Raw genomic sequence first — 129,084 nt, 5'->3', positions numbered from 1 at the left:
GCCAAGGCATGCAGCCTACACCCATCCCACTCCCACCCATCAATCAATTAGTACTCGACTCGAGAGCGTAGTGGTAGCGTTTGCAACCACTAAGTCAGCGGTCTGATGTCCGACTCCCACCCAAAGCTGCGCTGCAAGCCAGCATTCCGACTCTCACGGGCGGGGAGTTGGGTGTGTGTGTAAGGTCAGTATTACTCATAGATCGATCATATATGAGCTCTGAGCTCTCATCCGGGAAGGTAATAGCTGTTAATCACGAGCGATCTAAGGTTGTGGTGGATCACACGCACACAGCGACATTCCTATATTTGCCTATCAGGCAAAGCCAGATGAAAATAATTACCAATTGAATGGGGGGAGGGGAAGCAAAGTTATTCAGGGTCACAGTATAGGCAAAACATCGCTCGTTTCAACTTTTGGAAAGAGGGAAAGAAAATAGTGGTCTTCGTCTCCGAATTTGCTCATAACAGGAAACAAAAGATCAAAATTAATTTCTATTTTGTTTATATCACAAAGTGCTGTCTTTTATTGCTGTATCTACAATTATAATGAAAGATTTCGAAGGTTTCACACCCAAAAAGGTAAGCCCATTTAAATTTTTAACATAGTACAGGGAATGAAATTAGTAAAGAAGATGAGTCTCAAGTTCAATATTCCACTATGGAGGTAAGTGAAATTCTTCCCAAGTTGAAAAGATTTAGAGACTTAATTTCCTCCCGTGAGATTAGATTGTGCGATCTGGAGGATGAACTTGAGCAAGAAAAGGAAACAAACCGGTCTCAGCTCAGAAAACAGAGATTGATAAATTGAGAAGGGAAAATTAACCTTTGACAAATGAAAGAAAAAATCTAAACGCTATGGAGGAAAAAGAGGATAGGCCAACAACAAATGAGGATAGGAGAGATAGAGTAACCTTTAAAGAGATCATGGATCAACAGGAGATAGCCTAGAGGCAGGAATAGTCAAGGTTGCAAAAAAAGAGATTTTCTTGTCAGAGATGTTCTAGACAATTTTAGAAGCGTCTTACTCTTTGGATGCCAAGAATACAACACCTTATGGAAGTTACGCCACAAACAGGAAATGAAAATGGTTAGGGAAATTATATCCACAACTCTAGGAAAGTACAAGAGATATTGCACATGTCCAATGCAAATAAAGTTCAAGCCACAAGCCATGACAAAACAAATAATCAGCAAGTCTTGGAAGCTAGCACAAGAAGAAATGTTAAAAAAATATTTGGATTAGGAAATGTGCTAACAAAGAGGAACGAGCAAAGACATGAAAGATCTTAGAGGCCAAAACCAAAAATGATAGGATTAAAGAAGAAAAACAGCATTTATTTATTTATTTTATTTTATTTTTTTATTTTTTAGCAACTTGTCATTCAGGTGAGGAAATGGTTTCTAAGAAAACAGGAAGGTAGTACTGCAAAGAAAACACCACAAGGAAAGTTGAAATATCATATGCTAATGTTGATACTTTACTATCAGCTAGGTTGGAGATAGAAAACTACTTAAGGATAAACAAGCCTGATATTTTGTGTTTTGTGGAGACTAAACTCCCCTCAAAATCCTGAAATACAGTTGGGGAACACCAGATACACCTGGAGAAGAGAAAGAGAAGATAAAATGGGTGGAGACACGCCACAAAAGTGGAAGAAGTAAATCTGGTCGAAGGCAAGGCTGAAGCAATTCATCTAAAGATTAGTACTAAAGGGCACCATGAAAGACTTCATGGTGGCATATGTTCCCCCAAGACATGAGTTTGGAATGAAACTGAATATCAAATTTTTTTATTGGATACAGCTCTTTTCCTAAAGAAAAATATCGAACAAAGTAGCAACATAGTCCTTATTGGAGATTTTAATTGTGGTGAAGTCAACTGGGAGAAATGGGAAGTAAGAGGCAAAGCAATTTCCAGGAAAAATACCATGTTGAATACTGCAATGAAGAACACAATAACCCATTGGGTAAAGGAAGTGACCCAGGTAAGAGGAGATGACACTCCCACAAGATTAGATCTACAGTACTACTAACCAAAGAACCAGACGTTATCAGCTCCTTGAACTACCTTTGCCCAATAGGAAAAAATGACTATGTTACAAGTAAATTTCAGCTGGAGGATGAGGAAATAGAGTCAAGGAATGAATCACACAGGGGAGACTAAATTTTAGGAAAGTAGATTAGGGTTCAAAAAATTCTTTGAAGAAACAAACTAGTAGGAATTCATGAATACCACAGGAATAAGGAGGAAATGGGAAATCTTTCTTGACATTTACAATTGAGGAGTGAACAAGCATGTGTCAAAGGCCTAAGAAAGGAATAAGCAGAGACATGACTGATTTAACAAAGACTGTGAGATTGTGAAAATCCAGGGATATGGTTTCGGGAAATGGGAAAGAAAAGAAGCAATAAAACAAAAGAAGGTTACAAACAAGCTAGGAATGACTATGCAAGAATTCAAAGAGAGGAAGAAAGCAATTTTGAAAGAAGTATAGTAGATAAATGCAATATGAACCGAAACTGTTTTACAAGTTTATAAATGGTAAAGTGAGACACGGGGATGAAATCATCAAGTGGGTAGTGAGGTCTTTGAAGAAGCCTCAACTCAGGCAGAAATAATGAAAGTTTCCAGTCAGTCTTCACAAAAGAGCTTAATTTTTTGAGAAAAGCAAGGGGAGCAAAAAACCATGTTTAATAGATATGAATGCAGAAATGAGGGAAGTGCTCAATCTCTTAGGATCATTGGGTGTGACAAAAGCTTCAGGACCTGATGGGATCTCAAAACTGGATATTTAAAGAATGTAAGGAACAACCAGCAGACAAGATCCAGCCTTATTATATGTTCATTGAATGAGGGCAATGTGCTGCTTGATTGGAAACAAGGAGACACCTCTAAATCATAGGCCAGTATCACAGACCAGCACAATAGTGAAATTATGTGTAAGGATTGTGAAGCATCAATGGACCAAATATCTTGAAGAGATGAACATTCTGACAGACAGTTTGGCTTCAGCTCTGGAAGGTTGTGTGTGTTGAAACTTTTAAGCTTTTACTCAAGAATGATTGATGTGGTGCAAGAGAAAGAGGGGTAAGAGGACTGTATGTACCTCAACATAGAGAAGGCATTTGATAAGGTACCTCATAGAGAACTTATGTGGAAATTGGAGCATGTTGAGGGACTGAGTGGCAAACTACTAGAATGGATGAAAGATGTTTTGAAGGGAAGATGCATGAGAACAGTAGTAAAGGATAAAATCTCAAGATGGAGAGCAATAACGACCAGAGTTCCATGAGGTTCAGTGCTTGCACCAATCATGTCAATAACATGATGGAAGGAACAAAAAGCTATGCCAACATGTTTGCAGATGACACAAAAATTATGAGAAAAGTGAAACAAGAGGAGGAAGGTAGACTAATCTTAAAAGATCTAGACACTAAGGTAGTTTTGCATGGAACCAAGAATGGAAAATGAGGTTCAATACCAAATAATGCAAAGTACTGGGAATGGGCAATAGCAATAAAAGGCCATCCTTAAACTATTCCTTGGGAAGTGAACCCATTACAAAAACAAAAGAGAAGATTGACTTGGGAGTGTTAATAAAAGACAACTTGTCACCTGACAAGCAGGATTGTGGGAGGAACATACAGATTACTGCAGAAGAATAAAGTGGCATTCCACTATATAGATGAAAAGATGATGTAAAAAAAATCATTAAAATTTTGATACACCCAAGACTGAAATAAGCATCAGTAGTATGGTCCCCACACACAGTAAAGGATATAACCAAGATCAAGAGAATACAAAGGGCAGCAACCAAACTGGTCCCCAGCATGGTAGATAAACCACAGGATATAACACTTCACCCCATACTATTCAACACATGATGGAAGACTGCATTTTACACAATCATGTATGCAAACAACACAACATACACTCTATAGAGGATTTCTGGGAAACCCCCATTCCAGCCGTGGCATTCCTTAGGGAGACGGGACTGCTCGGACAGTCTAGGGAACGACAACAACAACAACAACAGGTAGTTCATGCCTACAGAACTCAGACTGGAGAAGAAAGGGTATGTAGACTACTGGAGGTCCACCAATGGGATGCTGTCCTTGGCATGGAAAAACAAAAGGGTGGTCACCAAGCTAAGTACAACCCATATGTCCGGCATGGTAGATGTGGAAAAACATGACAAGGTGCTCCAGAAGCCTCAGTATGTTGCTGACTACCCTCTGCATATGAGGGGTGTCGACTTTGGCGACCAGCTGGCTAGGTCATACCCTTCTGTCAGGCAATGGCAGGAGTGGAACAAAAAGCTGTTCTTTTATATGCACAATGTGGCAACAGTGAATTGCCATGCCATATATAAAACAGTGGGCCACACAGTGGAACAGTACTACTTCCACCTGAGCCTGGTAACAGATATACTAGATAAGTATGTCTGATTTCTGGAGCCAAAGACCAGCATTTTTTATGTTACTGCAATGATGAAAGAAAAATTACCCACACTACATGCAGGGTATGCAACAGGGCACTCTACATGTGTGCTTTCAGAAGTGTCATGAGGAAAGAAAAATTATAAATATGTCCATCAGGTCAACCTTCTATCCTGCCTACTGCCATGGGCAGCAATGCAGCAAAACACAGAATACCCTATTTCCAATTTTCTATATCTAAATATTTATATATATATTTTTCTGTACTTTCTGTAGTTATGTATTCATATATATATATATATATATATATATATATATATATATATATATATATATATATATATATATATATATATATATATAAAGGTGTTGGTTATGACATTGCCTTTTGTTACTTTTCCAAAAGCTTACAAAACTATATATAATAATTCTGAGGATCGTACAGTTGCTATTATATCATACTTTCCTTTTTCCAAGTTTTGGTGGAAAAAAATTAAGAAAGTACATACTTTGAGCTCTCACAGAAAAACAACTCATTTTCAGTATCCAATAGTTTATAGCAAGGCTAATATGAAGAACATGGAAACATTCAGTGTCTCTCTTGACTACAGAGGCAAAACTATACTTATACATAAAATGCCATATTCTTACAAACCTGTGATTAGATATCCCCCTAGAGTGGCTGCCAATGAGCAGAAAAGGGTTTATGTGACTGGACTAAACAAATATGTAGAAAATGCAATAAAAATGAAACACTCAAGAAGGAAGCTTATACTAGATGTCAAACATTCATCTACAACACCTAGTCCTAAAAGTAAACCTGATTGACCTCTCTAGTCTCTCCAGGAAGCACAACAAAATATCAACACTGCTTCTGACCCAGGGCAGTGGACAAGATACAGGGATGATCCAGGAGGTGCCAAGATAAGATGGAGGATAGAGGGTGGAGGGGAGTGGAGTGTATTGGGGATGGAATGGGTGGGAGTGGTTTTTATGCCTTTGTTTTTTTACTACCTCCCTTGTAAGGGGGAAAAAGCCTTTGGTATATGTATGTATATTATGGGTGACTTTTTCTAGGCCCTTCCCCATGTAGAGTGAGCAAAGCAGACCCTGAATAGCACTGCTGCCAAGCTGTGTCTCTCATCAGGGCAACCACTGGGCCTACACTCCCTGCCATGTATTTACCTAGTTGTATTTTGCGGGAAGGGGAGCTATGCTCGTGATGTCCCGCCTTTGTATCTTGCAGTGTCTAGTTTGTTTTTAAACTCATGAATGGTTTTTGCGCATACTATTCCATTGTCCAGTTTGTTCCAAGTGTCCAAAACTCTATGAGGAAAACTGTTTTTCTTCAGTTCTCTTCTATAGCTATGTTTTTTTATTTTCTTTCCATGTCCTCTTGTGTTTCTTTTGTCCCAGTTAGGTAAGCTCTCACTATCGAGTACCTCTGTGCCTTTCATGATTCTGTAGATGGTCAATAGGTCACCTCTCTCTCTTCTTTGCTCCAGTGTCGGTAACTCCAGTTTAGCCAATCTCTCTTCGTATGATAGGTTTGCAAGTGCAGGTGCCATTTTTGTAGCTGCTCTTTGGATTCTTTCTATTTTCTTTATATTCTTTTTGGTACTGGGGGACCACAATGTCGCTGCATACTCTAATCTAGGCCTTATCAATGTAACCAATATTTTTTTCATCATGTCTTCGTCCAAGTATGTAAACGCCACTTTTATTGATCTTAGCAAGTTGTAAGTCTCCCCGACAATTTTGTTAATCTGTATATCATAGGACAAGTCGTTCGTGATAATTACTCCCAAATCTTTTTCGGATCCTACTTTCTTTACTTCTTTGGTTCCAATTGTATATTTTCCTGATATTCTGTTTTTGCTTTTTCCAAACTCCATTATGCTACACTTCTTAGTATTAAAGTCCACTTCCCATTTCTGACTCCAGTTCCATACCCTATTTAGGTCTTCTTGCAGTGCTTCACAGTCCTCATCAGTTTCTATTTTCCTTAGCAGTTTGGCGTCATCGGCAAAGAAGCTCATGTAGCAGTTCACGTCCTCATCCATGTCAAACATTATTGGTGCCAGCACAGATCCTTGCGGTACTCCACTGATCACCTCTTTCCAGTCTGAATATTTTTCTCTGAGCACTACTCTCATCTTTCTACCAGTCAGAAAGTCCTCTATCCATTTTAGTAGGTTTCCCTGTATTCCTCCTATGTGTTCCAGTTTTTTTAGTAGTTTTCTGTGTGGTACTTTGTCAAAGGCTTTTTGCAAGTCTAGGAATGCACAATCAGCCCATCCATTTCTTTCTTGCACTATGTCTATTAGTCTTGAGTAAAAGCATATTAAGTTTGTGGAGCATGATCTTCCTTGTCTGAATCCGAATTGTGGATCGTGACTAAGGACTTCCAGAGATCACCATCTGCCCCTACCATCATGCACCATTGTTGAAGGACTTTTTTTTTTATTAGTTGGAAGAATGAACTTAGTAGGTGGGAATTTCAGTAATTTAATATGCTGTCAACCTCAGACACTTCTTTATTCTCAGCATCAACTCCTGGATGGAAGTCTAAACCAGGGACACCACTTGAAAATGGTTTTTCTTTCAGCCTGCTTTCAAATCCAGCTACAGATATTGTCTCCCTCTTTTTAGGTAGGAAAAAAGTTATAATAATGACTGATTATGTTGTCATTCTGTCACCACCTGACACATAGCATTGAATTCTCTGATGAGTCAGTCTTTGTGACATCACACAGTAGTGAAGCAGTGGTTGGCTCAAATGGGCACTGTGCTGAGATTCTGAGGTAGCTATTAGCCTCCTCATGAGGGAAGTAGAGCCTAGTCCCACTGGGACCTCCAATTTGTGCATCCTGCGAGGATACTTACTTCCATTGTTCTCATAACATTACCTTACCAACTCAGGAATGTCTGTTCTACTCTTTCTCCAAATCACATATGTATCGTTCTTCCTTCTTAAATCCTCTTTTCACAAAGTCAAACACTTCATTTCTGCTGGATCCATGCAACTCATCTCTTGGATTCATCACCCTAGTTGCAATCCAATAAGTTGATACAACTGTTGTTTCACACATTCCTTTCATCATCTCCAGTAACAGGATATGTCTGGATATAATAAAACATAACTGAGTGTACTATTTACATATATTTTTCAATCTCACTTCAAATAGTATAAGATCAAATTGCTCATAACAAGAAAGTTGTTACTACAGCAGTAGGAATGTCAAAAGTTTTCAATTTCATTACATATATTAAACAAAAAGTTCCTTATAAAGTGCAAATGTTGAAAACATTTTCCAGTGATACATTCTAGCACTCATTCCGACATATAAACTTAAATCCTTATTCAAGTACACTCAACAATTTTGTTCATAATGGCTAATCCAATAAATTCTTTAATCAATTCAAAGAAATATTGTCAATTTCTAATCATGTCAATATGAATAATTGTTAATTTTATGTACTTTACAGGATACATCAAAAACACTGCTCTCTACCATAACATAAGAAAACAGCACATATTTGCAATTATAATAACCTTGAATTCATCACATTTTTCTTGTAAGAAAATAATTATTCATCAATATCACCTGCTCATTTTGCATTAAAAGACAGTCCTCACAATTCCATTTAATAATACATTTATCAAATGTAATGTTTAATAAGAAAGCATGAAATCTTACTGCCACTCAAAATACCTATGGTATCAATGTATATAAATAACAAGTGCCATCTGTTACTTCAAGTGGACATTCTACATTCACTATTAAAACTAAACAAAACCAAATTCATAGAAATTGGGTAGTTTTCTTGAAGTTAGTACATCATATTGTCATTACTTGTCATATTTGTTATTCTATCTAAATTTTCTAAGAAAAAAGAAGTGTTCTCAAAAGGTACTCCAACGTACACTTGCTTTTCAACAAATTGAATATGTGACTACCCTTCTCTGGGATTGAACTGAGGCCCATGTTACTGTGAGCCCTTGTAGCAAATCACTCGGAAATGGCTGATGCTAAGAAAGTTTGCAGTTGAAACTACATCAATTCTGATGTTTTTGGTGATTACTCTTGGAGTCAATGAAGCCCTAAGCTCTTTCTGAGCATGCTCAGGTTTGCAGAGGGTAGTTTCAAAAACAAACTTTTGTAGCATCAGCCATGGCCTAATCACATGAACTTCTGTTCAACTCCTGAGAAGACGAGAAGAGTAGTCACTTATTCACTATTCCAAGTGTAGCATACAGCAGCAATTTATCTGCGTGATACAATATAATTTCATTATCCTAAATATAATTTCTCTTATTTCTCCTATTTTTGGAGGACCTATATCACTCCTTAATCATCTATAGTTCTGCAACAGAAAGATGTGATTATGCAGCCCAAACTACACTGCAAAACATTAGAAAAAGTGTTTGCACTGTAAATGATAAATTACTTATATCACAAATTGGCTGACACAAATTTGTTGTATATTTCAGTTTTTTTCTGTTACTTAAAATACCAAACTTTAAAAACATGACACAGGAGTTTATGACCTTTGAAATAATAGCCATCAAATGCTTTTCCTATAAAAGCTAAGAACAAGCTCAAACAAGTCTCTGGATGTCTACAGATACACTAGAAAAACCTATCATTCCTTTGGCACAGGAGTTGAGGAGCTTGTTCATAACAAAGGTTGTATTCACATCATGAGGATGGAATCCTATATTGCAAGCTCCTGCTTCAGCCATGAATAACATAATGAATCATTTTGTATTTTATCGAATTTTACCGTGTGCACATGGTGTATCAGTGGAGCAGGAGGTAAGAGTGCAAGAGATAGGAATATCTTGAAATTGTGAATGGATGAATGGATGAATGGATGACATGGCCCACAGGGATGTTCCCTGCATCTGCTCCGTAAATGAGTGGATGTGGAAGGGTGATTCTGTAGGGAAGTAAGCCAGTTTCAACTGTCAGACCTTGCAGTAGTTGAATTAAGATGTATCTTACTGTTCTATATCTGTACTAAGCAGTATGGCAGGAAGAGGCAACCCATCTTTTCTATGGTGCTGAGGAGGAAGGGATGGTGTGAGTCTTTCAGTATACAGTAGGTGTGTCTGCTTTGATTCTGCCAACCATCTTATAAGTGGGACTGCAGCCTTATTACACAAACACATCCTTTTTCACCAGCAGTAAAAGGGAGCACTATAATACAATATCCTCACACCACTCCTTCAGAAAGGTGCACTTTTCAGTAAACTAAAATATTGATGATTATACCAGTGAGTCTGGATGGTAACATTAAAAGTTCTTGTAACTGCATTCACTTACACTCACACAAAAGCAGTAACACATCAATGTCTGCTTAATATAACTTGTACACAAATATTATACCAAAAAGCCCTTTCCTCTTTACAAGAATGTGGTCATGTCAAAGCATATGCCCACCCTTCACCCACTCCACACCCATCCAAAAACCCATTCACTGTCCTTCCCATCTTAGCTCCTCATGGATGAAAAATTATCCCTATCCCATTACACTGCTTGAGTCCACAAAAAAAAATGCAAGACAGCACCTCCTCAGCAGGACTTGACAGCCGAAGCTAGTTTACACCCCACTGCTCTATTACATGGCAAGCAACCCTCCTTATCATAATCCCACAAATGTGCCTATGACTGGCTACTCCCACAATGTGATCTTGAGAAATTACTGAACCATAACACCAATTCTTTCATTTTTTATATGGTAGCAACCAGACACTGGTAAGAATGTTCAATGGTCAAGCTAACACAGTTCTATGATTGCTATATTGCAGACAATGCCCCTACCACAATGAGGATAGGAGCAAAAAGGTCATTCTTATCCCCCCAGAAATTTCTCATGATATAATTAATGGGACTGATCCCGCCCACTTCAATTCTATGTCTTACTTGCACACAATACTCCTTGATACATGATATGCCATTATGCACCATAACAACTGGTAGAAATTAGTAAAGAAATCTTAGAACCAAATAAGTTCTCAGTTTAATTTTGTAATAAATTTTCAACAATCATTTCCATACAAACCCACAACCCTTTAACAAAATGAAATTAAACAAAAACATCATCCCCAGGGCAAATCAAGTCCCTTTTTCTCAATTTTCAGTATACCAAACCATAGAAAACAATCCCTGTAGTTTTGAGCTTTCATTCTCCTCTTCATCTCCAAACTTTAACCTACAATTAAAATAAAAATTGATCAAGCAAAACTAGGACCTTACAACTTTCTATATATCAAATTATACAAATTCATACATAAGGAACACCAGTGTTATACACAAAATTATATACCAATCCCAAACATAACTCAAATTCCAAATAAAAAAAAAAGGTGGACCTGGATTATGTTTCACATCAGAACCAATAAAGCTTCTTTCATATTCACTATTAAGTTCTGCACATGTTTCAATAAATATTAAAATAATAAAGTGAACTAAGAAATATGTACAAGCTATTACTAAACCAGTCAATTATATTAACAAAAGTAAAGCTCTTTAAAGAAGAAAATTAAAATAATGTCTGGCACACATACAATTCAACCTGAAGACAAGACCACAATCACTATCCCTGTAAACAAATCTTGGAAGAGAATGGAACAGTTCCATTTGAAGATACAACTCTAATTAGAATCTTCTCAAGCCCGAGACAAGACACTTTCCATTAGCTGCTCCTGCATAGGATCTGGCATTTCCACTTCTTTGGACTTAGGTTGTGGTACAAAGACAGCTGAAACTAGGTTGATGCCTACAAAAATTTTGACTGTGTGGGAAGTGTAGTCTGGAAATATTGACAATGCTAGAACTGAAGTCACTAGTTTTGTGATGGCATCAACTACAGAGAAATAGTTTTGTGACTGCACCTGCAAAATATAAAGGAAATACAGTTATACTATGAAAACAAGTACACAATTTCCAGTGAAGACAATATATATATTTCTTTTTTTTTTCAAAATTTTGAATCATACACATATACTGCTTTGGTGAAACTGAATCATTTTAGGAATATTTATAACTGCTCAAATTGCAAACCTTCATTGTAGATAAGTTAAGGAAGAGACCAAGTATCCCTGACAGAAGGCATCCAGCGTAAAAGTCGTAACGAGAGGCATGTGGGAAATGTAAAACCTCAAAGGCCTCTTCCAAGTACAGTGAGGCAGGAGCCAATACAACCACCCTGTAGACAAAGAATTCATTGTCATTGTATGTTCAGAAACAAATTCACTCACTTTGTATATAGAACATAGCAATTAATGTACAAAATTTGCTTGGATTATAAATGTTCAAACAGTTTGATATGAAGTACAATGTAAGAGAACCCAAGAAAAAGAGTGAGTGTGAGGTGGGGTAGGTGCTTATCTGAGAATTTTGAAAGGAATTAAAAGAACGCTTCAGAGGGAAGTAGAAAAGAATGAAAAGGGCAGTCATGTAAAGAAAAGAAGGTCTCTCTATTTATATACCAGTAGGCTTCTTTCCCCTTTATATGGGAGGTAGCCAGCCAAGGCATGCACCCACTACCACCAATTCCACTCTGATCCATCATTCCATTTTTTTGTTATTAGCTCATTAGAGCTTAGAAAGAACAGAAGGTAATATTAACAATCACTGCCTCCTTAAGTGCCCACAGCTTAGACCCTACAATAGATCTCCTTGGGAAGAAACTTTGGACTGTAGTTTGTGTTGTATTAGTGTAGGACTGTTTCTAGTTTAATAGCTGAAAGTGGTACAAGGGAAGCAGTCACCAGTTGTCAGCTCTTCAAGTGTGAAGAGATGTATGAAATGAAACAGTGTAAGCTGAAGGCTGAAATGGATTCCCCTCCCCTTCCACTTTTAATTTCCTTCAAAAACATAATAATTTACTTTCAATTTTTTTTGTCAAACTATTACCCCATTTCACACCTGCTCTCATCTTTGCCTCTTTTATCTTATGCTTTACTTCTCTTTTCTTTTCTTTATACCTCTTATATGATTCTCTCATCCTATTTTGTAACCAATCTGTGAATGCTCATTTCTTCTCTTCTACAACCTTCTTTGCTTCATCATCCCACCACTCACTATCATTCCTTCTATTTCCCCCCATCTTCCTTTTTCCAGACATCATCTTTGCACACCTTGTGACTCCCTCCTTGAAACATCACCATTCCTCCTCCACTCCTAGTTCTACTCTATCCTTCACTCCTTCCCACTCTTCTCTCAGCTTCTTCTTGTATTCCTTCTCCTTTTCTTTCTCATTTAAGCAGTTTACTCTAAGCACCTCCCTACCTTTTGTCCTTTTCCTCTTTCTCCATCTATCCTCCACTCTCAACTTACCTTCCACCAAAAAATGATCTGATATTCCCCACTCTCTCCCCTTAGAACATGTACATCCAAAACTCTTCCTACTCTTCTCCTGGTTACCACCCTTCCATCCACCACCCTCTCCCATGTGTACTTATGCTTGACTTTCTTCCTAAACACTGTATTTGCTATCATCAACTCTCTAGACACATCACCATCACCTCTCCACTATGATTTTTTTTTTCTGGAACTCCACACTTCCCAACCACTCCATCTATTGGTTCGTCTCCTACCCTAGTACAGTCAAACCTCGGTTATCGAACGCTTCTGTTCTCGACCAAATCGGTTTTCGACCAAAAAGTTCGAGAATTTTACGTCTCAGAACTCGACCAAATTTCGGCTCTCGAACAAACCGAAAGAAGCCGAGCGTACCCGAACGCGGCTCACTCGCGAGCCGAGAGAACTCGAACGCCAAGGACGCTTCCTCCGTAGCGCATTTGCGATCAAAGTTCATTCCGAGCAGACGTGTTCGTTCTTATTTACGTAAATCTGACTTTTTTTCATCTTTGCATCGTGTATTAGCCCCTAATCATGGGTCCAAAGAAAGCAAGTTCAAGTGGTGAAGAAAAGAGGAAAGTAGTGCGCAAAACTATTGAATTTAAAAAAGAATTAATAGCGAAATATGAATCTGGCGTTCGTGTGTCTGCGTTGGCTAAGGAGTTTGGGATGGCGAAATCGACGATAAGCACCATCCTAAAAAATAAAGACCAGGTTAAAGCAAGTGATGTGGCTAAAGGATCAAGTGTTTTTAGCAAACAAAGGCCACAGGTATTGGAGGAAGTGGAGAAACTTTTGCTGATTTTCGTAAATGAGAAACAGTTAGCAGGTGAAGATGCAATTTGTGCCAAAGCAAGACAATTGTATGAAGATTTGATAAAAAATGATCCTAGCATTATTCCGGAAGGGTTTGATTTTAAAGCAAGCAGAGGGTGGTTAGAAAAGTTTAAGAAAAGAAGTGGGATACACTTATTTATGGTAAACAGTATACAGTGCAGTTTATGGTGTAAAATAGTAAAAAAAAAAATAGAAAAAGTTGTTTTTTAGACTTGGAACGGATTAAAATTATTTACATTGATTATAATGGGAAAAATTGTTTCGGTTTTCGAACAAATCGCTTTTCGAACAGCCTTCTCGAACGGATTATGTTCGAAAACCGAGGTTTGACTGTATTGAGATCTCCCAATAACACTTCATTGACTTTTCTCCCTAAACCCTCTATGCACTCACTCCCTTGTACATACATATACCAAAGCTTTTTTCCCCCTTACAAGGGAGGTAGCCGAAAAAGGAAAAGGCATAAAATCATTCCCACCCATTCCATCCCTGAATACACTCCACACACCTCCACCCCCCCTCTCATCTTAGCACCTCCTGGATGATGGGTCATCCCTGCACCTTGTCCACTGCCCTGGGTCAGAAGCAGTGTCGCAAGACACAGCACATCCACAGCAAGGCCACTTCATTAAATCACTTGTAAGGGGGTAAAAGCCCTTGGTATTTGTATGTATGTATTCAGATATGCTATACTAATAATGCTCATCAAAAATATTGTACTACATCACAACAAACAACAATATCAATAATAATATATAACATTTCCTTACCCAAAGATATATGAGAAATAGAGTCTATCAACTTCAGTATAACGTGCATCAGCAATCTTGAAGTGGAGCGTCTGGACGGCTACACACGCTAAACTCACCAGCATCCAGAAATAAGGCGAATCTGAAAACTGTACAAGAGGTTAGTAAAAAAACAACACAAAATTTTTGTCATTTAGAAATTACATCCTCAATTCAATAAAGTTTTACTACTATAAATGACTTTACTCTTCTGTTTTAAGAAATGAAGTTTTCTCCAGTATAACCTCTTAGTAAAAAAAAAAAAAAAAAAAAAAAAAAAAAAAAAAAAAAAAAAAAAAAAAAAAAAAAAAAAAAAAAAAAAAAAATAAAATAAAAAAAAACCCTCACCCATCCTATAGATATACTTAAGTATGAAATTTTACCAATCAATCAATAAAACCATTTCCCAAAGTCTTTCTTGCAGGAGACCCATTGCTCCCAGGTAACTAGCTATGCTACTGGGTGGGCCCATAATCCCCTCAAAAAAAGAAACTACTGTGTTGTTATCTAAGGTATGTTAGTGTAAGGCACTGAAGAATGAGGTGCTCTGTGTCTTCTATGTAGTGGCTGCATCTAATTTGGTTTTGTAGCAAGAGCTATTCTGTGTTGATATGGCTTTAATGCTGGATGCAGCCTAATCAACACTACATATACTAAACTACATCCATCAAGTAAAATAACTGTACACTAATCTATGTATCATAATTTTATACATAAAGAATTTACATGTCTGGAGATCCCTTTAATTCTACATCAAATACTTAATCTTTAACTGACAACTACCTGATGGGCATTATAAATCAATTCATTACAATAAATCTCTTTGAAAAGCATAATTCACAACTACAATAAATATCTGAAAACATGAAAGATTCTTATATGAATTTAAAATGCAAGCAGCATGTATATATATGCATGGTCTGGGAGAACTTCAACCAGAACCCTAAAATTTGGGTCTTTAGATGTGTGTGGTTTTGGGACAGATGAGAGTAAAAGGTGAAGAAATTGGCAGTATGTTTGTATATTTACCCATTTTACCTAATTGTATTTACCTAGTTGTATTATATGGGAAGGGAGCCATACTTGTACTGACCCGTCTTTGTATCTTTCAGCATCTAGTTTGTTCCTAAATTCTTATATAGATTTTGCACACACTGTTGCCTCATCCAATTTGTTCCAGATATCTGCCACTCAGTATGAGAAACTATTCTTTTTCAGATCTCTTCTATACTGTAGCTATCCTTTTTGAGTTTCTTTTCATGTCCTCTTGTCTTTCTCTTATCCCACTTTAATAAATCATCTCTGTCAAGGACTTCTATCCCTTTCATAATTCTGTAAATGGCCAATAGATCTCCTCTTTCTCTTTTTTGTTCCAGGGTTGTTAGTTCCAGTTCAGACAATCTTCATTCATATCTCAACTTAGAGTGTGTTGGTGCCATCTTTGTTGTTGCTCTTTGGATTCTTTCTAATTTCTTTATATTCTTTTTTTGTACTGGGTGTCCATAATGTTACAGCATACTCCAATCCTGGTCTTATCAGTGACTAATATTTTCTTTACCATTTCCTCATCCAAGTAGTCAAAGGACACTTTCATTGATATTAGTAAATTGAAGGTTTCTCTGACTATTTTGTTGATATGTTTGTCTGGTGACATGTCTTTGCTGATAATTACTCCTAGGTCCCTTTCCAAGCTAACTTTTTTTACTTCCTTTGTACCAAATTTATATTGCCCAGGTATTCTATTTACTTTTTCCAGATTCACTTCACACTTTTAGCTCCATTCCCAGACTGTATCCAGGTCTTTCTGTACTGATTCACAGTCTTCCTCTGTACTTACTTTCTTTAATAGTTTTGCATCATCTAAAAAGAAATCCATACAGTGGAACCCCGCCATTCGTCCACCTCTCTACTCATACAACTTGTTATTCGTCCAACTTGTTCAAGTAAAATTCAACTCGTCATTCGTATGCTTGCCCCGCGATTAGGACAGCGTCACCTTGTTACTGGCTGCACCATGCGGTCGCTTCAGCTCAGTCTTGTGCTAGCTTCCATACACTACGCATCATCCACGCAAGCTTCGTGAAACTTTGTGCTACTTTATTGCTATTTTTTGTTATTTTTATTAAAAATAGTGCAGCCATGGGTCCAAAAAAGATTAGTGATTCAACCAAGCCTAAAAGGAAAGCAGTGAGAACGACAATTGAATTGAAAAAAGAACTCATTGCAAAGTTTGAAAGTGGAACTTGTATCTCTGACCTGGCAACTCAGTATGGCATGGTGAAATCAACCATATTGTCTATACTGAAAAATAAAGACATAATAAAAGAGGCTAATGTGGCAAAAGGAGTGACCATTCTTGCTGTGAACAGGTCACCTATAATTGAACAAGTGGAAAAACTTTTGTTAGTTTGGATTAACAAAAAACAACTTGCTGGTGACAGCATTTCTGAAACAATAATTTGTGAAAAAGCAAAGTATTTGCATGATGACCTTAAGTGAGACAGCCCTGGAACCAGTGCACAAAGTGATGAATTTAAAGCAAGTAGGGGGTGGTTTGATCAATTTAAGAAGCGAAGTGGCATTCACAGTGTTGTTAGGTGTGGGGAGGCTGCCAGTGCAAACAAAGATGCTCCTGAAAAGTTTGTTGGGGAATTTAAAAACTTTGTAGATAGTGAGGGATTTACTCCTCACCAAGTTTTTAATTGTGACGAAACTGGCCTCTTCTGGAGGAAGATGCCTAAGAGGACCTACAATACAAAAGAGGAGAAATCATTGCCAGGACACAAGCCTATGAAAGACAGGCTTACACTCATGTTGTGTGCTAATGTTAGTGGAGACCTCAAAATTAAACCTTTGCTTGTCTACCACTCAGAAAACCCAAGAGTGTTCAAGAAAAATAATGTTATAAAAAGTAAACTCAGTGTAATGTGGAGGGCTAATAGTAAGGCTTGGGCAACAAGGCAAGTGTTTGCCTTGAGTGTGAAAAAATATCTAGAGCAGAAAAATTTACCACTCAAGGCCCTTCTGGTAATGGACAATGCTCCTGCTTACCCTCCAGGCTTGGAGGAAGATCTGGTGGGTGAATAAAGCTTCATCCAATTGAGGCTTTTGCACCCTAATACCACTCCTCTATTCCAGCCCATGGATCAACAGATCATTTCAAACTTCAAAAAGCTTTACACAAAAGCACTTTTTCAAAGGTGCTTTGAAGTGACCTCTGACACAGAACTAACCCTCAGGGACTTTTGGAAGAACCATTTCAATATCCTTCATTGCTTGAGGATAATAGACAAAGCCTGGGGAGAAGTTTCTTTCAGGACACTGAGCTCTGCCTGGAAGAATCTGTGGCAAGACTGTGTGGCAGCCAGAGACTTTGAAGGCTTTGACACAGAGCCTGTAATGGTGAAGGATATTGTGTCCCTGGGGAAATCCATGGGTTTGGAGGTAGACAGTGATGATGTGGAGGGGTTGGTCGAAGACCACAAAAATGAGCTGACAACTGAAGAACTCCAAGAATTGCACAGAGAGCAGCAAGAAGAAGTGGTTGAAGAACTTTCTTCTTCAGAGAAGGAAAGTAGTAAGGGAAGCATTTCCACTGCAGAATTTAAAGAACTGTGTTATCACTGGGAGAAAACACAGAGAATGGTGGAAAAATGGCATCCTAACACTGCTGTGGTCAACAGGAGCATCAATTTGTTCAATGACAATGTTATTGACCATTTTAGAAAAATTCTGAAAAATCGTCAAAGGCAGACAACATTGGACAGGTTTTTAAAGAATCCCAAGATTCTTCTAGTGCAAAAAGACAGAAAAAAGAAAGAACACCAGAGAGAAAACACCTGAAGGGATGTTACCTGATGTTTATATGGAAGTTGACTCCCCTTCCAAACAGTAACATCAACATCCCTCCTCCTCCTCTCCACCTTCCACTTATGCCATCAGCTCACCTTCCTCAGTGCTGGTAAAGTGCAGTTAATTTTTTTTTATTTCATGTACAGTACTGTATATTTATTGTTTTTCATAGTTTTTATGTATTTCATGCTTAAAATATTATTACAAAGGTTTAAATAAGCAATCATCTGTGGGTCTGGAATGGATTAATCCAATTTACATTATATCTTATGGGAAAAAATTATTTGCCATTCAAACAGCTTCCTGGAACGGATTGTGTACGAATAGCGAGGTTCCACTGTATAACATTCCACACCTTCATCCATGTTATTTATATATATGGCAAACATTATTGGAGCCAATACAGAACCTTGTGGGACTCCACTTATCATTTCTTCCCAGGTCGGGATTTTGTCTTTAAGTACCACCCTCATTTTTCTCCCGTTCAAGAAATCTTCCATCCATTTCAATAATTTTCATTGTACACTACCTATTATTTCAAAAAAAATTTAGCCCTTTTTAGTGTTGTACTTTATCAAATGGTTTTTGTTGATCTAGGAAAACACAATCAGCCCATCCATCCCTTTTTTGCATTATTTCTATTAGCCTCGAATAAAAGCAAATCAAGTTAGTGGCACATGATCTTCCGTGTCTAAAGCCAAATTGTTTTGGATTCAGTATATTATTTTCTTCCAGATGTTTAATCCATCTACTTTTGATAACTTTTTCACATATTTTTACTATTGTGCTTGTAAGGGAGACCGGTCTATAGTTAGTTGGATTTTCCTTGTCCCCTCCTTTACATATTGGTACAATGTTTGCATTTTTCCAATCTTGCAGTACCTTTCCTTCTTTAAGTAGTCAATTATTTTATATATTTTGTCTGTTAGTTCATCTATATATTTTTTTAATATCCAATGGATGTGTTAGTGTTATGTGAAACTAAGAGTTGAAAGGGATAATTCTAAGTTTGGAAGTGTGGTGGGGTGGGTCAGGAATGATGAGTAGGCAAAGAGAGGAAGGAGTGGCTCTGCTGATAAGTAATGAGGTAAGAATGCATGGCGGAGTGGAGGGAAGTGTCTTCAATTTTAATAAGGGTGAAGGTGAAACTGGGATGGGAGATGTGGGTTTTTGTGAGTGCATATGGACCTAGAAGTGAGAAAAGTAAAGAGGAAAGGAAGGCTTTCTTGGATCAATTTAAATGAGTGCTTAGAGAATTTGGGAGGAATGTGAATTTAGTAGTAAGGAAGTTTGGGGTTCAAATCCTCAGTGCATCCTCCTCATGGGACACATCACTGCCAAAGTCTATACACTCTTCTCAAACTTACACTTTCATCCACACACATATGTGGTTGTATAACATCCTGAAACTGAATTTCATTGGTTTCAGTTACCCTATCTACCAACCTTTTCTTAGGTATACCCTTTGCTTTTACTACCAGTACCACCAATTCCAGCTCTTAAGACAGTACTTACACAGAATAAGCAGTACCACCAATTCCTAAATCAGTGGTACTGGTAATGATCAAACCAACTCAGGCTCACCTGTTCTACTCTTTATTCCAATCCCTTCTATACCACCGTTCCATTAACAAATCCTATTGTTCCTTATTTTGTTATATTTCATAACTCAAGTATCTCATTTACACCACCTCTACACACATTTTCTCACTTTCATTTATCACCCAGGCCTCACTCTCACACATAACAGCAGGCATAATTGCTTCAAACAAACCTTTCACTACTTCCAATGATAGCTACAATTACAACCCAGCATGTAGACCAAAAATAGTAGCTAAGAACCAAGCTCACTTAGAAAACTACAGTAATGGCTCAGAAATAATGGATAGGAAGCCTCACCCCATAAATCATTAATGACACTGCTCATTCCAGACAATCATGAATCAAAAAACACCCAACAGTGTTATTAAACAGCCAAACCCTTCCACTGGGAAAAACAAAATAATTCTAGGCCTCATTTTTTATGCTCATATGACCTTCACGGAGAGGGTGGGAGACAGGGGTAAGTGGAGAATGGATGTGTATAGATGATATTGTGATGTAAAGAAGGGAGGGAGTAGGGAGTGTTTGTGTATTTACCTAGTTGTACCTAGTTGTATTTTATGAGATGGGAGCTATGCTTGCTGTGACCCGTTTTCGTATCTCTCATCATCCATTTTTTTCTTGAGATCGTGTACAGACGCTCCTCAACTTACATTTTAGTTTGGTTCTGAACGGCCGAACGTAACGTGAAAATGAACGTAAGTTGTTACTGTACTATACATCCATAAATTCTATTACCGTATCTTATAAAACACCCCTAAATCATTAATTATAAACATAACATTGTAAAATAATAACATTAATTTCAAATTAAATTCAAGCAACATAAATTGAGATGGTGGAGGAGAAAGAGGAGGGGGAGGAGGAGGAGGAGCCAAGGCACGTTCAGTCTGTCGTTTGTGCCATGTAAACAATGGACGCAGCGTCATGCGTAAGTATCGTTTGAACTACGGAGAGCGCGCTAAACTAAAAAATTCACTCAATTTTTTTTTATTTTACAATTATTTTTTAGTCATTTCAAACGTAAAATCGAAAAAACGTAAAACGAATGAACGTAAGTAGAGGAGCGTGTGTATATGATATTTTGATGCAGCCCTTCGAGATTTCTCCCCAACTTCTCTTTTTCCTGCACGAGGGGGCAGAGAAGGGGTCACTGATTAAGTGGTCTTGCTGTAGATGTGCCGTGTCTTGCTGCTTTGCTTCTGACCCAGGGCAATGGGCAAGATGTAGGGATGACCCATCATCCATGAGGAGCTAAGATGAATGGGAGGAAAGGGTGGTGGATGGAAGTGGAATGAGTGGGAGTGAAATGGGTGGGAGAGGGTGCTTGCCTTTTGATTTGGCTACCTCCCTTACAAGGGGGAAAAAGCCCTTGGTATATAGATAGACAACCTTCAGCCCATACATAAAAAATCTGACTGCAAAAACCAATAAGAAAATAAGCCTACTAAAATCAAATGCATGCAACAGATGGTGGCTAATAACTGGCTGCAGACAATCTATTTGAACCCCACTTGACTACATTTCCACAGGATGGTTCCCAACTATCAGCAAAGCAGAGATACTTCACAAATTATACAACACAAAGCAGCGAGAGTAATAACAGCATGCACCAAAATCACCCCCATAGGATACCTGCACACAAAAACTGCAATCCTCCCTATAGAATATCACCTCATTAAATTATGAAAAGCTACCAGCTGAACATGAAAATAGAATAAAATAAAATATACCAGCAGCTTACTACTCAAAAATATACAAAAACCAACCACTTGTACTGCACAATATATCCACATAAACATATTTGCTCCCAAATCACTAAACAAGCTCTTCAAGATAGACCATAAGACTCAATACTTCACTAAAACTCTAGACATTAGCCCCAAAGAAAATTCCTTTCATGAGAAATAAGAATCACACAGGCAGGCTTCCATTCAGGACATCATCCAGCTCTAAGACAGTACTTACACAGAATAAGCTTGACTACAGATTCCAAGTGCCCCAGATATAACTCACACAGAAGACACAGAATACCTCATCATACACTTCCCCACATTAACAGTCCCTAGACAACACCATATTTCATCCCTAATTGACTTAGAGCATCTCCAGTGACTGTTGCCAGTTATCTGGGAGCTGTGGGTCTTCCAGAGTGATTGATATGTATCATTTTCATATCTATCATTTTTTCATACTAATCTTATGGTACCTCATGCTATCATATGAAGGTTTGAACAAAACAGACTGCAAATGAATCTTAATAGCCTTAAGTGTAAACTATCCACATCAATGAAACCACCAAAACCTCATCAAACTCCTCTCTATATCCACAAAAATGAGAATCTAGGTCCAACCATAATGTCACAACCAAAACCAGTACCTAGAACAAACCACATCAGCAAAAAATATATTGATTCCCAAAAATGATAACTGAAATTTTAAAAATTCAAGTTAAACCTTATCTAATTTCTACCTGAATCCTAACTGAAGCCAAGCAACCTGCAACAGATTCCTGACCCTACCTGGCCCAGGAAGATCAACTACCTGCAGCAAATTCTTGACCATACTTGGCCCAGGAAGATCAACCATGTAAGATAATCTGCTATGCAACTAAAATCACACCAAATTTACATTTAGATTTTCTACCGTCATATCAATGTCCATCAAGACTGAAGCCACTGCAGAGCCAATGGTCACCAGAGTTGCCAGGAGTGCCACTGGGCCACCTGATCCCCCCCGGAAACTCGGTGCTACCTCTAACAAGTATAGACTTGCTGGTAATGTATTCAACAGACATAAAAATACTGGAACACTCTGAAATAGGCAAAGAAAGAAAATTTAGAAACTATCATTTTTAAGACTTACAATTTTAACATAAAAAAGAATATGAATAATACATTAAACAAAAGAATGGAAGGACAGATAGGTTTCAGAACTAAATCTAATAATAGAAAAAATGAATAAAAAGAAACATGGAAAATGATGCAAAAGAAACAAGCGGAAAAAAAGCAAACAACTTGAACATGAAAATATTCAGTAGCACAATTCTCATCCATTTACATTTTCCAGTCATTTATGGTGGGGATGCTATTAAGAAATATTTCACTTAACTCCTCCAACTATTATTTTTGCATATTATTTTGATTCAATACTATCTTAACCATTTTCCCTTGCAAATCTTGCAGTATCAGACAACACAAATAAGCTTTTCCCAACTCTTCCTCACCCTTTAAATAGTGGTTGTCTGTAGTCACTAAAAATTGTTGCACTGAAATTATGCTATTTGTACAAAAAATTTATGTATACATACATACATACATACATACATACATACATATGTGTATTATATATATATATATATATATATATAAATATATATATATATATATATATATATATATATATGTTTCAAATTCAATTATGTTACCATAACATATGCATTTAGTCTTCTTGTCTTCATATGAAACATAACTTTGCAACTTTACTTTCACCTTAAGTTCGGCTCTCAAAGAAGATGAACCCTTTATCCCCACATACCAAGTGATTAGTTCAAGTTGTCAGTATGAAAAAAATATTCTGCCCACTTACCAATTTACTTAAAGCTTTAGAACTGGCAACAATTCCAGCTGAGAAGAAGAGGAAGGAGGGAAGAAGGGAAATGAATCCTGATTTGTCAAGTTCTGTTGCAGACACTGACAAGCATTTGTGACTTAGAAGAATACGAAGCAGTATTCCTCCTACTAGCGTCTGCCATCCTTGGAAGATTGTAGGGTATATGAAGTTCAACACAGACAAAACATACTGTCAGGAAAGAAGGAAAAACAACATTACTAATAAAACTATCACATAGAACATTCATTCTAACACGAGAGAGTACAATCTCTATATATCTATTACAACTTGAAATTTTGGCCCAGTGTATGCCTTAAGGCTATTCACTGCTATCTTTAAAGACTATGTTACTGCAACCTTATGATATATATTATCACCATCAACAACAATGTCATTACCAAGAATATGGATTTTTACTTGACATCAGATGGGGGGCAAGTCAAATCATATGCCCACACCAAATGATTCAATTCAACCACCCTTCCCATCTCAGCACCCTGGGGATGAGTTGTTACCTGCCCCAACACAATGTGTGAATCAAGTGAAATACACTGAGGCACCATTCATCTATTGTATGGCCTGGCAGCTAAAACAGATTTACCCTCATATTTTCACTATATAATGACCTCTGCTTCCCCCCCTCCCCCCACTCTGCACCAACTCATCTCACAACATCAAGGAACTGATGCAAGTTACATCCCTTTGGGTCATGCCACTCATTCATTCATTTCTCTCCACACATTTCTATCTCTTGCATTCTCTCTTGTTCTACTGACATAACACCACATGCTCATAAAGCTCTTTTCACTCTATCCATCCATCTCATTCTAGGTCCTGTTGAGCTCACTCCAATTGCTTTTGCTTTTCATTCTCTTCTTCCTCATCTACTCTTTCCATATGCCCAAACCACTCCAGCACTCTCTGACCTAGCTCTCTTCCAACATCCATTCACTTCCTTCCCTCCATATTTGTCAACCTATCCATCCTTGAAACACTTTCCATTCTTATCAAACACCTCATCACTGCCTCCATGCATTTTAGTTTTGTTATATTATCATTCCTGGCAATTATCATTGTGTTCTTGTTTAGGTGTTCTCTTGATATGTTACTCTTGTGAGATTTCGTCATGTGTGATTTTATTGCCCCGTTCTGCATGTGGTATGTGAGTCTTTGTGAAAGTGTTAGTGTTGTGTACCCAATATACTCGTCTGTACAAAGCGCACCGTCTTTGTTAAAATTACAAGTATATTTGTACACTACATTGCTCTGTTTTAATTTAGCCTTTTGTGCTGCCAAATTATTCTTCATGACTAGAGATGATATAACAAAACTAAAATGCAAGGAGGCAGTGATGATCAGAAATTATATGCCACTCATTAACATACAACAAAATATGTGCGGGACCCTAGAGTTGTATGGGTCACGAGAAGTGGGCTGGAAAGGATGAACTGTCAGTTCTAGATCTCTCCCAATGTATCTATCTTTGTAATTTTTGGTATGTAGCTTTTCTGAATAAATTACCAGAAGATGACTAATGCATAGGTGAAACACCGTAAAATGTTAGTTTTCCTACCCAATCATGGACTTGTTTGGAAGTATTGTATACCTTCTCCCTCCTTTGGAGAGAAAAGTTATTAGAAGAACAGAAAGTCTCAATAAGAATATAACTAATGCCCAGTTTGCTGTGTTATTTAATAAGAAATGCATATACATATATATATATATATATATACAGACGCTCCTCTACTTATGTTCACTCATTTTACGTTTTTTTCGATTTTACGTTTGAACTGACTAAAAAAAAATTGTAAAAAAAGAAAAAATTTTGAGTGAATTTTTTAGTTTAGCGCGCTCTCCGTAGTTCAAACGATACTTGCGCATGACGCTGCGTCCATTGTTTACATTGCACAAACGACAAACTGAACATGCCTTGCCTCCTCCTCCTCCTCCTCCACCATCTCAATTTATGTTGCTTGAATTTAATTTATTTGAAATTAATGTTATTATTTTACAATGTTATGTGTATAATTAATGATTTAGGGGTGTTTTATAAGATACGGTAATAGAATTTACGGATGTATAGTACAGTAACAACTTACATTCATTTTCAACTTACGTTCGGCCGTTCGGAACGTAACTAAAACGTAAGTTGAGGAGCGTCTGTATATACATACAGTATATATATATATATATATTCCCCCCCCCCCACAAGAGGAGGTCATTACTCTGGTGCCTCCCCTCCCACTCCTCCTTCTGGGCAGAAACATGGATACCAACCTTGACTCACACACACACTTCACATGCACAAAATTTACAAATCACTCATGCACGACTGCACGTCTATCACATGTAACACATACTATACATGGGCCCACCTTAAACACACCACATTTGACACAACAAACCAGTACAGAGTTGGATTTGCAGTCACCACACATCAACACTTACAACCAAAAACACATTTTAAACATAATACAATTAAAATAAATAGTAGTGTAAATAAACACACACAGTTGCTTCAATTACTACACATACACAACATACACATAGCACTAATTCAGGAAACTAAACTAACACCACAATCCATATTACCCATACTCACTGAATACAAAACATTAAAAGAAATTACTCAGTGCAAAGGTAGATTCATAACATTAATATGTAGCATCACATCTTACTTCAACAAAACAAAACAAACTTATCAAACATTAAGAGATAACACAATTGAAAATATCAAAATCCAAACATAAAGAAAACTACTGGCAACACCACAATATTTTATACCACAATCCACATCAGTGGCCCCTAATGCCAACCACTCAAATCATGAATCATATACTGGCAGGGGACATGAATTCACACCACCCAATCTGGCTCAACACACTATGAGGAGACCTAAGAGGAAACAAAGTACTAGAACTACTTCCTAACCTAAACATACTGAATTCCAGCAATCACCAAGCCAGACAAGCCCCTCAACATAACCAACAACCTTCAACACCTGACATAATAATGTGCTCACTCTCCTTCCATATACAAACATATGAAACCATACATGACCTCCAATCTGACCACTTTCCAATGAAGATTACCATAGAACTAGGAAGAAAAATAATAGACTTAAAAAAAAATTACTAGGCTACTTAGGAAATAGAGAAGAACTTGGAGACTTTTACTACAGACCAATTTCCGTCCATCAAAAGAGCAGCAGAAGAAATAGCAATGACTATTCAGAAAGCTATCAAAAAATATATTCCAAGAGGCTACAGAAAAAAAAAAAACCCTAACTACACTACAGAGATAACCACCTCAACAAAAGAAAGAAAAAAAACGATAACATAACACTAATAGACAACAAAGAAAACTGGGAAAAGTGCACAAATACAACAGATTGGAAAACATAATAAATAGATATGGAAAACCATAAAAAACTCAGAATCAAACCCAACTAATGAAGCAGTTGGAGCAATGCAAAGAAAAGTGCCATCATCAAAATACCAATGTTATATCATTAACAAATACCTCCCATGAACAAATTTCAAGCCCAAAACTTCACAAAATAGGAAAATAACTAAAGCAATATGTCGCCCTGGCTGTTCAACTTATACATGGATGGAGTGGTGCGAGAGGTGAATGCTAGGGTAGTGAGTCAGGGATTGGAGATGGTTAAAGAAAATGGAGAAAAGTGGGAGGTGAGCCAGCTGTTGTTTGCGGACGACACTGCGCTCGTGGCAGGGTCAGAGGAGGGATTGAGGAAGCTGGTGGCAGAGTTTGGGAGAGTATGTGATAGAAGAAAGCTAAAGATAAATGTGGGTAAAAGTAAGGTGCTGAGATGTACAAGGGGTGAAAGTGGCAGTAGACTGGAAGTGAACATTAAGGGAGAGCGACTGGAGGAAGTGGATAGTTTTAGATACTTGGGTGCAAGTGTAGCAGGAAAAGGTGGAGTGAAGGTGGAGGTAGAATGTAGATTGAGAGAAGCGAGTAAATGCCTTGGTGGTTTAAAGAGTGTAATGAGGAATAGACATTTGGGAATGGATGCGAAGAGGAGACTGTATGAAGGAGTGATTGTGCCAACAGCACTGTATGGGGCAGAAACGTGGAACATAAGAGAAGAAGAGAGAAGGAGTTTGAATGTGTTTGAGATGAGGTGTCTGAGAAGTATGGTGGGGGTTACTAGGCTGGATAGAGTGAGAAATGAGGAGGTGAGGAGGAGAACAGGGGTAAAAAAGGATTTGGGAGATAGGGTTGATGAAAGAATATTAGGATGGTTTGGACACATGGAAAGAATGAGTGAAGAAAGACTAGTAAAAGAGGTATGGAAGGCAGATGTGGAGGGAGTGAACATGAGGGGACATCCTAGGATGAGGTGGATGGATGGGGTGAAGGGGGCTTTGGGGAAGAGGGGAATGTCTGTTGAGGAAGGACGGGAGAGGACAGAAGACAGGAGTGAGTGGAGAAGGGTTGTATATGGATGATGTTGTGACTGCATGAGGAGGAATGGGCGGGGGGTGGGGGGTGGGGTAGTATGTGTGAGTAAATTTTGACGCAGCCCGAAGGGATTTCTCCCCGTCCTCGCCTTATATGCAAAGGGGGACGGAGAGGGGGGGTCGCCGATTAAATGAAGCGGCCTTGCTGTGGATGTGCTGTGTCTTGCGACACTGCTTCTGACCCAGGGCGGTGGGCAGGGTGCAGGGATGACCCGTCATCCAGGAGGTGCTCAGATGAGAGGAAGGGTGGGAGGGGTGTGGAGGGTATTTAGGGATGAAATGGGTGGGAGTGTTTTTATGCCTTTCCCTTTTTGGCTACCTCCCTTGGAAGGGGGAAAAAGCCTTGGTATATGTATGTATGTAATATGAAAAATCAAACTAGACACAGACACTACAATCCCTTTCTCTAACAAAGATGTAAGAGGGGCAATAAAGAAATTTAAAAACTCCTATGCAGAAGGCCTAGACCTCAAACATCTAAAACACTTTGGCCCTAATGGACTAAAAGCATTGACATTAATACATTCAACCACTCCTAGTTGTTCAACAACACTCCAATAACCTGGAAAACAGCACCTATAATACTCATATCAAAACTAAACAACATACATACATACATATACCAAGGATTTTTCCCCCTTACAAGGGAGGTAGCCAAAAAGGAAAAGGCATAAAATCATTCCCACCCATTCCATCTCTGAATACACTCCACATACCCTCCACTCTCCCTCTTATCTTAGCACCTCCTGGATGACGGGTCATCCCTGCACCTTGTCCACTGCCCTGGGTCAGAAGCAGTGTCACAAGATACAGAACATCCACAGCAAGGCCACTTCATTAAATCGGCAACCCCCCCTCTCCGTCCCCCCATGCATAAAGGAGAAGACGGGGAGAAATCCCTTCAGGCTGCGTCAAAATTTGCTCACACATACTACCTCACCCCCCATCCCCCCACCCATTCCACCTCATGCATCACAACATCATCCATATACAACCATTCTCCATTCACCCCTATCTTCTGTCCTCTCCCATCCTTCCTCAACAGACATTCCTCTCTTCCCCAAAGCCCCTTTCATCCCGTGTCTAAACAAACCACCAGAAACCAGTATCCTACAGACCTGTCTCATTACTATCTACCACATCCATGTTAACAGAAAAATTAGTAGGAGGAGGTAACAAACCTAAACTATCCACCTCCCCAGAGCACCATGAATTCAAGAAGGGCCACTCTGCCAGCACACTTCTCACAAATATTACACAACAGAAGCTGCTGGGCTTTAACAAGAAAGCACCACCAGAAAGAATGCCAATGGTAGCAATAGATACCAACACATCTTTATTTGAGAAAGTTCCTAGACACATACTTTCATTAAAGATCATTGAGTCAGACAACCACAATAATGATAAGAAATAACTAACAAACTTCTTAACTGGTAGACAATGCAGAGTAACACAAAGAAACGCAAAATAACCAAATTTCCATTACCAAAAGACTATACAATAAGTAACTCAAAACAACCAATATTCTGGGACTAAAAGGTTGTTCAGTGGAGTATGCCAAAAAGCATTTCTCCCATCAGCACCATTCAACCTCTTCACAGGTCCTGGAGCTGCAACGTCTACGTCGTGGGACCACCCCCCAACCCCAAAAGTTGGGGGCCAATCAGCAGCAACCACCCCTGGCCATCAGCTCTACGCAGATGGCACCGATCCCCAAGGAGGAGCTACGCCTACCTGGGGGAGTACCACAATCCTTTTTTTTCCAACACACAATGTTACGTTTTTTCTGCACTGAGGGGTCATTTTCCGGCGATCACCCCTCTTCTTCTACTTTTAGCCGGAGATGTAGAGAGCAATCCTGGGCCCACCACAAAATACACATGCCCAACATGCTCTAAACCCATTACTTCGAGCAGACAGACAAAGGGCTCAGTTCAGTGCAATATGTGCAAAAACTGGGCCCACCTCACTTGTACAACACTTGCTGACACAAACCAATACACAAACACTTGGACATGTTCTACCTGCCCTCCAGTAACCCCAATCCCACCTCCCCAACCACAGCCAACACCCTTACCCACTCCCAATTTCCCTTTGCCCTTACCCCCGATTAGTACTCCCCTTCCTTTGTCCCTGATCTCTCCTTTCCCCCCCTCTGACCCAGATCCTACACCTTCCCCACTACCACCCCAACCTCAACCCCAAACGGCAACATACAACACATACAAAACACACAACATCAACATATTACAACACAACATTGACGGTATCAACACTAAAAAACATGAACTTGAACACTTTCTTAAACAACACAACATACACATTGCAATTTTACAAGAAACAAAATTAAGACACTCACACAAAACACCATCATTTCATAATTACACCACCATCAGACAAGACCGGACTGACGGCAATGGCGGTGGACTCATCACCCTGATCCACCATTCCATCTGTTTTGTGGACACAAGTGCCACAACCAAAATTCTCCTCCCTACCACAGATAACACAACAGAAACCCAATCCATTCGTATCCGCACAGGCAACAATTCAACACTAACAATAGTTAACATGTACATTCCCCCCCAATCATCCCCCACAGTTCCAAACACCTTCAGACCTCAACTCAGCCAACTAACCTCAATCCCCAACCTGATCATGGGTGGTGACTTCAACGCCAAGTCGTCTGCCTGGTTTGTCGACAACCCTGACACAGACAGAGGGCTTGATATACAGACTCAATTCGACTCATTGACTATCATGAACAACACGCATAATCATACACATATCCCATACCAAGCCCTCTACACTCCCTCCTCTCCTGATATCACCTTTTGCTCCCCCTGCCTAACCCCAACAACATCATGGAGAGTGGTCGGAGCCCTTGGCTCTGACCACCTTCCAATCATCATCACCACCAAAACAAGATGCACCCCAGCTGGCCACAGACACACTTACACCAATTACAAGAGAGCTAACTGGGAAGCCTTTACTAAAGAGACAGAACAACATTTTGAAACACTTAACAGTACACCAATCACAAACATAAACAATGCTGTGCACGCTTTTAATACAATCATACAAAACGCAGACAAGAGATACATCCCTAGAGGCAACAGAAAATCACACAACCCCAACTTCACACCAGAAATCCAAGGCCTCATCAGACAACGTGACACACTTAAACACGATACCCCCACACCTATCCCTCAAAACATAGCAGACCAAATACAAACACTAAACACTGTGATTGCCAATAAAATACATGAACAAAAAACACAAAATTGGCAAAACTTTATCAATACACTTGATCACAAAACAAACACCAGCAAATTGTACAAAACACTCAACAGCATCACACTATCCAACACTAACACTACACGCTCTCACGCAGCAATAATCACAACAACAGATAATCTACCCTCAAACAGACAACAAGCAAACGCACTCATACGTCATTTTGCACAGACGAGCCATCTTACATCTCACCCTGACGACCGACGCACCATTCGACGTAAGAAAGACTTCCCCACAGACTCAGACTATACACCCTTCATAGACAGTCAGACAAAACTCATAATGCATAATCTCAAGCACTCATCTGCCTGTGGCCCTGATAACATAAGCAACATCCACCTAAAACACATTGGACCACAAGGTATACACGCACTCACAAACATTGCAAACTACAGCTATTCACACAACACTATACCCGACATCTGGAAGCATGGTAAAATAATCACCATTCCAAAACCAAACAAAGACCCAACAATCCCAACATCGCACCGCCCAATCACACTTCTCTGCACCCCCTCTAAAGTCATTGAACGCCTAATACTTAAACTTGTCACACCATATATTCCCCTTGCTGACTCACAACACGGTTTTAGGCCACTACACTCCACAAACACTCTTCTGACAAACCTCACACAAAGAATTTTAGATGGCATCAATTCAGATAGGCCCCACCACAGAACACTTCTTATAACATTGGACATTAGTAAAGCTTTTGATGCTATCCCCGCCACAACCTAACAAATAAAATATATAACACAGACATGCACAATAACACCAAAAGATGGCTGGCCAATTATCTGGCAGGCAGGAATGCTCATGTGTCATATAATGGCCAATCATCGCACATCAGAAACATTAAGAACGGAGTACCACAGGGCTCAGTTCTATCCCCCACATTATTTAATCTATACATGCATGACTTACCCACGCCAGACACCTCAGAAATACAAATCTCTTCCTACGCAGACGACATAACAATCACATGCACACATCGTAACACAGACAAAGCTGCAGAAATAATCCAGCCTTACCTTGACACACTCAACACATGGTTCATCACAAACAGACTCAAAATAGCTCCAACCAAACCTACAGCAACACTTCTCACCAACTGGACAAAAGAACACAAATACATACCTCATCTCTACATCAACAACACTCTAATAGCACACACACAAACACACCGAAAATTCTTGGTGTAACATACGATACATCCATGTCTTTCAAACAACACCTCACAAACATAAAAAACAAATGCACACCTAGACTTAACGCACTTAAGTCAATCACTGGAACAACATTTGGACAAAACAAAGAAACTAATATAACAATATACAAACAATGCATACGCTCAGTGATGAATTATGCGAGTCCTGCATGGGCTCCTAATCTCAGTGAGACACACCACAACACCCTTCAAATCATACAAAACAAAGCCCTAAAAACAATTACAGGCTGCACAAATACATCACCTACAGACCATTTACACCATGAAACAAAAGTCCTCAAAGTCAAGGACCACCTCGACATGAGAGGCACACAAACACTTGCTGCAGCCACCACAAACACATCACACCCGCTACACTACATAGCAGAACACCCACACACACCAAGAAACATTAAAACTACACCCAAAGACCTTTATTACGCACAGATACTCTCTTCTCTTCCTCCACAACCACCAAATACCAGCCTCCGGAAACATATTCATAATCATATCACTCACCGCTCCATTAACACACTGAAAGACAACACACTGCTGCATGCCAGACCCCCTGATATCCACCCTTCTGAATCCTCTCTCCCACGAAAGGACAGAGTCCACTTGGCCAGACTGCGATGCGGTCACCACCCAGCACTTCTAAGCTACCAGAAGAGGCTGGACGACCGTGTTGTGAACAGCTGCCCAGGATGTAACACTTCACCCCATACCATACAACACATAATGGAAGACTGCATTATACACAATCATGCACGCAAACAACACAACATACACTCTATAAAGGATTTGTGGGAAAACCCAGTTTCGGCTGTGGCCTTCCTTGGGGAGACGGGACTGCTCGGACAGACAGTCTAGGGAACGACAACAACAACAACAACAACCTCTTCACATGTGGCCTCCCAACACAAGATCCAGAACTTAACACCAAAGCATTCACACATGCAGATGATCTGAAAATAATGAATTAGCATAGCAACTACAAAATGGCAACTGAGAACATCCAAGCCTTAGACAATCTAGAGCAATGACTCAGAAATAATAGAACAGAGGCCTTCCTTCAAAAATCACCAGTAATATTACTCACTCCAGACAATCACAAATCAAAAAAACATAACATACAATAGTAAAACTGAATGACCAAACCCTTCTATTCATGCGAGTACCTATGAGTACCTATTGTGCTCAATATAATCTGATGAGGATTCATTATGGTATGGTTGAGTTGTCAGCAACTAATCCAGCTCCCTCACTGATTTTCCGTCAGCAAGGAGGTGTTGAATTTCCAGATAGCCTAAAAACTAACATAACCTTCAGCCCACACATTAAAAAACTAACAGTAAAAATTACTGAAAAGGAAAGAAAAAGAAAAAACCATACTTGAATCAGTTATCAACACAATCTACAAACAATTCTTGAGAACCACACTCAAATTTGCTTGTACAGCACAGTTCCCAACAACTAAGAAAACATAGACAACTTATAAATCAAACAAGTAAGGCACTGAGGATAATAATAGAATGCACAAAATCACCCAAACAGAACACCAGCACATAGAAACCAAAATCCTTCTCATAGAATACCATATGAAAATGATAAGTACACCTTTACTCCTACTCACTCATCTCCTTACATCAAACAAGCATAACCAGCTACATGAAAAAAGCAGCATACTACTCTTACATCTACAACAATCATCTACCAGCACCACACAACACATCCATACAAAGTAACACTTACACTCGATGGTCAACAAACACTAAAATCCTTCCAGATTTTAGCCCCATAGAATAATCTCTCCCAAGAGAAGTAAGAACCACACTAGCATGACTGTTTTCTGGTTATCATCCAGCACTAAGACAATACCAACACAAAATAAGATTGATTACAAAGGCATACAACCCCAGATGCAACTATCGCACAGAAGAGACTGAATACTTCATCTTACACTGCCCTACATTAACAAACCCCAGACAACAACACAATATTTTTTCACTGGGTGACTCACAGGCCAATCCAGTGGCTCTTGCCAGTCACCTGAGCTATGGGTCTCCTGCAAGAGATCTGAGGAATTAGGATTAATTGTTCCTAAAACAAACTGAACAAGTTCACCAACCACTCCACATAGAATGGTTCTCTTTGGGGTCATCTTCCCAGAGCAATTACTTCACCCTATCAAGTCACCTTTTATACCATAGTGGAACATGGAGGTATATCCCCCTTCCCTCCACAGAAGTACTGAGAAAAGAGACAGAATCCTATGGGTGGTAAAAAGATTTAAGATGGGCAGCAGGAAAGAGGAACAGAAGTTTAATAGTGGCTCAGCATTCCTCTGTGAGTGGTGAATAGTCTCCACACATAAAAGAATGATGCATAACTCTGGTTTATAGAGGTTGCTGAGGTCCTTGATATATGGAGTGCATATGAATAATAGTCAGTGCCCCAGAAACTATTTCATTAAAAGGGCTTAACTAATTTTAGATAAAAAAAATTCATTGATGAAAACTATGCCATCAAAATACTAAAACACTTGACATTATTTATAGCAGTGGTTCCCAAACTTTGAGGCACTGACAGTGTACATAGTCCCACTCAGCCCTGTTCTTAAACTTTTCAACAAGTCCATGTATTTAATGAATGACAGGTACACAATGAACAGTCAAATACATGAAAACCAAGATAATTCAATTTTCTGAAAAAAAGAAAAAAAAAATCTGAATCATATCAAATGTGATATACATGCATCTACTGCATGTAATGAACATCTCATTCTAAAAAACTAAGTTCTAGGACCTGCACCCTAGAGTTTGAGAACCAGTAATTTATGGCATAAGACAAATATAATCACTAATCCTGTAGTAATACAAATCTTTCCACAGTAATGTTATTATTCATGAATTATATCTATAGCAATTAACCATGTTTATATTCCATAAATGCATGCACTGTATCATGCCGTTTACTTGAATTATGCACTCATTTACTCTTTATATTCTAAGCACTACAAATGTAGATATTTACATACTAAACTTCTGCTTACTTTTTTATGCTGAAGTACTAGATACATGTTTTCTGAGTTTTCAGGCATTTTCAAAGTTATACATATAAAAGCAATCTATAAATATTTGATTAATTAAAAGCTCAACTCCACATCCTACTGCCAATATGAATAAAACTTTAATTCTACATGTTTAGTTCCTTGAAAATATAGGCAAACTTCCTGTGATTATGATCCATTACACAATGACTGTTTCTTCAGGAAAACAATATATCTTATTAATGTAAAACTTCTAAATGGGTTATGATAAATTATTTTACAAAACTGTTCCTTTAATTCTGATGTTTTTTCCCAACATTTCTATTGCTTCAACGAAGCTTCTTTTTGAGCTTCTTTAATTCTATAAAAATAAAAATAAATCCCACCCAAAATTCACCTTATTAACAAAGATAGATGTGCCGAAGAGGATGAAGTAGATGATGAGGTCAATGGGCTGCTTTACAAGGCTCATGCTGCTCATTTGGGTTGTGCACTGCCTTGACCCCAACCCCTCATGTACTGGACGGGAGACTCAAATGTTTGTGCTGCAGTGAATCAGTGAGTTTCCTGGAGGGGTGGTTGAGGGTAGGTTGTGTTGAACTGGCTCAAATAAAAATTGAGGAGGTCAAGGTCACACATTAGAGAAGACCTCAATAAGAACTTAGACTGAGCTAAACCAAGGGATTGATTTCAATTGAAAGTAAGACCCAGAGATGTGCAGTAGAGTAAGAGTACAGCATGTTTCAACAAGTTAAAGAAAACAAAAACACACACTGGACTAGAGCAATTAACTTAGCTTGGAATGTCAGAACAGTATCAAACTTTGTGAATGTACAAGAATCTTTATTTCACTTCAATCAGATCAAGTTTGGCCATATAAGGTAGAGTACAGCAAGACAAGGTTAAGTGGGGTGGGGTGATATAAGATTAAGACAGTTCAAGTTGAGCAAGGCAAGTAGGGTGAAACCAGGCTGATCAAGATGCACAAGACTGCTGATTTATGTCAACATTTTCGGCTTCAAATCTTCCTCCTGATTTTATAAGCACCTGAGACTACGATGTGGAAGTCCACCTTTGGCATCAGCTCTATAGCATTTTTCTCTTCAAGGCTCCTGAAAAGCAAGAACAATCTGACTTAGACATTAATATTAATCAACAAAAACAGGAAACTATATACAAAAACAATATACTGTACTTTAATGCATTTATAAAATTATGCTAGAGTAACAAAAAATCCATATCTTCTATTTTTCTCATCAACCCAACCACAGCATCATTCTAGATATCTAGTGGACACTAACAGAGTATTGCAATAGTTGTTGCCTCAAGTTTCAGAGACTGAAAACCCACATCTCCACAGTGGTTGGCAACAGTCTTCTCAAACCTTTCTTTGAAGAAAATTTGGATTGTTGTTGTTGTTCCCTACAGACTGTCTGGCAAAGCAGTCTGCTCTATAAATTTTGGAGTTGATGAAGGGGAGGAAGATTGCCATGTAATGAAACAGTAGGGGTAAACCAAATTCAGCCATTTGGCTCTGCTGTGGAAGTGCTGTATCTTGCTAAAGTGCTTCTGACCTGGGCAGTGGGCATCCACAATCTCAGATAAAAGGGAAAACAAATAGGTGTTGAACAGGTGTATGATACATGAAGGGTGGGTGCATGGCTTGGCTGGTCACCTCTTTGTAAGAAGAAAAGGGTTTCAGTAAATGATATATATGTTTTGGATACAAGTATGGTTCCAGCTTAGGCTATTTCCCCCGTTAACATGGGCAAACAAGCATAATCTATCTCCTTGGAGGCCATGATGTTTTTCATTCATGAAATCCATATTTTCAGGTATTTAACTAACAATTGCTTTGCAACACCCTCAAAAGGTTTACACATGTCTGGAATTTGAGGTATAGAATGACAATTGACAAGCATTTCTATATTTCCATCTTTGTGAACTGGCACAGTATCTACAGTCTTCAAAGATCCAGGAATATAGCCATTCTTAAGAGTCTGTCAGAAATAGTTTTATTAGGACCACTAGTGGTTCAACAAATTTCTTCTTACTATCTGGACCTGCTGCTGAAATGGTTGAAAATTACAACCTCATTCTTACATATCTTGTGACTTGTACTTTGTATAAAGCATAACCATTACAGAAAGTTTTGTGATTTTAGAATTACTGAAGCAGTGGCAGGATCAGTGATGGGTATCTGCAAAATGGATAACAAAGCTGCCTATTTTCAAAACCTGTCAACACCCTCCCCTCCATCAGAATGTACAGCCTTGAGGGACTCTAGGTCTTTAGAATGAACCTAAGATCTCTGTTAACTTCAATTGCATTTCTTATACTTTTTCTCACATGGGGAGCTGATAACCAGTGACTTCTCTCCTCTTCCCATCACTTTCAGCCGGTGACACAGAAATAGTCCCACGCTGATACAACACAGACAACAGTACACACTTTCTCCCCATAGAGATCTGTAGGAGGTTCTGAGGACCATTACCAGCCACTGTGGGACTGCAGGTTTTCCATTTAGTGAAACTCAAGGCAACTGAATCAATGATTGGAGCAATGAACCATCATACTACAACATAGGTCAATGGGCCAGTTTAAGACCAATGACTGCTCATGAAAAACTCCTCCAGCTTTGTCCTACACCACATCTGGCTCAACCGTACATATCCAAAGATCCTCCTAGAGGCATCTATTCCAATTCTTCTGGAAAGTCATTTATTATCATCACTTACCGAGGGTGAAAATCTAGGGGTTTTTCTTTATATAGTTTCCATCATAATTGTTCAGTTTGCAAGAAAATGGCCAAATATCATGGCAAGCTGCTAAATTTTTCTTAGATCCCTTTGCTCCTTTTATTGTATAAACATACAATTCCTGCCCAAAAATGGGTTAAATCAGTCAATTAATCTGTTGCCCACGGTCACTTTTGCAGAAGACCTACAGCATTCAGGAAACCAGGAACAACCTCCAGGTGGAACAATATATCATTTAAGGAAGTTATGTTGAGTTGGTGTCTGGTGATTGCTAGAATGGGGCATTGTAGTATGATGTGTTCTGTGTGGTGGTTGCATCTGTGGCAGTCTGGATCTATGGCCAGACCTATTCTGTGCTGGTACTCACTTGTTGCAGGATGGTGTCCTGGGTCCAGGCATACCAATGTGGTTTTTGTCAGGTGTGGGAGGTGTTTTCTCTGTGAAGCTTATGTCTGAGTATTGAGTTTGGTGGTCTTTCTTGAAGAACTTTTTTAGTAAATTGAATGTGTATGTGTTTGTGTCTCAATGTTTTGTGTGGTAAAGGTGATAGCTTATTATATATCTTTAGTATGCTGCTGGTGTAATATTTTGTTGCATTCTGTCAGTGGTGCTTGTTAAATGTATTTACCTAGTTGTATTTTATGGGCATGAGGTATTTAAAGTTCTGGTGTAGAATTGTGTTCCTGCCATTTTCTTGTGGTGTTCTGAGAAGTATGGTAGGAGTTACTAGGTTGGACAGAGTGAGAAACAAGAAGGTGAAGTGGAGAGCTGGGGTGGAAAAGGAGATGGCAAATAGGGCTGATGAAAGAGTATTGGAATGGTTTGGACACATTGAAAGAATGAGTGAAGAAAGATTAGTAAAAGATGTTATGGAAGCCAGAGGTGGATGGAGTGAACTTAAGAGGACAACTGGAGATGAGATGGATGGATGGGGTGAAAGGGTAATTGAGCAAGAGGGGAATATCTATCAAGCAGGTAAAGGAGAAAGCAGGTGATAGGGGTGAGTGGAGAATGGCTGTGTATAGATGATACTGTTATGCAAAGAAGGGAGGGGGTGGGGGATGGAGAGGTAGGAAGTGGTTATGTGTGAATGATATTTTGATGCAGCCCAAAGGGATTTCTCCCTGTCTTCTCTTTTTCCACACAAGGGGATGGAGAGGTGGGGTCATGAATTAAGTGAAACAGCCTTGCTGTGGCTGTACTGTGTCTTACTGCTGTGGACAGGATACAGGGATGACCCATCATCCATGAAGAGCTAAGATGAGAAGAAAAGGGTGGTGGATGGGTATATGCCTTTTGATTTGGCTACCTCCCTTGTATGGGGGAAAAAGCCTTTGGTATATAGATAGTTCTATGGACATGATTTTGGTTTCTATATGTAGATGTTCTATACATTCTCTTACTATTCTCAGAGCTCCATTCTGTAGTATTTATAAATTGTCTGTGTTCATCTTGCTAACTGTTGGGAATCATGTAGTGGAAGCATACTTGGGGGTGTTTCTTATAAATTGTTTGTAGACAATTATTGTTTTTTCTGTTGTCCAAAGTCAGTAGTAGTGATGGGTTTTAGTAGATTTGTTTTCTCGTAGGTTTTTGTTGTCAGGTCTTTGATACATGGGCTGAAAGTCATACAAGTATCAAATGTGAGCCGTAAAATTTTGGGGTTCTTTTCCTGTCAAAGGATTTGGCCATTTGATTTTACAATAGAATGTTTTCTTGTGGTTGTCTGGAGTGATTACTGTCACTGTTGAATTCTGGGTTGAAACTTCCATTCTGTTATTTTTGAGCCACTGTTCCAGTTTGTGTATGCATACTTGGGTGTTCTTTACTGCTATTTTGCATTTACTGTCCTGGGTTATTATTGTCACCTGCATACGAAAGAACACTGGTGTACGGGACTGCTCGGACAGACAGTCTAGGGAACGACAACAACAACACTGGTGTTTAGTTCTGGTCCTGGAGTGGGAGAACACTCATGAAGAGATTGAACAGTAATGGTGAAAGTAATAAAAAAAAAAAAAATCCTGGAATTTGGTTGTATTGGGTTATTCTGCATTGTCTTCCTGCTGTAAAGTTGGTTAACCACATTTTATCATTGTTATGAATGTTTGTCTCACTGATCTCTTTGGATAATATATGTCTGAGGATCTTGTCAAAACCCTTGTTATCTGTTTATACCATAATTGTTCCTTTTGATGGGTCTTTTTCAATAAATCCTTCCAGCGTTTGTTGTGTGATGTTCGTGAGCAGTGCTGGAAGAGTGACCTTTCCTTGAAACCATGTTGGTTGGGGGAGGTAGGTATTTCCGATTTGATTCTTGCTGTTATCAGCCTTTCCATTAGTTTGTATATTGTAGACTGAAGTGAGATTGGTTTGTATGATGTAAGATTTTCAGGTGGTTTGTTTGCTTTCAAGACTGGGATTATGTGTGCTCTTTTATATATGTTTGGGATGCTGTTGTCTAACCAGGAGAAATATAAAACCATGGATTTTCTTAAAAACCTAAAGTCAACATTTGGATCCCTAATATAAAAAAATGCCACATGGAAAAAAATCAAACTACTAACTAGATTATGAAAGGGTAGAAATGTACATATATATACCAAAAGGCCCTTATAAAGTAGATGGTCCACTCAAGATACACACACACACACACATTTACCCATTTGTTTTCCTTTCTTATCTTAGCTCCTTGTGGATGAAGGGTCATCCCTGTCCCCTACATAATGCTCAAGTCAGCAAGATGTAGCTCCTCGACAGCAGGGCCCAACACCTGAAATTGGTTTACCCCCACTGTTTTATTATATGGCAACCTCCCCCCTCATCCTCTCTACAAATCTACAAAGCATACAAAAAATCCCTTTGGGCCATGTCAATTTCTCATCCATTAACAACCATCCTCCATTCCCACCTATCTCAAGCCCTTGCTATTCCCTGATAGCTATTACCTTTGTACCCACAGCACCTTTCACTCCATCCATCCATCCATCTTTAACTCAAGTTTACTCCATCTATCTTTGCCTTCCACACTCTTTTTGCTAGTCTTTCTTCACCCAATCTTTCTATATGACCAAGCCATTCCAGTATTCTTTGATCAACCCTAAGTACCATCTCTCTTTCTACCCCTTATCTGTTCTTCACTTGCTATTTTATACTCTAGCCATACTTGGAACCTCCCCTTTAATCTCAACACATTTTGACTCTTCTTTTCTGCCCCCTTAAATTTTTACCTCCTTTACACTGTTCCCTTAAAGCTGTCCTTTACAGCTTTTATGATTCTATCTCTTCCTGATATCCCTCTGTTAGGGGGAAAGAATTCTGCCACCTTGTTTTCATGTGTATCATAAAAGGCAACTATATGGGATGGAGTGAAGGGACAAGGGATCCTCCACTGTATCTTCTTACAAAATTCAAGTGTAAAAATATGATGTTTTGCATTACCCATTCAGTAATTGGAATATGAAAGTGTAATGAACTGAATATTTTACAAAGCCAGCTAATATTGTTGAATGATGACCTATAACATAATGTAACCTAAGTCAGGTAGTTCAAATAGGTTGATTAGATTAGGTTCAGTTAGGTTCTCTTACCTGGTGGGCTTCCCATCCACATCCAGCTTATGATGTAGGCAAGGAAGCCGCACTCTGCTGATATGCCAGCCCATAATTCTACACATGACCTTTATATATTAATTGCAACTGGCTGGATAGTGTATCATAAGCAGCAACATTGCATGGAGCTGTGTCAAGGTGTCGATTGGTACTGCCTTATGCAATATAATCAAATAATATATCACCGAGATAAGCTGCAAGACCTCGTTTGAACACATCAATATCACTGCAGTTAACAAGTTCTGCTGGCAATTCATTCCACAGATTCACACATCTAATACTAAAATACCTTCTCCGTACTTCTACTTGTGTTCTGGTGTGAAATATTTGATTTTCACTTTCCAGTTACTAGCTATAATTTTCCAAATTAACCTTTTTTTTCTACTTTGTGATCCAATTTATGAATGATAAATATAAACAGTGAAATTATATAGTACACTGCATCAAGACATCTAACAAACTATCATGGTCAACCTGAACAGAATACACATACACATGAAGAAGGACAGTAACAAAACTCCTAGAATCAAGATTTAAATTGCACTTATTCATACTTTTATGGTCAAATTATTGAGAGGCTTTTTCTTTCACATTTTTACACTCTTATAATCCAATTGGTAGCTGAGTTTTTCCATTTTATATGTTATTACATTTCTACAAATGAAGAATTGGAGCACTTTTTTCAAATATATTAAATAAAATGAAACCACATAATTCTTTTTATAATTCATTTCTTCCATATTTGAGATCTGACTTGTGATGGTCCCCCAGTATTTCTTAAAAGTGCACACCTATACAATATAGCAATAGAAAATTAAACATTTATTTTGTAAATTATAATACATCAACTTAATATATGTTTTTCTTGACAGAAATCAATAAAAAAAAGCCTTGCTAAAAGCAAATACACAACTGAACAGAGAAGCAATGATAGGTTAGAGATACCATATTGTCATCTGTAGAGTCAGTTTGATGATGGCGTTGATGTTGTGGACTGGGTGTTCTCACACTCCAAGTGATGTCACCACTCTACATATTTTTAAAACGGTGCCACAGAGCTGAGCTTCATGCTATTCTTCTAGCTATTGAAGTCCTCGACACCCCACAGTTAGATTAGATGCCAAAACTGGCTGTCAACATCCCTGGCAAAATCAACGACTTTGATGACTTCTTGAATTACAGATATTGTATTACTAAGTGCAGGTTGGGTTAGGTTAGACAAATCCATCATACTTTAATTTCTTTCACCTTCACATCTATCATAACAAAGATGACATCTCTAGTAGTTGTCATAGCTCCATTTATTCGTACATCACTTTTAACAACTTTTTTTCATTTCCACCATGAAAAATGTATATTACATTGATGTATTATAACTTACAAAATTAAAATTTCATTTTCTAATGTTATACCGTATTGGAACACAATTCTATAAAATTTACTGATTCCCCTTTGATAACAAACCAATAATTACAGAAATAGGGTTATAAGTTTTGATCTGATGATCAAATTTACCATAGCTTTCATCTTTTAAAAATTTATACATCGGTCTTGGTTAAGGACTTTTCAACACAATGAACAGATTGAGCATATTTGCACAAAATGTAATGGCAATTTCAACAAACAATTCAAAAGAAATATGGCCTAATTGGGCCATATTGTATTTAGAGGCTTTTATTCTGGCTAACCAGACAATTCCATTTGGTCATGGGGAAACCATGGGGAAGAATGTGTAAAAGACTTGTCAATTAATCCAATATTTTGACTGTGATGAATTTCTGGAGTTTCATCTTAGCAAATGCCCATGGCATTTATTTCTGCTGAGAAGGAAGCCCCTAAGTAAGGCCTAAGCAGAAACAAGTTCATTTCATCCTGGTGACTGCTGTTAATTAAGATATTTTTAGATAATGAGTTAATCCATACTAAAAATAACAGGTAAAAGCCTTCGGGTTCTTCTGGCATAACAAATTTACAAAAAAAAGATTCTTCAAAATTGAAGATTAACAAAGTTTGTTTTTCATGTGAAAATTACCTCATCTGCTACTTGCTACACAAATATACCATAAGAATGCATTAATATGATTATCACATTCACAGTCTATGATCAGATTATTTCTTCTCTAAGTCCACTACTATTACATAAGTAGTTTCTTAACTTCAGCAAGCTATTGAACTAAAATCACCTAACCATCGCCTCCACGTCAGCTGAGGAGCTTGCCAAATTTCAGCAACGAGTTTACCATATTCCTTTTATAATCAAGATATAAAACGAAAGGACATACCTAATGATTTTTAAATCATAAATAACAAATCACAGGTTGGGTACGATGATTATTTAAATGTTTTTTCACGTCAAACTTGACTGCCATCCCCGAAGCTAAGTGCAATGACAGCTGTGCTAGAGTTTGTTTACATCATAGAGTCTCTTCGCCAATGAAAAGGTGAACGAAGGACGCGTCATAATGTCTCTTGGCCAATAAGAAATGAGCAGCTGTGTGATGTCACCTCGCGGGCCGTTCTGGGCAAAAATTTTAAGTGAGGTTCTGAATTAGGAGTTTCTATCAAGATCGAAGAGTTCAATATGTAGAGATGAGGTCAAGTATCCTCGGCCACAAATGAGAAAACGTGACGTATTACGCCACACAACTGCTTTCCGCCAGGGTTGCTGCAGACGAGATCTCGAGCTGAACGGAAAGATAACCCGATTCTGATATCTCACTCCAATGAAAGATTAACCGATCTTGATTCTTCAGATCAGCATGTTTCTTTGGATCCATATTCTTAAAAGAAAAAAAAATACATGTAAGCGAAAAAGTACTCTATATTAGTTTTGGAGAACAGGAACTTCGCTTGACCGATTTGGTATAAGAAAATTGAGTCCAGTGCTTTGCAATGTTATGATGTGCTTCATCATGATCTTGGTTCACGTAATGGACTCGTGGTCGATAGCTACTACCCTACCTGCTGAGAGCTCAAAGTTTGCATCGCCCGATCGGGCACCTACACACACGCAAATACAGACAACTAATTTGGGGTTTGCGTTAGTGGCGTAGCTAATAGGGGGACAAGGGGAAGAGCCGCTCCATCCGAGCACTTTTTTTTTCTTCAAAATTGGCACCTTTTCAACAATTCTATTCATTAGTTCACTTGTGCGTATGTGCATAAGGTCACAACATTACCCATAGATCGAGCCATATACAAAGGGAAACAACCAAACTGGTTCCCAGCCTGGTAGACAAACCAAATGAGGAGACACTAAAAACTGGTCCTACCAACTCTGAAAGATCGAAGAGAAAGAGGCGACATGATTACAGTATCGCTAAAGGGGATAGACTACACTGACTGAAGAGACCTCTTCATTAGCGATAGGACTTGGGAACAAATTATAAAAGATTACATGTGTAAAGGAGTGAAGAAATACATTTTTCATTTAGATTCATAAATACTTAGAATATTTCAGAAGGTTATATAGTTCAACCTAGAGCAATATATGAATTCATATCTACATATGATAACTGGAAAAAAAATATGGACCAAGTTGGAACCGTACATGAATTTGAGGCTAAGTACGATAAATTGGAAGGACGAAACCCCCGAGCGTTGCTCATTTCTAGTATAAAGCAATGAGGTAAATGCACTTCTGAGAGATGAAATAATCGGACCAGAACGTATAGCGGGGTACCACAGGGCTCAGTTCTAGCACCTGTAACATTTCATTAGTTATATTGAAGGTCAGTACTAGTACTGAAGTATTGATCTTTGTTCCGTTTATGGCTTTCTTAGCTCGGTATACTTTCATCACTTTTGATCATACATACACACATACATACATACATACATACATACATACATACATACATACATACATACATACATATACCAAGGACTTTTCCCCCCACACATGGGAAGTAGCCAAAGTTAAAAGGCATATTTCCACTATCATCCATTTTATCCCGACCCACTCCACTCCCATTCACCACCGCTCCCTCCCTCTTTTCTTTGCTCCTCCTGGATGATAGATCATCCCTGCATCTCGCCCATTGTCCTGAGTCAGGAGCAATGCAGCAAAACACAGTACATTCACACTAAGGCCACCTCATTGAATCGACGACCCCCACCTTCCTCTCCATCCCCTCATGCAGAAAAAGAGAAGATGGAGAGAAATCCCTTTGGGCTGCGTCAGAATACCATTCATATAAAAAAAATAATAATAGAAAACATACCCTAACCTCCATCCCCCACCCACTCCCTTCCATCCATTACAGCATCATCCAAACACAACTATTCTCCCCTCACCCATATATTTTGTCCTCTCCCTATCTCCCTCAACAGACACCCCCTTCTTTCTCAATGCCCCTGTCACCCCATCCATCTCATCTCATCCTCGGTCACCCCCTCATGTTCACTCCATCCACCTCTACCTTCCACACTTCTTTTGATGGTATTTCTTCACTCATTCTTTCCATGTGTCAAAACCGTCCTTAGTACTCTTTCATCAGCCTCTGTATTCCAACTCCTTTTCCGTCCCCGCTCTCCTCCTCACCTCCTCGTTTCTCAGTCTATCCAACCTAATCATCCCTATCATATTTCTCAGACGTTTCATCTCAAACACATTTAAACTCTCTCTCTCTCTCTCTCTCTCTCATATTCCATGTTTCTGTCTCATACAGTGCTGTCTGCACAATTACTCCTTCATACAATCTCCTTTTAGCATCTCTTGATTCTAGTTCTAATACACAAATTTTGTTGAAGGTGATGCTGTTTTCTGCATTAATAATTTTCTTGGAGATACTTTCTAAAGATCTCGCTAATCGCCGTGTAGCAGGGTCTACACTCTGTAGAACTCGTGCGTAGGTGGACATATTCTCCGATCCAGATTTCGGCTCAACTAAGCCTTCTTCAGGGAGTGTGTCAAATGTCATCAAAGTGCGATATTTGACCACGCGAAATTATTTGACTAGGGGAGATCACATGATAGATTGAAAATTATGCATAAATTATCTCCTCATGCTTCTGGCCTACCCTGTGTTCTCATACTGGGTAGCGCTAATAAATCAAGTGCCTGTATATTCAAGTCGGGTTTTTTATCCTTGATATAAAGGGCCTCGATTATCTTTAACTTTCTCGGGTCCATGCAGGTTTCCAAGATTTTCGTGTTCTGTTCTAATTCTTCTCGTGTAATGTGGCATCCATGTGATGTCAAAGCACGGTTCTTTGGGGCTCCTGTGTATTTGTGTCCAACCAGTCTGGATTCCAGCTTCATAGTCGTCATGCCTATGTACGAGGAAGGAAGGGCTTCGCAGTTCCTTTTTGTGCATTTATATTCGTATATGACATGAGACTTTTTCAGCTCATTCCTCTCTTGGCGGGTGTTATTTTGGAGAGGCAGATTGGAGTTTTTCTTACTTTTATAAAAGATGATAAGTTTGATAGAAGTGTTGTCATTCATAGGTTTTAAGTTTCTTTTGACGATGTCTTTGATGTCCTTTTCATCTTCTTTGTAAGCTGTAGAAAAGTGTGACTTGTAAAAAAGTTTTGTTTCTTCTTGGTCTTCTTTCAGTGACAGCTAAGGGCGGGAGGAGAATGTTGTTGTTGTTGTTTTTTTTCCACAAGGTGTGCATGTTAGGGAAGTTGTCCTCATGACGGTCCTCACTTCTAGTCCTACCTCTTATCCTAACCCCGTCCTACGACCTTTGACCCACGAAGCCCCCGAGGAAATTGCTCACGCTGCCCGGCCAAGTGAGTCATGCGCCCCGGCCACGTGAGTTGCAAAAAACTTCTTTGAGGAAACGCACGTAGTTACATTAGCGGCCTAAGAACGGACCTTGTCGGCTCCCGCGATCCAACGATGACTCAACCTGCGCATCAACCGGCCACGTAAGACGGACAACGGTTCTTTGAGGGGATGCACGTACAATATAATAATAATAATAAATGAATAATAAATACTTTATTTAGTCAATTTTAATGATACAAACAAATTGAAACTCTTTGTGGATCCAGATCATTCAAAGTTACAGTTACAACACACATACAGTACAACCCACAATAAAAATATCTGTGACAGGGTAAGATCCAATATTAAAACTACACATATTACACTATTTTAAAAACACCATGCTGTAGATTTATCATGCATCAGAATCGAAAACACAATGGAAGCAATAACTTTACCTTTTTGCATGGACAGAATTATACAATTTAATGCTAACTGGTACAAATGAATTTTTATATCTAGATGTTTTCTGTGAAGGCAAACCCAATCTTTTCCCAGATCTTAGAACACATAGTTATCATTGAGAGGATGGGTATTGTAGTTCATTATTTTCCTAGTTGTACACAATACATTTCTAGAATATAGGTCATCTAGTGATGTTACCTTTACACCCAATTTACCAGCAATTCTCACAACCTTTTTGAATTTCCTCTTGTTTTTTACAGTTAAGCACCCATACAGCGTTGTTAAACCAAGACATAGAGTTGACTCAATAACAGACTTATAGAACATAGTAAGAATAGTATTTTCAACTTTTAGATTTCTTAAAATTCTCAGAAAATGAATTCTCTGCATACATTTGCCATACACCTTTTTTGTGTTTACATCGCCAGTTATTTTATCATCAATTTGCACCCCTAAATATTTATAATCATGTACAATTTCTACCTGTTCCTCTTTAATTACAAGATTTTGAGTACACCTCTCCCTCTTACAAATATCTATTGACATTTCTTTTGTCTTTTTTACATTTAAATTCAGCCATACATTCCATCTTGGTGAGACCAGCAGCCTGGGAACGTTTTGCGGTTTTCTTCCTAGGCATCAACTTTGACCTCACGTCAATTAAGAGCACGGGTCATGACCTAGCCCAAGCATATAAGTTGGGCGGAATCGCCGAGGATTCATATCGCCTCGGAGCATCACACTGCAAGCCTAGCTCGCTGCCTCCGTCGCAGTCTCTTCCTTCCCCTCCCCCGCAAGCAAACCGCCTTGGGACACGACTTGAAACGTACAGTCGTCACCTCCCTAGCCGTCTCTTCTCCTCTCCCTTTTTTTTTTTTTTTCGCACTTAGAGCGAGCCATATTACTTTGGCGCCCAACTTCATTTGTAAAAATAGAAACACCATTTTCACTGCCCGTGTTTGCCTTCCAGCCAGTCCTAACCGTCCACAAAATGCCAAAGATTGTGTGTTTCGGTGTCCCCGGTGTTCTACCTCTCTGAATACCTGTTCCTGAGAAAACTTATTGTGGGCCTAAGCGCTGTGGTGCTAAAATAACAAGTGTATTAAGTGTGCGATTTGATAGACAGTGTTGATGCACTCAGGGCTATGTGCTGCTCATATGTAGCGGCCCGCCAAGACGCCATAGGTAACAGCTCATGGCGAAGCCCGTCGGGCGGCTGGCACCATATACACCACGGAGGAGGAGGAAGAGGAAGGATACACCCCCGACGTCGCCGCCTCTACTACCTGTGTGGCGCAGCTTTCGCAGCCCTGCGGAAACTGAGGTGACACATACTCCCCTGACCTGTTTTCATGCCCGGCTAGAGATGTTACCTGTCCCGGCTGCCGGAAGCGAGAGTATTTCAATACAAGCCGCAAGAGCTCGAAGCGCCAGAACAGCTCCACGCCCGCCAACGCTGTCTCAGGAGCCGTATAGATGGCAGGCATGCAAGTTTCCCGTCAACCCACGGTGGAGGTAATCGTGGTGCGTGGGGGCGGGGCCAGGCACCATACCATCGCCGTGGCAGACGCCAGAGCATAGGTTTGTGTTGCTAGAGTAGACATGTTGGCCTGCCTTAATATCAAACCCACGCAGCTGCGGAGGCGGAACGACCTGAGGGACGTTGCGGACCTCCATTTGAAGTGTCCCGGATCATTTGCGCGTAGCATCTCCTTGAGCAGGCGCTGTTCCTGTCCCTAACCGCATCCAAGGACCTGAGGCTGGTACATGTCGGTTTCCCCCTATGGTGGCTGCGCTGGCAGCGGAGGATGAGGCCGCCGGGCCCGACGAGCCACCAATCAGACCTGCGGCGATGCCATTCCCACCACAGGAGGAGCACACGCGATGACTGGAGGAGTGATTACTACAACACTTCTCGGCCACAACATTTAACATCACCAAAAAGCCTTTACCAGTAATGCAGGGCGAGCCACATCACATCCATCTGCTACCCGACACTTCCCCCTGTGATTAGGAGGGTTATTTTAGGGTTGGAAATTATAAGAATGAGTAGTTTGATACTAGTGTAATGTCACAATAGTTGTTCAACGTGTGCATAAATGGGATGACACGGGAAGTAAATGAGGTGATGGGCAGGGATTTGGGGATAATTAGTTAGAGTGGAGGGAAATTGGACGTGAACCAGTTGATGTTTACTAATGACATTGCACTTGCGGCTGGGTTAGAGGATGGTCTAAAGCTGCTAGTGGCGAAGTTTGGAAGAGTATGTGAGAGTAAATGTTGTTAAAACTAAGGTGATGAGATATACAGGGAGAGAGAGTGACAGTGGGTTGGAGGTAAATCTTAAAGGGCAGAGGCGAGAGGAGGTAGAAAGTTTTAAGTATCTAAAGGTCAACTGATAAGGTTTTCAAAGAGGTGGTGAATATTTGCTAGATGTATGGCTTAGTCACTTTTTTATAAAATAATGCAAAAGTAAATCCTAATTATTACGCAATGTGATAAAAAGGCCTATCAGAATATCGGCAGCAGACGAACTTTTCCTTTGCCGATCTTCGGCTGTTCTCGTAAGGTTCTTTCGGCTGTGACGTCAATCTCGATGTTTACATTATGATCAAAGACTATATAAGAATAGTCTTTGATTATGATGCATGTCATATGCGTGCACTATACAATGCCGTTTTGCGCTGTCAACTTGATCAGTGGTATGTCATATTTCGTGTGTTAGCAAGGTTTTATCAAGTATTTAGCTCGAAAATGGTTTAGTGTGTCGCCACAAATTACAACATTGATTCGACGAAACTTTCTGTTGTGGATGGACTTTATTTCCATGCTTTTCCGAAAGATCCTGTTCGCAGAAGGGACTGGATCATTCGGTGCAGACGGCGCGAGTCATGGAAGCCTGAATTGAAAGCGAAACTCTGTTCGAAAGATTTCGAAAATAAAGTACTTTCGCCTTGTCAACAAGCACAATGACCATGGTGAAATATATCCAACATGTCTGCACGAGCCCGTTGACTATAGGGAATGGCTGAAAAAGGTAATAAACCCAGTTCACTCTGCTAAAGATTTTATCAAATTCCGTCTTTGACAGTGTGAACCTGGCGTTTCTTGTAAATTATAATACAAAGTGTAGTAAAGCGTTTGACAAGGAATTGGTATGTAGAACAGGTTGACGGGGAATAGTAGCTACTACCAACACTGCACCATGTTTTTCGCTTTGCACTTGCTTCATAGATGTACATCTGCTAGCAATCGCACCACACAAAAGCCTGCTAATTATCTTGCTTTCAGGTTCAAAAGCACATAAAAGGCTTGAGCTCATAGTAACGCAGAAAACACTTCTAAGGGATATCGATCAGCTCTCGCCTTGTCAATAAACATCAGCGCTGAAATCTTATCATAAGGTTGTGTGCTTCTTTGCTTCCAAGTCCCAGCACATTTTATGAAGCAATGAAAGAAAGACAAGTACACATATAACTTCAAGCATCTCTTGATGTAATTTCACTGCGAAAATTCGTGTAAAAAGCAGAAAACTGGGAAAAATGGAGAGGCACAATGGGCTAAATCTTATCTCAAAGCCAAAGCAGGTGTTGGAGTGGCGAAGGAGAAGGTTGATCTAACATATGGTGAGTGTATGAAGCATTATTGTGCTACATATTGCATCCGAACTGTAAAACTGCATAGGACTTCCTACTGGGGTAATGTGATAAATCCAAGATTAATACTTGCCTAAATTTTTGTATTCTGATAATATGACAAACTAAACAATAAAATGTACAAACCATAAATCTCCATTTTGTATTTATGGAAAATGTACATATTTGACTTGGTGAATTACTGAGGTTACGTTCTGAATATCCATCATACAAACTTGCAAGAGATGCTATGAAAGTTCCTGAACCAGTCTGTTCCAAGTATGAAAAACAAGAGGAGTCTGACATCATCCAGAAATAAAGTACCAATTTATGATTATTCGTTTTGCTGTAAATTAATAATAAAAAAAATGCATTTTACATAATTTGTTGTGTATATATTTTGTTATATGTATCCTTGTACCGTACCCACATTGGAACACGAAATGACAGCCAAATCCGATAGATCTTCACTCGAGGTGAAGTCACTTTCGTATTGGGTGCTGGCCATGTTGAAGAATGTAAACAACTGCTGTTACGTCATCATTGTGCCCCAGTGGGGCATTGAAAAGTTTGTCTACTATCAGGCACTTCTAAGATCATGCTATTCGAATAAAATCAAGACTATAAAATGCTAGAAACGTGTATTTTAGTGTTCTAACTTCTAAGTTATATTTTCATACACGAAATAAAGAAATACAAAACCTTCTCAGTTGACCTTTAGGGTTACATTGGCAAGGAATGAAGGAGTGTATGCAAGGTTAAATTGTAGAGTGAGAGAATCAAATGAATGTCTTGGAGGTACGAAAAGTGTAGTGAGAAATAACTATCTGCGGAATTTATAGGAGGCAGGAAGGAGTAATTTAAATATATTTGAATTGAAGTGTTCAAGAAGTAAGGTAGTGGTTATGAGGATGAATAGAATGAGGAGTTGAGGAGGGCAGGGGGATGGAAATACTACAGCGCTCCTAGAGGTCGGACGTCTCTGCACTCCAGCTCTCTCAACAAACGCCCAGGAATCTTCGCCGGCCGGTGGTGGCGAGGAGATTTATCTCCTTAGCTGCTGCCGATCTGGCAGGCGGGTTTACACCAAGACAAATACACATATTTCCCAAGTCACGTAATTCTCTGTTTTCAGAGTAGTGCTTGGAAGAAAAGAGGCACACGCACAACTTGCTCATTGGCTTAGCAGAGGCCCAAACCGTCTCTCACTCAGAACTCTCAATCTGATCGCGGGCTGGTCGACGGAGAGATTTGGGACACCTCTCTGTCTAACCGGCCCGCAACCTAACGCTGGCCTCTTCGATGACGCTGGTGAGCGAGTTTACACTTCTGACATTTTACACACAATTCCCAATCGCGTAATTCTCTGTTTTCAGAGTTGTGATTGGAAGGAAGAGATCATACAACACCCGCCCGCCTGCCCCCCCCCTCGCACCGCCACTGAATCAATTCTACTGACCTTCAAACCCAACCTGGGGAAAAGCAGGCTACTCAGGCCCCACCTGTGGCTTATCAGGAACGCGCTCTACACGCTTGCTGGTGGTAGCGAGGAGATATATCTCCTTTGCTGCTGCCGGCCGACCTCTTCGTTGACGTCGGCAGACGGGTTTACACCGCCCGCCTGCCTCCCCTCGCACCGCCACTGGATCTACTCTACAGGATTTTAAACCCAACCTGGGGAAAAGCAGGCTACTCAGGCCCCACCTGTGGCTTTACAGGAACGCGCACTACACGCAGGAAGTGAACTCTACTCACTTCCCGTAAGATACACACACAAACACCTCTCACGAACATAGCCACGCCACACGCACAAACATATACACTTACTTTTTCTTCGATTGAAAATCGCTTCCTTTCTAACTTTCTCTTATACTACATCTTCTCATTTCAGTTTACCTCCCACTAAAGATTTTTCCACCTTTTTCTACTACTACGCCTCCTACCATTTTCTAAACTTTCGTTGGTGATCCTAATCCTACTCCCGGCGTCGGCCTCCACGTCCAAGCTCCCAGTCCATTTCTCCCGAGCCACGACCACAAACTGCCCTCTTTTATACGCTACTATCTTTTCATTTTCTTACAGACATTCTTCCCCTCCCACAGAAACCGATCCCGCGCAAGCGGGTGGTCTTTCCTAGGAATTCAGAATTCAGAATTCAGATAATTTTGGCATGTGGAAAGAGTGAGTAAAGGAAGACTAGCAAAAGAGCGTGGAATATAAAGATGGATGGAATGAACGGGAGGGGAAGACAAAAATTATATGGATTGATGAAATGAAAGGTGCCTTGGGTAAAAGAGGGTTGTCTGTTGAGCAGGGAAGGGAGAAGGCAAGATATAGGTGAATGGTTGAGAATGGATGATATATTGACACGGACCAATGGTATTTACCTTTATCTTCACTAATATTTGGCGTAGGTGGAATTTTATTAAATGTGAAATTACTATATCAAAATTAGTTTAGAATTATTCCTCAACACTGGTTTTGACAACTGTGCATTTCCTCGATTTGGCTTGTATTGCTGAAATGTTACCCTACACGAATTACATAATATGGACATCAGTCACCAAATGTAAACAAATAGCAATGGTCACAGGACCAAATGGTTGGTGCAAAAGGAAGTTCTATGATATTCCCAATTTACCAGAACGTGGAGTGACTTGTTATATCTGTTAGTTAAATATCGCCATCACAAAGGGAGGAATAGTATTTTCTTAACCAAAATGGGAGATTTAAATGGATACTTAGAGCTCTCCGCTGATCCTATTCGCTTCGAACCTGTGAGCAAACTAACAAATGTATTTTTCGACGATACCAACAAAGAGGTAAGAGTGAAAGAAATTCAGTATTTTACTTATATATCCTTCAAAATTTTGATTATAGATTTCCATGATGTGACTCTGGGGAAATCCATGGAATTTCATATAAGATAATAAGTTGATAATAATGACTCACATTGACATGTCATATCTTGCCATGCTATGGTTTATCATAGTTGATGTAGAATAGTTATTGATTCATATTTTGTAACTTCAGTTTAAGTTTAGGATTCATTAAAGTGATCAAGTTGAATAGCTGTCGTCGTAGTGTTTGCACCTGCACTGAGAACTTGTTATGAGGGTCATTGTAGGTGATATTTATTGTGTTGAATGATTATCATTATGATGATTTGAGAATTTGTCAAATCTCTGCAAACCAGAAAAATGAAGTAACAAGGATATTTAAACAGAAATGTAGTAGCACATTTGTAAATGACACGCAGGAAACCCACAGTCAGAGAAAATAAACTTTGAATAAAGAAGAATCCTATATTTCGGCTATCAACTGTAGACCTCTTCAGGAAGGTACTTTCCTGAAGAGGGCTACAGTTGATAGCCAAAATATAGGATTCTTCTTTATTCGAAGTTTATTTTCTCCGACTGTGGGTTTCCTGTGTGTAACAAGGATATGTTTATGGGTGTTTAAGCTGGAGTCAGTTCTTCAGGGAAGAGGCAGAGGTGTAGTATAATTTCAATTGCTTAAAGAACTGGATTTAATAGTGGTTTCAAGATGCCTTGCTACTTGTTATAAGGAAATGCCTCTTAAGTATCTACATCTTGTAGTAAAGTGGTGATTGTGATATGTATAAGATGTAGTGTCATAATTGGTGAACTATGGCTTACTGATCTCTTTATCAAATGCATTATTGACTGTAGTGAAAAAAAAGTGAGTCTGCTCTTATTATGATTTTGTTCCACCAAATAGCATTCACTTGTAGCAGTAGGACTAATGATTGTCTGAGCTCTGAAGCTGATACATGATTAATATGTAACTTAGAAATGTCAATGTGTTGTGGTAGAGTTTCAAGAATTGGATTGCTAAGGGAAACTTAATGGGTTTGATTCATTGTTGATAATTACAGCCTTGACTTATTTTTGTAAATAATTGGGTGTGAGTCCAGTGTAGCTAAATAGAAATAATTGTGTCATTTAGGAATCTAAAAAAAAAGGGCAGATAGAAGTGGTTATTGATGAAGCAGTTAGTTTCTCAACACTGCAATTGTGGGATCAAGGTAAATGGTGTTGATTGTTGCATTTTGTGCTGGCAGCCAGTCAGGAGTAAGGAAGCAGTGTTGATGTGCAAAATATTAGAGTTCTGCTAACATATACGATGTGAGAATGTTAGCGAGAAGAAATATAGAATTTTGAAAGAAGAGGAAAATTATACTTTCCACTACTTCTGCAGGAAGCATGATCCTAGTTCTGCCAACAAGTATAACGTAAATGAGAGATTAGAATGAAAGCAGACTGAAACTAAAGTAAAGGTTTATAGTATTGTAAATAAGCTAGAAATGGTTCCTGAAACTGAAGTAAAGGTTTATGGTATTGTAAATAAGCTAGAAATGGTTCCTGAAACTGAAGTAAAGGTTTATAGTATTGTAAATAAGCTAGAAATGGTTCCTGAAACTGAAGTAAAGGTTTATAGTATTGTAAATAAGCTAGAAATGGTTCCTGAAACTGAAGTAAAGGTTTATAGTATTGTAAATAAGCTAGAAGTGATTCCTGAAACTGAAGTAAAGGTTTATAGTATTGTAAATAAGCTAGAAATGGTTCAGATTAATGTTAAAGAAAACAGAGGGAATAAAAAAAAGATTGAGCTTGTTGTGAAAGTTATTGAGATGTGGCTGGAAGCTATCCAGCAAGAAATTTTGGAGAGAGATTAGAAGAGAAATATTTAGCATGGTCAGATGTAAGGAAAGAGAAATGACACATATGTCATAGACATATGTAAAACATAGGTTGTAGAAGACTATAAGGTAGAAAAAGTAGATACTGTAAATACCTATGTATAATATGCATCCCTGTTCAGGCTAAGCCATACACAGAAATGCTTTATCTCCATGTATAATATGCAGGCTCTTATAAAGTTTGATTTGATGACTGGGCTAGATAATAGGTAAATGTGTAGTTGGCAGGATTGCCAACTCAGCCAAATTAAGAGCAGTGTATTAAATGAGGGGCTTCAAGTGATTATAGTTTTCAAAAGTTATTAAAGCAAGTTTAGTTATTTATTCACTAAATTTGATAGTTATAGACCCTAAATCAGTTGGTGTGGATTTTTGACAATGTGCAAAAAGTTAACAAATTAGTTATTATATGTGGGTCACTTAGTATCCCTTATGTCAACTGCTGTTCTGTCATTGAGTCTTGCACTTTTCTGATAGCCCCAAAAATGTCTACAGATCTAACCCTGTGTAAAACCCACCCTTAAGTTGAAAGTCCAAAATTAGTGAAAAAGTGTATATTATACATTGGTATTTATAGTAAACTACAAAATGTACAAAATAGATCAGTGGGATTAATAACAGGATGTACCAAAACCATCCCAATAGGACATGTGCACTTAGAAATATAATTTCTTGTCACAGAATGTTGTATGAAAATGATAGGGACATTGACACCCCCATCCAGCATTGAAATTGTATCAACACAGAATAGGCCTGACCACAGGATCAATTTATTCTAGGTGTAAGCACCACATAGAAGACATTGAACACTCATCCTACAATGCTCCACACTAACAAGCCTGAGACAGCAACACAATATTTCTTCTCTGAGCGACCTTTGGTCCCAGCCAGTGGCCATAACTGGTTACCTGGGAGGCATGGGTCTCCTTCAAGAGAGACTTGGGGCAGTGGACTGATTGATTGGGAATGACACTGAAAGCAGTGGTACATTTTGCTGACCTCTGCTAAAATAGAGGGAATTGTATACAATGTGATGATCATGTATATTTCAATTTACTTTATGCAGAAATTTATAATTACTATAAAAAAAAGTGAGGAAACATTTGAGTACAGACTACTGAATCAACTACAAGATCTTTCTCTTGTGCAATATGTTGACACTGTCACTATCATTTCTATCTAGGGTGCAACAAATAGGCTTAACACTGATGAAGAAAATGTGGTTTAATACCAAGACAGTAATGCCATTTGGGAAAAGTGACCATGCGGGTTTAATTTGGACTGTTAACAAAGAGCAGTTCAGGTTTCAACTATTCGAAAGGTAATTATGGAGGCATAATAAATAGATTGCTTGAAATTAACTGTGAGGTCTTATATAAAGACCATAGTACAAATGAAATTGGAAGAGACTAAGAGTTTGTATGAGCTCTATAATGACTGGGTTCCTTTCAATACCTCCAGCACACAAAAACAAAGAAAACTATGATGGATGACAAGTGAGGTAAAGTAGGCAGTTAGAAAAAAAAAGTAAATTATTTTGAATATATAAAAGAACAGGAAGATTTTTATAAAAGAAGGGGAAGATTGGTTGGCCATGATAAATATACCCATCAGAGAAAAAAATGTAAAGATATGTTCATTTCTCTATCTGTATACTAAAGTCCTCTTCCCCCTTAGAGAAGCAATGCAGTAAGACACCGCACATCCACAGCCGGTCCAGCCACTTCATTTACATGGCAACCCTCCATCCCCACATATAAAAAATGAAGGGGAAATCCATTCAGGCTGCATCAAATAATTGTTTATACACAACCATTCTCCATTCACACCCATTCTTTGCTTAATTGACATTCCCCTCTTGCTCAAAAACCTTTTCACTCCACCTTTCCATCTAGCTTTTTTTTTCAGTCTTTCCACACTTTTATTACTAATTTTTCCTTAATCATTTATTCCATGTGCCCAAATCACCCCAATAATCTGTCATCTCTATTTGCCAGCTCCTTTTATACCTCCTATCACATACCTTCCCAAACTCTGACACTAACTGCCTTAACCCCTCCTCTCACCCCACCACAAGCAGTGTCATCAGTAGATAACAATTGGTTCACCTCCCACTTCCCATCACTAACCATTTCCAATCTCTTGCTTATTACCCTTGCATTTATCTCCCATACCACTTCATCCATGTATAATTACTATACAAAGAAGAGTGAGGAAACATTTGAGTTCAGACTACTGAATCAACTACAGGATCTTTCTCTTGTGCAATATGTTGACACTGTCACTATCATTTCTATCTAGGGTGCAACAAATAGGCTTAACACTGAAGAAGAAAATGTTGTTTAATACCAAGACACAGTAATGCCATTTGGGAAAAGTGAACATTCATAGCAACATAACACAGACTTGACAAAGCCCCACCTTCACCTCAAAATCACTCGCTCTCTCCATTTCCAATTGTAACACAGACTCTACTACTCTTGTAAAAAATCTTGATTACCCTTATTAACAGCTTTCCCCCAATCCCATATATCTGCAATACCTCCCACAGTGCCTTCCTGTCTACCCTGTCATAATCCTGGACCTCTAAATCCATAATGGCCACTCCAGAAAAAATCCATGCTTTTAGCCAAAAATTTCTCACAAATCAGCTGTACCATGAAAATTTGATCCATGCACCTTCTTTCCTAAATCCACACTGTTCCTCACCAATTATTCCCTCTGTTCCTCTCCTAATTCTCTCAATATGTCTCTCTAATTACACTTGACTGATCCCTCTTAAACTACATTTGCATTTGTCCCCTTTTCTTTGTAAAGTGGAACTATACAAGCAGTCTTCCAGCACACTCTCCTCCTATAGATACACATTAAGTAACCTCAATAGTTAGTCTACTATAACTGTATCTTTCCATATATGAAAAAGTTTAAGAAATGGGCCCAGTCTGGAGAATGAATGGCAGCCTCACAGGGCTGCACCTCTTGATGAAGGTGAAGGGGTTGACAGGTTTTGAAAAGGGCAGCTCTGCTGTCCATAATGCAGAATCACCACAAGGAGGTACTCATCATTAGCTCTAGTTTTATGCAAGGATTCTCACATTGTATGTGTAGATCCATATCTTCAGTTTGTTTAATGTCCAACATTTGGATATGTTCACATAGTGCTTCCTTACATTCACTGGCATGCCACCAGTAAGCACACAAGTTAGTGGAGTTGGACTTTTAGGTGGTGATGATCCAATAGGAACACCTGTGACTTTGAGTGTCCTGTTCATGGTTAGTTGAAAGGTTATGGCAATATAATATTTCCACCTTATTTGTTATATTTATGGAGCTCTATATATTTATGTAGGACCCAACTGTTCATACCACCATCTTTATATGTATGTCTTAGTTCAACAGTGGGTTCTGCAACTATGAGTGTAATCATGCATATTAAGATCAAGTAAATATAATTATATGCAGTTAAATACATAGTGTGTATATTTGTATAACACATGTACATTGTTATTTACCTATTTATTTCTTAGACATTTTTATTTAATTTTATGATGTTTTTCCTTTTTCCATTACAAACCAGGTTCTGAGTGTGCGTAGTGGAGGTACGCTTGGAGTGGTTGTGCGTGGAGTCAATGGAAGTCACACCTTTAGGATGGAAGACCGCGGCACAATATCATCACTTAAATTTTCTCCAGATCATTCTATTCTTGCTGTACAGCGAACAAAAAATCAAGTGGTATGGATCCCCTTGTTTATATGTCCGCTTAATGTTGTACAAAATAAGTAAACCAGTCTTTAGTAATGTTTTGTTTAGGATCTTAAGATTTTGTACATATATTTTTTCAGCAAGTTATTCACTTTTGATTAATCACATTTGAGGGTACAATTACAGTAACAGTAATAGTACTTATTGCCTCAAGTTTCACTGACAGGAAACACACACCTCCACATCAGCTGGCAGTGGACTAGGCCCTCCCATAGGTATCTCTAGGAAGAAACATTGGACTATTGTCTGTGTCATCAGCTTACAGTATTAGGATAGGGGAGAACTTGCCAGTTGTCAGCTTTTCTGGTGTCAAAGGTGAAGCAAATACAAAGATGATAGAGAAAGATCTTGGGCCCTTGCTTTTGTATAACAATTCAGCCACCTCCCTTAACCTCGTCAACACAAGTCAAATATTCACGCACACATTAAGTTGCCTGATGTACAGTGATGCATCACAATACGTGCATTATGAAATATAAAGTTACAGCTATTATACTTGTTCTCTTGCATCCAGAATGTTTAAAACCACAGAAAACACGATAAAGCCTGTTCACAGAATACAAGGGTCTCTCAGATACAACTACAAAATAAATATAATCAAGACGCTGATGCTGGCATCCTTATGTACTCACTAGCACCTCATGATGCCTATGTAGGTGTCACTGTATTGTAGGGGTTAAAAGAGGGGGAAAAGTCTTTAAGTGTATATTTGTATATATGGGAGATAGGGTTGATGAAAGAGTATTGGGATGGTTTGGACACATGGAAAGAATGAGTGAAGAAAGATTAATAAAAGATGTGTGGAAAGCAGAGGTGGATGGAGTGAACATGAAGGAATGACTGAGGATGAGATAAATGTATGGGGTAAAGGGCATTGAGCAAGAAGGGGATGTCTGTTGTGGAAGGAAGGGAGAAGGCAGAAGACAGGGGTGAGTGGAGAATGGCTTTATATGGATGATACTGTGATACATGGAAGGAAGGAGTGGGATTAGGGAGTGGTTATGTGTGAATGATATTTTGAAGCAGCCCAAAGGGATTTCTCCCCATCTTCTCTTTTTCTGGATGAGGGGACAGAGAGGGGTGTTGCCAAATAAATGAAGCAGCCTTGCTGTGGATGTGCTGTGTCTTGCTGCATTGTCTCTGACCCAGGGTGATGAGCGAGGTACAGGGATGACCTGTCATCCAGGAGGAGCCAAGATGAGAGAGAGGGAGGAGTGGTGAATGGGGGTGGAATGGGTAGAAGTAGAATTATGCCTTTTGACTTTGGCTACCTCCCTTGTAAGGGGGAAAAAGCCCTTGGTGTATGTATAGATGTATAACAAGTAATCCTTATTGCAGGAATTACTAAGCTATACAAATGGTGAGGTGAGTCCTTGCTGTGTACAAGAATGTCGATCCAAAGGTGCTTGTTTGCTAGGATTTATATGGACTCACATGGAAGATTTAATCTTGGTTACTGACCACGGTATTGAATTTTATCAGGTATGATCTTTATCTGTCTTTTAATTTGAAATTTCATGTGTTGTGTAAATAAAGTCAAAGCAAAATGGGTATATTGTATTAATTTTTTAAATCTTCAGTTTTCAAAGGAACGTATGGCAACAAAGCACATTCGTAGCTATAATCTGAGTTGTTCATGGTTTGTATGGAGTACCGAGTGCTCCTTGCTAATCCTGGCAGTGGGTTCCACTCCAACAACCACCACACTCCAGCCATTTGTCTTCAAGCCAGGCCAGTCAAATAAGCTATCAAAGTTTGAAGGTGAGACATGTTTATATGAATTGTGAATATAGTCCTTAGTAGAAATGGAGAAATACATAAAATATTGAAATAGAGTGATAAGGTAGCAGTGATAGGCAACTGAGTGCCAGATCTTGTGGAATGGACTTGGGTCATTGCCCCAGTTCATCTCCAGAGCCCATCAGCTCACTTGACTCCACCTGGAGATGCTGCTACAGGAGAGTGGCACAAATCTTTCTTTTTACAAACATCCAATTTTCTCCACTTTTTCCATATAAGGAGAGCCAGTAACTTGCAGATGCCCACCTCTCCCTTCCAGTTCCACCTCTTTCCTCCTTGCTTTTCCACCTCCTCCTTCTCCTCTTCCCTTTTTCTATCATCATCATCATCATCCTCGTCGTCGTTGTATAAGTTGTAACAGGGAAAAAGCCCTTAGTATATGTATATATTAATGTGAGTGACTGATTGTTTAAATATTAGTTAAAATTCCTGGAATATATTACTTTGATTAGGCCTTTACTCTACTGATATTCATCTATAACATTATACAGAAGGAAGTACCCACACATGTATAATTAAATTATGCAGAATCCTCATAGGCCAGTGAAGCTGCCAGAGTAAGTTAAAAGTATATTTGCATTCAGCAAAGTTAGTCAGGTCCTACTGAGGTGTAAAATGTTCTGAAAACAGGTACAATAAATAGGAAAACAAGTAGCTGAAAATTGTGGAGAGCCACAAAAACATCAACATGCATATATCAAAAGGCACTTTCCCCCTCTTGAGAGGGTGGCCTAGTGAAGACTTGCACCCATTCTTCACCCATCCCAAACCAATTTCTTGTCCCTTCCGTCTTGGCTCCTTGTGGATGAATGGGTCATTCCTGTCCCCTGCCCACTGTTTGGGTCAGAAATAGTGTAGCAAGACACTGATATGCATGATGAAAGCACTAAAACAATGTTTTCATAAATACATAGTGATGATTGTTGATATATGTAGTCATATGATGCCAGCTTGTAGCCTGTATGTGGAGCTAGCTCAGCTGATTTTTTCTTTTCATATATTTATATATGTATATATATATATATATATATATATATATATATCCGTATATGCCTCCGACGAGCGCATTGTCAGTCTCGTTCGTGATGACATGGAATTAAAAGTAAAAAGTTAATGTGGTTGAAAATATATATATATATATATATATACACACACACACACACACACTTTAGGGAAATATACTACTGGACATGACCATTGAATACACAATGACTCAATGGGTAAAAGAGAATTCCAAATATAGAAATAATGAAGAACTGTCAAGACTAGACTTGATATTTACATCAAAGCCTGAAATTGTGGATAAAATGGAATACAAGACAACAGTTGGGAAGAGTGACCACATACTAATTGAGGTCAAACTAAAAGAGGAAATTTATTTGGGAAGAAATGAGAAACCCAGAAAAGGAAGACTGATGTACAACAAAATGGATTTTGAGAAACTCAGAAAATTCTATAATGGAGTGAATAAATACGTAACAAAACAAAAACAGGAAAAGTCGTCCATTAAGTGCTGGTACAACAAAAAATGTAGTGAGGGAAACAATAGAAGAGACAAAGCTTGGAAAAGATGGAAAAAATAAAATAAAATGGTAAGTGGCAAATTTATATCAAACTAAGAAATGACTAGAAGAGTGCCTGTATCGTTCTGCCTTACAAGGGAAAGGGGGACAAGTGTGAGTGTAGTAGTTTCAGAGGGATCAGCTTGTTGAGTGCAGTTGGGAAGGCTTATGGGAGGGTCTTGATTGAGAGGATTAGGAGAGGAACAGAGGGAGTAATTGGTGAGGAACAGTGTGGGTTTAGGACAGGTAGGGGTTGTGTAGATCAGATTTTTGTGATAAGACAGATATGTGAGAAAGCTATAGGAAAAGGTAAGGATGTTTTTTGGGCTTTTATGGTTTTGGAAAAGGCTTACAACAGGGTAGACAGGAAGGCACTGTGGGAGGTCCTGCAGATATATGGGATAGGAAGAAAGCTGTTAAGAGCAGTCAGGAGTTTTTACGAGAGTAGTAGAGCATGTGTTAGGATTAGAAATGGAGAGTGAATGGTTTGAGGTAAAGGTGGGACTTGGTCAGGGATGTGTTATGTCGCCCTGGCTGTTCAATCTATACATGGATGGGGTTGTGTGAAAGGTGAATGCAAGGGTAGGGGGGTTGGAGATGGTTAAAGAAAATGGGGTAAAGTGGGAGATAGCCAGTTGTTGTTTGCTGACGACACTGTGCTTGTAGCAGGATCAGAGGAGGGATTGAGGAAGTTAGTGGCAGAGTTTGAGGAGGTGTGTGAAAGAAGGAAGCTGAAGATAGATGTGGGTAAAAGGAAGGTGATGAGATGTACAAGGGGAGAGAGTGACAGCAGGCTGGAAGTGAGCATTAAGGGAGAGAAACTGGAGGAAGTGGATAGTTTTAGATACTTGGGTGCGAATGTGGCAGGAAAGGGAGGAGTGGAGGTGGAGGTAGAATGTAGATTGAGAGAAGCGAGTAAATGCCTTGGTGGATTAAAAAGTGTAATGAGAAATAGACATCTGGGAATGGATGCTAAGAGGAGGTTATATGAAGGAGTGATTGTGCCAACAGCACTGTATGAGGCAGAAACATGGAACATAAGAGAGGAAGAGAGAAGGAGTTTGAATGTGTTTGAGATGAAATGTCTGAGAAGTATGATAGGGGTTACTAGGCTACATAGAGTGAGAAATGAGGAAGTGAGGAGGAGAACAGGGGTGGAAAGGGAGCTGGGAGATAGGGTTGATGAAAGAGTATTAGGATGGTTTGGACACATGGAAAAAATGAGTGATGAAAGATTATTAAAAGAGGTGTGGAAGGAGTAAATATGAGGGGGCGTCCATCTAACCCTTATATATATATATATATATATATATATATATATATATATATAAATATATATATATATATATATATATATATATATATATATATATATATATATATAAATATATATCAGCTTGTTTGGAAGAGATTTTCAAAGGGTTGAGTTGGGAAGAGAAAGGTTTGAAGATTAATGGCAAATATTTGAACCACCTAAGATTTGCAGATGACATTATTCTTATTTCAGAAAAAGCAGAAGACTTGCAAGTTATGCTGAGTGATCTGAACAAAGAAAGTCTCAAAGTAGGTTTAAAAATGAATAAGAGTAAAACCAAAGTAATGTTCAACACAAAAGTTCAAAGTAAAGAGATTATAATTGATGGTGAGAGTCTTGAAGAAGTTGAGGAGTATAATTATTTAGGTGTGAGGCTTGGAAACTAATGAAGGTGATGGAAACAAAGCTAAGGACTGCACAGAGGAGAATGGAGAAATCAGTGATGGGAATAACGCTGAGAGACCGAAAGAGAGCAAGTTGGGTGAGAGAGCAGACTAGAGTGAAACATATTGTACATACATACATATACCAAGGCTTTTTCCCCCTTCCAAGGGAGGTAGCCACAAAGGGAAAGGCATAAAAACACTCCCACCCATTTCATCCCTAAATACACTCCACACCCCTCCCACCCTTCCTCTCATCTGAGCACCTCCTGGATGACGGGTCATCCCTGAACCCTGCCCACCGCCCTGGGTCAGAAGCAGTGTCGCAAGACACAGTACATCCACAGCAAGGCCGCTTCATTTAATCGGCGACCCCCCTTCTCCGTCCCCCTTTGCATATAAAGGGAGGACGGGGAGAAATCCCTTCGGGCTGCGTCAAAATTTACTCACACATACTACCCCCCCCACCCCCCGCCCATTCCTCCTCATGCAGTCACAACATCATCCATATACAACCATTCTCCACTCACCTCTGTCTTCCGTCCTCTCCCTTCCTTCCTCAACAGACATTCCCCTCTTCCCCAAAGCCCCCTTCACCCCATCCATCCACCTCATCCTAGGACGTCCCCTCATGTTCACTCCCTCCACATCTGCCTTCCATACCTCTTTTACTAGTCTTTCTTCACTCATTCTTTCCATGTGTAAAAGTGAAAGATATTGTGGAGGTGGTAAAAGAGAGGAAGTGGAATTGGGCAGGTAAGTTAGACCAAACAACTGATGAGCAATGGAGCAAGTGTGTCACTGGGTGGATGCTGTGAGATAGGAAGTGTGGAAGAGGGAGACCAGACAGAAGGTGGAAAATGAGATAGAGAAGTTGATGTGGCAAAGGTTGGTGCAGTTGTGTGAATCATGAAATGCTATGAAGGAGGCCTTTGTTCAGCAGTGGACTCAGGATGGCTGGTTTGATTTTATATATATATATATATATATGCTAATAAGAACACAGGTACATGTGTTCGCTTATGCAAAGTAGACCACTTGAAAAAAGAAACTAACGAAGCAGAGCGCTTTTGTATATTACATCTTCAGTGCACCTTTTTGCACTGAAGATGTAATATACGAAAGCGCTCTGCTTCGTTAGTTTCTTTTTCCAAGTGGTCTACTTTGCATATATATATATATATATATATATATATATATTTATATATATATATATATATACATACATACATACATACATACATACATACATATACCTTACCAAGGCTCCTCTCCCCCTTACCAGGGGGGTAGCCAAAAAGGACAAGGCACAAAAACATTCCCACCCATTTCATCCCCGAAAACACTCCACACCCCTCCACCCTCCCTCCCATCTTAGCACCTCCTAGATGACGGGTCATCCCTGCACCCTGTCCACTGCCCTGGGTCAGAAGTAGTGTCGCAGGACGCAGCACATCCACAGCAAGGCCGCTTCATTAAATCGGCGACCCACCCTCTCCGTCCCCCCATATAAAGGAGAGGACGGGGAGAAATCCCTTCGGGCTGCATCAAAAATTTTTGCTCACACACACACTTCCTCACCCCCATTCCCCCGTCCAATCCACCTCATGCATCACAACATTTTCCATATACAACCATTCTCCATTCACCTCTGTCTTCTGTCCTCTCCCGTCCTTCCTCAACCGACATTCCCCTCTTCCCCAAAGCCCCCTTCACCCCATCCATCCATCTCATCCTAGGACGTCCCCTCATGTTCACTCCCTCCACATCTGCCTTCCATACCTCCTTTACCAGTCTTTCTTCACTCATTCTTTCCATGTGTCCAAACCATCCTAATACTCTTTCATCCACCCTATCTCCCAGCTCCCTTTCCACCCCTGTTCTCCTCCTCACTTCCTCATTTCTCACTCTATCTAGCCTAGTAACCCCCATCATACTTCTCAGACACTTCATCTCAAACACATTCAAGTTCCTTCTCTCTTCCTCTCTCATGTTCCATGTTTCTGCTCCATACAGTGCTGTTGGCACAATCATTCCTTCATACAGTCTCCTCTTAGCATCCATTCCCAGATTCCTATTCCTCATTACACTTTTTAAACCACCAAGGCATTTACTCGCTTCTCTCAATCTACATTCTACCTCCACCTTCACTCCATATATATAGATGGATTTTTTTATTCCTTCGATGCATATCACATACTACTAAAATGACCCTAATTAGGTCATTGGTTAACTTTTATGATTTTGTGAATTACATACATATACATACATATACCAAGACTTTTTCCCCCTTACAAGGGAGGTAGCCAAAAAGGAAAAGGCATAAAATCATTCCCACCCATTCCATCCCTGAATACACTCCACACCCCTCCACCCTCCCTCTTCCCTCTTATCTTAGCACCTCCTGGATGACGGGTCATCCCTGCACCTTGTCCACTGCCCTGGGTCAGAAGCAGTGTCGCAAGACACAGCACATCCACAGCAAGGCCGCTTCATTAAATCGGCGACCCCCCCTCTCCGTTCCCCCATGCATAACAGGAGAGGACAGGGAGAAATCCCTTCGGGCTGCGTCAAATTTTGCTCACACATACTACCTCACCCCCCATCCCCCCGCCCATTCCACCTCATGCATCACAACATCATCCATATACAACCATTCTCCATTCATCCCTGTCTTCTGTCCTCTCCCGTCCTTCCTCAACAGACATTCCCCTCTTCCCCAAAGCCCCCTTCACCCCATCCATCCATCTCATCCTAGGTCACCTCATGTTCACTCCCTCCACATCTGCCTTCCACACCTCTTTTACTAGTCTTTCTTCACTCATTCTTTCCATGTGTCCAAACCATCCTAATACTCTTTCATCAACCCTATCTCTCAACTCCCTTTCCACCCCTGTTCTCCTCCTCACCTCCTCATTTCTCACTCTATGTAGCCTAGTAACCCCCATCATACTTCTCAGACACCTCATCTCAAACACATTCAAACTCCTTCTCTCTTCCTCTCTTATGTTCCATGTTTCTGCCCCATACAGTGCTGTTGGCACAATCACTCCTTCATACAATCTCCTCTTAGCATCCATTCCCAAATGTCTATTCCTCATTACACTTTTTAATCCACCAAGGCATTTACGTGCTTCTCTCAATCTACATTCTACCTCCACCTTCACTCCACCTTTTCCTGCCACATTTGCACCCAAGTATCTAAAACTATCCACTTCCTCCAGTCGCTCTCCCTTAATGCTCACCTCCAGTCTACTGCCACTTTCACCCCTTGTACATCTCATCACCTTACTTTTAACCCACATTTTGTGAGTTACATCGAAGAAAAAAAGTGAAGAAAAAATCAGTTGAGCAAATTTTGCATACTGGCAGCTTGCTTATATTAAACATTCGAGGTGCTTATGAAAACATTTGTTTTAGTGTATTTCTATCTATTGCAATATGAATTGTTTGTGTATAGCATTTTCAACAGTATTGCATGAGAAAAGTGATATTAGCATATACAGTAATTGTAATGAATATTAAAAATTCTGCTAGTGGCTGTGTTGTTTGTAGCACTCAAGTATGCTGCAAACTGCAGTGCTATGTGAAAGTTCTCAGGGAATGTAACCTTGCATTAAAAGAAGTAACTACTTGATGGATTATCAAAGCTGGCCGAACTAAATTTTGCATGTGTATATTTCATTCATTTTGTTTTTTCTTCTCTGCAACATAAGAATGTAAATAGAAGCTGGAAATTTTTTGCTTTTCTTTTCAGTCGAATTAAGCAACAACTCATCTGGTGGTCCAACTATTGTATTATGTGAGCGTGATGTATGCATCGGCAGTGTGTACGGAAACATGGTTGTCTGTGTTCTGCGCCATCCAGCCATGGCCACAATCTCAGCCTGTCTAGATGTACATACACAAAACAAGTTAGTATGTTTGTAACTTAAGTTTTAGCTTTAATCCTTATTGTCTGAATTGTTTTAAGGGTTGTATGAAATATTTAATAAAAAATAAAATGTGCATCAATTTCATTATGATTATGCTGGAAGTTTTTAAAATTTTTGTCAGATCATTATGAGATAGCAGGGAAGCAGAGTGAAAGAAAGATGGAGGATGATGGTGAAAAGGTGGGGGGTGGAGAAGTGGCGAGAGCAGGGCCCTCACATGGGGGGTGGGGGGTGGGAATGGGGGGGGTGCATATAGCCTGGGGCGGCAATTCTAGTCTGGACATGCCACCCACAATGCTGACAAAATAATTATGAAAAAGAAAAATGTCAAAGGAGCCTTGAATATTTTACTGTAATATACAAATTTTGTCTTAGAATCAACAGAATATAAAATATTTTTCCCTTATCCCTTCTGCAATAGGGACATTAAATAATATATTTAAAATCTGTTTAATAATTTTGCAAACCAATAGCTGTAATAGGCAGTAAGGAATGGTGGAAATGGGAAGTGGTGATGGTGGGGAAGGGGGTGGGGTGTCACTGAGAATTTTGCTCCAGGGTGGCACTTAGGCATATAAGGGCTCTGGGTGAGGGAAGACAAATTAAATGAGAAAGATAAAAGAATGAATACCATGAGAAACTGAGAGTATTCAGGGAGGTGGTCAGGGATAAGGAGAAGTAGCAGTAGAAGAATATTTCAAGGAGGAAATGATAAAATGCAGACATATGTGGGATGTGGAAAATAAGAGGGAACAGGAGACCGTAAATACTAGAATGAAGAGGAAGGAAGTGGTGGAAGAAAAAAGGAAAGGTTATGAGGAAAGCATGCAAGAGATAAAGAAATAGGAAAAATAATACACAAGGTGAGGGAGGTACAGAGGAGAGTAGGTGTAAAATGGGGTAGGAGTTTGACAGAATTTTGAAAAGAATAGAAAGATGTTTCGCAGGGAAGTGAAGAGAGTGAGGGGATGAGTCAGGTAGAGAGGAAAAGGTAAAGGGTGTTTGTGGACATATAGTGGAAGTGAAGGTGGAAAAGGGAAGATGGGTAGAATATTTCAGAGAATGTGGAAGAGGTTTCAGAGAGATTGGTTGCGGCATTGGGAGGAGCTAGGAAGATGACTGTAATGGGAAAGGAAAACATCAGGGATATGGAAATAAAGATGAGATACAAAGAGTATAGGCTCTAGGTAACCAGCAAAACCCACTGGTTTGGTCCTTAACTCGTTCAAAGAAGACCGTTTGTGTTGTTACCTGAGTAGAGCAAGAGTATGGCAGTGTACAATGGGGTACTCTGTGTCTTTGGGTGATTTGGGAAGAACACATAGAGGAGAAGAAACAGCTGCATGAAATAAAGATTTGTGATAAAAAAAGCAAGAAATAGTATCAGGTAAAGATGTATTTTAAGCATGTATAGAACTGAAAACCATGTGACAGGGTTGTAGAAGTATTATGGAGCATATTGCAAATGTATGGAACATGGGGGGGGGGAGTCTAATGAATCCATTTAATAAAATGGATTGAGTAATGAAATAGGTGATGGTGATCCAGAAAAAGGTGTACAGAGAAGGCAGTCTGGTAGGGTAGACCAAATTGTTGAGTTGTTTGGGCAAGTGGGAAGAATGACAAGGAATGACTAGTAAAGAGTGTGAAAAGCAGAAATAAGTGGATAATAACAACAATTTGCCTTGAGTTTCCTCAACTGGAAACCTGCAGCCTTGGTACAAGAAAAAAAAGTTGATATACAGTATGCAACTCATTTATCTATCATAATCTTTTCTGTCTTGTCATTTTCAAGATTATTTTCTTTCAGAGATGGAATTTTTAGAAGAACTCACATGTGTCGTCTTGAATTGTCAGGAAGATTTGCTGTAAACATAGTAGACAATTTGATAATTGTACATCACCAGGCATCAAAGGTATGTCTGGAAACATATGGAATTGTCACTCATGTTCTCTTTAGGTATGTCATTTAGAACAATCAGAATTGTTTGCCATGAGAATATTTAAGATAATTCTCTCATGCCCTTTCTCCTATGTCTAATATTATCTGCCTCCTTCTCCCTCACTTACACAATTAGAGACAAATACTCGAATTGGGAAGAAATGATAAGTGGTGTCCTGCAAGGTTCAGTACTAGCTCCAATCACATTTGCAATATATATAAATGACATGGATGAGGGAGTAGAGTGTTATATGAATTTCTTCGCAGATGATGCAAAAATACTAAAGAAAGTAAGAACAGAGGAGGATTGTGAACCCTTACAGTTGGACCTGGACAAAATCTGGAAATGGACTCTGTCATGCCCTAAGCTCAGTTTTTGTGTGTTACATCAAACTCTAAAACAGAGTTTGAGTAATTCATACAATCCAGAGTCTCAGAGAAGAATCGCCCCTTTATAGATACATCCAACACGCCAGGATAAAGAACGAAGATATACAAAATCACTGAAATATTTACTAACACAACTAGTGAGAATATCTCTTACTTACAAAGTACCGACAATGTGCAGAGGGAGCAGCGTGGGTATCTGCACCCCCCCAATTTATACCCCAGCCGCACAACACAGGTGCTATTGCCGAAGTACCAACTTATCTTAATACATATATTCCTATCCCTATCTACCCAACTCCACACATCCATTACTTCCTTTATTTATGCATGGAGAGGGTTTACAATAATTCCCTAGCTTATACCTTAACCTACAAGACAGTGAGGTAGAAAAGGAGGGGAGGTGCTAATTCGTCTCATTCTTCTTGGTTAATGCGCCCCTTGACCTCAGCTAGCGGGCGGCGTTGGTTTCGTACCACTCCGCCGCTTGCCTACGAGAGCTTTCGCGCGCGTTCTAGGTCAACAGTCTTAGCGGACAAGGAGTCATTGTTCATTCTCACCCCATAGGGCTAAGGTGGTCAAGAGAGGGGACGCCGTCTTCACAACCGTCGGACTTACGCCGCTCCATATTTGGTCCGTGTTATAGGTCACGCCGAGGGGTTGCAAAACACAGTGTAGTCATGCTCCAGGAATGAATATGTCACATCACGAGTATGAACCCGGTGTGACGTGACAGACTCAAAAGTGGGAAGTGAATTTCATATCAAGAGGTGTAGTATAATGGAGTTTGGAAAAAGAATATCAAGAAATTTTAAAATTGGTGAAGAATAAGTCAATAAAGTTAATTCAGAAAGAGACCTTGCAGTAATAATCAGCAAAGACATGACACTGGACAAACATATCAATAATATAGTCGGAGAAACCTTCAACATATTAAGGTAGATGAAATTGGCATTTGACTATTTGGATGAGGAAATGGTTAAAAAAAATATTGGTTACACTGATAAGACCAAATTTGGAGTATGCAGCAACACTATGGACACTCAGTACTAAAAAGAATGTAAAGAAATTAGAAAGAATACAAAAAGCAATGACAAGGTTGGCACCAATTCTCTCCAAATCAACATATGAACAAAGATTGTCCAAATTGGAACTACCCACTCTGGAACAAAGAAGAGAAAGAGGAGATCTACTGACTATAGAATCATGAAAGGAATGGAAATCCTTGATAGGAATGATTAATTAAAATGGGACAATGAAAAAACAAGAGGTCACGAAAAGAAACTCAAAAAGGATAACTATAGAAGAGATATGAAAAAAAAAGAATATCTTCCTACATACCTGGAATGATTTAGATAAAGAAATGGTGTGGGCAAACAATATTTAAGATTTTAAGAAAAAACTTGATGCTGAAAGATACAAAGACAGGTCACCACAAGCATAGCTCCCTTCCCATATAATACAACTAGGTAAATACACACACACAATTTCAGGACTGAATGAATTAAATGACTGTCTGGCATTAGAAAAACCAGACATAATGGGAATTGTAGAAACGAAATTAAAAAGTCTTCTACCACCAAGTACTATGGGACAAGGTGTATACAACCATTGGATGAAAAATAAAAAAGAGAAACAGGGTGCAGGAGTAATGATTTTGACTAAAAAAGTCTTAAATGTGACCAAGATAACAGAAGGAAAAAACAATGTGGAATTGATTATGATGAAAGTTGAAAACAGTGACATGAAAAGTAGAAAATTTGTAGTAATGTATGTACCCCCCAAAACACAGTCTTGGACTGGGAGTGATCATTACAAACTGTTGGGTGACACAAAGAATGTGCTAACTGATTTACTGAAAGAAGGAGGAAATATAGTAATTATGGGTGACTTTAACTCAAAAGAAATATGTTGGGAAGAAATGGCAGTGAAGGGTGGAGAAGACCTCTGGGGAAACATACTACTGGATATGACCATTGAATACACAATGACTCAATAGGTAAAGGAAAATACCAGATATAGAAACAATGAGTAACCGTCAAGACTAAACTTAATACTTATGTCAGAGCCTGAAATTGTGGACAGAATTGATTACAAAACCCCAATTGGGAAAAGTGACCACTTACTAATAGAGTTTGAACTAAAACAACAAATGAATTTGAGAAGAAATGAGAAACACAGAAAAGGAAGACCAATGTACAACAAAACAGATTTTGAGAAACTCAGAAAATTCTTCCAAAATGCAAATTGGGAAAACTTCTAAAATGAAGAAACAAAGATGGAAAAGAAATGGAACATACTAAAAGAAATTTACAATGAGGGAATAAACAAATATGTACCAAAACAGAGGCAAGAAAGGGTGTACATTAAGTGCTATTACAACAAAAAATGTAGCAAGGCTAAAGATAGAAGAGACAAAGCATGGAAAAGATGAAAAAAAAAATAATAATAATAAAATAAATAAATGAGTAAGTGGCAAACATATATCACACTTAGAAATGATTATATAAAAATATGCAGAGATGAAAAGAGAAGATATGAAAGGGACTTAGTAGAAAAATGCAAGGAATAACCTAAACTGTTTTACAGGTATGTAAATAGGTACATACATATACCAAAGGCTTTTTTCTTCCTTACATGGGAGGTAGCCAAAAGAAAAAGGCATAGAAACCACTCCCACCATTCCATCCCCTACATACTCCACTCCCCTCTACCCTCTTCCCTCCCTCTTATCTTGGCACCTCTTGGATGATGGGTCATCCCTGTATCTTGTCCATTGCCCTGGGTTAGAAGCAGTGTTGCAAGACACAGCACACCCACAGCAAGGCTGCTTTATTAATTTGGTGACCCCCTCATGCAGAAAAGGAGAAGACTGGGAGAAATCCCTTTGGGCAGTTTCAGTTTATTTCTCATACATACTCCCTCACCCCCCCAACCCCCCACCCACTCCTCCTCATGCATCACAGCATCATCCATACACAACACTTCTCCATTCACCCCTATCTTCTGTCCTCTCCTGTCCTTCCTCAACAGACATTCCTCTCTTTCGCAATGCCCCTTTTACCCCATCCATCCATCTCATCCTAGGACGCCACCTCGTGTTCACTCCTTCCACCTCTGCCGTCCACACCTCTTTTACTAATCTTTCTTCACTCACTCTTTCCATGTGTCCAAACCATCCCAATACTCTCTAATCAACCCTATTCCCCAACTCCCTTCCCACCCCTGTTCTTCTCCTCACCTCCTTATTTCTCACTCTATCTAGCCTAGTAACCCCCATTACACTTCTCAGTCATTTCATCTCAAACACATTCAAGCTCCTCTCTTCCTCCCTTATGTTCCATGTTTCTGCCCCATACAGTGCTGTCAGCATAATCACTTCTTCATACAATCTCCTCTTAGCATCCATTCCCAAATGTCTATTTCTCATTACACTTTTTAATCCACCAAGGCATTTACTCGCTTCTCTCAATCTACATTCTACCTCCACCTCTACTCCTCCCTTTTCTGCCACATTCACACCCCAAGTATCTAAAACTATCCACTTCCTCTAGTCTCTCTCTACTCACTTCCAGCCTGCTGCCACTCTCTCCCTTTATACATCTCATCACCTTACTTTTATCTACATTTATCTTCAGCTTCCCTCTTTCACACACCTTCCCAAACTCTGCCACTAACTTCCTCAATCCGTCCTCTGATCCTGCTACAAGCGCAGTGTCGTCAGCAAACAACAGCTGACACATCTCCCACTTTTCTCCATTTTCTGTAACCATCTCCAACCCTCAACACACTACCCTTGCCTTCACCTCTTGCACCACCCCATCCATGTATAGATTGAATATATATGTGTGTGTATTTATTTATTTATTATTATTTTTTTTTTTTCAGTCATCCCTACTCTTTGATGTTCAACTTGGTGGTGAAGTTAGTAATGGGACAACTTCAGTATTCCCTGTGACTGTGCCCCGCTCTGTCCAGCCCTTTGCACTGGAGGAACCAGGAGTAGTACCAGGTTCTGGAGCTCATCCAACTTCCATTCCAGTTGACCTGTATGCCCCAACTTGGGTTGTGTTCCAGGTAAGCTTAGATAATCACTTTTATCAGTTATGTCAAGTTGTTAAAAATTCGGGTACAATAGTAAAACCTTGCCAAGCCAATATTCTCCAGCATGGATTTTAAGTTAACAAATGTCTGTGATAACCTTGTTGGTACTTATTAACGGCAATGACAAGGATCTATCATAACAGTTAAACAGCCAGCATCCACCATAATGATAACTTGTTTGAGCAATATCCAGTATGTCAAAGGAAACACTGTGTGAGAATGAAACCTTTATTAATACAGGTAGTATGATTTGCTTATCAGAGCTTTCTCAAAGGCAAAACTGCAGAATACAAATTATGTACAAACTCTGAAGTGTGTGAGAAATATTGCAGGGGTTACAAGGTTGGATAGAGTGAGAAATGAGGTGAGAAGGAGAGAGTGAATGGTTTGAGGTAAAGGTGGGACTTCGTCAGGGATGTGTTATGTCGCCCTGGCTGTTCAATCTTTACATGGATGGGGTGGTGCGAGAGGTGAATGCAAGGGTAGTGGGTCAGGGGTTGGAGATGGTTAAAGAAAATGGAGAAAAGTGGGAGGTGAGCCAGTTGTTGTTTGCTGACGACACTGCGCTTGTAGCAGGATCAGAGGAGGGATTGAGGAAGTTAGTGACAGAGTTGGAGAAGGTGTGTGAAAAAAGAAAGCTGAAGATAAATGTGTAGTGGCAAAAGTAAGGTGATGAGATGTACAAGGGGAGAGAGTGACAGCAGGCTGGAAGTGAGCATAAAGGGTGAAAGACTGGAGGAAGTGGATAGTTTTAGATACTTGGGTGTGAATGTGGCAGGAAAGGGAGGAGTGGGGTTGGAGGTAGAATGTAAATTGAGAGAAGCGAGTAAATGCCTTGGTGGATTAAAAGGTGTAATGAGAAATAGATATCTAGGAATGGATGCTAAGAGGAGGTTGTATGAAGGAGTGATTGTGCCAACAGCACTGTACGGGGCAGAAACATGGAACATAAGAGAGGAAGAGAGAAGGAGTTTGAATGTGTTTGAGATGAAATGTCTGAGAAGTATGATGGGGGTTACTAGGCTACATAGAGTGAGAAATGAGGAGGTGAGGAGGAGAACAGGGGTGGAAAGGGAATTGGGAGATAGGGTTGATTAGAGAGTATTAGGATGGTTTGGACACATGGAAAGAATGAGTGAAGAAAGATTAGTAAAAGAAGTGTGGAAGGCAGAGGTGGAAGGAGTGAATATGAGGGGGTGTCCTAGGATGAGATGGATGGGTGGGATGAAAGGGGCATTACAAAAGAGAGGAATATCTGTGGAGGAAGGACGGGAGAGGACAGAAGATAGGGGTGAATGGAGAAGGGTTGTGTATGGATGATGCTGTGATGCATGGGGGGGGGGAGTGGGTGGGAGATGGGGGGTGAGGAAGTATGTATGAGAAAAAATTTGACGCAGCCCGAAGGGATTTCTCCCCGTCTTCTCCTTTTCTGCATGAGGGGATGGAGAGGGGGGTCGCCAATTTTATGAAGTGGCCTTGCTGTGGATGTGCTGTGTCTTGCGACACTGCTTCTGACCCAGGGCAGTGGACAGGATGCAGGGATGACCCATCATCCAGGAGGTGCCAAGATAAGAAGGAGGATGGAAGGGAGTGGAATATATAGGAAATGGAATGGGTGGGAGTGGTTTCTATGCCTTTTTCTTTTTGGCTACCCCCCGTGTAAGGGGGAAAAAGCCTTTGGCATATGTATGTATGCATGTGGAATGTATTTTTCCTTCTACTTCTGTTGTGACTTTTATTAGAAAGTGGTCTGAGGAGAGCTCATGTATAGGTATTACTGGATAGAGTGAGAAATGTGGAGGCATAGGATGGGGTGAAAAAAAAACAGCTGTTCAGTAGGATCATTCAAAGAGGTGTTATGGGCATATGACTGAGGCTTTATCATAATAACAATCGTTACTTTGAATTTCACTAAGTAGAAAACCCACAGCAACTAACAAGGTTTCTGAGTCCTCCCACAGATCTCTCTAGGAAAAAACTTGGGATATTTTTCTGTATTGTATTGGTGTGGGATTGCTTTTATGTCAATGGCTGAAAGTAGGAAGAGGATGAGAGCAATTGCTGGTTGTCAGCTCTCCATAAGGTGTAAGAAATACAGTTGAGACCAAGTATCAGCCCCTTAACCCCTTCACTCCGAGCCAAAATCTCGTGGGCAGCATCAACTGCCAGACGTGCAATGTTGCGTCATAATACTCACATTATAAAAAATAAAGTAACCCCTGTATTGCTCGTTCTCTTTCACCCGTGAATTTTGATAACCATAGAAAATATGATGAAGCCAGTTTACAGAGTATGGGGGTCTTGCAGGTACAACTACAATAAATATAATCAAGACACCGATATGGCAGCCTCGTGTACCCACTTGCTCCTCATGACGCCTATGTAGGCATCACCGTATGGAAGGGGTTAAAGCTGCACCTTCTGATGGAGGTGATGGAGTTGACAGGCTTTGAAAAATAGGCACCTGTGTTGTCCATCTTGTCCACCACAAATGGGTATCTGTCTGTGGTCCTTGAGTGAGGAAAGACTAGCAAAAAGAATATGGAAAGTGGGACATCTGGAGGGAATTTGAGAAAACCAAGGATGAGGAGGATGGAGGGAGGGGTCCTTGGATGTATGTAGGATATCTGTGGAGGAGTAGATAGAGTGCAAGAGGTAGGAGTGGATAGACAAAGGTTGTGCATGGGTGAAAGAATGATGTAGCCCGAATGGATGTTCTTCTCATTGGCTCAGTAAAATATTGTAAGTAGTAGAGGAGGGAGTCACCATATAATGCAGCAGTGAGGATAAACCAGCTCTTGACTGTTTGGGCCTGTTGTGCTGCATTGCTTTCAAACCTGGCATAGTGTTAGGGGACAGAGGTGACCTTTCATCAATGAGGTGCTTAGATAGGAGGAATATTAATTGGATTTCAATGTGTATGTAATGGGTATATGCTTAAAAGTGGCAGTTTGCCGACAAAATTGACTAGATAAACACCATATGAGGACGGAGCCTTTATTTGTACGACGTTTCGCTTATTACAGCTTTTTCAAGTACAAGTTGAGATACTTGTACTTGAAAAAGCTGTAATAAGCGAAACGTCGTACAAATAAAGGCTCCGTCCTCATATGGTGTTTATCTAGTCAATGGGTATATGCTTTGACTTGACAATCTTCCTTGGAAGGGGGAAAGAGCCTTTGGTGTGTATGTATATGTATCACCATATTTGTATATATGTTTCACAGATGAATATTCTCAATAGCCCTGGACAACTGGCTTCCTGAGTAATGGAATTCCAAGTAACTGAATCAGCTACTTACAAATGTTATTAGTATAATGAACAAAAATAAAAATAAATTGCATGGAATTTTGCTCCTAACTGTATGATTCATAGATTCACTTAGACTTGAACAACTGTCATGGGCAAGTTGAACTAAGGGCATGTTTCATTAAATTTCATGTTACAATGTCCTCTGTAATGGGCACTGTCCTAGCCTCCTGATAGTGGGGAGTTTCATGACGTGAAACCGAATCATCACTCTGATTCACACATACGACTGTGTCTTCATGTGCAGTACAATATTTACATCACATTTGATCCCAACTTTCCAATCCTATGTTATTCTTTTGTTAAATAGGAATTGCTTAGATTTCTCACATTCTATTTAACTAATTTGTTTTTCTTATTCATAGACATAGATTTATTCTTTTGTTTCCCTAGCCTGACATTGTGATTGATGCTCGCTTAGGCTGTTTGTGGCATTTGTGGCTTCGCTTGAACTGCCTGGCTGCAGTCATGCAGGACAAGAGTCAACTCATAGATTGTTTACTACGAAGGAGTCAAGGTGGGAAGCAACAGAATATATTGAATTCTTTCACCTTGTATTTGTGTTCATAATAGAGAAAGTATTATGGATCAAAATTTCCAATTGAAAATTTATATAAACCTTGAATTGGCATAATTCATTTGTTGTGATGTGTTAGGAAAATGATAAATTTTTTCATTTATGATTTTATGTGCAGCTAAGGACTTGGTGTTAGAAGTAGTCAAGGGATTGGTTCTAGCAGGTTCATTGGCTCCTCTTGGTACAATTTTTGACAAAATAAATGCTGTGTATCGGCACCACCTTAGTTCTGCTCTTCAGTCACAGGTGAGTTGAAAGGTCTCCTTTTAGATCAGTATAAAGATTCAGATCTCTGCATGAGTAAAAGATTTAGATTATATATATATACATGTATATATATATATATATATATATATATATATATATATATATATATATATATATATATATATGATGAATGGTTTAGACAGATGAGAGATTGGGTGGAGGAAGAATAAGCGAAGATGGGCTGGAACTTTTTATTGCTTATATGTTTCGACCGACTCGGTCTTCTTCAGTAAGCTGTCTACAAACAGTTGGACCACACATTTATACATCCGAGGATGGGAACAAGGACAGGTCACCCCGCTGGTTGTCTGGGGATTCCCTTTCCCGTATCATGCATACGTTTCCCAATTGTATTTATGATTAATTTACTTGTTGCCTTTGACAAACAAACAAAACCTTCCCTGTCATTGATATTTTCATAATAATTAATGTAGGCAGCTTCAACAGTCTTCCTCATGTCTCTCCTTAATCCCGTGTGTAAAACCTCGACTCCATCCCAGTGGGGCAAATGTCCAGATCGGTCTGCATGTTGGACGAGTGAATTAGACGTCCTGTGTGACCTCAAGTCTCGTTTGTGCTCAGCTATGCGTTTCTCGACGCCTCGACCTGACTCGCCGTAATACGAAGATGAGCAACTACCGCAAGGAATGCGATAGATGGTACTGAGAGCGTTTTGGGACAGTCCTTTTATATTCTTGGTCTTGACGATTTTTCCAATTTTGGAACTGGACGTCCTTGCTATTTTTATCCCACTCTTCCCAAGAAATCTGTCTATGCCTTCAGTTTTTTCTAGAGTTAGGAACCGAAATATACTGTACCTTATTATCCTCGGACGATTGGACATTTGGTCTCATGAAAATGTTCCTAGCTACTCCTTTCAGCTTTCTAATCATTCCCCCTGGATATTTTAATTTCTTAAAGGCATTAGTTATGTAGGCTAATTCATCTTCTAAAAATTCCTCACTGCAAATCCTAAAAGCTCTGAGGAAGAAGGAGTAAGATTCTCAGTGTCAGCGAGCGAGTGAAGACCGGCGTGCTCATAGGCTTCTTCCTCAGAGCTTTTAGGATTTGCAGTGAGGAATTTTTAGAAGATGAATTAGCCTACTTAACTAATGCCTTTAAGAAATTAAAATATCCAGGGGGAATGATTAGAAAGCTGAAAGGAGTAGCTAGGAACATTTTCATGAGACCAAATGTCCAATCGTCCGAGGATAATAAGGTACAGTATATTTCGGTTCCTAACTCTAGAAAAACTGAAGGCATAGACAGATTTCTTGGGAAGAGTGGGATAAAAATAGCAAGGACGTCCAGTTCCAAAATTGAAAAATTGTCAAGACCAAGAATATAAAAGGACTGTCCCAAAACGCTCTCAGTACCATCTATCGCATTCCTTGCGGTAGTTGCTCATCTTCGTATTACGGCGAGTCAGGTCGAGGTGTCGAGAAACGCACAGCTGAGCACAAACGAGACTTGAGGTCACACAGGACGTCTAATTCACTCGTCCAACATGCAGACCGATCTGGACATTTGCCCCACTGGGATGGAGTCGAGGTTTTACACACGGGATTAAGGAGAGACATGAGGAAGACTGTTGAAGCTGCCTACATTAATTATTATGAAAATATCAATGACAGGGAAGGTTTTGTTTGTTTGTCAAAGGCAACAAGTAAATTAATCATAAATACAATTGGGAAACGTATGCATGATACGGGAAAGGGAATCCCCAGACAGCCAGCGGGGTGACCTGTCCTTGTTCCCATCCTCGGATGTATAAATGTGTGGTCCAACTGTTTGTAGACAGCTTACTGAAGAAGACCGAGTCGGTCGAAACGTATAAGCAATAAAAAGTTCCAGCCCATCTTCGCTTATTCTTCCTCCACCCAATCTCTCATATATATATATATATATACATATATGTATGTACATATACACACACACACAGACACACACAGAAAATTAAAGTTAGCCTATACCAACATAGATGGAATGATTCAAGACTGAATGGACTAAATGACTATCTGGCATTAGAAAGCCAGACATAATGGGAATGGTAGAAACTAAATTAAAAAGTAATCTACCACCAAATACTGTGGGACAAGGTCTATACAACTGTTGGATGAAGAATAGAAAGGAAAAACAGGGTGAGGGAGTATTATTTTTGACTTGGAAAAGTTTAAATGTGACAAAGATAACAGAAGGAAGAAAGAATGTAGAATCAATTATGATAAAAGTTGAAAGCAATCACATGAAAAGTAGAAAATTTGTAGTAGTGTATGTGCCCCCCCCCCCCAAACAAACACAGTCCTGGATAGAAAGCGATCATTCCAAACTGTTGGAAGATACAAAGTATGAACTGACTGATATACTGAAGGAAAGAGGAAATATAATAATTATGGGTGATTTTAATTCAAAAGAAATATGTTGGGAAGAAATGATAGTAAAGGGTGGAGAAGACATCTGGGGCAACATGCTGCTAGACATGACCATTGAATACACAATGACTCAATGGATAAAGGAAAATACCAGATACAGAAACAATGAGGAACCATTGAGACTGGATTTAATACCCAAGACTCCCTTCACCCCATCCATCCATCTCATTCTCAGTCTTATCCTCAAGTTCATTTTATCCACCTCTGCCTTTCACTCTTTTTTTTGCAAGTTTTTCTTCACTCTTTCCACATGCTCAAACCATTCCAGTATATCTGCCAGCTCCCTTTCCACACCAACTCTTCTCTTCATCTCCTCATTTCTCACTCTATCCTTGTAACCCCATCATACTTATCAAACACTCCATCTTGAACACAGTTAATTTTTTCTTTCCTGCCTTCCTAAAATTCAAAGTTAATGCCTCATACAGTGTCATATGCACAATTACCCCTTCATATAGTCTTCTCTTTGCATCCATCCCTAGATACCTATTTCTCATGACACTTTTCATTCCCCCAAAACATTAACTTGTTTCCTCACTATAGTTTACCTCCACCCCCACTCCTCCATTATCTAAATACTTAAAACTACCCACCTCTTGTAGCTGTTCTTATTTTAGTGAAATTGTTTGAAAGAAATTTGAAGATATGAACATTTTGACAGAGAGTCAGTGTGGCTTTTGATCTGGAAAGTAATTTAACATGTTACCTCCCACCTTTTAAGCTTTTACTCAGTAGTGATTGATGGACTTTGTGTACCTTGCTCTAGAAAGTGCTTTTGATAAAGCACCTCACGGTCATTTTTTGTGGAAACTGGAGCATAGTGGAGGACTAAGAGGTAAACTCATATGTATGAAAGATTTTTTTTGAAGGGAAGGAACATGAGGACAGTAGTAAAGTATAAGATATCAGAATGGAGAGCAATGACCAGTGGAGTTCCACAAGGTTCACTGCAAGCACTGGTAATGTTTCATATCTATGTTAGTGGTATGATGAAAGGTGCAACAAGCTATGCCGAGATGTTTCCTGATGATGGAAAAATCATGAAAAGAATGGAAAACAAGGAGGAATTTAGGCTGTTCCAAAAAGCTCTAAACACAGTTTTGCATGGAGCCAAGAATGGAAAATTAATTCTTCTTCCCTTCCGCTTCTTCCCTTCCGCTTCTTCCCTCTTATAAGGTAGGTAGCCAAATCAAAGGCGCACACCTACTCCCACCCACTCCACTCCTACCTATTCTACTCCCACCTATTCCACTCCCATCCACCACACTTGTTATCTTAGCACCTTGCAGATGAAGGATCATTCTTGTATCTTGCCCACTGCTTTGGGTCAGAAGCAATGCAGCAAGACACTGTACATCCACAGCAAGGCTGCTTCACTTAATCAGCGACCCCCCACTCCCTCTGTTCCCGTATACAGAAAATAGAGAAGATGGGAGAAATCTCTTAGGGCTGCATTAGAATATCATCCATACACAGCCATTCACCCGTATCTCCTGCCTTCTCCCTTCCTTGTTCAACAGTCTTCCCCTTTTGCTCAAAGCCCCTTTCACCCCATCCATCCATCTCATCTTCAATTGTCCACTCAAGTTCACTCCATCCCTCTCTGCCTTCCACATCTCTTTTGCTAATTTTTCTTCTCTCAAGATTAATTTCAGTACCAAAAACTAAAGTATTATAATGTGCAATAGCTTTGAAAGACTACCTTTGAGTGGCTTGGGAAGAGAATCCATTATGAAAGGAAATGAGAAGAAACCCTTATTATAAGAATGGAATAGTATCATTGGTATTGTACCCTCACAGAGTGAAAGGTATAAGCAAAATCAAGAAAAGACAAAGGGTAGCAACCAAACTGGTTTCCAGCCTGGCAGATATACAATATGAGGAGAGACTAAAAGCACTGGGTCTGCCAACATTGAAAGATTGAAGAGAAAGAGGTGGTAGGATTAGAGTATTCAGGTTGCTAAAGGGGATAGACTACATTTACAGAAGAAATCTCTTGATTAAGGATGGGAGGACTTTATAAGGTCATGAGAACAAATATAAACCAAGTTGTGACCTTACATGAACTTGAAGCTAGGTATGGAAAGTAAGAGACAATACCCCATGTTCATTGCGCCTTTCTTGTATACTGCACTATAATTAGGCAAGTACATACACACAAACAAATACACAAAGCCAGTCCAATGCCTTCATACCACATACATGCACTAACCTTACATTAAATCCCTCTATTCACCCAGCACATCTGGATGAACCCAGGCCATCCATGTGTGGGAGAAGAGAACACATCCTTTGGCTCTGGACAGATTTTCCCTGAGATTACCCAGTGAAGTGGGGCTGTCAACAGTATAGTGTGACAGGCTATAACTAACTTAAAGTATCTATACTTTTGCAGGCAGGAGAACTTGCAAGCTTAGTACCATCAACTGAAGAATACAGCCAGGGCGTTGTTGTGGAGCAAGCAGACATGTACAGCCATGTCTTGGCACCCCTTATGGAGAAGGCAGAGGAACAAGAGACAAAGAACTCTGAAGGTAGGGGAACTAAAGGAGGAAAGCAGGGACAAGAAAATAGGTTAATCAATTAGTCATTCATTCATCAATTTGTTTCCCAAAATCTCTCATGCAGGAGACCCAGTTCTCCAGGGTAACTAGCAGGAGCCACTGGATTGTCCTACAAGTCACTTAAGGAAGAAAAATGTTGTTGTTGCCTAAATAGGGTGAAAATGGGATAGTGTAGGATAAATTGTTTCATGTCTTCTGTTTGGTGATTGCATCTTGGGCAATTTCAGTTATTGGCCAGGTTTATTCTCTATTGGTACTGTTTCAGTACCAGGTGATGGCTTAAATGCCGTCACACCTATGTAATTCTTGTTTATCTTAAGGGTTTCTCAGAAGAGTTGAGGTCTTGGGGAGTCAGCTGAAGAATGTAATATAGGAGTCAGTGTTGGAGTGTTTGTTTTGTGGTCTGAGTGTGTATGTGTTTTTGTTTGTAAGGATGTGCTGAAGATGTTTGAGTAGTATGAAGCTTTCTTTCCAGTTGTGCTTGTGTAATGTGGTGGGAAGGATGGGTGAATTTGAGGGCTCTTGCATAAAAGTATGGGCTATCATTTTCATGTGTTGTTCTGTGAGTCTCCATTGTATAGTCTTTGCCATGTGGCCTGTTAATGAATTGAGTGTTTGAAATTGATGGGTGAAATCTCAGGATGGTTGATGTTGTGGGTGGTATATAAATGCTTGTAATGTTGTAAATGATTTTCTTTGTGTATGGATTGCAATCACTTCTGTTGTGGTGTATGTGAGTGATTGTTTAGTTTCTGTTGGAGGAAGGCTGGAAGAGGACAGAAGATAGGGGTGAATGGAGAAGGGTTGTGTATGGATGATGCTGTGATGCATGAGGGGGAGTGGGTGGGGGATGGTGGGTGAGGGAGTACATACATACATACATATACCAAAGGCTTTTTCCCCCTTACACGGGGGGTAGCCAAAAAGAAAAAGGCATAGAAATCACTCCCACCCATTTCATTTCCCATATATTCCACTCCCCTCCACCCTCCTCCCTCCCTCCTATCTTGGCACCTTCTGGTGAGGGAGTGTGTGAAAAATAAATTGACGCAGCCCAAAGGGATTTCTCCCCATCTCCTTTTATGCATGAGGGGACGAAGAGTGGGGTTGCCAATTTAATGAAATGTCCTTGCTCTGGATGTGCTGTGTCTTGTGACACTGCTTCTGACCCAGGCCATTTGGCAAGGTGCAGGGATGATCTGTCATCCAGGAGGTTCCAAGATAAGAGGGAGGGAAGGGGGTTGATGGGAGTGGAGTATGTTGGGGATGGAATGGGTGGAAGTGGTTTTTATGCCTTTGTTTTTTGGCTACCTCCCTTGTAAGGGGGAAAAAGTCTTTGGTATATGTATATGTGAGGGATAGGGGGTGAGGGAGTATGTGTGAGAAATAAATTGACACAGCCCAAAGAGATTTCTCTCCATCTTCTCCTTTTCTGCATGAGGGGACGGAGAGGGGGCTCGCCAATTTAATGACGTTGTCATGCTATGGATGTGCTGTGTCTTGCAACACTGTTTCTGACCCAGGGCAGTGGGCAAGATGCAGGGATGACCTGTCATCCAGGAGGTGCCAAGATAAGAGGGAGGGAAGAGGGTAGAGGGGAGTGGACTATGTTGGGGATGGAATGGGTGGGAGTGGTTTCTATGCCTATGTTTTTTCTAAGGAGCAAAAAGCCTTTGGTATATATATATATGTATGTAATAGAATCATGAGTCCAAAATTTGTGTTGTGAGTTTTCTTCTTTTACTGTTGTGTAATGAGTGAATATGGGTAGTGTAGTTTTCAGTGACAGCTTTCCTTTTTGGATTGGTTCTGTGTGGAAGCTGTGTTCATGTAAGAGGGAAGCAGCAGTGTGTGTTTAACTCTGATTACATTTATTTGTAGATTGTTTAAAGGGTATTTTTGTTTTGTTGTGTAACTGTTGTAGCTTCAATTTTTTTTTCTATACTGGTTTGTGTTGTAAAGTGTTGTGCATGTCAAGTGGAACCAATAGTGCCTTGTGTTGTATTGGATGTGTGTGTTTAGTATATGTTTTGTACATGTAGGAGATGAAATGTCTGATAAGTATGGTAGGGGTTCCAAGGATGGATAGAATGAGAAACAAGAAGGTGAAGAGGAGATTGGGGGTGGAAAAGGTTATGGGAGATAGGGTTGATGAAAATATTGGGATGGTTTGGACACACGGAAAGATTGAGTGAAGATTAGTAAAAGAAGTGTGTAAGACATAGGTGGATGGAGTGAACATGAGGGGAGATAAGATGGATGGATGGGGTAAAAGGGGAATTGAGCAAGGAGAGGAGGTCTGTTGGGGAAGGAAGGGAGAAGACAGAAGATAGGGGTGATTGGAGAATGGCTCTGTATGGATGATACTGTGATGCATAGAAGGGAGTGGGAAGGGAGTTGGGGAATGGTTATGTGTGAATGATATTTTGACACAGCCCAAAGGGATTTCTCCCCATCTTCAATGTTACTGCGTTAATGTGCTGTGTCTTGCTGCATTGCTTCTGACCCAGGGTGATGGGTGAGATGCAGAGATGATCTGTCATCCATGAAGAACCAAGATGAGAAGGAGGGAGGGAAGAGTGATTAACAGTTGTGGAATGGGTGGGGATGAAGTGGGTTGGAGTGGAATTATTCCTTTTGACCTTGGCTACCTCCCTTTTAATGGGGAAAAAGCCCTTGGTATGTGTATGTATGCATGCATGCTAGACCGTGTCTTGTGCTTGGGGCAGTGTAATATGAAATGTTTGGCAACTACTGTGTGATGACTGCAAATGTGGGAGATTTTTCTGTGGCCATGCCTCTTCTGTGCTGGTACTGTCGTAGTGCTGGATAGTGACCTTGAATGCAGTTGTGCAAATATGGTTTTTGCTTCTTTTGGGAGGGTTTCTTCTGTTGGGGCTAATGTCAGTATATATTGGAGGGAGGAGTTGGGTGGTTGGTCTTGGAGTGCTTGTTTTGTGATCAGAATGTGAAAGTGTTTTTGTATAGATGTGTGGTATAGGTGGAAATTTAATGTAGATGGTGGAGTATTATGCTGCCAGTGTTTTTTTTTTTTTCCATTTAGCTGATTGTGCTTGTGTGATGTAATAACAAAGGTGAACAGGGTTAAGGGCTCTTGCATGGAACTGTGTATCTATCATGTTTATGTGATGTCTTACAGGGAGGATTTTTATTATTGTGTTTACTTTATTATTGGGAGATGTGCTGTAGAAGCATAGTTAAGTGCTTTTCAAGAACTGTTTATTGACAGTGATTAGAGTTTCTATCTACTGTTCAAATCTCATACATGTGACTGATTTTATTATGTATATTTTATTGTTGGTTTCAGATAGGAGGTAGATATTGCAGAGTAACCCAGAATAACCAAATTTATGAGAAAAAAGAATACAATAGAATCTCACAAGGGGCAATAATTTCACTCCTCTTCAAAAGGAGATTTCTTATTTTGATTGAATCAATTGAAACAAGCACTCTCCCTACACCAGCTTTAGAATACAACACCAGAGCCACTCACTCACACAGATGATCTGATGATAATAATCCAGCATGGCAACTACAAAATAGCTGCTGAGAACACCCAATTTTACCTAGACAAACTAGAACAATGGCTCACAAATAATAGAATGGAAGCCTCACCCTAGAAATCATCAGTGATATTGGTCAAACCTCTCCATTGGGAAAGAACTCTGTAATTCTAGGCCTCACTTTTGATGCCAATATGCAACTCAGTTTGCATGTAAAAAATCTGACTGTGAAAATCAATAAGAAAATACACCTACAAAATTCAATTCCAAGCATAAGCACTGGACCACAGAAGGAAGCTTATTACTGTCCACAAACAATTCATGAGAACCTCACTCGACTATACTTCCATGGCATGGTGTCCAACAATCAGTAAAATAAAGATAAACACTTTACAAAATTTATAAGATAAAATATTGAGAATAATAACATGCACCAAAACTACCCCAATAGAATACCTGTACTTGGAAACCCAATTCATCCACCTCATTTACATCACAAATGCAACCAGCTGAAAAAAATAACAGCTTACAATACTATTTAAACACATAGAACAACTTAATAGTTGTGGGACTTGCCCAAGGTAACTGAAGCTGCTTCCAGGGATCTGTGCCCCCACAGGGGTGGCAAGGGCTTCTTGTGATGATTTGGCCCCCAATTTTTTCTATGCTGGGGGTTAGGGGATGGCTCCATGATGTAGACACTGCTACACCAGGACTTTGGGAAGATTCCATTCCAGCCAGGGAAACAGGACTTCTCAGCCAGACAGCCTAGGTAATGACAACAAGAACAACTTAACACTTGTACATACATACATACATATACCAAGGCTTTTTCCCCCTTACAAGGGAGGTAGCCAAAAAGGAAAAGGCATAAAAGCACTCCCACCCATTCCATCCCTGAATACACTCCACACCCCTCCACCCTCCCTACAATATTTCCACTTAAAAACATATTCACACCCAGTCCACCCAGCAAACTTATGACAGACCACCAAACTCAGTACTCCACTATCCCCCCCCCCCAACACACATACTCACACATACTCACACAAACATTTCAAATCTGTATTCACAATTGAAAATACACATAATTGGGATGAAGGACATAGAGAAAGATTTCCTCAATGAAAGAAATGATTGTGACACAGAAAGAAATAAGGGACCAGATAATAAACGTTGATGTCAGAAAATCACATGGTCCAGATGAAATTGCAAATTGGATACTAAAAGAATGTATAGATGAAGTAACGGACAAAATATATAAGATAATAGATTGCTCTCTCAAAGAAGGAAAGGTACCACAAGATTGGAAAAATGCAAATATCATACCAATATATATAGGGGGAGATAAGGAAGACCCAACAAACTATAGACTGGTCTCCCTTACAAGCATATTAGCAAAAATATGTGGAAAAATGATCAAAAGTAGATGAATCAAACATCTGGAAGAAAATAATATACTGAATCCAAAACAGTTTGGCTTTAGATAAGGAAGATCATGTGCCACTTGATCAGTTTTTATTCGAGGCTAATAGACATAATACAAGAAAGGGACGGATGGGTTCATTGTGCTTTCCTAGGTTTACAAAAGGCATTTGATAAAGTACCACACAAAAAGCTACTAAGAAAACTTGAAACAACAGGATGGAAGATTTCTTGCATGGGAGAAAAGTGAGGGTGGTACTTGAGACAAAAACTTGACCTGAGAAGAAATAATAAGTGGAGTCCCACAAGGTTCTGTATTAACTCCAATAATGTTTGCCATATATATAAATGACATGGATGAAAGTGCAGAATGTTATATGAACTTCTTTGAAGATGACGCAAAACTACTAAATAAAGTACACAAAAAGACTGTGAATCACTACAGAGAAACCTGGACAAAATCTGGGAATGGAGCCAAAAGTGGGAAGTGAACTTCAACATCAAGAATCTTATGTAGTATAATGGAGTTTGGAAAAAGTAAAAATAGAATATCAGAGCAAAATAAAATTGGTATAAAGGAAGTAAAGTTAGCTCAGAAAAGGACCTAGAAGTAATTATTAACAAAGACATGTCAACAGACAAGCATATTAACAAAATAGTCAGAGAAACCTACAATTTACTGAGATCAATAAAGGTGGCCTTTAACTACTTGGATGAGGTAATGGTAAAGAAATTATTAGTCACACTGATAAGACCAAGATTGAAGTATGCTGCATCACTCTGGACACCCAGCACAAAAAAGAGTATAAAGAAATTGGAAAGAATGGATGCTAAGAGGAGATTGTATTTACCTAGTTGTATTACTGTATACAGGAAGGGACCCGTCTTTGTATCTTTCAGCATCAAGTATTTTCTTAAAATGTTGAATAGTGTTTGCAGACACTGTTTCCCTATCTAAATTATTCCATGTATCCAGCACTGTGTGAGAAGCTATTTTTTTTTTTTTTTTTTTTTTTTTTTTTTTTTTCAGATCTCTTCTCTAGTTATCCTTTTTGAGTTTCATTTCGTATCCTCTTGTTTTTCCATTGTCCCATTTTATTAAATTCCTATCAAGGATTTCCATTTCTTTCATGATTCTATAGTCAGTAGATCTCTTCCTCTTTCTCTTCTCTGTCTGTTTTGTTTCCTTTTTCCTGATATACAATTTTCTCAGCCTCAGGTTCACCACTTAAAAAAAAAAATCTCATTCTCAGTTCTTTTTTTTTCATTCTTTTATTTGCTTCATTTCTAAGTTTTTCTTTTTCTTCATCATTCATTTCTTTTTTATCCATACATTTTTGTGTTTTTCACTGTTTGCTAGTTTTGTTGTTCTAGATAGTACTTCCTCTGCAATCATTTGTGACCTAAGTTTTACTTTTAGTGGCCTATATTGTTTTTCTTTTGAGTATCTACCTATTCTATATGTTTCTTCAATTTCTTTATCTAAACTTTGTCCCTCCTCTTGAATCTCAGAATTTCTTTAGTGATCTCTTTTTTCCTCTTTTTCTCTCTGATATCTAGGAACATCATGCTTTTCTTTAATACCATAGATTACAATGCATCTTTTTTTGTCCACTTTGTCCCTAACCAAATTACCTTTCTCTTTAGTCACTTTGATTACCATTTCTTTAGCATTCTCCTTGACCTGCTGCTCCACTATTTCTATAAAAGATCATTTTCTACTTTCCACTCTATTTCTTGGAAGTAATTTTTTTTTTTTTTTCCCACTTTCTCAGTCACTGCCGGCAATTGATCCTTATTTTTCAATCTTTCATTTTTTCCCTTTATCCTATTTAGTTACATTTTCAACCCCTGTTATTTTCTTCATTGGCCTTTCTTAATAGGGCTACCTCTTTGTATATACGAGTACTTCTGCATTCACTTTTAAGTTCAATTATTTCATCTAACAATTCGTTGATTTCCCTATTTCTTATTATCGGTATATTTTTAAACCAGGGTTCTTTTTCCATATCTATCCTCTATACTATACATATTGACATTATCCCTATCAAATCTCGAAAATACATTTCTTTCAAACCTTTGATATGTCTTTGGTGTCTCATTCAGGCACATCCTTTTCGTTATAACCCTAAGAGGCGACTCGACTCTATTTACGTCTAGGCATCTTTTTACTAGTTCCTTGTCCCTATGTCCTTTCTTTTTTCCTTCCATTTTTAGTAACTGATCATAAAAAAAAAAAATACAAAGACGGTTACATTGTCGTCCACTCGAATTATATATCTCCCTTCTCATTTTGTGTAAACAACTAGGTAGATTGGTTGGTTCCAAATTAATTCGTCAGCGAATGGCTAGTTAGCGGTTTGGAGCGTGTTCTTGATACATCCTGATTCAATCGCTGCCGACAGCACTGTACGGGGCAGAAACATGGAACATAAGGGAGGATGAGAGGAGGAGTTTGAATGTGTTTGAGATGAGGTACCTGAGAAGCATGATATGGGTTACTAGGCTGGATAGAGTGAGAAATAAGGAGGTGAGGAGGAGAACAGGGGTGGAAAGGGAGTTGGGAGATAGGGTTGATGAAAGAGTATTGGGATAGTTTGGACACATGGAAAGAATGAGTGAAGAAAGACTAGTAAAAGAGGTGTGGAAGACAGAGGTGGAAAGAGTGAACATGAGAGGTTGACCTAGGATGAGATGGATGGAAGGAAAAAAAAGGGGCATTGGGAAAGAGGGGAATGTCTGTTGAAGAAAGACAAGAGAGGACAGAAGATAGGGGTGAATGGAGAATGGTTGTGCATGGATGATGCTGTGATGCATGAGGGGGAGTGGGTGGGGAATAGGGGGTGAGGGAGTATGTATGAGAAATAAATTGACTCAGCCTGAAGGGATTTCTCCCTGTCTTCTCCTTTTCTGCATGAGGGGACAGAGGGTGGGGTCGCCAATTAATGAAGCAGCCTTGCTGTGGATGTGCTGTGTCTTGCGACACTGCTTCTGACCCAGTGCAATGAACAAGATGCAGGGATGACCCGTCATCCAGGAGGTGCCAAGATAAGAGGGAGGGAAGAGGGTAGAGGGGAGTGAAGTATGTTGGGGATGGAATGGGTGGGAGTGGTTTCTATGCCTTTGTTTTTTGGCTACCTCCCTTGTAAGGGGGAAAAGCCTTTGGTGTATGTATGTATGTAGAAAGAATGCAAAGAGCAATGACAAAGATGGCACCAACACATTCAAAATTGACATACGAACAAAGATTGTCCAAACTGGAACTACCAACCCTGGAACAAAGAAGAGAAAGAGGATATCAACTGGCTATTTACAGAATCATGAAAGGCATGGAAGTCCTTGACAGAATAGATTTATTAAAGTGGGATAAAAGGAAAACAAGAGGACATAAAAAGAAACTCATAAAGGATAGTTATAGAAGAGATCTAAAAAAAAAAAAAAAAAAACATAGTTTCCCACACAGAGTGGTGGATGTCTGGAACAAATTGACAATACAGTAGTATGTGCAAAAACCGTACAAGAATTTAAGAACAAACTAGATGCTAAAAGATACAAAAATAGGTCACTATGAGCATAGTTCCCTTCCTGTATAATAGAACTAGGTAAATACACACATCAACTCCATAGAAAACCCTCTCATGGTAAGCAAGAACCATAATACCACACTTTTGTTCAGGACATCATCCAGCTATAAGACAGTACCAGCACAGAATAGTCCTGACCACAAAATCAAAATGACCTAGATGCAACCATCACACAGGACATTGAGTACCTTCAACCTACACTGCCCTACACTTTTTTTTTTATATGGAAGATCTAAGCCATTATTGTATTTTCTGTTACAGATAAAGAGACCTCAGGCAGTGATACGGAGCAAGCTTGTGCAAATCAGGTCTCAATTTCTACACAGTTAGTTGTCGGTGTTGTGTTGGAATATATTCGTTCCCTGGGTGCAGTTGGGATTACAGTACAACACTTTTTATATGAACTTGTTATTAATGCTTTGGTAAGAGCCAGAAAATTCTACCAGCTCCATCAGTTACTTCAGTACCATGTACTAGCAGACTCAAAACCATTGGTAAGATATAAATTATGATTGTATTTATGCCTCTTCATGATGCCCTAGAAATTAACCAAACTAGATCACCTATACAGTAGACTCTTTCAATACACAAGCTCACTTATTCATAGGTTAAGGCTCCATAAAGGGGTATTGATCACAAGTTTTATGCAGTAAATATTTAGAAACTTTAGGCACATCCCTACCTACCAGGCACTTAGCATTCTTTTATGCTTGAAGACTAAGCTCAACACAAAGAAAAATGCTGATTATTTTTAAATGTTACTATCCTTCCTTTTTACTGCCCTCTTGAAATCTCTCCTTGTCCACATTTATGGCTCCACCATTTTAGCACCAACTTGTCCCTAATAACAGAAACAGTGAAATAATTTCATAGTTTAAGTATGTACACCCTTTCCCTGTTATTGGGAAAGGTCAGTGAAATTCAAGGCAGTAATTGTTATTTTTGATATGTAGCCTATGCCACCCAGATATAATAGACCTTTTTAAACTTTAATATTTGACCACTCATACAAATTTGTATTTTTTTCAGGCTTGCCTTCTACTTTCACTGGTGGGTGTATACTCAGCAGGACAGCAACTGAGTTTGGATATGCTTTGTCGTCTCAATACTGCTCATGATGAAATCATTGAAGTTCTTCTATCCCGTAATCAAGTTACGAATGCACTTAGGTATTTACCATCAATATTTTGGTCTTAGATATTCAGTATTATTGTAGTTATTTTTCACTTCTGTATTTACTTGATACGTATTTTCACTTTGCTTTTCTGTTTTGGCATATACAGTTATTAGTTAAATTTAGAGCTGGCAAAAACTGCTGAAGCCCCAGTTTATATATATTGGTTGAACATTATCATGATGTATTTCAATTTTATTTTTTATAGATATGCACGAAGTGTAGGACTTGCAGAAACTGTATCAGCTCGAAAATTTTTAGAGGCAGCCATGCTTTCAGGAGATGCTCAAGTCTTTTATTCAACCTTTACATTTTTTGCCTTACGTAATTCAAGGTTGAGGGGAAGTCCATCATTTGCCAAAGGTGAGAACATATCAGTGGTTCCTTGAATTTCGAACATTGTGCATCCCTTTTGTCACCCATAGATGTTTATCCCTCTCTTTCATATGAAAATTAATCTATAGCACTTCCACATACATATCTACTGAATGAAAGTTAAATAAGGGCCAGTCTTCATTCATCCATTTCCTATGTGGTCATAAAAAAATAAAGTGATTCTTTGATTAATCAATTTATTGCCCTGGTTATTTCTTGCTTGGAAAATATTGTTTCCAGCCTGTTTGTGGCCTCTCCATCAAGGAACTGTTCACAAAAATATGCAAGTGAAAAAAAAAAAAAATCTATAAGGAACTCATGCTATCCATCTTACCATTTCTCTCCAACAATTGCTCCCTCTATTTGTTTACATTTGAACAATCTCATCAGCCACTCCACCATTATGATTCCACTCTCTATCAAACATTTCACATAACACCCATTCAATCGAGGTGCCTTCCCAGCATTCTTTACTTTCAGTAAGAGAGGCTTTTATATATGCACTTTTGCTGTAGCCTTATTATTCCCATCAGTCATTCTCCTATCATCTTCCACTGCCGCAGTCAAAGACTCCCGGTCTTCCTCTACATTTATCAACTTGAAATATTCCACTTGCTCCATCTCACAGCCTTTGGTTCCATTAGCAATTGTCCTTCCCCTTTACCCTCACCACTGTAGATGACTCAACCTTATTGCACTATTTTCAATATTTAATGTTCAACATCTTTAGGTAATATAATTTTCTTTTATTGAAAGTTAGTTTTACAGTGTAGAGTTCACTCACTTACATTGAATGTGATTAAAGCTCCTTGGAAGTGAGAGGGAGATATATTGTAGTAGAGAAACTGTTTGTTTTATTTTCATTTTGCTTTCCAGGTGAACACTGTGAAGTATATTTGGATCACTTTAAGAAGTTGTTTGGTGATGTACCAGAATTTAGCACATTATGAAACGTAGGTTTCACCAGTCCTATGGGGCTATATGTAAGTAGGCTCAGTTCTCCCAAATGGTCATAGTATAAGATTTTGTACAAATCATTATGCTTTTACTTTTCACTCAGTAAGGGAGGTGTGAAAGATGTGAAATGAAAATATGTCAAGAGTTGAAGCTTTATCTATCATATGATTTGTTTTATTTAATATTTGTAAATTTATATTTGATACAAGGAAGGGCTGGTGTCATGTATATAGTGTATTTATAACTGATGAATTTCCCACCAGTTGAAGAAGGAAACCTTCCAATGATTCCCTCCAGGATATACAGAAGGAAGTCATTTTCTATCATTATATACAAACACAGTATTTATTAGATAAAGAATGATTATTTTATGTAGGTTCAAATGTGTTCATTGCATGAAATGTTTCAAACAAGATTTGTCATTTTTATCTCAAAGCACTACATGATAGCTCCACCTGCTTAGTTCACTCAAGGTGGGCATTTGACTTGCTTGTTTCTGTCAGGTATTAAAAGAAAATGACTGATGTGTTGGATGTGCATGCATGAATTGAATCAGTGTTCATTGTTGAGGCTGCTGAACATTGGAAGATCAGTCAAACTGGAAATTCACTTCTGATAGCTATGCAAAATATGCAGTCAGCCTTGTGGCCTTTCATTTCTTACAGTCCCTTCCATTCTTCAGGTGAAATAGTTTTGCAAAAGTAAATAAGTTGCCAGCTGCATTTTTACTTCCAGCTTGTCAAATAGGTCTTTTGCACTTCTCGTTCTTATTCTAAAGCTATTGAGAGTGAGGATGGCTGCCAAAATACAAGCCCCCTGGGTAATATATAATATATTTACAGAGCCCATTTCAGGGTAAAGAGCATTCTGGAGCCAGGTATAATGGCTATTTGCAAACTGCCTTACATAAAGGGAAAAAAGAGAGAAAAAAATTTATTAATAATTTACGTCACTTTTATTTAAACAAAGGGTTACAGTTTTTCTTGTTTGGTTTTAAAAATTACATCCTCTACATAGTGGCCCCTATTCACTATACATTGTAAACTATTAAAATTTGGGAGGTACCCTGTACCTTTGGCATTAACAAGTTTAGGACATGTGAATCAACTTTCTACCATTCAGGGTTTCCCCAAAACTGTGTAAAAATTATCCAGCTTTATACAGGATAAAATCCATACAGGAACCCAATACATCCCTTGGGAGTAGTGGAGGGTTGATTGAAATCATTCAGTTGAAGTGGGTTTTTTTTTTTTAACCTTACACCTGATAGTGCAGTAAAATTTTGTTGGTCATACCCATGGTGCACAATTGTTTGGGGTCAGAAAAAAGTTCTCAAAAGAAAGATTTACTGTTACAGAATGAAAGATTCCATGGAAAAGTATGGGAAAAACAAATACTAGTTAATGTGACTTAGTTCAGGCATGGTGGTGTAGTGAAGTTCCACATTTTGTCAGTTTGAGGTAGCAGGCAATGAGCGGTGGTCATGCATGGGTGAATGACGGGGAACTTTCTACTTTTTCACACTTCCTCGCCACTGCTGCTTCAGTCATCCTTTGTTTCTTTCTTTTGCACATGAATGTTTTTTGTGTAAGTTTGTGGGTCATGTGGAGGTGACTGACCTGCCCCTTCCATGATGTCTGAGGAGAACAATGGATGTGTGGGTAGGTAGGTATATTGTGTGGCCTCATTCACCTCGAGTGGGCAAACTTCATTTTAAGACATTTGGGAGCAAAATATAGATTGCCAAGCGACACTGCTTCTGACCCAGGGCAGTGGACAAGGTGCAGGGATGACCCGTCATTCAGGAGGTGCTAAGATAAGAGGGAGGGTGGAGGGGTGTGGAGTGTATTCAGGGATGGAATGGGTGGGAATGATTTTATGCCTTTTTCTTTTTGGCTACCCCCCTTGTAAGGGGGAAAAAGCCTTGGTATATGTATGTATGTATGTAAGTTTAAGAAAAGCCATCACATCAATTTATGGGTTAATCTGCTTTGTATGGGTGAGGGGGGAATGTCACCATGGAATGAAACAGTGGGGTGATGTGGGGGGGGGGGGATTAAACCAGCTTTGGCTTTCAGGCCTTGCTCTGAAGGTGCTGTGTCTTGATGCATTGCCTCTGACATAAGCAGTGGGCAAGGAACAGGAATGACCCCTCATCCACAAGTAGCTAAGATAAAAGGGACAACAAATGGGTGAAAGGGTGAAAGAGCCTTTTGACATGTGTATGTACATTATTTGAAAAGGCTGCTCTAAGGCAAATGAAAATTGATTGCATTAACCAGGATAAAAGGGTAGTGTTTGAGGACACTGATGTATAAAAACAAAAAGTCATTCAAATATCTTGAACCTTTCACTGGGTGGGGGATAAGGATGATATTTTATCCAATAGGATCTAAGACAAAAGGGACAACAGATGGGTGTGGGTTGGGTGAAGTGTGGGTTTATGCCTTGGCTGGGCCACTCCATGTAAGAGGGAAAGAGCTTTTTGGTACATGTATTTATTTATCTAGTTGTATTTTACTGGACGAGAGCTATGCTTGTAGTGACCTGTTTTCGTATCTCTGCATCCAGTTTGTTCTTAAAATCTTGTATAGTTTTGGCACTCACTGTTTCCCCATTTAGTTTGTTCCAGACATCAATCACTCTGTGTGGGAAGCTATTCTTTCTCAAATCCCTTCTGTAACTGTCCTTCTTTAGCTTCTTCTTGTGTCCTCGTGTTTCTCTTCTGTCTTGTTTTAATAAGTCGCCTCTATCAAGAACTTCCATTCCTTTCATAATTCTGTAAATTGTCAGCAAATCACCTCTCTTCTCTGTTCCAGTGCTGATGTATATAATTTATCCAATCTTTGTTCGTATGTCAAATTTGAGAGTGTAGGTGCCATTTCTGTCACTGCTCTTTGAATTCTTTCTAATTTCCTTATGCTTTTTTTTTTTTTGTACTAGGTGCCCATAGTGTTACAGCATACTCCAATTTAGGTCTTATCAGTGCAACCACTATTTTCTTTACCATTTCTTCATCCATGTAGTTGAAGGACACTTTCATTGATCTTAACAAGTTAAAAATCTCTCCAACTAATTTATTGACATGTTTATCAGGTGTCAAGCCACTTGAGATAATCACTCCCAGGTCCCTTTCTGAGTTGACTTTTTTTACTTTCTTGGTACTTATTTTTGCTTTTTCCAAATTCCATTAAACTACATTTCTTAATGTTAAAGTTCATTTCACACCTCTGACTCCATTCCCAAATTTTGTGTAGGTCTTCTTGTAGCGATTTGCAATCTTCTACTGTGCTTACTCTCTTGAGTAATTTGGCATCATCAGCAAAGAAGTTCATGTAACACTTCACTCCCTCATCCATATCATTTATATATATGGCAAACATTAAAGGAGCCAATACAGAGCCTTGCAGGATGCCACTTATCACATCTTCCCAGTTTGAGTTTTTGTCTCTAAGTACCACTCTCATTTTTCTCTCACTCAAGAAATCCTTCATTCGTTCCAGTAGCTTATCTTGTATTCCTTCTATTATTTCAATTTTTCTTATTAGCTTTTTATGTGGTACTTTGTCAAAAGCCTTCTGCAAGTCCAAGAATGTGCAATCTGCCCAGCCTTCTCTTTCTTGTATTATCTTTATTAATCTTGAGTAAAAACATATCAAGTTTGTGGTACACGATCTTCCATTTCTAAAGCCAAATTGTTTAGGGTTTAATATTTTATTCTGTTCCAAGTGATAACCTTTTTGCATATTTTTGCTACTGTGCTCATAAGGGATACCGGTCTGAAGTTTGTAGGATCTTCTTTGTTTCCTCCTTTTTATATTGGTACTATGTTTGCATCTTTCCAATCTTGCGGTACCTTTCTTTCTTTGAGTGAGAAGTCTATTATCTTGTATAATTTGTCTGTTAGTTCATCTATACACTCTTTCAGTATCTAATTTGCAATTCCATCCGGTCCATGTGATTTCCTAACATCTAGGTTTTTTATTTGGTCTCTTATTTTATTCTGTGTTACCTTCATTTCTTTCATTTTAGGGGATCTTTCTCGTCCATCTTCCCAAATTTGTGAGCTCTTAATTGTGAAAACAGTCCTGAAATGTCTGATCATAACTTCAACCATGTCTATGTCATCTATATATTCTTTATCTCCTTCACGCAGTTTTACAATCTCATGTTTGTCTTTTAATCTATCATTTCCATATCTGTAAATGAGTTTAGGTTGATCCGTACATTTGGCTATAATATCTTTTTCATAGTTTCTTTTTTCTTTCCTATATATATTCACATATTCGTTCCTACATACATATACCAAAGGCTTTTTCCCCCTACATGGGGGGTAGCCAAAAAGAAAAAGGAATAGAAACCACTCCCACCCATTCCATTTCCTATACATGCCACTCCCCTCCACCCTCCTCCCTCCCTCTTATCTTGGCACCTCCTGGATGATGGGTCATCCCTGCATCCTGTCCACTGCCCTGGGTCAGAAGCAGTGTCACAAGACACAGCACATCCACAGCAAGGCCGCTTCATAAATTCGGCGACCCCCTCTCATGCATAACAGCATCATCTATACACAACCCCTCTCCATTCACCCCTATCTTCTTTCCTCTCCCGTCCTTCCTCCACAGACATTCCTCTCTTTTGTAATGCCCCTTTCACCCCATCCATCCATCTCATCCTAGGACACCCCCTCATATTCACTCCTTCCACCTCTGCCTTCCACACTTCTTTTACTAATCTTTCTTCACTCATTTTTTCCATGTGTCCAAACCATCCTAATACCCTTTCATCAACCCTATCTCCCAGCTCCCTTTCCACCCCTGTTCTCCTCCTCACCTCCTCATTTCTCACTCTATCTAGCCTAGTAACCCCTATCATACTTCTCAGACATTTCATCTCAAACACATTCAAACTCCTTCTCTCTTCCTCTCTCATGTTCCATGTTTTTGCCCCTTACAATGCTGTTGGCACAATCACTCCTTCATATAACCTCCTCTTAGCATCCATTCCCAGAAGTCTATTTCTCATTACACTTTTCAATCCACCAAGACATTTACTCGCTTCTCTCATTCTACATTCCTAATTTTGATATGTTTTATATAGCTCTCCTCCTGCAAAATACAACTAGGTAAATACACATACATACACAGAAACACACATACACACACAGGAGTAGTGAAAGTTATTGATAAAAGGGAATCTTGTGTCATAGATGTTGATAAGACTATGTGTGTCATAATTTTTGGCTGGTGGGAAGACCACATCACTTCATGGAAGGTATGCCAGGAATATAAAATGCAAAAGATCAGCAAATCTACTTCCATGATTATTGGAAATGACTCGGCTGCAACTGATTAGATTGTCGTGTTTAGATTGGGTCATTATGAGAGAAATGCTTATGTCCAATAAAAAAAATAAAATTGCAAGCAATGGCAAATGAAGTAATCAACAAGCTTTGGAAGTGAGCAGAAGAAAAGTTTATAAATATGTGGATTAGGAAAGATACAATTGAAGTTGAGTGTGTAAAGACACAGGAACTTGTAAAATAAGCCAAAGATAAAAATTAAATTAAAATGAAAGAAAAACAACAGATTTTCTGGAGAATTTTCAGTCAGAATGTGAGGAAATGGTTTTGAAAAAGACAAGGCAATATTGCACAGGAAAATGTACAAGAAATCTAAAAGTAGCATATGCTAACTTAGTTTACTTTTAGCCAGGTTGGAGGTAATGATTACTTGATGGTAAACAAGTCAAATATATTGTGCTTAGATGAAACCAAACTCCCCAAGAAAATTGATCTACAATTGGGTAATAACAGATACAGAAGAGACAAGATAAAAATAGGTGGCAGGGTGATGGTTATTGTGAGAAATGACAAAAAGATGAAAGAAGCAAACCTGAGTGAAGGCAAGGCTAAAGTGATCTACCTGTAAATTAGAATTAAAGGGCTGAATAAAACAGATCTCATGATGGCTGTCCCCTCTAAGACAAAAGCTTGGAATGAAAGTGAATACCAAGAAATTTTGGAACACAACTTTCCTAAAAAAAATAATGAACAAAGCAACAATATAACCCTTGTTTGAGATTTTAATTGCAGTGAGGTCAATTGGGAGAAGTGTTCTCCATTGCTATATTCAACAGAAGGATGCATTAAACTTTTCTGACCCAGGGCAGTGGACAAGGTGCAGGGATGACCCGTCATTCAGGAGGTGCTAAGATAAGAGGGAGGGTGGAGGGGTGTGGAGTGTATTCAGGGATGGAATGGGTGGGAATGATTTTATGCCTTTTTCTTTTTGGCTACCCCCCTTGTAAGGGGGAAAAAGCCTTGGTATATGTATGTATGTATAGAGCAACAGAGAAGAGATGATGTTAGATTGAAAGTAATAAAGGATACATACATATACCAAGGCTTTTTCCCCCTTCCAAGGGAGGTAGCCAAAAAGGGAAAGGCATAAAAACACTCCCACCCATTTCATCCCCAAATACACTCCACACCCCTCCCACCCTTCCTCTCATCTGAGCACCTCCTGGATGACGGGTCATCCCTGCACCCCGCCCACCGCCCTGGGTCAGAAGCAGTGTCGCAAGACACAGTACATCCACAGCAAGGCCGCTTCATTTAATCGGCGACCCCCCCTCTCCGTCCCCCTTTGCATATAAGGAGAGGACGGGGAGAAATCCCTTCGGGCTGCGTCAAAATTTACCTCTGTCTTCCGTCCTCTCCCTTCCTTCCTCAACAGACATTCCCCTCTTCCCCAAAGCCCCCTTCACCCCATCCATCCACCTCATCCTAGGACGTCCCCTCATGTTCACTCCCTCCACATCTGCCTTCCATACCTCTTTTACTAGTCTTTCTTCACTCATTCTTTCCATGTGTCCAAACCATCCTAATATTCTTTCATCAACCCTCTCTCCCAAATCCTTTTTCACCCCTGTTCTCCTCCTCACCTCCTCATTTCTCACTCTATCTAGCCTAGTAACCCCCGCCATACTTCTCAGACACCTCATCTCAAACACATTCAAACTCCTTCTCTCTTCTTCTCTTATGTTCCACGTTTCTGCCCCATACAGTGCTGTTGGCACAATCACTCCAATAAAGGATAAAAAAGGGAATATCTTGTCAGAGATGGACATGATAAGAAGTTTGTCATATTTGTTGGCTGACAGGAATACCACATTACTTCATGAAAGATATGCCAAGAATATGAGATGAAAAAGGTTTGGGAAATTGCCTCCATGATTATGTGAAATGACTGATCCAAATGATTAGCTTGACCTATTAGGTTGGTATAAGAGCAATGCTTACATCTTCACTGCCCCACCGTAGGCATGTTGAAACAACAATACAGTATTTCTTTCTTGAGTGGCTTATTGGTCAGTCCAGTGACTGTTCCCATATATGTGGTAGTCATAAATCTTTTGCAAGAGAAACAGGCAATTGATTGATTATCCTCCCAAGAGAAGTAAGAACCATACTAGCTTACATAATTGTGTTCAGGTCACCATAAAATCATCCTCCCAAGAGAAGCAAAGAACTGCACAAGCATGCTTGTGTTCAGGTCGCCATCCATTACAAAATTAGTACCAACACAGAATGGGCAAAGCCACAGAAACAGACTGCTCCAGATGCAACCATCACATGGAAGATAGTAAACGCCTTATCCTACACTCTCTCACATTAGTCAGACCCATCCTTGACTATGTGGGACAGTTTTGGTGTCCATCCTATAGAATTGATATAAATTCACTAGAATCAGTACAGAGGAGAATGACCAAAATGATACATGGACTCAGAAATTTACTTAACGAGGACAGGCTGCACCTTAAATTACACTCTCTGGAAAGATGCAGAGTTCAGGGTGATCTAATAGAGCTGTTCAAGTGGATCAGAGGCTTTAACAAAGATGACACAAACAAGGTCATCATATTAAGACAACAGGGCAGGACTCACAGTAATGGATAAGTTGGACAAATTTAGATTAAAAAAGAAATGGGCAAGAACTGGTTTACTAATAGGGTGGTCAACAAATGAAATACACTTAGTAACCATGTAGTGAGTGCTGAAACTATTAGTTGTTTTAAGAAACAATTAGACAACTTTATGGATGAGGGATGATAGGTGGTAATGGAAATGGAACTGCCTATTGTAGGCCTTATGGTCTCTTGCAGTCTCCTTCATTCTTATGTTCTTATGTTCTCACCCAAGTCATATCTAAGCAACAACACAATATTTCCCTGAGTAATTATAAGCCAATCCATTGGCTGTTGCTGGTTACCTTGGAGAGTTTCCTACATGAGATCATGGGGAACAGATGAATTGATAATGGTGGCAGGTTGGATGTGAATATGAAGGATGACAAACTGGAGGAAATGGAGTTTCAAGCATTTGGGTTTGCAAATGGCAGGAAATGGAGAAGTGGACTTGGAGGTGAATTGTGGAGCAAAGGAGGCAAGTAAATGTCTAAATAGAAAGAAAAACTTTGTGAGAAATCAGTATTTATGGATACCCACAAAAAAGTTGGTCTTATGAAATAGTTATTGTACCCACAACTTTGTATGGTGGTGAAAATTTTATTTTAAGGAAAAGAGAATAGAAGTCTGAATTTGTTTGAAAAATATGTTAAGTGTTACATGAAATTATGAGAAATTTGGAGGTGAGGCAGAGAACAAGGATGGAAAGAGAGCTGCTGTATGGGATAGATCAAAGATTACCAAAGGGGTCTGGGCATGTGGAAAGAATGAGTGAGAAATGACTAGCAAAGAGAGGGCAGAAAATAGAAGTGGATAGAGGGAGCTTAAAAAGACAAAAAATGAAGTAGATGGATAGGGTAAAAGGGGCCTTGGATGGATAAAGAATGTCTGTGGAGCAGGTTAGCTTGTAAAAGATAGTGAACGGAGAAAGAGTGTGAATGGATAAAAGGATGATGTGGCCCAAGGGATGTTATCTGTTCTGGAAAAAAAAAATCAGTAGATGAGGAGGGGATCGCCATATAATGAAGCAGTGGGAGTAAACTAGCTTTCTATTGGGCCCTGCTTTGGAAGCACTGCCTCACTGCATTGCCTTTAACCTGAGCAGTGTTGTTAGGGACAGGGATGACCCTTCATCTGTAAGGTGCTGAGATGGGTGGGATGTTAAATGGGTTTTAATGAAGTAGGTGTGTGCTTTGACTAGGCTGCACCACTTATAAAAGGGAAAGAGCATTTGATATGTAAATGAATCTTACCATGCCTCTTTGTATCACTCTTCCATTCTCTTCTTTCTGTACCCTTTCATGTTCATTTTTTCCTTTCATCCTCATAATATATTTAATTTAGAAATAAAGAAGGATTTGTTCAAAGAAAGGATGTATTTGTGCACTGGCTAATTAGTCTGTTGAATATGGTTTTCTTTATATTTTCTCCCAGTATAAGTTTTATGTTTTAAGGACTAGGATTTAAATTGAAACACAGTTACCTATATACAAAAAGTATGTAAACATACAGTGTACAACATTCATAACATTATCAGTTATGAAAAATGTATCAATGTCACATCACTGTGTAGCTTGTCATTTGAATTAGTCATCATTGTTATTCTTGGAAATTATATTTCATGTATTTATTAGGTGAAGTATTGAGTATGTAAATGGACTGTTTTTGAGAGAGAGAGAGAAAATATGTACACTTTTAACCCTTTCATTGTTATTTATGACTTTACATTTGTTCTGTCATTCACCAACCAGTTTCATTCATCAGGCATTCTCTTTTGTAGGACACCAATGACCAAGTAATTTTATTCAGCCAAGGGAAAAATCCCACACATTGAAATGGTCAGACCTATCCACTTAATACTTTCACTGATATTCATAACCTAGACATTTGTCTTGGTTGCTGCCAAGTTGTTATCTTCATCCAAGAGAAACCCCTATATGGTGGCAGAAGAGTCAGTTACTCTTTTATTGATATTCACAACTAGGAAGCTCGCTGGCTGAGCGGGTTAGGGCGTCGTTACTTGCGCCGAAGGTCGAGGTGAGGGCAGTTCGAATCCTGCCACCAGCGAAGTTGAACCAAGGGCATGGTTCATTAAATTCCACGCTACAAAGCCCTCTGTGAGGGGCACCGTCCTAGCCTCCCAATAGGGGGGAGTGTGTGACGTTAAACCATATCAGTAAGATTAAGTGGCCAAACCCTTCCATTGGAAAATAATAAAAAAAATATAGGCCTCACTTTAAAAACTCACATGACTTTCAGCCTACATATCAAAGATCTGATGCTAAAAAAAATAATAAATGAATGAGATAAACATACTAAAAATCAAGCTCAAGCATGGGCTTTGAGTAGCTGAAACTTTAATCATGGTCTACAAACAGTTTTTAAGAACCACACTCAACTATACTTCCATGCATGGGCCCCAGCAATCAGGAAAACATTGAAATTTTACAAACTATACAAAATAAAGCATTGAGAATAAGAAGAGGATACACCAAAACTACCCCAGTAGAACACCTGCACATAAAACTAAACTTCCTCTCATAGAATATCTCATGAAAATGATAGGTAATCCAAAAGCCCTCAACTGCACTTACTCTTCTTATTATGTCACAGAATCTACCATCTGTACCACACAATACATTCACACAAAAACACATGCACACTTGGATCACAAAACAAACTTCAGAACTAATCACCAAACTCCCTACTCCATAGAGTCTCACCAGACATCAACCCTACTGAAAAATCCCTCCCAAGAGAAGCAAGAACCATACTTGTATGCTTGCAGATAGATCACCATCCAACATTAAGACAGTGCCAACACAAAATAGGTCTGACCAAAGAAACAAACTGCCCCAGATACAACCATCACACAGGAGATACCAGACACCTCTTACACTGCCCTACCCTAGCTATTATCAAACAACACAATATTTCTTCCTTAAGTGACTTATGGGCCAATCTAGTGGCTGTTGCTGGGTCCTAGGGACCCATGGGTCTTCTGCAAGAGACCTGGGGCAGTTGATTGATTGATTGGACTGGACATGATATGGTCTGGCTACACCAAGCAAACTTTATTCAGCTGAGGAAGACACCTACACACACAGTGAAAGGGTTAATGATTATTGGAATAGTGTTTAAGACCAGCAGTCTTTCATACTGAATTACAGAAAGGATGTAAAAATAAAAGGCAGGAGTTGTAACAAAATATATGTTAATGATAACAATTTTAACAGTTAATAACAAATTTCTTAATTTATGTGCAAGTACCCTACCCTGTTGAATTAGTGTGGTGTGCTCTATGAATATAATTATGTCATGTTTTAGTCTTCTTTAATATGAAGGGTGTGTTTAATTACATCAGAATGTCTCCCTTTTTTATCATATTGAAGAGGGCTTTCTACCAAAGAGTAGCATTACATATACTGGTTGTACCATTTGAACCATCCTTGTATATACAATAACTTATACCTCTGTAAATAATGTTTACATACCTTATCTGTATATGAAGTGTATACCTCTACACCTTTCTTAGACAATTATATATGGCTTATTGTTCCTCCCAGTCTGCATGTCTTACAGTTCTTGCCATTATACATGTCACTATTCACATCTAGCAGTATACTGTATACAGCTGTTTGTATAATAGTATTTGCCAATACAACACTTACATACACTGGTGCATTTATGTATATATTCATACATACCATATATGCTGGCATACAAGTCAACATTTGAAGCCATTTAAAAATACAGTAGGTGTCAACTTGAACACCAAATATAAAATATGAACACCAGTTGTCATAACTCTGGTAGTCCGGTCCTGGAGCTGCAGCATCTACGTTGTGGGACCACCCCCCAACCCCAAGAGTTGGGGGCCAAGCGGCAGCAACTACCCCTGGCCACCGGCTCTACGCAGGTGGCACCGATCCCCAAGAGGAGCTACGCCTACCTTGGGGAGTACCACAATCCTTTTTCCCAACATGCAATATTACATTTTTTCTGCACCAAGGGGTGATTTTCCGGCGATCACCCCTCTTCTTCTACTTTTAGCTGGAGATGTAGAGAGCAATCCTGGGCCCACCACAAAATACACATGCCCAACATGCTCTAAACCCATTACTTCGAGCAGACAGACAAAGGGCTCAGTTCAGTGCAATATGTGCAAAAACTGGGCCCACCTCACTTGTACAACACTTGCTGACACAAACCAATACACAAACACTTGGACATGTTCTACCTGCCCTCCAGTAACTCCACTCCCACCTCCCCAACCACAGCCAGCACCCTCACCCACTCACAATTTCCCTCTGCCCTTACCCCCGATTAGTACTCCCCTTCCTTTGTCCCCGATATCTCCTTTCCCCCCCTCTGACCCAGATCCTACACCTTCCCCACTACCACCCCAACCTCAACCCCAAACGGCAACATACAACACATACAAAACACACAACATCAACATATTACAACACAACATTGACGGTATTAACACGAAAAAACATGAACTTGAACACTTTCTTAAACAACACAACATACACATTGCGATTTTACAAGAAACAAAACTAAGACACTCACACAAAACACCATCATTTCATAATTACACCACCATCAGACCAGACCGGACTGACGGCTATGGCGGTGGACTCATCACCCTGATCCACCACTTTCTTTGTCTCTAATTACTACCCTCATTTTTCTCCCAGTCAGAAAGTCTTCCATCCATTCTGATAGTTTACCTGTGATGCCACCTATTGGTTCTAATTTTCTTATTAATTTCTTGTGTGGTACTATGTCAAATGCCTTTTGTAGGTCTAGATAGGCACAGTCTGCTCATCCATCCCTCTCTTCTCTTTTTTCCGTATCTGTTCTTTTCTCATTTCTATCATTGGCTTCAATTCTGAGAGCTTTGTCTTTCTCTTTTTCCCCATTGCTCATTTCCTTTTGTATCCATATATATTTGAATTTCTCGCTGTTTGCCAATTTAACCACTTTCGATAATACCTCCTCAGCTATCATTTGAGTTCTTAGTTCTATTTTCAGAGGTCTATGTTATTTTTCTTTTGAAAATTTGCCTATCCTGTGAATTTTGTCGATTTCTTTATCAAAATTTTGCCCTTCATCCTGTATTTCTTTCAAAATTTCCATAGCTATTTCCTTCTCTTCCTTTTCTCTCTGGTATCTATACATATGTTTTTCCTGTATACCATGGACCACAATGCTCTTACCTTTATCAACTGTATCTCTCACCGAATTTTCCTTTTCTTTAATTACTTTCATAACTGATTATTTTTTCTTCTTTTTTTGTATTTTCCTTCATCTGCTTTTGTAATATTTCTCTAAAAGATTTTTTTATTTTCCTGTTCTTGTTTCCATTGATTTTTTATTTCAATGAGGTCTGTTTCTTTGATTGACTCTTCCACCTTTCCAGTCACTACTTGTAATTGCTCTTTGATTTCCTTTTTCAGTTCTTCATTTTCATTTTTGTCCTCATTCTTTCATTTTCTGTTTTGAGGATTTCAATTTCGCTCTTTATGTCACTTAATTCTTTAATTGTTTGCTCATTACTCTTACGCAAAGTAATCAATTCTCTAAGTACAGCTCGGTAATTCAATTTTAAATCTGATTTTTTCCATTAAGTCATTTACTTCATGATTTCTTAATGCATTACTATATCTAATTTCTCTATCTATAAGCTTTTACCTATTTCACCTGGGTTTCTTTGAAACCCTGAAAAACTGTTATTTTCTCACCTTTGGTTTTTCCTTGGAGTATCTATCAAACAATGTCTTTTGGGGATGACACCTCTTGGACTTTCCACTACGCTTATATCCAGTCCTCTTTTCGTTGATTCATTTATAATTCTTTCTTATTTTTCTTTCTCCATTTTGCCAAAACTATACTTTTTTCAAGAATTGGATTTCTTTTACCAGTCACCCGAGAACCACAGCTTACCCATCCCGAACAATAACAACTGGTTTCCTTCGTGTTCGGCAACAAAACTGCTAGATAAGTGCGCTCAGTCGCTGCACTTCCTTTCGCTTCAATGTCTACTGTTGTTGTGTGTGTGTGTGTTGGGGAGAGTTCCATCTACATGGGGGTGGGTCCATCTATATTAGGTGAGAGGGTTGTTGGGGGTTCCGCCGAGGACCAGAAATATGAAAGGGTTCTGTTAGGTGGAAAAGTTCGAGAACCACTGCACTAAGCTAACTTATATTTATGAGGTAATGTATTTTTTTTTTCTTTCCATACAGTAGGGCTGGGAAAATGCTGCTGCCTTATTTTTAGGGCTTGTTTTATCTTAGTAATAGAGGCTTAAACTTGAATTACACCTCAGAATTTTAGGGGTCAACTTGTGTCACATTGACTTATATGCTGGCATATATGTTACATAAAAACCAAAGGACCTTTTTCCCCCATATAAGGGGGTTGGCCAAGTCAAAGCATGCACCCACCCCATACTCACTGGAAACCTATTCATCATCCCTCCCATTTTGCACCTTCAGAATGAAGAGTCATCCTGTCTCTATATTTTTCATATACACAGATAGTATGTAGCGTATATGTAGGTCAGGAGTGGGTGATAGCAGATTAGTTAATTGAGCATTAATGGATTATGTAATGGTGCCCAAGAAAGTATGTGGATGTGTTGAATATGTATGTGTTGAGGGTAGAAAGAAGATTGATAATGGATAGAATGAGAAGAAATGGAAGGAAGGCAGGGAGATGTTGAAAGTGAGCATGTTGAATGCCAAAGAAAAAATGAGCACCAGACTAGTCTGAGGAATAAAGTGTTTGACTTATACACATTAATTTGGAGAATGAATTGGAAGAAGAAAAAGTTCAGGCATACAAAATAAATGAATAAACAGAAATTTATAAGTGGATATACAAAGAAGGCACCCCATGAACATAGATTCCACTCTGTACAGAGTATTACGTTAAATGAAATATGTAGTACATTGTGAAAGAGAGGTTGAAAGTGGTGGTAAAAAATGAATGTATTTTAAGAAGAAATTTCTTAAATATGTGGAGGTATGTGGGGCAAGGCAGTTGAGTAGTAAAAGAAAGGGTAATGAATAGTGGAATGAAAAGATGAGTGCATCAGTGGCTGAAAAGAGGTTTGTATATGAAGAATGATTGCAAAAAAGAAATAAAGATGCATGTTAATGGTAGTGAGCAAGGTAGTGAAGTGCAAGGTGTAATGTACATGTAGTCATCAACTTACGACCAGATTACATTCTGATCAACCAGTCATAAGTCAGTATGATCATATGTCAATCTTAGTTATACATATTGACAAAAACAATTTGGATTATCAATCATTCCTCAGGGTTTTCACATGGGACTTTAACCTGTTGTGGCACTTGGGCATGTAAGAGCTCTGCTCAGACTTCAATTGTATTTGCATCAGTTCTTTGAGATAATACATCCTCAAGAGTACCATGTGTTATTAATGTAGAAAAATAAGATATATGGAAAGGCATGTGAAAAGAATGAATGAAAAACAGCTCGCAAAGTAAGTAGAAAGGAGCAGTAATTAAAGTAAGCCCAAGAGGAAGACCAAGAATGAGATTGATGGATGGGGTGAAAAGAACTTTGGATGCATGTGGCATATCAGTAGAGGAGGGAAAAGACTATAAAAGATAGGAATGCATGGATAGAAAATGGATGAATGAATTTGGAGGGGGGTGTTGCCTTATGATGAAGCAGTAAGGGTAAGCCAGCTTCAGCTGTCAGGCCTTGCAGTGTTTGAGCTGTGCCTTACTGTACTTTGATTCACACAATGTGACTGAGGACAGGCAACTCTTCATCCCCAAGCTGCTCAAATGGCAAGTGTGGAAGAGTGAGTCTGTTGGTGTGGATGATGTGTGCTTTGATTTGGCCCCCTCACTTCTAAAGGCTGTGGTATAAACCTAAAAACTTACATACAATTAATTTTTTATTGTTGTATTGATAATGAAACGGCCTTGCTGTGGATGTGCTGTGTCTTGCTGCATTGCTTCTGACTTAGGGCAATGGGCGAGATACAGGGATGACCCATCACCCAGGAGGAGCCAAGTAAAGAGGGAGGGATGGAGGGGTGATGAATAGGGTGGAGTGGATGGGTATGAAATGGGTGGGAGTGGAATTATGCCTTTTAACTATGGCTACCTCCCTTGTAAGGGGGAAAAAGCCCTTGGTATATTCATGATTTATAACACATCATTTACATCTCTTACATGTGAAACACTGTACACCTGGCATATTCATATTAGCACCAGTTTATATTTTAGGCAGTATTTTCTGTCAGTGTATAATTTGAATGTATACTTATCATACCTTAATAATGTGTATTAGCAGTTTTTTCTTTTCATTTCTCTTTATGTGAGACAGGGGAAGTTAAACAAAATATGCATGACCTATTTGTATTAAACCTGTACATTTGTGATATTTTTTAGGTTATGATGAATTTCATAGAATGAAAATATGAGTTAATTCTTTTGATAAGTGACAGTGTAGTGGCACAGATCAGTTCATGCAAACCTTCTCAACTGGTGCTGCTTCATTAAGTTATAATCTGCAGCACTGTAGAGAAGAATGAAATTATATTTTCACATCATTGGAGCTTTTACTTTTTGTACTCAGCAAAAACTGGTATATGTCCATGCTAAAACATTTTCTTGTATTAATAAGAATTCAGAAGGATATTCATTCATAAATTGCCTTGTTAAATGAGCAGTATTACATGAATAAAGATGATATTATAATTGCTATGGAAACCAGTGATTAATTGCTACATTTAGGACCTTAATTGTATTTCACTTCAGCACAGCGAATGACATCTGAAAGAGGTAACCCTAGCACAGAGCTTGCAGTAAAATCTTAATGTCACTGCCAAGGAGGTATCCATTTGTATTAATTAGGATACATTTTACTCCATGGGTATTAGAAATTGAAGGGGCCCAGTGATGGTGCATGCCTGTGGTGGACTAGCAAAATAGTCCATCTCAAGGTGTAGCCCTGAGGGACTGACAGTCAGTCTCTAAACCAGGCTCAAGGTTTCTGTCAATTTCAGTTGTATTCCTTCCACCTTTTCACATACGGAGACCTGGCAACCAGCAACTGCTTCCCTCCAGCTACTTTCAGCTGGTGACATCGAAACAGTCCTATACTAATATAACACAGCAGCCCAAAAGTTTCTTCTCAGAAAGGTGGGTTCAAAGACCATTGCGAGCCATTGTGGAATTGCAGGTTTCCAGTTATGAAACTCTAGGCAGCAATTATAATTGTAAGGTTGCAGTGTTCAATCAATCAATTCTTACCTCAAGTTTCACTCTGTGGAAAATACAAAGCCCCACAGTGTCTGGCAACAATCCTCAGGCCTTCCCACAGATCTCTGGAAAGAAGCTATAGGTTGTTCTCTGTGATGTATCAGTGTAGGACTATTTCTATGTCACTGGCTCAAAGTGACAGGGAGAGGATTGTCAGCTCTCCATGTTTGAAAATGTGTAAGAAATAAGGTTGAAAGTGATATCTTATACCAGCAACAAGGTCAGGGAGGAAATAGCAGCAGTTCCTGTTGTTGAGGCATGTTTGCCATGATCTTCACAAGGTATTAGATAAAGAAAGATCTTGGGCTTAGTCCAGAAACCAAGTACCAGCCCCTCTGGGCTGCACCTCCTGATGAAGGTGAGGGGATTTGACAAGTTTTGAAAATGGGCAACTGTACTGTCCATTTCACAGGACCACTACTTGCAAGTACCCATCATTGGTCCCAGTTGTAGTGTTAAAACAGCTTGGCTAAATCAGACCTTGAACATTTTTCCATATAGTACATTCTATGATTTTATTAATTTTATGTCTGTGATTTATGATTTTTGTACATGAAATTCAAACTATTAAAGCAAAATTATTTTTTTATGAAATGTTCATATGGAGTTAACAAATGTATAATTACGAACACAAGGTATGAAGAATTTGCTGAGATTAAAGACAACTGAAATGCCATCCAATGTTAACTCTGTGAAGAAATGTGTACACATTATTTGTCAGTGAAGTTTGTTTTATATTGCACTGAGGAATCATTTGAAATAAACTTGAGAGGCATCATTACATTGATATGTGCATTAGATACTGATAATGATTTGATAGATCATAGTTAATAGCATCCATACTCTTGCAAAGAAATTTAATGAATTAGCTCATAATATTAATTGATTGTTGCCTGGAGTTTCACCAAGTGGAAAATCTGCGGCTCCACGTTGTCTGGCAACAGCTCTCAGGCCCTCCCACAGACTTCTCTGGAAAGAAACTTTGGACTGTTTTCTGTGTTGTATAAATGTGGAACCATTTCTTTTTCACACGCTGGAAGTGGTAAGGGAAGAGAGCAGTCACTTATTACCAGATCTCCATGTGTGAAAAAGTGCAAAAAATACAGTTAAAGTTGGTGGAGAGAGGGAGACCTGAACATCAGCCCCCTCAGGGCTGCACCTCCTCACCTCCTGGTTGAGGTTGGTGGTGGTGTGGGTGTTGGGGGTGGTGGGGTAGATAGGTTTTAAAAATGTGCAGCTTTGCTGTCCATCTCACAAGACCACCACATGCAGATACCCATCATTGGGCCCAGAATTTGGATGAAATTAGTTGATATGGAAAGCAAAGTAAATACCACAGGCTAGGAATATATTTACATATTGAAAGATTTATGGTACAAATCATTAAGTTTTTGCAGATTAATTTTGTGTTAAACACGGATAAACTTGTGATTTTTAATGTTGTGTAAGATTCTTACAGATCAATTTTGATTCCTTATTTTAAGCAACCAATATTTATCTGAAAATAATAGAAATAACTCAGATCTTTCTTCAGTTGAAACGATCTCACTACGTAATGCTTATGTTTGTAATTCATAAGAGATGTATATATATATATATATATTGTATTTAATTATCCTTGACAATCTTGTTTCTTTATAATTAGGGAGAGTTGTTGCAAGAAAGCTAATCATAACTGTTGCCTTGAGTTTCATTACCTGGAAACCTGTAGTCCAATAACTGCCGGCCTTCCAAATCTCCCCTATGAGAAAATGTTGGACTAGATGGAGGTGAGGGGGGGGGGGGAGGGTTGATGTGTTTTGAAAATGGGTAGCAGGGGGATGATTCTCTCTACCAACTATCTTACAAGACCTCAACTATCAGGTACCCATCATTAGTCTCTGCAAGAAAGATATTTTAATATGTAAGCAGACTTCCACATAGAACATTTATATTATGGAGATTGTGACACTAAAATTAAGTGAAGAGATGGGATTTAATATACCAGTCAACATTCATTCTATTGCCTCAGATCTCTTGTAGAAGACGTGGGGATCACAGAGTAGGTTTGGCTTTAAATAATCCCCCCTCAAACTTATCCCACCCCTCCCAGGATGGATAGCATTTTCCCTATGAGTCCTGATAACACACTATGCAATAGATGTTTAAACATTGAGGTTAAGGGACAAGTTCCATGGGCAAATGTTTACACTTATAATGACCTGTTGTGGTATTGAATGCAGTCAGTTGTTTGCTTTCTGTTTGCAAGAGGTATTTGAAAATATCCCATCATTAGATCTTATGTTAAGAATACAATGTTGTTTTTGCCAATTGTAACTAACTTAGAAAAATCTACAACTGGATGATAAGTACCATCATGTTTGGGAACTACAAAAATTTGAAAATTCCAAGGAAAAAGGTTCAATGATATCCTGTTCTAAAATGTCTTCAGTGAGTGAATCTACATGCTGGCACTTACTATGTGGAAACAGATGTGCGTGTATATAAAATGGCTTTGAATTAGGCTAAAGAGAAATTTCATGGTGAACTAGTGTAACAGCCTGAACTAAGCCGTACAACAATTTTTGGTAGCTACTGTGGTATGTGGTCTGTGGCCCAAAGGTCTCAAGTTAGATTTTCTCTTTTTGGAGATAGTTATTTTGTAATGTGTTATAAGCACTCCCCCCCCCCCTCCACACACCATTTTATATAGTGCCTGTAATGGGTGCGACATCTTACTAGTAAGTCTACTGAATATATATAAAAAAAAAACATTCCATTTTATTCAAGTATGCCCAGGACAGTTCGTCACTCACCTGTAATGTGTGTGTAAGTGACGCCTCAAGTTGCCGGTGGGCACACTGTGCCCTTCCCCTCATCTGAACACCTTTGGTCATCCGGCTACAGTTCAAGTTATGAAAACTATGGTTTAACATTTCAAAAATTACATTTGAGAACTTACTGGTCACCTTTGTTTTAACCAGCATAGATTCTCTAAATGTAGATGCTTTAGAAATTCTAGAATTCTTGAAGGCCTTCTGAACCGAAGACGTGATCCCTTGGTTAGAGGTTTCCAAAAAAGAGATGTCCTTCTTCACCCTGAGCTCAGGGTAATCTGATTACAGTTCCGACGTTAGTGCGCACAGTATTCCAAGGGACTTACAAGTTCGAAAAGAGCTCAGAAGGCCACGGGTTAATATTTACTTTAAGTAATTTCTCAAAGTTAATTCCCGATTTATTAAACCAAAATTGTTACATAGATTTAATAAACAAAATAAAGAGGAGGGGAGTTTAATCATATCTTATTTAAAGTTACGATAGGTGTGGTTCAAAGTTTCAGGAAAGGCTCCTGAATCAAAGAAAATAACACTTTGAGGGAAAGTTTCCCGAACTAAGGTAAACACCAAGATTCCCAATAATAATTACCACAAAGTGTGGGGAAATGAGACTCCGTATTATAGCCCATTAATGTGAGAGGGACCTTAAGAATTGTTCCCAAGAAGTGGACTGACTGAAATTCTGAACTATATGGAGGGAATTTTGTCTATGATCTATCATAAGGATCATAGCCACTATCTGAATGAAGCTGATGACATCACTCCCTTGGTGTGATGAGCCATGGTGTGAATCGCCTTAGTCACACATGAAAAAAAAAAATCAAAAATAGAATTTCCATCCTTCACTAGGTCTGTATTGCCTTGAAATTCATTGGGTAAAGCAATGACATGACAAAATACTTGCAGGAGGTTTGCTAAGTCTGACTGAGCTTGTGGGAAGCAACTTGCTTACAGTGTGACATTAATTCTTCAGATTATACAGGAATTACATCCGAGACTGGTACAATCTTGAACAGAAATTGATGGAGTATCCATGACTGACTTGAGAGGGATAAACTGATTATCTGGGTTTGACATTTCTTTGAAGTAGTGAATAAGGCTGTAACTGGTAAGAATTGAAATGACTTTTAAACAGATTTTGGCATATAGACATTGGTGCCTGGAAGAGGCGAACGGTAACTTATACTCGCATGGAGGATATATTTTTTTTTTCTTCTAAATCTTCGAAGTTGCAGGAATGATGTAGTTCCAACGCGACCTCGTCCCATCTTCACAATTACTAAACAGTTCCAGCTTTGACTTTTTTATTTTCTGAAAATTACTGATATTTCATGCCAGTCAGTGATGAGATGCATATGAACCATTTAATTTTTATAAATAATAAAGTCTTACCTCTATGGCAAAACTATCTAACTTTGTACACGAGCGTAGGACTCTTGATTGGCAATTTCTCGCCATTCTATTTTTCAGGCCTTTTAGTGGTACATCGTGATGAAAGACGCAGCGAATAATATAATCAGACCGGGTATTCAGGGATGATTCTTTCCAATGTATTCGAAATTGGGATGGGGAACTATGTGAATACAAAGTTATATGTTCTTTGTTTTGAAAATCTTATTACAGTAATTTTGTATAGTAATTATGTAAAAAACGCACAAATGGATTAACACTTCGAAAAAATATAATTATTGCTAGAAATATGAAAAACTACGTTTTTTGAAATAATTCCCTAATTTGTTAAATGCTGAAATTATAAAGCCGCAGTCTTACCAGGTGACTTTATTCGTCGCTACTGCAGTAGCTGCGACTGATAGCCCCCTAGTCGCCAAGTGTGATCGGCTAGTCGTCACTAGCAAGTCCAACTGGTGACTAAAAATACTCACAGCTACTGTAGTTCCCAAGCATGATGGTACTTCTCGCCCAGTCGCAGATTTTTCGGAGTTAGAACTTACCATTCAGGATTGTCACTGTGAACCTACCCATTTTACACGATCTATTTCAATCCGTTGGCAAAAACATTGTATTCTCAAAATTAGATCTAATGTGACAAAATGTCGAGATATTTTCAAATCCCTCTTGCAAAAGAAAGCAAACCACTTATTGCATTCAGTACCACAAAGTTCAACTTTGCTCGTCGGTAGCGCACGATTCCGTAATCACGTGACCTAGTCACGGATATCAGGATAACAAAAGAAGAGCATATGACAGGAGACCTTTTGTTCCATAACTAGGTCAGATAATGGAAAATAACTAAGTAAAATAAACGTATAGAATAGGCAATGATACATAGTAAACAAGCAAAAATAATGTTCTATAATTAAAACAAATTAATAGATAAAAATTAAAATACACAAATGAATAAATAAATAATAATATATAAAAATAGAATAATATAAATGGCAAGCATTATATCATATTGCTTAAGTGTTTATCTATATGAATCTTAAAACTTTGAACTGTAATACTACATTGCACTTCTGGCGACCATGCAGTCGCGCAGTGACCACCACCAAGATTAGTTTGAGTTTATTTTCCAACTAGTGAAATATGACAGACAAGTTTTGAAGTGGTCAGGGGATGAAATCATTAGATTTTGGACATAGAAAATATGAAAATTTGTGGGGTACACAAACTGAAAAACAAAGAGAAATGCGAGGGAGCATATAAATTAAAAAAACGGACTGACAGTGGTTGATGTTCAATTTTCTGGTGGACTCTGAGGAAGAAAATAAAGAATTTGAAGGATTTGTTTTGGAATGAAGAGAGCAAGGTGAAGAAATATATGAAAAGTGGAGCCGGAACTAACAATGTACCAAAGCTTGTTTGGTTTGAGAAACCAAACACCTAGAGAAACGTTATATCTGGAAAGGAATCGTCCTCAAATTTGGTAAGTACCAGAAGTTTTAGATTTCATAATAAATTGCGAAGATTGGCTGGAACTCCTTTATTGCTTATACGTTTGCCTATACACACATTTATGTTCTATTTTCCTATTTGCATTTTTTCGGATACCCACTATGGTTTAGATATAGGCTACAGGCCGCTGGGTTTATACTAAATTTCTTTTAGGTCCAAGTACGTCCTACAGTTCTTGTCCCATTTCGGCACATACTAATTGGATTAATCGGTTTAAAACCTGTCTGTGAGTGAAGTGGTGACGTGTGACTGGCTCAGTAATAGCGACAGACGCTGTTACTTGTAGCGACAAGTAATATCACCTCGTGTGACTGGCTTAATACTGGTCTTGTATAAAGGATAATCTAATGAGCTCTTCCACAGGGAAATGAACATTAGCCAGGTACAAGATGAGTGGAATTGATGGGCACAATGGGGTAAATGAAATGTCATTGTTTTTCCAAGTACTCAAATTAGAAAACCATCAACATTGCAAAGTTGCAAATCGATGGGTTCTAAGAGTCTCTGGTTTTGCAAAGGTTCTGAAATACGGTTGAAGACATATTTTTTGACTGGGGCCTGGATTTATAAAAAGGCGAAGGAATGCCGTAACCGTTGCTGGTACTGCTAACGCGTGATTTATGAAAATCAACTTGCCTAACCTAACCTAAATGGGGTGAGTTCTTCAGGGGTGATGATTCTTCAGGTAGACTTTCGGGGGTGACAGTTCTTCAGATGACCCTGAATTTGATTTCTCTTAAAACAGCTGTTTGCATTATGAGTTGAACGAGAGCAAAAATTGCAATCCATCTGCGTGAGGCTGAACGAGGAGGTGGTATGCAATGTTGTTGAGATCGAGAATGCGCGCGTAACTGTTGTGGGACTACAGTTGACTTGGTAATTGGAATTTGTAATGGGCTGGCTGGGCAGAAATGTCTGTAGTAATTTTGACCGAGTCATCAAACTGGTGAGCAAGACTACAAGAGTGGTTCCTGGCTTGAATTCGTAGTGGGACGCATTTTCTATGAAATTTAAATGTAGTGTGGGTATCTTGGCGAAAACCAATGAGACGGACTTAGAGGTAACCACCAAGCCCAGGTGCAGCTCTGCATTTTATCTTTTGTAATGTTATTTATATTCACGAGGACCACGTTTACAACAAGTATTTTATCTCAAAAGTATTATTTCAGAGCCTTTTTGACGAAAATATTCGTCGTCTGCTAATCTGGATCCTAGGACGCATACAGCGCCATCTCTTGATATTAGTTCTGATAACATCACGAATTCAGTACATCGCCCTGTAGCAAAACAGACGATATTCAACGATAGTGATATTTTTCATCATCTTCTGGGAGTAATCTCGACTCCCTAAATATCTCTGACAACAGCCAAGATGTGCGAATAGGCGGCACAGTTATGGCATAGATGGTGTATCAATCATCGGTATGCATGCTGGTTCTGCAACACTGCGTCTTTGGGCACTCATAAAAGTATGATTGGTAGTATAACGTGACGCATTTAATATTTTTGCAATGTGCCCCAACACAACCTGCAGCACGTTAACACTTCGTTTCATAGGTTCCACAAGTTTCGTGAACAATTATGTTTACGTCACACACACACACACACACACACACACACACACACACACACACACACACACACACACACACACACCCCGTAAAATACAACTAGGTAAATACACACACACGGCCCGGTGGCGGATTGGTAAAGCACTGGCCTCACAAGCCGGAGAACCGGGGTTCGATTCCCCGGTCGGGCGGAGACAAGTTGGGTTTGTCTCCTTTCACGTGTAGCCCCTGTTCACCTAGCAGCGAGTAGGTACGGGACGTTAGTCAAGGAGTTGTGACCTTGCATTTCCCGGTGTGTGGAGTGTGAGTGGTCTCAGACCTACCCAGAGATCTGCTAATAATGAGCTCTGAGCTCACTGCCGTAGGGTGGTGTCTGGCTGTCTCGAAAAGAGGCTGCAGCAGATCCGAGGTGAATACACAAAGGAGCAAATGTTTGAAATAAAAACAGGGTGACAAAAATAATCAAGAAATAATAGATAATAGAAGCAAGTGGTCATGGTATATACCCTAAAACTGAGTGGATTTGAGAAATTGGCAAGTCTGAAAAAAATAACGATGACCTTTATCCCAAGTGTTTAGGCCAAATCAACGGGTCTGCATTCAATTTGGGGTGGTCAACATACTGAACGGATATTTGGGCCACGAAGCTGCAACGCAGGACATTTGGGCTACGGTGACTAGGATATTTGGGACATGGGTTAAAAAGTGACTACAATTTTTTTTTTATATAATATAACTTTTATATAATATCACAGCATAAATTGGACATATATTTACAGAAATCAAGTGGAAAAAATCACAGTAAAATGTACAAAATACAAGCACAAAACAGCACAATTATTTACAAGTTGGGTTGTCCTCCGCGGAGGTTGTGGCTTATGCCACGAAGGAAGGCAGGGATGGTCTTTTTGCCTGTCTTGGATGTCAAGCACGAGATTGTGGAGGCGGACCCGAAGTTCCTGGTACACCATCTTCCCACGCTTGGAAGGGCGGATCCCACGCTCCTCCTGGAGCAGGACACCATCGACGGTGGCAGCCTCAGCCTGCAGGCACTCAATTAGCTTCCAGACAGTGGGGTTTGAGTGTCCCACCAGGCTGAAGAACTTGTTGTTCCAGCCCTCACAGACATTGTTGGTTCTGGGCTGGTTGTTGAGGGTGGCATGGTGTATGTTCCACTTCTCAGGTGGAAACATGGGCGGCGTGTGGTTGAAGCGCACTGGCCTGATGACTCCAGGCCTGGCGTTGGAGTGGACGTCACGACGGTGGCGGAGCTGGCCGGAAACGTAGGTTGAGTCGAAGTACTCAATGAGTGCTGCAGCATCATCAGGCATGGTGGAGCGTAGGTGTGCCATGCCTGAGTTGACGTCCTCTGGGGGAAGGAAGGCGAGGGCATCCAGCTGCCCACAGAACAGGTGGAACTCGTTGTCAGACTCGTACAGGTTCTTCAGCCCCAGGCCCTGGATCTGCCTCCAGATAGACTGGCTCAGATGGAAGAAGCAGAACCGGACCTGGACCTCCTTCCCAAAGACCACCCACAGGGCCAGCTCCACAGGTTGCTCAAAGTTAATGATGACTGTGCTGGGATCACAGCCACCCTCTTCAAGAACACAGAAATTGTAAATGGTCTGTGTCTTGTGTTGCAGCAAGGTGTAGACCAAAGGAAGGTAGACGCCGTGTGACAGACCCTAGATCACGTAGAGCTGGGTGAAGAGTCTTGGAGAAATGGAGAAGGTGCCATCCATGCACCAGTCGTCACAGGCTGCTAGCTCCTCCAGATGACGTGGGGTGGTGAAGATGATGACGCGCTCATCTGCTTCCTGCCCGTTGTCATAGTGGAGGTTGGATGCCCAGTCGCCGGTGATGACCAGATCCTGCAGAGACTGAGGATCCCTCGTACGGTGCTCAGCCCGGATGCGACGCAGGGCACGCTTCGTAGAGTCGGCCTTAGGCATGCGTGCCTTGACCTCCTCTGGAAGCTCTGCAACCGTGAAGGAGAGGATCTGGTTGGGACGGTCGTTGGTGGTAGCAGCCTTCCTCTTCATGGACTGGCGAGTCTTCTCCACCTGGCATCCAACTGCATCAGCGAGGTGGTTGTGACCCGAGGTTCACTGACAGTCTTGGTGGTCTTGATGAGAGCAAGGTACTATAGGGTAGAGGAACGCTTGACACACCGCCAAACGATCTCATCAACTGACTTGGCAACATGCTTCTTGGTGTACATGAAACCATCCAGACAGATCTTCTGGGCCCCTCTAGATGATGTGATGACTTCGAGCTCAGCTGGCATGGTTGAGTAGCTCAATGAATGTGATATGACATATCTTGACAGGCTAGGTTTATATAGAGCTCCACAGAGGTGCAGGAGATCTGGTTGGGACGGTCGATAAACTAGAGCTAAAACACTTCATGACAGTACTTGCAAAAAAGCATTAGATACTAAAAAACAGTAATAAAACACAAAGATAACACATTTATATAAAATATTTAGTAATATTTTGAAAGGGAACAAAAAAGAAAAAAAAATAGTTTGTGGCCCAAATGTCTAGGTTGCAGTTTCGTGGCACAAATATCCTAGATTCGGTCAACGTATACCTTGGGGTGGTTTAACGAAAGAAAAAAAAATCGAGCGTTCAGAAACAACTTCACCATTTTGAACTTATCTTAACGGATGTAGTTAACATGCGCCCCAAGGTAATTTATGGATAGGGACAACTTTGTATGTGAAAACAAAATTATTGATCAACAAAACGGACGATGGAAAGGTAGTGTGTCGAATAAAATATTGTTTCTTTTTCTATATATTTCCAACATAAGTTTTTTTTTTCAAAAATTTCTGAGTAAATACGATGTACACAATCTTAAACTACACTCAGACACGTTATTGTAGAAAATTTTCATGACAGTAAGAGTTGCCGACAACTGACGAGTTAAACACCATATGAGGACGGAGCCTTTATTTGTACGACGTCTCGCTTATTACAGCTTTTTCAAGTACATGTTGAGATACATATGCTTGAGATTAGATAAGGGGAAAGGAGGGAACGGGGAGAGAAAAGAAGTAGGGGGAAGGAAGAGGGAGGAGGAGAAGGGGAATTGAACACTGGGTAAGGTTGATAATGCTGGCCCAAACGTCCGCGGGCAAAACGCTCACAAAGGGTGGTTTATTTTTTTATTTATTTATTAATTTATTTTATTTTAATTTTGCCGGCCATGTGTATTAGGGGAATTATGTCGAACATGCCCCTATTTTGTTCAATAGTGTTCGTTCCTTGAACGATCGCTGCTTCTGAACACTTCCTGCGGATCTTGTCTGGTGGCTCTCGTATCAGCAGCTCTGCATTCTTCCAGTCCATAAGATGGTTTTCCCTGTTTCTATGTGTCACACATGCATTGGTGGTGACATCATGCCTGACGTCGTAACGGTGTTCACGTATTCGTGTATTCAGGTCGCGTGCCGTTTCTCCAATGTAAACTATCACATCCTGAGCACGGAATACGATAAACACCGGCTTTGGTGCCCGGTGTTTGTATATTCTCGTCTTCGTGATGTCTTTTATCGTCCTGTTTGTCTGACACACTATTTCCAAATTTGTGGTTCTTAAAATATGTGTCAGGTTGGTGGCAACGTCGCTGGTTGGCAACACGAGACGTCTTGTGCTGTCCTGCTGCCTACAGCTTTCCCGAATCTTAGCGGCCTGCTGTCTGCAATTATCCAAAAGAAATTCTGGAAATTTTAGTGTTAAAAAGGTTTCTGATAAACCTGCACTCTTCTTCTAAGTATTTTGCACTGCATATCCTAAGTGCCCTAAGGAAAAAGCCTATTACTACTCCTCTCTTGGTCCTAATGTCATGGTGGGAGTAGTGATGAATTAAATAATTTTTGTTGGTGGGCTTTCTATATACTTTGAATTCAAGCTGGTTATCGTGTTTAAAGATATGTGTGTCCAAGAAAGGAAGAGAATCGTGGATTTCTTCCTCTGGGGAAAACTGGATGGTGCGCTCTACTTCGTTTAATGCCGTCTGCAAGCGATTTTTTTAATCATTTTATTACGCTCAAAGAGCGGCAAGCCTAGTACATAGGTAATTAACTATTTACATGAAAATCGTGACTCATAGGACACGCTGTTCGACTGAGGTGGCAATTCGTGGTCCAGTACAACTTTTCAGAGGTTGGGACACAGTGATGGAGGACACAGTGGCAATAACAGCATATATAAAACAATCACAGTCAACAGTATATACAAAACAAAAGTATGTACAATATTACAGTCATGATGTAAGGGACATTGACATAATTGAAACAGTCGTGGACAAGATCATATATAAGAATTATTACGTCGTACAACGATAGTTAGCACCCACCAAAATGTGGGTGACGTAAGAGCAGTGTTTCTAAACGGTCATCGGCAAGCAAGTATTTACATACATCAATGACAGACTCTCTATGGGGGATTAAATATGTTACTGCAGGGCATTCAAGGCAATAATGCTGAAGGTTGTTTGCATTGGGCAAGTCACACAGTTTACAGGAAGAAAATTGAGGCATGTCTCTTGTCTCGCTCACCTGCCACACTGGTCTGTAGCCTAATCTAAGTCGAGCAGATACCACATTATGTCTTCTAACTAAGAGTCCTCGGCGGCGATATTTGTGGGGGCGATTGGCAAAGTGATCATAGTGCTGAATGGTCACACTGGAAGGTCGCTCGATATTCCTCCGGTGAATGATAAGCAAATGAGCTGCAGCACGTATCTTGCGTCTGTAGAATGAGAGGGAACTAGGTGAAGCGAGTTGCAGGTGAGGGCTGCTCGCAGGCTGCCTTGGCGAGTAGGTCCACCGTCTCGTTGCTAGTTATTCCTACGTGAGAAGGGATCCACGGGAAGTGAATAACAAGGGAGTACTCAAGGGCTGTGGCTAGCTGAAATAGAATGCGAATTACTAGGTTATGGGATTCTGATTTTTGGGAGGTCAAGGCACGGAGAGCAGATTGAGAGTTTCAGATAATTAGGCCATTACTACCAATACGTAACAGTAGATTGACAGCATCCAGGAGTCCGTGGAGCTCGCAGGAAGTTGAGCTAAGGAAACCTGGTAGTCGGCGTCCAATCCAGCCTCCATGGGGTGGAACCATACTAGGCAAGTAGATAGCACAGCCCGTGTTTCCGTCCTGTTGCAGCGACCCGTCTGTGTATATTGTATGAACAGCTGGGAGGGAAGAGGTCACTTTGGCGATGGTTTCTAGAGCTAGTTGCCTCTGTAGTAGGGGCAGGTCACTCTTGCATGTTAGTGTATAGGTGACGGCGGGGCGCAACCACCAGGTTGGAGTCGGGGTCGAGGTGCGGTAGGGTCGAGAGACGTTCTGATGACATTCGAGTAGTGGGGGCTAATCTGTGAGGTGTGTATAGGTGACGGCGGGGCGCAACCACCAGGTTGGAGTCGGGGTCGAGGTGCGGTAGGGTCGAGAGACGTTCTGATGACATTCGAGTAGTGGGGGCTAATCTGTGAGGTGTGTAAGCATTTAACAGTGAAATATGTTACGTTAGCGTGTATTCGTTCCGCCAGAGGGGATAGATGTAGTTCCTGTAGCATATTGGCAACCCGAGTGGAGATTGGGCAACCCAGTATGAGCCGCATAGCTTTATTTTGAAACTTATCGAGGGGTTTCAATGCTGATTTAGGTAGTTGACGTAAGGCAGGAGAGAGATAATCGATGACTGAGCGGATAAATGCTACGTATATATTTCTTGCCACTGCTATGGAGATCCCAGCAGCGTTGTTGGTAAGCCACTGAAGAGGTGTTAGGCGTTGTTGTAGTCGAGTCAATACATCAACAAGTGGATGAATACGCTGCCGCACGGGTGTGTGTGTGTGTGGGGGGGGGGGTGACGCGGACGGGCGCTCCCAGGTAGACATACTGCGTGCAGAGTGGTATAACGCTGGTACCCACTAGGAAAGCAGGGAGTGTTCGTGGCTTACGGGGAGAGAAGATCCTGCACTTTTCGGGGGAGATGATGAGACCACATGAAGATGAGTGTTCATAAAACGAGTGGAGAAAGAGCTGAAGATATTCAGAGGAGGTCGAATGAATGCATATGTCGTCTGCATAACATGTAACTTGGGTACCTTGGATATCAGGGAGTAGAGAAAGAAGGCGATGCATGAGGACATTGAATAAAAATGGACTGAGGACACCTCCCTGTGGGGTGCGAAGGTCAAATCTCCTGGTAGCACTAATAGTCCCTTTAAAGAGTACACGAGACGATCTGTTGCTCAGGTATCCTTGCACCCATCTCAAGAGATTCCCTTTGATATTAAAATCTACAAGCTGATCGAGGATGATATCCTTGTTTGCAATGTCAAATGCGCTTTTAAGATCTAGAAAGGCCACAATACTGGTAGGGGAGAGGCGGGTGTATCATAGAGACAGTGATGTGTGCTGCGGTGGGGCAGAAAACCATAGAGCCTAGTGGAGAGTTTGTCGTGGAGGCGGAACATGAGGCGGTTGAGAAGAATACGCTCCAGCACTTTGCTAAAGCAGGACGTGAGGGAAATGGGTCGGAATTTGTCGGAACCGGGTTTAGGAATTGGAACTATGAGACTGGTCGTCCAGGCTTGTGGAACATATCCATATCGTAGGCAGAGATTATAGAGACGGAGGAGGGGGTCACCTGGTACTTTTAGGAGAAGGCGGAGGACTGAGTATGTGATACCATCATCACCCGGAGCTGTCGGCCTACTGCTGGCAAGAGGACGGCATAATTCGGCTTTAGTTATGGGTATATTGCCCGCCTCATCTGGTTCTAGCATAGCTGCGGACAGACGAAGAGTGCCATGTAACGAATGAGTGGAGAGGGACTCTCTAATATGCGCTGGGAGATTACGGACACTGGATTGTTCAGACCAAGCCTCTATGAGGGCCTGTGCGTAATGAGATGGACTATGGTGAAGGCCACTGGGGGTCTTCTTTCGGATCACCTTGTTAATAAGTCTCCACATGGTTCCCAGACTATGGTGAAGGCCACTGGGGGTCTTCTTTCGGATCACCTTGTTAATAAGTCTCCACATGGTTCCCACGCTCGTCTGTTGGTTGATGCCATTAGTGAATTCGTTCCAGGCGTCAGTGTGTGCACACTGTTGTATGGTTACCAAGGCAGAACTTGATTCTTGGTATTGCCGTAGAGTGTCGGGGTTAGGAGATCTCTGATATGCAAGGCCGTCTGCTTCTGCCTGTCTTTCTGCTGTTAGTCGTTGAGCATCCAAGGCTGTACTCTTGTCTGGCGTTTGATGTTTGGCCTACGTACATAACTATCGAAAAAGTTGTGTGCAGGTGACAAGAGAGTTGTAAAGCTTTTCAGGATATTCAACATTAAACTTGGGGAGGTGTGCAGATACGAAGGAGACGTAGTTGGGAGAATACTTTGGGGGGATACTGATTCGCGTGCGTTGGTAAGCTGGAGTAGGCATCACTGGGACTGAATACCGAAGGCAGAGAGCGAGGTGATCTGAGAAGAGGACGGGCACCGAAAAGCACTTGACGTTGGTAGGCACGAGTCCACATGTAAGTATGTGATCGAGGGTACCCCCCCGAGAGTGCGTAGCACCACCAGTGTTCCAGCGAGTTAGATGGTTGTGATGTATAAAGTCAACTAGCCGGGTTCCGCTACGATTTACAGTGTCCGATTGGTCACCTAGGGTAGGGTGTCTAGCATTAAAATCGCCCATGTATATCATACCACGAGTCGTGGGAGTAGGAAGGGCTGCAGTATTCAGCTTACCAGGGGCAGAGTAAACGTTACAGTGGCGAATCGTACCACTTCCGAGTGCAACCTCAATAAGTTGGTAAGTCGTGTCATTGTCTTCGGAAGTGCCGAGTGGTCGATGCTGGACGGTGGAGTGTACATAAATAAGGAGCCCATTTCGAACGTGGTGAACATATGGAATATAACCACTAAGGGGTCCAACAAAAGCTTCCTGGATAAAGATGACGTTCGGTTGATGACGGTTGACGTTGGTCCCGAGTGCAGCAATCTTCGTAGGTGTGGTTATACTACAAGCAATCCAAGAGAGGATGTGTAGCTGTGCGTTGTTATTGAACGTTATTTCTGCTCTTTCGGAGGCCAGGTGAGACGATAGTAGAGGACCGGGCACTACCTCCTGTTGGTCCTCGGGAGGGGGCGTCCACTGTGATGGCAATCATTTTCTCGAGGCGAGTAGCGAGTGAGTCAAATTTAACAGTAAGTGCAGAGGTTGACGCGATGTTAGCCTGCTGGGCATCCACGAGCGATTTGAGTGTTGTATCGTTAACCGATAGTCGTGTAGACAAGGAGTCAAAGGCGGCCATAAGAGAATCAAAGCGAGCTTCAATGCTATCCAATCGAGTTTCAATAATTGCAACACGATTTGTAAGGGAGACACACTGAGACTTGAGAGATTCTACGGCCTCTTGGAGCGTAATGATCTGCCGAGAGGCGGCAGCGGTGGATGGCGGCGGTGGGGGTGGAGTATGGGTACTCGGAGCCAAGCGTACTCGTTTGGTACATCCATGCCACACATTAACTCCGGGCATTTAGCACCGCGGGCATTTCCATTGCGATTTGTCTGGTTTTGGTGAGTCTGTCGATGATGTCGAGGTAGAGGTAGGTACTGTGGTTGCTGTAGGAGTACGATGAG

At 39.7% G+C, this 129,084-nt stretch overlaps 2 protein-coding genes and 1 pseudogene across 11 annotated transcripts; 1 reads left to right on the top strand and 2 right to left on the bottom strand.

Annotated features, from left to right (window-relative positions):
* Window positions 1–7,586: 7,586 nt before the first annotated feature.
* On the bottom strand, window positions 7,587–44,599 carry LOC143036952 (UDP-N-acetylglucosamine transporter TMEM241-like). 10 transcript variants are annotated; one of them, XM_076204994.1, is made up of 9 exons: window positions 44,421–44,599; window positions 36,593–36,657; window positions 35,943–36,112; window positions 34,517–34,561; window positions 23,482–23,694; window positions 22,525–22,707; window positions 14,422–14,549; window positions 11,513–11,657; window positions 7,587–11,343 (listed from the first exon to the last, which is right to left on the bottom strand). In XM_076204994.1, the coding sequence occupies exons 3-9, from the start codon at window positions 36,024–36,026 to the stop codon at window positions 11,119–11,121; spliced, it is 1,023 nt and encodes a 340-aa protein (XP_076061109.1). In that variant the 5' UTR covers window positions 36,027–36,112; window positions 36,593–36,657; window positions 44,421–44,599; the 3' UTR covers window positions 7,587–11,118. The 10 variants fall into 10 exon arrangements, with proteins under 10 accessions (XP_076061109.1, XP_076061110.1, XP_076061107.1 ...); XM_076204995.1 differs by lacking the exon at window positions 44,421–44,599 and adding an exon at window positions 44,329–44,347; XM_076204992.1 differs by lacking the exon at window positions 44,421–44,599 and adding an exon at window positions 44,198–44,336 and having other exon boundaries at window positions 35,943–36,145.
* Window positions 44,600–54,307: 9,708 nt separating this feature from the next.
* Window positions 54,308–97,820, top strand: Bulli (regulator of MON1-CCZ1 complex protein bulli). Its single transcript, XM_076204990.1, has 14 exons — window positions 54,308–54,553; window positions 60,032–60,187; window positions 61,556–61,699; window positions 61,798–61,978; window positions 69,035–69,191; window positions 71,023–71,128; window positions 75,430–75,618; window positions 79,349–79,472; window positions 79,651–79,778; window positions 84,627–84,765; window positions 93,590–93,822; window positions 94,358–94,497; window positions 94,711–94,865; window positions 95,754–97,820. The coding sequence occupies exons 1-14, from the start codon at window positions 54,452–54,454 to the stop codon at window positions 95,825–95,827; spliced, it is 2,028 nt and encodes a 675-aa protein (XP_076061105.1). The 5' UTR covers window positions 54,308–54,451; the 3' UTR covers window positions 95,828–97,820.
* Window positions 97,821–121,351: 23,531 nt separating this feature from the next.
* Window positions 121,352–122,703, bottom strand: LOC143036647 (uncharacterized; annotated as a pseudogene).
* Window positions 122,704–129,084: the final 6,381 nt, after the last annotated feature.

Source organism: Oratosquilla oratoria, chromosome 21 (assembly GCF_046742065.1).
Source record: "Oratosquilla oratoria isolate Oo_2021 chromosome 21, ASM4674206v1, whole genome shotgun sequence".
Taxonomy (NCBI): Eukaryota; Metazoa; Arthropoda; class Malacostraca; order Stomatopoda; family Squillidae; genus Oratosquilla; species Oratosquilla oratoria.
Note: the sequence above shows the minus strand (reverse complement) of the source record. Positions and strands in the feature narration are given on the sequence as shown.

Excerpts from the sequence above, each read along its gene's own strand:
- LOC143036952 (XM_076204994.1), bottom strand. The coding sequence starts at position 36,026 with ATGAGCAGCATGAGCCTTGTAAAGCAGCCCATTGACCTCATCATCTAC. Across the intron at positions 23,695-34,516 it reads AAGAGCCACTGGATTGGCCT|TATGTTTTGTCTGTGTTGAA; the intron begins GTGAGTCACCCA and ends CTTTCCTGACAG. Across the intron at positions 11,658-14,421 it reads TATTTCTCATATATCTTTGG|GGTGGTTGTATTGGCTCCTG; the intron begins GTAAGGAAATGT and ends CTTTGTCTACAG.
- Bulli (XM_076204990.1), top strand. The coding sequence starts at position 54,452 with ATGGGAGATTTAAATGGATACTTAGAGCTCTCCGCTGATCCTATTCGC. Across the intron at positions 79,779-84,626 it reads GTTCTGCTCTTCAGTCACAG|GCAGGAGAACTTGCAAGCTT; the intron begins GTGAGTTGAAAG and ends ATACTTTTGCAG. Across the intron at positions 94,498-94,710 it reads CAAGTTACGAATGCACTTAG|ATATGCACGAAGTGTAGGAC; the intron begins GTATTTACCATC and ends TATTTTTTATAG.